Raw genomic sequence first — 122,877 nt, forward strand, 5'->3', positions numbered from 1 at the left:
GACTCCCCTTCATTGGAGGTTTTTAAACAGATGTTAAGTGGCCGTCTGTCGAGTAAGATTCATGGGTTGCAGGGGGTTGGGCTGGATGACCCTCTGGGCCACTTCCAACTCTACAAGTCTCTGCTTCTATAATTCTATGACTTCCCAGACTCACTTGCTTATAAGCAGACATTGGCCATCTGTCGTGGGTGATCTAGTTGAGATTCCGGCATTTCAGTGTGGTCACCTCAATGACCCCTGGGATCCCTTCCAACTCTACAATTCTATCTTCTCTAGAAGTGTCGAACAATGTTTTCATTTGGGCTGGGATTTTAATGCTGGGGGTAGCATGAGTTGGTTTGACTTCAGATACTGTATTATTGGTTTTTAAGAGGCATCTTGTGGTTTGCTTGTTTAATTAAGCCTTTAAAAGTCACCCTCTTGTGATGGGTTAGGTGGTCTATTTCCCCAGTCTCCTGGTGTGGCGAAGGGTCACACTGCGTAAGGAATGCTTCCTCAGACAGAAAACCCCCTTCAACATCCTCACTTTTAATAATCTCTGGAGCATTTATTTGTTTGTTTGTTATGTATTTATTAGTTTTCGAGCTCACTTTCCCTCCAAGGAGCTCAAGGTGGCTGCACACATGGTTTTCCCCCTTCCTATTTTATCCTTACAACAACACTGTGAGGTAGGTTAGGCTAAGGGACAGTGATCAGCCTGAGCTTTGTGACTGAGTGTGGATTTCAACTCTGGTGTCCCAAGCCTCCTAGACCTTCCAATTGTCCCTATTTTCTAGGAACAGTGCCAGATTTGCAGAAACCACCCCAGTTTCTGATTTGATCTTGGAATGTTCCTCTTTTCCTTAGGACATTCTTATTTGCATCGGATAAATGTTGGAGGGTATGGCCTCCTAGTCCTACACTCTAACCCAGGCTTCTTCAACCTCATCCCTCCAGATGTTTTTGGCCTACAACTCCCATGATCCCTAGCTAGCAGGACCAGTGGTCAGGGATGATGGGAATTGTAGTCTCAAAACATCTGGAGCGCCGAGTTTGAGGAAGCCTGCTCTAACCCTTATACCACATGGCACATATTACTGTCAGGCTTTGGCGACTCGGCTCCCCCCTCCCCGACCATAGATAAGCAGGACAAAGCGAAAAGGGTCATTTACTGTTTAAAGAGTCTTTAATGCAAAAGAACAAAGCAGCAAAAGAACAAAAGCAAAAGAACAAAGCAGCCATTCTCGAAATGACGGTGTTCCCAATTAAGGTTTCCACCCACTTCCCCCTAGTCACTTCCGCCTCTTGCAACCTGATCTCACAACCACTGTGCTTTTTGTGTAGCCACCTTATCTGCTCTACGTGACCTTGGACTGTTAGGCTGGACACTTTCTAGCAAGAGAGAGTCTGTTAGCTCTCTCTCTTCCAGTTCTTCTTTACTTTGCTGTTCACCCCTCAGTTCGCCCCAACTTTTGTCTTCATAACTGTGCCCCTCTTTAAACCATTGTTCCAAATCTATACCGCTCAACTACTCCTGGGCAGCTTCAGGATCCTGGTAAGGAGCAGGGGGAGGGGGAGGGGGAGGCACCCACCATTCCTCATCAGAGCAGTACTCCTCAGCCTGGTCTCTGACATCTACGTAGGATGTGCACATAAATTGAAGTCAAAAGAATGGCAATGTTTAGCTTCACTCGTAGGAATCTCTTTGAAAGGAGAAAAGGTGAAGCATAGTTGCTGCCTGAATCAACACCATTGCATCCTTGATGGCTCCCAGACCTGAAACTGCATCATCACAAGGGGGCGGTGGCCTATTGTGAAAAACAGATAGAATTAGAGTGCCAGTTCTGGCTTCCCAGTGCTTTGAGGCCATGTGATGGCACCATATGGCAAGACTGGCATGTTTGATGGTGCCCTGCTGCTTGTCTGCGATGAGCAAAAAACACAAGGAAAACAGGTTTTATCTCGTATGGGCAAAAACGATCCTGTCAAGGCTTTGGCGAAATCTCTGGGCAAAACAGTTCATTTTGACTGGGATCTGTTTAATTCACAAACTGAGCAAAGGGGTGTGGAGTCTAAGGAAAGGATGTGGCGTTTGGGGCTTATAAGTTTTGAGAACAGGTGAATGAGAGAGGAAACGATAGAAGCAGATAAAATGATGCATGGCATGGAGAAAAGGGATCAAGAAATATTTTCTCCATTTCTCCTAAGACTAGATCTTGTGGCCATCCAATGAAGCTGAATGCTGGGAGACAGATAAAAGAAAGTCCTTCACACAGCTCATAGTTAAACTATGGGACTCACTCCCACAGGAGGCAATGACGACCAGTGACTCAGATAGCTTTAAAATAGGTAAAGGTAAAGGGACCCCTGACCATTAGGTCCAGTCATGACTGACTCTGGGGTTGCGGCTCTCATCTCGCTTTATTGGCTGAGGGAGCCGGTGTACAGATTCCAGGTCATGTGGCCAGCATGACTAAGCCGTTTCTGGTGAACCAGAGCAGCGCATGGAAACGCCGTTTATCTTCCCGCCGGAGTGGTACCTATTTATCTACTTGCACTTTGATGTGCTTTTGAACGGCTAGGTTGGCAGGAGCAGGGACCGAGCAACGGGAGCTCACCCCATTGCGGGGATTCAAACCGCCTACCTTCTGATCAGCAAGTCCTAGACTCTGTGGTTTAACCCACAGTGCCACCCGCATCCCAGCTTTAAAATAAAGATAGATAAATTCATAGAGGAGAAGGCTCTCAGTGGATACCAGTCAGGATGGTTATGCTGTGCATCCTTGTTTGGAGACAGGAATGCTTCTGAATGTCCATTGCTGGAAACCACAAGAGAAGAGAGTGTTCTTGTATTTGGGTCCTACTTGAGGGTTTCCCACAGGCATTTGGGTGGCCGCTGGGAGAACAGGATGCTGGACCAGATGGGCCATTGGCCACAGCCACCAGGCTGCTACAGATTGGAGAGACGCATGGAAAGCAGAGAGAGAGAGAGAGAGAGAGTGAGTTTAGCCCTCGTTCCTCACCACATACCACCACCTTGGTCTTACTAGAAAACTCCAGGCTTTATATACCATATTTTTCCGTGTATAAGATGATGCTTTTTGCTAAAAAAAAAGGAAAGACAAAAATTGGGTGTTGTCTTATACACTGATAGTGAATGCAGAGGGGGGACGTGAGATTAATGGCAGCAGCAAGCAGGAGATTGGCAAGCGCGATTGGGCAGGTGATTGGTGGCACTGGCAAGGCCTGTTGGCGATGCTGTTGGCGATTGGCTGTGGCTGTGGCAATTGGGCAGGTGATTGGCAGCTGTAGCGAGGTGAGCAGGTGATTGGAGGCTGCGACAAGTGGGCAGGTGGGCTGCTGGTGGCAGCGAGCGGGCAGACAATTGGTGGCTGCAGTGATGTGTGTGATCGGCAGTGGCTGTGGAAAGCGATCGGCAGCGGCGGGCAGGCAGGTGAGCAATTGGTGGAAGTGACCTCCCCCAACCCTCCCAAAGCTAAACAACTTAATTTCTTAATTTTGGGTTTAAAAAAATAGGGGTCGTCTTATACATGGGGGTGTCTTATACACAGAAAAATACAGTATGTTGGGGAAAACTGGATTGGATCTACTTCCTTTGGGTCTAGTTTTTCCCCTTCAGGCTGTCCACAAGGCAGGCCAATGCGTGCTTTTGTATTAATTGCTTATTGCGCATGAAGGCAAATCTGACAGGGACTCAAGGCAACTTACAGCTATAATTCTATTTCATTCCATTTATCTGTTGAAAGTGTTGTACGCGATCCCTTCCCTTGCACATTTTTTTCTTCACAACAATCCTGTGAGGTAGTTTAGGCTGAGAGGTTGTAATTGGCTCAAGGTCACAAATGTACATCAAATGCGGGAGAAGCTTCCTGTTGTGGAATAAAATGTCCCTATTTTCATCTGAGAAATGTTGGAGGGTATCCAGTCATGGCTTCCCTCAAACAATCCTGGGAGCTATAGTTTGTCAAGGGCGCTGAAAGTTGTTAAATGACACTCCCCTCACAGTGCTACATTTCTAACAATTGTGGGACCCACAGAAATTCAACAGGTACAGCTTCACCCAGCATGAAGGTGCAGCGATAGGGGCTCTTTCACCTATTTAATTGCTGTCTTTCTTACAGCTATTGAAAGTGGCTAATATCCTTTTGCTACTTCATGACAGCATTCATTCCCTCAGGCACACAAACTCACTTGCTGCTTTCATCTGGGGACTACAATTCCCATGATTCTCCTGGGTGGTCACGATCTCCCTTGGGCGTGATTTAAAATAATAATAAATCATAGAGCAAAGTTCCCTTTCCCACTCAATATCTTAAAGATATCAAAATGCCTTTTGGCTTGTTATAGCTTATATAGTGAAGCCGTTTTAAAAATTATTATTATAGACTTATTTATCAATGCATTATGCAGCTTAGTTCATTTTTTAAAGTGTTTTAATGTGAGAAACGATAACCTGGGTGAAGCTTTTAAAAACGATCCTTCTGAAGCAGTTTTGAATTAATTAACATAATTCATGCAAATGTTTTCTATTGCTTTTTGCTTTGCAACTTGCCTCCCCCAATACATAAAACAGGGCCCCCCAAACTCTTCCTTTCTTAAGACGCAGAATAAAAAGTGGCGACACACATCCCAATCCTCTGGCTGTTCACGTAATGTTTATAGAGAAAATAAAAACTGAGGATCCCAAATGTGCTGGCCAGCTTGAACTGTTTCCCTTGTCCCCCACCCCCTAAACACACACACACACACACACACACACACATTGGAAGGCAGATGTACTATTATATCTGAGAGAAACTTTCCTCCAGATATTGTTAGGGAATGGAGTCTTTCCTTGGAGCACAATACACACTAAAATGCTCTCCTGGCAGATGACTGCAAAGCAGAAAGGAAACTTTGCCAAGTGCAGTATGGAAGGGGGAAAGTATATTAAAAAAAAAACACCCGTGTCCTTTTTGACAAACGGACTTGGAAGTTGCAATTTGCATTCCTTGACCCGGGAGTGTGTATGTGTGTGTGTGTGCATGCGGGGGGGGGGGGGCTTGTCTAGCTATTGATGGAGGATTTTTTCTGGACTTTGGTTTCATCTGCATTCCTGGCTTCTGGAGGAGATGTGGAGGTGTAACTTCCCCTAGGAGTAACCACTGGGAAGGAGGCGATGCTCATTAAGTGTGTGATATGCAACCGGTTCAGAACTCTGCCTGTCCACTGAGAGAGCCTTTCACTGCTGCCTGGCAAGCCCGACATTTGAACTCGCTCAGGGGGAAAAAAAGAGAGTGGATTTTACTTTTCAAAGTGGAAAGAATACCTTCGTCGGGGGCAGCTTTCCTTTCCGTAGCATCCAGGAGAAGTTGGGAACTGTACATAGCTAAGACAAAGACAATTTGCTGATTTCTTTTGTGCTGTTCTGATTGAACACAAATGCGTGTCTTTTGGGAGGGAGGGAGAAAAGGAGAAGAGTTTGCTACTGGTGGAATGCATACAATGCAGGTCAGTATTATTAACACCATCGAACCAGGAGCGTTTTGCAAGTTTTTATTTATTGATGTGGAGGACCCAAGGCTTTAACCGCTTCCCTTTCAAACTTGATAAGAGACTAGGAGCAAACTCTTTAGCCATTTGCTGACCTAACCAAAACAGCTGCTTGCTTTTCCAGGTTATAATATTTTAAAGTGAGGGGGGGGGACTTTGGGAAAATGTTTCTTCTACTCTTTTTTTTTTTAATGGCATAAAAAGATTTACTCTGCAAATGAGAGGGATTGCTGAGCTGGAAAAATTTCTTGTGGTTTCCGAGGAGTTTGTAAAGAAGGGTATTTATCTTTTGTGTTTTAAAAAAGAATCTTTTCCCCTTTCTCACAGCGAAGTATTGGGGTCTTCATTGATTGATAAACCCTGGAAAAGTTGCTGAACAAATTTAAATCTACTATAGTTTCTTGATAGGAATGCTGATGTTAGTGGACATTGGGGCTTTTCTGCTGTGCTTTTCATATTGCTTATTGTATTAATGGGAAGAAAGAGATCTCTTTATTCTCCCACCCCACCCACAAGGCTCACTTTAGATGTTATTTTCACTTTGATGTCATCAAAGTGCCTCAACATCCTATGTTCATATTTTAAAGTACATTTTGAAATTGGAAGAAAAGGAGTGTAGAGTTCATGTTGGGGGTGGGGTCAGAGACTTTTCTTCTGAAATGGAGTTGTCCAAAACGAGATTATTTGAGGAGAATTAAAGCCAAGGGGTTTCAGTTTGCAAAGGTCTGTCTAATTGTATTTCATGTCTCCTTTTTAAGAAGGAGAAACTTAAGACAATATACTCCAATGACAAAAGTAGCCCGATTTGCAACCAGATTGTGTCTATAGTTCATGTCAAATACTTGTGATGAGAAACAAATGGATCCTGTGTGTGTGAAAGAGAGAATGTGCATATATCTTCAGTTTTAGATAGTGAAGTCATCTAGAGGAATTCTCTATGTTTTGAAGGCCTTCACTGGATTTTTGTTTTTGTTTGTTTGTTTTTGTTTGCATTTGCTCCCCTGTTTGCGAGTCTCTAGAGTAGGGATGGGGAAGCTGTTATCCTCCAGGTGTGTTTGGACTCAACTCCCAACTTCCCTGACCATTGGCCATATTGGCTGGGGCTGATGAGAGTTGGAGTCCAACAACATCTGGGCATCTCTGGAGCCTAGGGACATCAGGCTGGACACTGAGTGAAATGCTGGTTGAGAGATGGGTTCTTGGGTCCTTTTTACAAGGTGCTTTGTAGAAATCCAACAGGTGCAGCTGTTCTTTGCAGTGTGCAGAGTGATCAGGAGAGGCCAGTTGGTGCCGGGCCCTGCATTCTCTGTTGCAGCACTAGGCCTGGTGTATCTCTAGCATGTGCAATTGATTGTATTCCTTCCATTAAGATGGGTCTTATTCTTTTATGGGACTTGTTTGTCTAGGAGTGCTTTGCTGGCAGTGCTTTTTCCCCCTGGGGGTTCTCAAGGGTACGCAGTACTGGTACCCCCCAATTGTTAAAAGTGTGGCACTTACTGTAACAACTTCATGGTGAATGTCAGAACCCTTTTTTCTAAAACAAAAAAGGACCCCCAAACCCTGGCATGTAAAGTAATCAAAAGATAACACATGAAAGTAGGGATGCCATTCTGACACAAAGGGCATTCGAAAGCAAGCACCTTCTTCTTCTTCTTCTTCTTCTTCTTCTTCTTCTTCTTCTTCTTCTTCTGCCATCACTCGAAGTCAGGTAAGATTGTCTTCCATAAACATGGTTTTAACAGTGAGTCCGTAAGTGACTGTGGAGGCCAATTCTGGATCCACAGGTCCTTCCACAGTGGAGTTTTGGGGCAGGAGTTGATCAGGGTGTGGATTTGCCAAGCGTGCCTTCCTTTTAGCATGTTTCTCCCTTGCGTCCTGAGTTCGAGTGTCTTCAAAGCCCATGACACCTTTGGTAAAGGACCAAGTGGGACCTGCAACAAAACTTTGCAGCACAAAGTGCTGCAAGTGTGCCAGATTTACAAAGGACACACCTCCTCCTCTGCTTGAAAGGCTTGGGCCACTGCTTCCAATGGTGTCTTCTCTCCATTTCCTCCCAAGTAGACACTGGCAGTCCGACTGGTGGCCTTCCACCAGGGCCACTGCTGCCTTCACTCCTGAGGCCCAGGGAGCACAGGTGTGGGTGCGGGAGAATTGGGAGTGCTCAGGATGGGGTTCTTTGGAGGCCCAGAGAAAGCATCCCTGAGATGAGGCCCATCTTCTGGTCGCCCTTGGACATTCTTTCTGGTTGAAGCAGGATTGTCCACAGACTCTCTACAATCTTGGATGGATGTAAGCTTTTGTCCCAAGATGATCCACCTGCAAGGCTGGAGGTATCCACACTCATTGCCTGCATTCTTGGATAGCTTTCCGCCCCCTGGATCCTTGGACTACAAGAGCAGAGGTGATAGTGAACCAGGCAGAAGCCTCAGGGCCACAGATGAAGTGCCTGGCCAGCTACTTGGGAGGAAGTAGAAAACTCACGGAAGCATCAGTGTGACTCAGCAAGGGGTGGAGCCTCCCTATATCATCTCTCTTGCTGACTCACTGTTGAATCAGCAGCTCCCAGCCTTTCTGGAGCTGGGGGAATGGACAGGAACCTACTAGGAGTGTTGGTAAGGTTAACCCCCCCCGGCTCCAATCCAGCCCCCCAAATTTGAAAGAAGGGCAGGCTTTCTCCCTCTTTTGTTCCCAAATCCTCCCTCCAGTTTGGCTGAGAGTTCTCTTTGGATGAGTGTTTTCTCACAGCATTACTTGAAAGCTGCTCGACAATAATAAGGTCTAGAAACTTGGTGGCAGTGGTGATTTTTTTAAAACGAAGGCTGAGATTCTTAGGAAATTGTATTCTGTGCCCAAGTCTGGTGCTGTGCAGAATCAAAGCATGTGCACAGCCTTGAAGAGGGTATGGGATTAAAAGCCATGCGCAGGGTTCAATGCTAGTCCTACTCAGAGTAGACCTTTTGAAGTTAGCTGCTAGTAGAAATTAAACTGAATGCATTTTCATTTGTGACTCATCAGGAAAAGGAGACGAAGGCAAGGAATCTTTACTTTTGTACTGGATTTTTCATAGTACTGTACTGTATTATATAATTTGGAAGATGAATGTACAGTGGTACCTTGGGGTAAGAACTTAATTCGTTCTGGAGGTCTGTTCTTAACCTGAAGCATCACTTTAGCTAATGGGGCCTCCCGCTGCCACTGCGCGATTTCTGTTCTCATCCTGAAGCAAAGTTCTTAACCCGAGGTACTATTTCTGGGTTAGCGGAGTCTGTAACCTGAAGCGTCTGTAACCTGAAGCATCTGTAACCCGAGGTATCACTGTAATGGTCGCTGAGCCTTGTCCACAGCCAGCAGGAAGTTTATCTCTTTTCCCAAACTGATCTTAAACACTCAGGGACATGTGCATGGAAAAGTTACAGAATAGCAAGTTTCAGATCACGAGTCAATATGGCATGGTAGTTCACATGCCAGATAAGAACTGGTGAGACCCATGTTCAAATCTGCACTCACAAAGCTCAGTGGGTATCCCTAGGTCAGTATAGCCTACTTTGCAGGGTTGATAAGGAGACCCTTTGAAAGTATTTGTGCTGAAGGATGGGGTAAGAATTCCTAATACTATACAGCTGAATGTTTCCCAAGGGTCGGCTTCAAACATTCTGGTTTTGTGACCATGGAAATGGTGAGGTTCTGCAAGACTGTTGGCCCTTGTCGACTGATAATAGCTTTGCCAGTGCTACAGTGTGCAAATCTCTTTCTCTTACCATTATTGAGCTATTGCTGTGATGCGCAGAGGTGAGGAAGTTGTGCAAGAAAGAGACACCAACTTGATGAGCACTCCAAAGTTTGTGGCTCTTTCAAGCGGCTCTTCAGTAGGAATGGGGGAGAAATTTGATTCAGTTCCCCTTGAAAGGTGAACCTTCCTGGTTGGCCCCTCTCAAAAAAGTGCACAAACTGAAATGCAGCCATCCTTCAAAATTCACATTCCTCCAAATTTAGGAAGTAAGGTGTACAAAGATGCACATGCTATAATAAATTGTGCATAAAAATTCACGTATTAGTGAAACCAACATACAAAAATGCATTGCAAGAATGTGTATATTAGAGGAGATTGCATACAAGAACACACACATATGGAGAAATTTGCTTTAAAATGCTGGAGATTTTTAAAAGGATGTCAGTCTGTGTCTGGGCTGCACCACAGTAGGAAATCAAATCATTGAATGCTCCCCCATCCCTGTCCCCAGATCTCCCCCATAGAAAACTAGCTTGTCAGGGAGTAAGGTTATCCTTCTTGACTTGCTACTTGTCTAGGTGAAGGATTTTTTAATTTTTAATTTTGTAACGGCATAGAAGAACATGTTTTCATGTGATGTGCGCACAGCCTCCTACAATATGAAGCAGTAAAGTAGTCCTCCAGGAACAATTCTGCCATGCGACAATCATTTTTATCTCTAGAGTCTGTTATATTATGCCAACAATTATTTTGTCTGGGCTTGCGTCAAGTCATCAGGGCAGCCACATTCCTCCTGCTTTCTCCAGGTTTCTGTTTTGACTGTTGGTTCTGCACTGAGAGCTTACTGCCCTCAAAGGTGTGACCTGTAGCTCTGGCTAATTTATTTCTGTCATGGTGGTATGGCTTGCAGCGGATGGTGGCGGTGAAGAAGGGGAGGAGAGGGCAACAAGTTCAAGATGTCGAGAATAATTCTGAGTGCTCAAGTAGAGATGGGGAAGACATTTACTTCAGTTTAAAGCCAAACCTACCCAATTTGCCCTTTTTGAAGCAATAAGCAAACACAGCCATCTTTCAAAATTTGCATTTCTTTGAATTTTGCAATGCAGTCAAGTAATGTGCACGTGGTGGGGTAAAGTGTGCATAGAAATGCATATAATAAGTGGGAAAGTATTTTATTTATTAAAATATTTATATACTGCTATTCATAAAAAATAGCAAAGCGGTTTACAACAATGATTAAAACCGTAATATAAAAAGTTAATATCAGCAAATTGTTATGGAAAGATGTATTCTGAATTGCTTGCATAAACCTGACAGAATAGAAAACATTCCGGCAGGCATTTAAAAGATGAATCAGAACACGCCTGCTGAATTTGTATTGGCAGATACTGGGGTGATGAGGGGTTCAGTTTTTTGTTGTCAAATGAAGCTTGCCAGCTTGGGAAATGACCAATGGCACTTCTGCAGATGAAATCAGTGACGAAGCAGGAATGTGAGGGTACTGTGGACCTAAGTTATTCAGGGCTTTATAATTTAATACAAGGACCCTGAACCTGGCTTGGAAGTAAGCGGGAAGCCAGTGCAGATGTTTTAACGATGGTGTTACATGTTGTCGGCCAAATGCCCCCATGAATAGTCACCGCATTCTGCGTCAGGTGGGCCTTGCGAACCAGACCCAAGGGATGCCCCACACAGAGCACATTTTAGTACAGTGGTACCTCGGGTTACAGACGCTTCAGGTTACATACGCTTCAGGTTACAGACTCCGCTAACCCAGAAATAGTGTTTCAGGTTAAGAACTTTGCTTCAGGATGAGAACAGAAATCGTGCTCTGGCAGTGCAGCAGCAGCAGGAGGCCCCATTAGCTAAAGTGGTGCTTCAGGTTAAGAACAGTTTCAGGTTAAGAACGGACCTCCGGAACGAATTAAGTACTTAACCCGAGGTACCACTGTAATTTAACACCATACCAAAAAGGCATTATATAAAGGAAGACTGGTTTGCAAAAACGTGTGGATTAGGCAAAATTATATACAAAAATGTGCATATTGGGAGAAATCTGCATAGAATGCTGGTGAATTTTCATGAGGATATTAAAAAAAACACCTTGCAAATTTGAAATGCAAAGAACAGACGTTAAGATTGGAATGACCAGGTTTGCCCTCTTTATGTCCAAGTTTTACTAGACTTTTCAAAACATTGGTCTCTTTCTCTTTGGGCAAGCGCATGTAACACTGTTATAAATAATATGCCAATGCAGCTAATTTTGGGGAGCAAATGTTGACTCAAAACGAGTTTGGATTCCAAACACTTAAAAAAAATCCAACCTAATTTGCTGCCTGCGACCAAATGTTTAGTTCTGAACAGCTCAAATTTAACCTCTTATCTAGCAATATTGTCTTGAGTCAGAAGCACAGTAGCCAGAACATAAACCCAGGTAATCTGACATTTTGAAATGATGATGCTTTGGTGGGTGGGCAAGAGGCCCAAATGGGTGGAACAATGGATACAATTCTTACCTTGATCCTGTGGGCCACAGGTCTTCAGCCAGTGGCTTGGGACAAACAGGTGACTGACTGACAAGGCAACACCAGGTGGGTCTCACCAAAGCTGTTGCCACCATGCTGGATTCCAGCTTGGACTGACCCGGCCCAAGGAGCACTACATGCATGTCTGAACTAGGACACGTTTTTTTGATGAACTGCTTGTTTCATCAACTTCCGGGAGTGCTGCAATGTGGCAGGTGAAAAGCACGAGCAATTTAAAAAGCAAAACAACCCAATATGCGTATTTCCAGCTCATCAAATGTTCATGTCTTCCTCCTGCCATGCCGCACAACAAGTTTTCATTTAGTAGCAATGCTGAGCTAACACTATGTGTATTGCTCCATGAAGTGCCACTTTGGGTTTAAATCAAAAGGGAAAGTAGGTCCCATGTTGCATCTTGGGAGTCAGAGTAGTGTGGACCAGGTAAAGGTAAAGGGACCCCTGACCATTAGGTCCAGTCGTGGCCGACTCTGGGGTTGCGGCACTCATCTCGCTTTATTGGCCAGGGGAGCCGGCGTCCAGCTTCCGGGTCATGTGGCCAGCATGACTAAGCCGCTTCTGGCGAACCAGAGCAGCGCACGGAAACTCCGTTGACCTTCCTGCCAGAGTGGTACCTATTTATCTACTTGCACTTTGACTTGCTTTCGAACTGCTAGGTTGGTAGGAGCAGGGACTGAGCAACGGGAGCTCACCCTGTCGCGGGGATTCAAACTGCCGACCTTCTGATCGGCAAGTCCTAGGCTCTGTGGTTTAACCCACAGCGCTACCCACGTCCCTATAGACCAGGTAGTGTAGACAATACTGAGCTAGATGGACCCAATGGTCTGGTTTGGCATAGGGCAGCTTCCTGTGTCCCCCCACCTTCCTTCCAGACAATTAAAGGGCATTATCACAGTCCAAGGTCACATTCCAGCCATTAAAAAGTGTTTGAGGTAGGGATGGGGCAGGACTGTTGAGGGGTGTGGCTTGGAGGGGCATGCATGTAGGGGCTCCAAGGAGTTGGACAGAGATGTTTGGAGGGGCACACTGGGTCCCCAGGCCTGAGATTAATCACTCCTGGCTTATTGCACCATCCAATCCTACACAAGGGGCAGCGGCAATGTAGATGCGATTCTGGGTTCAGCCTCTGGATGGTTTATGAGCTCCACTCTCCAACGTGGCCTTGCTTCCTTTCAAGAGTTCTCTGAGTGGGTATGAATATGCAGTGCCTCCGATCCCGGGAACAATTGCTGCGATAAGTGCTTCGAAGGAGGAAGCCTGGTGATGAAAGGCACTCTTGGAAATGCAAATGCCAATTATTTAATATTTTATAAACCCTGAAATTTTAATTTCAGCAGATTTATTTGTCTAGAGCACTTCGATGGAAGTCTCTCTCTGTGTGTGTCTCTCTCTTGCGCAGTCCTCAGTCTGGGAAATGCTGTGTGACAATATATCTCTTATATGAGAAAATCCTCCTCATATGCTTCACAGATGTATAAATCCCTTATGCCTGTACTGAGAGGTTGTGTAGGGAAAGCATGGATTTACGACTCAGAGCATTGTGATGGTGCCGGGGTGGGGGGTGGGGAATTGCCCCGGCCTCTAAATAGAAAGGGGGAGGAGATCCTTGTGCTTGGTGCACTCTTTCTTTGTCAATGCCATAAAGTTAATAACAATAAAAAATCTGCAGTTGGTACATAGAATTCAAGGCCTCCTTGGTTCCAGCAGCTGTCACCCAATGCCCATTACTCATGATCTTCTCCTTTCCCAAGAGCTGGCAGGAAATTGTCAGCATCTCTCGTTTCCAAAACGTGCTTGGCCAGAATCAGAGAGCCAAAGGTAGGGATGAGATTTGGGGAAGTGACATCTGTTTGGCATTCAGAAAGTACCAGGTTTGATCCCTGATAGCTCCAGAGAGAGCTGAGAAAGACTAGACCCTCTTTTCCAGAGACAGTCCTAGATTTACAGAAGCCATCCCAGTTTCATGAATTGATCCTGGAGTGTCCTGCTTTTAGTTAGGACATCCCTGTTTTCATCGGCAAAATATTGGAGGGCATGGAGTTATGCAACCCTCGAGTCAAGGAGATAAGTAACTGTTCAACCTTTAGAAGACAACTGAGGGCAGCCCTGTATGGGGAAGTTTTTTTTTTAATGTTTAATGTGTCATTATGTTTTTATATCTGTTGGAAGCTGCCCAAAGTGGTTGAGGCAAGCCAGTCAGATGGGCGGAATACAAATAATAAAATTCTTCTTGTTGTTGTTATTGAATGGGATGTCCCTATTTTAATTGTAGAATGGTTGGAGGGTATGAAAGACCATGTCCCTGAAGCCCTGGAGAGCCACTGCCAGTTAGTGTAGACACTATTGAACTAAATGGAGCAACAGTCTGACTCAGTAGAAGGCAGCATGAATAACTTGCCTAGGGTCAAGAAGGCATGATTTACAAGTCTACTCCTGGGAGTCTCCCACCAAATGCATTGCTTTGATGCCAAACATTTCTTCATTTGCCCTCCATATTTCTTTTAGACGCTCAATCAAAGACTACTAATTTTCCTGGCAGGAAAACCCAGAGAAGTGGAATACTTCACTGGTGAATTCAGTCCAAACACTGAGGGTTGCCAATTACATTGATATTTCAAAGCATCCTGTAAAACTTAACTTTGCTCTCATTCAGAGTAAGAGGGAAGCGGGTGCTGAGAAGGAGCTGGCCAGGCCCTTGCCAACTTCATTTCTGATGGCAAAAGAGTTTTATGCAATGGGCTAGTGCAGGGTGTTGGGTAAACTTAAGTTCTTGGGCCAAGCTAGATGATGTTGTTGTTGTTTAGTCATTTAGTCGTGTCCGACTCTTCGTAACCCTATGGACCAGAGGATCTCAGGCACTCCTGTCTTCCACTGCCTCCCGCAGTTTGGTCAAACTCATGTTGGTAGCTTTGAGAACACTATCCAACCATCTCGTCCTCTGTCGTCCCCTTCTACTTGTGCCCACAATCTTTCCCAACATCAGGGTCTTTCCAGGGAGTCTTCTCTTCTCATGAGGTGGCCAAAGTATTGGAGCCTCAGCTTCACAATCTGTCCTTCCAGTGAGCACTCAGGGCTGATTTCCTTCAGAATGAATAGGTTTGATCTTCTTGCAGTCCCTGGGACTCTCAAGAGTCTCCCCCAGCACCATAATTCAAAAGCATCAATTCTTCGGTGATCAGCCTTCTTTATGGTCCAGCTCTCACTTCCATACATCACTACTGGGCAAACCATAGCTTTAACTATACAGACCTTTGTCGGCAAGGTGATGTCTCTGCTTTTTACGATGCTGTCTAGGTTTGTCATTGCTTTTCTCCCAAGAAGCAGGCATCTTTTAATTTCATGACCGCTGTCACTATCTGCAGTGATCATGGAGCCCAAGAAAGTAAAATCTCTCACTGCCTCCATTTCTTCCCCTTCTATTTGCCAGGAGGTGATGGGACCAGTGGCCATGATCTTAGTTTTCTTGATGTTGAGCTTCAGACCATATTTTGCGCTCTCCTCTTTCACCCTCATTAAAAGGTTCTTTAATTCCTCCTCACTTTCTGCCATCAAGGTTGTGTCATCTGCATATCTGAAGTTGTTGATATTTCTTTCAGCAATCTTAATTCCAGCTTGGGATTCATCCAGCCCAGCCTTTCTCATGATGAATTCTGCATATAAGTTAAATAAGCAGGGAGACAATCTACAGCCTTGTCGTACTCCTTTCCCAATTTTGAATGAATCAGTTTATGCAACGGGCTAATGCAGTGTGTTGGGTAAACTTCATCTTTCCCTAGAAAGATGTTAAGCTAAATGTTAAGTGTGTTAATACATCTGATGGTGGCTTTTAAATGATAACTACAGTGGGGCCCCACATAGGACTGGGATTGCAATCACACACACACATTCATATACATAACAATTTGTTGTTTTGTTTTGTCGACTTTCCATCTCATTTTCCATGGTGTTTTGTATTTCTCCCATTTTCTGCAACCTATCTTTTCGCTCTCTCATACCATAACAATAATACAATAACCTCTCATTCCTTCTGCTGCTCGTGGTTCGAATTCTGCTCACAATTTCATCATATTGCAATATTTCTTTAGATAGCCCCCCAAAAGTCTTCCATTCTTCCACAAAACAATCCTCATTAGGTTCTCTTTTTTTAGCTGATAGCTTTGCCAATTCCTCAAAGTCAATCACTTTGCTCACCCATTCTTCATTGGTGGGAACTATTTCTTCCTTTCATTTCTGTGCTTAAAGAATCCTAGCTGCTGTCTTTACACACATAAGTGGGCTATCATTTTTATCAGCAGCATGGGAGAGTGAAGGAATAAATCCCCACCACATAGGTCCTTTTTGCTGCTCCCCCCCAATATGGCTGCTTACATTTTTGAAAAGTGCTCATTAAATCTAATAACACCTTTAACATCCTGTCTGCTTTGACCCTCACTGTTCCATACTGTTGATGATGCTTCAGAGATTCCTACACAGCCTTGGGGAATCCCAGCAAAAACACTTAGTTCCTCCTTGTTCTGACATCTCTACCCATATATGGGCCATGGACCTTTCTGCCCTCCCCCCCATTTTTTTTTTTTTAAGAGTGGGGATAGTCACGTGATACACCTTGGGCACATGCCCTACTGCAGAGCTTCATACGTTTGCTTTTAGGCAGAGATTATGGCTCCTTATAATTGAGTCCATATTTTATTGGAAAAAGAAAATGTGGTCAGTAAGGTTCCCATTAGCTTTAAAGGCATGTTACATGCTGTAGTCGTTACTCCTTTGTTCACTGAATTAACCACACACCATCTGTTTCAGTGGATCAGCCCCATTCTGACTCACACGTGGATTTTGGCTACTTCTTGCATGCTGCAAAAACAGGCTGCTTTGGCACAATCCGGCTGATCACCACTCCCTCCCCAAAAGAACCTTTCTTTTTATTCATTTACTCTGGAGACTTGGCAACAGTGCAGTCGGTAAGGACTCGTGAACATGGGCCTAGGGCCAGCCCAGTTTCATTACCAGCTATCAAAAACTCTTTCGGCTTGCCCTGAAATTTCTCAATATGTTCTGCCCAAGAAGCACTCTCCAGATTTTGTGGTTATTTATTAAATTTATATACCACCCTTTCCCCGAAGATCTTAGGGTGGTTTCTTAGTGTTTTCTTTTTCTTTGTGGGAAATCCGTCATGACATTTAACAGGCCTGAAGTTTGCTGTGAGCATCTCCTATTTATTATTTATCCACCTTACAGGATATTCTGTGACAATGTACCCTTTTGCCCATCCCAGTGACCCTCCGATTTCTGCCTATCCCTTTGCCCAGATGCAGGCAAACCCTGTGGCTGCAAGTGAGTCTGTGAAGTCATAGAATTATAGAAGCATAGACTTGTAAAGTTGGAGGCGTCCCAAAGGGTCATCTAGCCCAAACCCCTGCAATCCAGGAATCTTACATGACAGACGGTCACTTAACATCTGCTTAAAAACCTCCAAGGAAGAACAGTGCACCACCTTTCATGGAAGTCTGTTTCACTGTCAAACAGCTCTTGTTGTCAAGAAGTTCTTCCTGATGTTTAGCCAAAATCTCCTTCCTTGTGACTATCAGCCATTGATTTGGATCCTAGTCTCTGGAGCAGGAGAAAACAAGCCTTCATCTTCCATGTGGCAGCCCTTCAGATGGCTATCATATCTCCTCTCGGTCTCCTCTTTACCAGGCTTGTTATTGTTGTTTAGTTGTTTAGTCGTGCCGGACTCTTCATGACCCCATGGACCAGAGCACGCCAGGCACTCCTGTCTTCCACTGCCTCCCGCAGTTTGGTCAAACTCATGCTGGTAGCTTAGAGAACACTGTCCAACCATCTCGTCCTGTCATTCCCTTCTCCTTGTGCCCTCAATCTTTCCCAACATCAGGGTCTTTTCCAGGGAGTCTTCTCTTCCCATGAGGTGGCCAAAGTATTGGAGCCTCAGCTTCACGATCTCTCCTTCCAGTGAGCACTCAGGGCTGATTTCCTTAAGAATGGATGCGTTTCATCTTCTTGCAGTCCATGGGACTCTCAAGAGTCTCTTCCAGCACCATAATTCAAAAGCATCAATTCTTCAGCAATCAGCCTTCTTTATGGTCCAGCTCTCACTTCCATACATCACTACTGGGAAAACCATAGCTTTAACTATACAGATCTTTGTCGGCAAGGTGATGTCTCTGCTTTTTAAGATGCTGTCTAGGTTTGTCATTGCTATCCTCCCAAGAAGCAGGCGTCTTTTAATTTCGTGACTGCTGTCACCATCTGCAGTGAAACATACCCAATTCCTTCAACTGTTCCTCATAAGGCTTGGTTTCCAGACCTTTGATCATCTTGGTCACCCCACTCTGCACACATTCCAGCTTGTCAATATCCGTCTTAAATTGTGGTGCCCAGAATTGGACACAGTACTCCAGGTGTGGTCTGGCCAAGGCAGAATAGAGTGGGACTATTATTTCCCTTGATCAAGACACTATGCTTCTGTTGATGTAGCCTAGAACAGCAATAGCTTTTTTGCTGCTGCATCACACTGTTGACTCAGGTTAAGCTTGTGATTTACTAAGACCCCTAGGTCCTTTTCACACATATTACTGGCAATCCAAATGTCCCCCATCTTATATTTGTGCAGCTGGTTCTTTCTGCCTAAATGTAGAACCTTACATTTGTTCCTATTGAAATTAATTTTGTTAGCTTTGGCCCGGTTCTCCAATCTGTTAAGGTCACATTGAATTCTGATTTTGTATTTAGCAGCATTGGCTACTCCTCCGAGGTTGGTGTCATCTGCATCCCCTCAGTACCTTCATCCAAATCATTTATAAATATGTTGAACAACAACAGGCCCAGGACAGAACCCTGGGCACCTCACTTGTCACTTTTTTCGGGATGATGAGGAACTGTTAGTGAGCACTCTTTGGGTTCACTCTGTCAACCATCTACAAATCTAGTTAACAGTTATCTTGTCTAGTCCACAATTTCCCAGCTTCTCTGCAAGAAGACCAGGGGGGACTTTGTCAAAAGCCTTAACTGAAACCAAGATACACTACATCCACAGCATTCCCCTTATCTACCAAACTTGTATCTCTATCAGAAAAAAGAAATGAGATTCATCTGGCATTACTTGTTTTTGAGAAACTATTTTCTCATAATGCCATTGTGTTGACATTATGGCCACATTCAAACCATTCATTTAAAGCACTATGGTACCACCTTAAACCGTCATGGTTTCTGCAAAGAATTCTGGGGGCTGTGGATTTGTAAAGGACACTGAGAATAGTTAAGAGGGCTCCATTCCATTCACAGATCTACAGTTCCCAGAACATGCATGGTGTGAATGTTGCCTATATATCTTCCACTCTGTGAAGAATCAAAATTGCCACTTCCCAGCTGTTGCCACCAGACAAGTCTGCAGCTGGGAGCCAGAAAGCCAGATGTGAGGCCTGCCAGGTTTTTTGGACCCTGGCAGCTACATCAGGAGGCACGAACTAGCCATGACGGCTGTGTATCGCCTGCACTGTGGGTGGCAATATTCCTCTGAATATGAATGAGCTGTTGGGAATCACAATTGGGGAGAGTACTGCTCATGACCTTCCCATAGGCATCTGGCTGGTCTCTGAGAACAGGATGACGGACTAGATCAGGCATAGGCAAACTCGGCCCTCCAGATGTTTTGGGACTACAACTCCCATCATCCCTAGCTAACACAACCAGTGGTCAGGGATGATGGGAATTGTAGTCTCAAAACATCTGGAGGGCCGAGTTTGCCTATGCCTGGGCTAGATGGCCACTGGCCTGATCCAGCAGGGCTCTTTTGAAGGTGCTGCTCTCAACTCTTCTCTTTGCATACTGTGCTTTGCTGGTCATATTGATTTGGTAGGACATGAACCTCTCAAGTACCATTTGACCAGATACTATATTGGCACTGGGCACAGCAGGAACATGCATATCATATGGTGTGTGTATCACAGCATCTTTCAGTCTCTGCAAGCGTGCATGGGGTGGGTATTCCTTCTCTCTCTCCTTTTAGCCACTCTTAGTTCTAAACAGGATGCTGAAGAGTAATATCTGGGAAATGCACTGTGATAATTTGAAACCTGATTTGTGTCTTTCAGCTTTTGGAAGCTGAAGTTCACATCTTGAGGGAATTTGTTAAACCATTTGAAGTCTTCCTTATATAATGTGCCCAACAGCAGGAAGACTGTATACATCAAGTAAGCAGTAAGCTCATTTATTCAGCAAAAACGTGTTCAAATTATCCAGATAGATGAGGCATACATATTTAACCCGTGGCCTTGTGTGCTCCTCTAAAATGCTCCTGAGGAAATGAAGGTGTCAAATCTTAAAAAAATGAAGGTTTCTGCTCCCAAATTCTGATTGTTTATTTATTTATTTATTTAGCTGCATATTCTGGAGTGTTTGAGGGAATTCTGCTTTAAAAAGCCACAAAACTATTGTAGGAGGATGGAGGAGCTGAGTGGCACAAAAAGATTAAGAATCCTACAAATCTGGACTTGTTGAAATGACAACTTACTTTAAATCAGTGAAGGGTTTGCCTAAATAGGGAAATTAATGTTTGCACCCAGTCTGTACTCAAAAAGTTCTAAGGAGCTGCTGTTGTAGATCTTCTTATGCTCCAAATATTTATCTGGAGCAATCCTTTTATTCTTTTACATCTGTCCTTGCTAAATTACTGGGCCAATTTAAGCCCTCGTTTTGCATTTTGCGGCTGTCTTGATTAATTCTTTTACTACTAGGACAGTTGTAATTTGTCGGGGTTCAGCTCTTTTCCTGAGGAGTCCAGTACTGAATGGTCTGTGTATGTAGATGTTTCTTGTCTCTTGTCTACACATATGTACATGTGTGTGCATGAATCCCAACAGCACCATCCTATACATGCCCATTTCACAGAAGAAAAGCTGGTGGTGCTGAACTAGGGATATAAGAAGGTGTCGCTTCCTGTTCCGCCCACTATTGAGCACATGCAGTTTCTGTTCTGCCACTAGGGCTGAGTGATGTCTGGTTTTCAACGTTGTGATATATCTCCAGCTAAACATTGTGATATACCAGTGTTTCCCAACCGGGGGCCATACAGAGCTTGGGGGGGCAGGATATTCCAAGGGGGCCACAGGTGAAATTGCATAAATGGGGGGGGGGCACAGTACAAGACTAGGGAGGCACTGAGGGAAGTGAGAAATGAAGGCAAACAACAACAACATTTTTTTAAAAAAAATCTGATTGGCTGGATATCCACTTGCCAAGGTAAGGTGGCAGCCCACAATGGCCTACTGCTCCTTTTTGCCTCCTGGGTTTTCTTGAAGCAGTCTGGGTTCGTTTCTGGTGAGGCTCCTGTTTTGTCCATTAGAGCTCATGATCCAGAACTCCTAGGTCAGGTGAATGCGGTGGTGGGGTGGCAATGGGTAGGGCTGGGCAAGCCGGAGCTGCTTGTTGCTGTTGTCAGTGCTGGGCCAAGTGGCAGCCTGGGTGTTATGTACTGAGTTGAATAGGATCCAAAATGCAGCAGTCTGATTGGTCCTCGAACAATAGGATCCAAAATGCAGCAGTCTGATTGGTTCCAGAACAATAGGATTCAGAATGCAGCAGTCTGATTGGTCCTAGAACAATGCAGCAGTATGATTGGTCTGCAGGAGCCACCCAATCCTGCTCCAGATGGAAGTGAATCCACAACCTGATTGGCCTACAGGAGAATTCCGGAATTAGCCAATCACATGCAGCCCATTGTGTAAATAATGTATATAAAGCAGATACTTTGAGGGGACTTTCATTCCTCCTCACCACTATGAGCTGAATAAAGAGCATGAAATCCACTCTCGACTCTGAGTATATTTCACTGGGCCTGACTCTGCAAGGTGCAGGGTGTAACCCACCCCAGCACCTAGTGGATCAGGGCCTTTGGATGTTGCTGAGGGGTGCAGGGCCCGTTGGCAGTGTCAGCCCAGCTCTGCAAGGCATGGGGTGAAATTGGGGTTGTCTGGTGCTGCTGACTTGCATCTAATAAATGTCTACTCAGAAGAAAACTGCCCTGAGTTCAGTGGGCATTACTTCCAGGTAAGGGTGTGTGGGGCTATAGTGTTTTATCTAGGCAGCCAGGGCTCCTCCGGACGACAAGATCCTTTTGCACCCGGTCAGTGAGGACCACTTGCTTTTAAAAATGCTCCCATATATACAGAACTCCCTGTGCATCTTTTGGACTGTTTTTGTAGCCCCCCCCCCTCTGTGTCAAATAACTGGGGTCAAATAAGTGTTGTTTACTTTTTATAATACCTGGAAGATGGATCTCCCTTGGGAGGTTCTGGACTCTCCTTCCTTGGAGGTTTCTAAGCAGATGATACTTTATCTGACTTCCCTACACTGCAGGGGATTCCACCTCTATGATTCTATGTTTTTCTGCTTCAACAATACTTCATTATGTTCCTATCATTTTTTTTGTAATTGTACAAGTTATAAAAATTGAAAATAAATCATGTTCTATTTCCAAACAAAACATTTAAATAGTTACCTTTCTACTGTTAGGACTGGGGGGGGGCATGGGCATAGCATTCCGTGCAGAACCTCAGATTTGTATTGATTTTTACTTATGGGGGGGGGCAGTTGCTCCTTTGTCTTTTCTTGGCTACACCCATGGGGGCACAGGAAGGAAACAGAAAAAGGTTGGGAAACACTGGTGATAATAATAATAATAATAATAATAATAATAATAATAATAATAATAATTTATTATTTATACCCCGCCCATCTGGCTGAGTTTCCCCAGCCACTCTGGGCGGCTCCCAATCAGTGTTAAAAACAGTACAGTGTTACATATTAAAAACTTCCCTGAACAGGGCTGCCTTAAGATGTCTTCTGAATGTCAGGTAATTATTTATCTCTTTGACATCTGATGGGAGGGCGTTCCACAGGGCGGGCGCCACTACCGAGAAGGCCCTCTGTCTGGTTCCCTGTAGCCTCACTTCTCGCAATGAGGGAACCACCAGAAGGCCCTCGGCGCTGGATCTCAGTGTCCGGGCTGAACAATGGGGGTGGAGACGCTCCTTCAGGTATACAGGACCGAGGCCGTATACCGCTGATATACCGCTATAGCACGATGTCAGAAATGATGGAACTATGTACAGTGGTACCTCAGGTTACAGATGCTTCAGGGTACAGACTCTGCTAACCCAGAAATAGTACTAGTTACAGGTAGGTAGCCGTGTTGGTCTGCCATAGTCAAAACAAAATAAAAAAAATTCTTCTAGTAGCACCTTAGAGACCAACTAAGTTTGTTATTGGTATGAGCTTTTGTGTGCATGCACACTTTTCAGAAATAGTACCTTGGGTTAGGAACTTTGCTTCAGGATGAGAACAGAAATCATGCTCTGGCGGCACGGCGGCAGCAGGAGGTCCCATTAGCTAAAGAACATTAGGTTAAGAACAGTTTCAGGTTAAGAACGGACCTCCAGAACGAATTAAGTTCTTAACCAGAGGTACCACTGTAGAGGCAAGTAGGGTAATGTCCTGGCAACTGCTGCTACTTAGGGGTCTAAAACTGAAACACTTTTACTTACCTGTAACATGTTGTTGCAACTGTTATTTTATAATACAGAGCAACAGGGGTGGCTTGAATCACAAGAGAAGCGATTACATAGCCCACACACATCGTGATTCACGATATACCGCTGTGTTGAATAATACGAAACCGTTACCACAATGTGGGCCTCAAAGCAATTTTGGATGGTGTATCAATACATTGCTCAGCCCGATCCTCCACAGTTTACTTTCTGCCAAAAACCACATTATTCATCTTTCTGCCTGCTGTTGTCAAAATTACATAACTTACACAGCTTACATAATTATTTGTTTAAATTATGTTAGTAATGCAAATTACTATGCAAATGGGGGGCATTATCAATACAGAGCCTAGGACTTGCCGATCAGAAGGTCGGCAGTTCGAATCCCCGCGACAGGGTAAGCTCCTGTTGCTCGGTCCCAGCTCCTGCCCACCTAGCAGTTGAAAGCACATCAAAGTGCAAGTAGATAAATAGGTACCACTCCAGCGGGAAGGTAAACAGCGTTTCCATGCACTGCTCTCGTTTGCCAGAAGCAGCTTAGTCATGCTGGCCACATGACCCGAAAGCTGTACGCTGGCTCCCTCGGCCAATAAAGCGAGAGGAGCGCCGCAACCCCAGAGTTGGCCATGACCGGACCTAATGGTCAGGGGCCCCTTTACCTTTACCTATGTATGTATGTATGTATGTATGTATGTATGTTTGTATGTTACATTTCTATCCCAGCTTTCCTCTGAGGAGCTCAAGGTGGCATAAATACTTCTCCTTCTCCACCTCCTCCTCCCAATTTATCCCTACACCAACCCTGTGAGGAAGATTAGGCTAAGAGTGAGAGTGAAGCCCAAGGTCACCCAGTGAGCTTCATAGCTCAGTGGGGACTTGAACTGTTGTCTCCTGGGACGTCCAGCACTGTAACCGCTGCATCGCACTGACTCTCAAGAAAGATATAACTAGATATTATGTGTTGTTTGTAGACAAAAAGCAACAAAAGCGAATCCTGATCATTTTCACCAGATAGATTTTCATTCTGGACATGGAACAAATAAGTGGAGGCCAGAAATATGTGCTCCTGTTTTCATTTTTGTCAGAATCCTTTGGATGGTTCTAGATTTGAGTCAGTTAATGTATCTGATAAATACTCTTTACTTCAGTTGTCGCTTATCTCAGGAGGTTGGGACCTTGGGACCAAACTGCCCCAGTTCCAGGAACAGACATATGCCTTGAGTCTCCAAACACCGTCAGTCTGACACCTTTCTTTCCCCCTAATTAATGATTATTAATTAAATACGCTGACTCTGAATGTAAAAAGGAAACCTTCCAGAATGCACATGAAGCAAGGTTGTGAGAGCAGGGTGTTTTGTCTACGAATGTGTGTATCATTTGCGAGAAGCAAACGGAGTGTAAGACCGGAATACTGAATGTGTGTTGAGGGTGTCGAGGGAACGGTTTCCATAGGAACAAAAATATGGAGGATTTTGGGCCTCTCCTAAATCAGTTCAAAAAACTCGTATCGTTCTCTGAAATGGCGAATGTGCTGGGTGGGGAGGGAAGGAGAAAGCCAGAGGAGGAAAAGGGGTGAGCAGCTGGCCTAATTTTAGAAGCCTGTCTGCATTTCTTTTTATTGCCTATGTATTTTAGAAATTGTATCCCTGCCTATTCATACCCTCAGTCAATAAAAACAAAAACAAATTTGACACAGCCACACGGCTGAAATGGCAGAGGCAAGGAAAGAGAGCAAGGAAAGAAGATGAGCAACACAAAATTGGAGTAAAGCCGATTTGCCTTGCAAGTGTATTTTGGCCAAACGACGTCCACCTGGCCTACACCAGACCTGATATATGACATTGGGCAGGTGAAGACTCATTTTCAGGAGGTTTTCAGGCACTGCCAACCAGCTGATGGACCACACTTGTGGAGCCCCCATGCATTAGCTGCTCCTGAAGGCTCTCATCACACTGTGCAAAATATGGGTTGCCTGACACCTGCATGCCAACAAGGCTTAATCACATGTGGGGAAGAGGCATTTTGGCCTTACTCTACAGTAAATACATCCCCTTGCGCTTAGTGTTTTGCTGCAGGTCCTGCTTGATTTTACAGGATTTGTTGGGATTACAGGCAATGGATTTAACATAGCAGGGGAAGAAATAAAGTGGTATTAGAGTCTTCTCATATATCATGAGAGTACATACTACATAATCCTTGTGGAAGTAAGTGAGCCAATTAAAGCTTTCTGGCCTAGGCTGAAAACACAGCTTGTTTTGGCATCGCCTGTAGATTGTTTGACCCGAATCCCATTTTGCACACTTCTCAATGCCAAGCATATCCCAAACCATTCCACCCAGTTGAGACCCCTGGCAGAAATGGATGCCCTAGCTGTGCTGCAGAGGACACTTGCTCTTCCAGTGTGGCACCCATTGTTTGTCTCATTGATAGATCCCAGTTCCTTTTGTCTCTTAACCCCATCCCAATGCGTGGGACCAGTTCACTTGCGAGATTGCGCTAGAGTGAGCATGCCCACTCTGCCTCTTCAATCTGCAAAAATGGCATTGTCACAGGTGCCACACAATACTCCTCCTGCATTTGTCAGTAATCAATCTTTCCGTGTGGCAGCACCCACTCTGTGGCACTCCCTGCCTATTGACATCAGGCAGGAGCTTTGGTTGCAATATTTTCAGTGCCTGCTAAATCATTTTTGTTTAGGGAAGCCTATCCAGGTGTATAAAGGGGAGCGGGTGGCACTGTGGGTTAAACCACAGTGCCTAGGACTTGCCAATCAGAAGGTCAGCGGTTCGAATCCCTGCAATGGGATGAGCTCCCATTGCTCAGTCCCTGCTCCTGCCAACCTAGCAGTTCAAAACCACGTCAAAGTGCAAGTAGATAAATAGGTACCGCTCCGGTGGGAAGGTAAATGGCGTTTCCATGCGCTGCTCTGGTTCGCCAGAAGCGGCTTAGTCATGCTGGCCGCATAACCCGGAAGCTGTACACCAGCTCCCTTGGCCAATAAAGTGAGATGAGCGCTGCAACCCCAGAGTCGGCCACGACTGGACTGAATGGTCAGGGGTCCCTTTACCTTTACCTTTATCCACGTGTATGGAACGCAGAAAGGTGTTTCAGTCTGGTTTTTAGCTTATCTTGGATTTTAATTACGTTTGAAGGTTTATAATGTATTTAGAGGGAGGGGTTTAACCGATAACGTCAGTGTTTTATTCTTGTTGTAATGCATTTTGAGGTTTGTTTGAGTTTTTGTTTTGTTTTGTTTTAAAAATGCTTTCAAGCATAATACAGATTTAATATATTAATATTAATAAAAGTGCTACTGGCTCTACTCATCATACTTGGTTTGTTGGAATGAGGTCAGGTCTACACATGGAATGGGGTATGACAGAATTGACTGTACCACTTCAGATTAGGAACCTAGGCAGATGTCTTACACCAGGTTGGACCATTGGTCCACAAAGCTCAATGATGTCTATACAGTACTGTCTATACTGACAGACAGCAGCTCTCCAGGATTTAAGACCGGGGTCTCTCCCAGCCCTACCTGAAGAGACTCCAGGAATTGAATCTGGGTCCTTTTGCAGGCACCATGGTGCTACAGCCCTTTCCTAACAAATAGGAAGATACCACAGAAAGCTCTCCTACAATAGAGAACTATTGTAGTGCTGGCCTTAATGATCTTACAGCCCCTTCCTAGATGGGAAAGCAGAGCTGACTCCAGGTTTTTGTTGACTCTCTTTGGTCTTGCTCCTTCTGCAACCACCCCAACAACAACTTGGCTTTGGTGGCCCTGATTTAGAGGGTCCCAACCAGACACCTGCCTCAAAGTCCTCCCCTGATAGCATCACTGAAGCAGGCTTCTCTTCCAGCCCTTTACACACTGAGGTGGTTTTCTATTTGCAATGTGGCTTTTAACACAGGGGAGCATTCGACAAGGTGGCTGCTCATCTGCAGCTGGAAATGGTGCAGTCCATGTTATCTCCTCATTCTGCGGAATGTTTGTGCCAGGCCTTCACTCCTCTGCTATTCATCTGCAAGATGCAGGGCTACTACCCTTTTGTAAAACTGATCTAGCTTTTAAATTTCATTTTAATGCACTAGATGCTCCACTTTCCTGATAAAAAAATTATAATTAATAATGTTTGCCGTAGAAAAAAAGGATACATTGCATGTTCTTTTGTATTTCGTGAAAATCATATATATATATATATATATATATATATATATATATATATATATATATAATATAATGTTTGCCGTGCTCATCTGTCTCCGTTTAATGCCAGCAATCCTAACTGATCATCCACTCCTACTTTTATGACTAATTTCCCAAACTGTTTCATTTGATTGTGTTGATGTTCTCCCTCTCTCTGTTGTATTAGTTTTAATTATGACTAGACTTCTCTCACTCTCTCAAATCCATCGATAATGGTTTATTTAAACTCTTTCTCTGCTCTCTGATGGTTTTAATTCCAGACAGTACATCTGTGAAATTTTAAAGTGTGCACTAGATGTGACACTGATGGATCAGCCGAGCGAGGAATATCTGACAATTCATGTATTCCTTTGCTTTGACCTGTGATATTTGAAATATAAGCACTCGCAAGACATTTAACAGCCGGTGCATCTATAAACATTTCTCGTCGTGTTTAAATGATGCCTTGGGAAGTGTGTTGGCAAACACACACAGAGACACACACACACACACACACACACACCTCAGTTGGTGACAAATTCATTCTCAGAATTAGCTCTGAGATATTCTGCTTCAGATTACTTTCTCTCTAAACTTGTGCTGAAGCAGTTTATACAGCCTGGGTGGGACAGGGACAACCTGTATATTCAACTCTGCAGCTAAACCCTCTGGAAAAGGATGAGCTGCATTTTGATGTGGTCCTCTTAAAAAAACCAAAATTGGGCCATAACTCAGTGGTAGAGCATCTACTTTGCATGCAGAAGGCCCCAGATTCAATCTCCAGCATCTTTGGAGAGAAACCCTGGAGTGCTGCTGCCAGTCAGTGTAGACACTACTGAGCTAGATGGGCCCAATGGTCTGACTCAGTATATAGCAGCTTATCACAGTCCAAGGCCATATTCCAGCCAAGCAAAATCACTGGAGGTGGGGATGTAGCAGGGCTAGTAAGGGGTGTGGCTTGGAGTCCACATGGGGAGTCCAAGGGGTTGGATAGAGAGGTTTGGAGGGCCACATTGCCATGCCCTTCAACTGCCCATGGAAAACTGGAACATCCTGTTTTGGGTGCTGCATTCTTGCTCCGAAAAGTGCTTTTTTTTCAGGGCCACAATCTTGCACGAGTCATGTGATCAGCCCAGGAGTGCAGCCTGGAAGACGCGCATCCCGGTTTTGGGTCTGAACATGTTGGAGGGTATGCATTTGGGGCCCCAGGCCTGAGATTCACATTCCCAGTCCTCCCTGGAGATGCTGTGGATTGAATCTGGGAGCATTTGTGAACCAAGGGCTCATCCACAACTCCTCTTGCCCCACTGCTTTCCCTTGGAGAATACCGCTCTCTGGCTCTTAATTGGTGCAAATGACAATTTGGTTTCCCTCCAGATTGATGTTTGCTCCGATTTAGCACTGAAGAGCAGGCTTTCCTTGGGAAAGGAGCAGGGCAAGGGGAAAATGACTCAGACCTGTGTTTCTAGATACAGGACAAGTGGGAGTGTCTGATCTGCCCTTAGTGTGGGCTCTGCCATTGAGCTACAACTCTTCCCTTCCACTCTTCACTATCATTTTTAATACTACTACTAAAAAAAATTGTATACTGAGATGATGGCATTCCATAATTTGCTTTCTTATTCACGTGCATTACAAAATCAAGGCACAAAACTACTCCTCTTTTTAGTAACTGTTTCTAACTCAGCGATGGCTAGGCTACCTGGGAGAATACAGTTTTCCTGGTTAGACCAGTAGAACATTGGCTGGTTGACACCTTTATGACGTCAACTTCTGGGTAACTTCTGGGTTTGGTGTGACGTTTGTATATATGGTCACACACATATTGAAGGCACATAAATGGGCGGGGGCTGCCTATATACCTCCTTGAGTTCCTTAGAGGAAATGTGGAAGTATAAATGTAATATAAACTAAATAAATAATAGCCACTGATAGAGATCTCCTCCATAAACCTGCCTAATTCTGCCTTTAACGCTACCTAAACCTGTGTCCATCACCAAATCTGGTGATGAATTCCATACATTAATTACAGAGTTAATTTATGGGCTTGACTCATCAGTTTGTGGGCGTTTCTGTCTTCAAGGTTGTAATGATTCATCACTTTGATTTTGAGTAAGATTTGGCTTATGGGATGGATGGATGGATGGATGGAGTGCATGTGTATGCATTTTCTTCCTAATGTATATCTTTCTTATTCTTAAAGTGCAAGTTCAAATGATGAATAGGGATATCGAGCTAATTCAGCTATGCTGCCACGTCCATTTCAAGAGCTCACATGCCATTTCATGCCTGGCAGTAGGCCTTCATGAGACACCTGATGCTGCGTGATGCCATTTCGTATTTGCAGGAGCAAATCTCTGAAAGCTCCCTCACATTGCACACTTCCTTGATACACATAAAAAAATGCATTCAAAAGGTTTTAGCCCTCCCATGCACTACAATGGAGCCTAGAGATAGGATGAAGCAATGGAATGCTCTTCACATAGTCTTTTAATATTTTAGGTTGTAGCCAACTAAGTTCTCTTCAGAGTAGAGCCATTAAAATGAATAAACCTAAATTAGTTGGGTTCATTGATTTCAGTATGACTACGGCCCAATCTGCAGTATACTTTTAAAGCAGCCTTTCTCAACCTGTGGGTCCCCAGATGTTGTTGAACTACAACTCCCATCACCCCTAGCTAGCAAGGCCAGAGCTCAGGGATGATGGGAATTGTAGTCCAACAACATCTGGGGACCCACAGGTTGAGAACCATTGTTTTAAAGCATCATCATGTCACTTTAAACAGTCATGACTTTCCCTCCAAAGAACCCTGGGAGCTGTAGTTTGTTATGGGCGCTGGGAGCTGCTAGGAGACTCTTATTTCTTCTGCAGAACTACAGTCCCCAGTGTGGATTAACAGTAATCCCCTCTTCCCAGGGGACTCTTTTTAGCGGCATTTGTAGCAGCATCTGTATCACACTACAGTTCCCAGGATTCCAGACCCTCCAAGTGTCCCTATTTTCCAGGGACATCCCTGATTTAGAGAAGCCACCCCAGTTTCTGATTTGATCCCACAATGTCCTGCTTTTCCTTAGGAAAAAAGTTGCATAAATGTTGGAGGGCATGGTAGGATGTCCCTATTTTCCTTGGAAAAATGTTGGAGGGTATGGAGTTATCCAATCCCCAAGCTTTCTGAATGAAATCCTGTATAGCATAGGTTTTTAATTTTTAAAAATGTTGTATTATGTTTTTCTATATGTTGGAAGCTGCCCAGAGTGGCTGGGGCAACCCAGTAAGACGTGTGGGGTGTGAATAGTAAAATTATATTTATGGAATGGGACATCCCTATTTTCATCAGATAAATGTGGGAGGGTGTGGGATTCTTGGGGGGAAGCCATGACTATAAATAAATAATAAATATCGAGGAGGTGGCAGGTATTGTTTTTGTTTGTTATTATGGTACGTATTTTGTGTTTTTATGTTGTAAGCATAAATACATCTTCAGATGAATGGCAGCATAGAAGTGTAACGTGATACTGTTTTTATGTTATAGACCAGATGGTGCCTAACTTAGAATACAACCCTTAATTTTCTTCCAAAGCCTTTTCTTTCTTCTTATTTTTTTTTGGGGGGGGGAGTAGAGTGTTAGAGAAACAAACTCTCAGATTTCCCAATCATTGATGGTGATGTTAAGACAAAGTTTAAGTTATAAAGGGGTGAGTTAACAGGCATTAATTCCTAACTAGGATGCTACATTTGTGAAATATTTATTACACTGCAATATATTGCATGTTTACTCAAAAAGTAAGTTGCAGTGATTTGAGCAGGATTTACTCCCTAGGAAATGTGCACATGTGTATAGCCTTAGCTGTAATCTACAGATTCTAGGAGGTGTCTATAATGGCTTAAAGGAAGGTAATGTTAAGTGCTTAAGCGACAGAACCTTTTGGATTCTCCCTTCAAACTAAAAGCCTGTCCTAAAACACCCTCTCCTTTTTTTGCCTCTATTTTCCCAGAAGATTCTCCTCCTCCTCCTTTTGAGTTCTGAATTTTATCAGCGATTCTTATGCTAACAGGGGTCAGGAGATGAGAAGTTTCTCACGTTACAGATGAAGCTTCTCATGAATAATGGCCCATATCACCTCCATTGTCTGCCCCCAAACATAAGCAGCTAGACATAAGGCCAGAGGAGAATTTTAAAAGCAGTGAATGCACCAGAAAGGTTCGAGCCAAAGCCGAGTGAGTCCGGCAGGGAAACAAATGCAAGGTGGAGCAGATGGTTATTTGGGGAAGAAAAGGGCGATGAGTTGAGCAGATTAAACTGTTGAGCAGCTAGAGAATGAGACACATTCTCAGATTTAAAAGTACCTTGAAGTCTTCAGAACAGGATTAAAATAATTGCAAAGGGAGATCACTGTAGCCAGTATAAACTACAGATAGTTATTCCCCAGTGTTTTGTTTTTTTAATACAAAACCTAATTAAGTAGATAGCATTGGGCTTTTCATAGAAGTTTGATGGGAACAGGTGCCTGCGTGAGATGGACAATGCTTTGTGATGTTAGCTGTCGTGGTACAAACCACTCTGTGTGTTTGGAGCAGGGAAGATTCAAAAGCACTTGCTATTATGGGGGTGCAGTGTTGAAAAATACTCTCCTCTTTAAACAATTTTTGTGGCGATGCATGCCAAAAAAAAAGTCTACCTGTTCTCTTAAATTGCCTTCTATTGTCTCTGAATTTACTTTGGTTGCTTTCGTTGTTATGTAGCCAAATCTGATTGGCTATGCAATGTTATGATCTCATTTTCTTCAGTATGTGATTCCTAGTTGGTTGAGATTGCCCAACCCAGGAGAGAGAAAAGTAGCAGTCTTTCTAATGGCATGAAAGCCACAACCGTGTTGTCAAACAAAATTGAAAGGTGAATCTTCTTATAATCAAAATGTTCCTCGAGAAACATTATTAATTTCTCCCCTGAAATCATTGCTGGTCCAGAAAGGAAAAATATTCCCCAAGGCCTTAATTGTAAAGACCCTCTATTTTATTGCATCATTTCATCACAGCAATTTTATGGATGTCCTTGCAGAAAATTCCACCTTATTCACAGGTGATATAGATATAGGTGGAAGGAGTGATTTTATCGATTTTGCTGGATGGGCAGAGCTATTCAAATGGTTTTGGGTGTGTGTGTGCACATTCCATTGTGGTGGTTCCCCATTTCCATCTATATTCTTTCATGGGAAGAAAATCTAGTTTTCCTATTGTCTGTGGTTGTGGGTCAGCCCTTCTAGAAGTGATCAACTTACTCTTCTTCTGACACCCTTTTTAAGTTAAGACCATCCACATTGTCTGCTTCTGCAGATCTTCAATCTTTGACATTTCTGCTTCTTAATGCAAGGCTAGAGCTGTCAACTGGGGCCATATTCTAGATTCTCAGTGCCATCTGATATTTGACTCTTTGGGGACATGGTGATGCTGCTACCTCCAATTGCATAATAGTGGTACCACTATTTGATCATGTTCTTGCCACTAATGTTCATAGCATATGAACACTTTAGGTTGTGCTAACACTAGTGGTATGCACCAGCCATAGTGGTATGTCAAAGCCCAATTCAGCACTTCAGGGGACTTTAAAAATGACTATATATATATATATATATATATATATATTCCTTTTTAAAGAAGTGGATAAAATTTGCAGACATGGTAACCTCTCTAGTGTGCATGAAACTTGATAAATAAAAACCACACAGATCCCAGGTTTTTGTGCTGGACAACTTTTAAAGTTGATTGATGGAGGAGGGAGACCGTAAAGGGATTCACTTTCCAAATAATACCATTCCCTCTCATTCCAAGCTTGATGTTTTAGTCAAAACAGAGATCTTCCAATCCAGCTTCTGGTTAAACACCTCTGGTGAAGAAGAGCCCACCACCTCCCAAGGCAGTCTGTTATACTAACAAGCAGTTCTTACTTTTAGGACGCTTCCCCAATCCTTTGCTGAAACATGCATCCCTGAAATATCCACCCATTGATTCTCATCCTGCCCTCTGGAGTCTGATTCATCTGGATCTGCAACCCAACAACTATCCACCCCAGGTGTGAAGCTCCTGGCCAAGAAAGGAGTACGTATATTGGGAAACCACTTAGTCTTGCTCTTTATGTCCCTTCGATACTCAGCAGACCTGACCCACTAGTAAAGAACGTGAGTTCTGTCTATTGTTGGGAGCAACCAGCTACTCACCCTAGGAGCTCTCCAAGGTCCTGTAGACCTTAGTCTTGTTATCTGCTTGGGGTCAAATTAGACATGTTGAGCAGTAGCTATCTTTGTTTTGTCATGCATCTGCTCTTTTATGGTGAGTGTGTGTGTGTGTTGGGGGGAGATTTTACTTTTTGCAACTAAAGGAGGACCTGGATCTTCCCCTTCTTTTCTCACTGCACTTTGTAACCTCATACACTTTCCCCTCCAAACTTAGCTCAATCCAGGTACTGGAGCCAGGTTAGGAGAAGAGGTGGCTGGAACAACAATCTTGTGAGCTAAGTGGGTTTTGGAGCAGGAAATATCAGCTCTGCATACCTTTCATTGCAAAATGTAGGCATGACCACATCCATGAATTAAGTTTTGAGGGCCCAGAGATTGCACTCAAATTTTCTAAGGCTCAGGTTCAGATTCTAAAAGATAGAAAAGTCAAGGCAATAGCAGTCTGGGCAGCAACTACTGTAGGTGATAATCTCATATAAACATAGGAAGCTGCCTTATACCCAGTCAGTCCATTGGCCCATTTAGCTCAATATTGTCTACACTGACCTGCAGCAACTCTTCAGGGTTTCAGGCAGGGGACTGTTCCAGGCCTTCCTGGACGTGCCAGGGATTAAACCTGGGACATGCAACATGCAAAGCAGGGTCTCTGTTCACTGAGCTATGGCCCTTCCCTATAGCTCAGACTTTGGAGCCATGCTTGAGACACTAAGGACATTACTCAAGACCCATTCTTCCTTTGCATTAAAAATCCAGTGCTTTCGAATTTTGTGCCTTTTTGTTGTTGTTGCCATGCAGGGTGAAACAAACATATGCTCAGTTGAAAGTGTTCCAACTTTCTCATTCAAAGGAAGACGAGCTTCCAATTTTTCTTCGTTTTAACTGCGGCTCAAAGATGTCCGCTATGGATACCATATATGTTATGATGCCAGACACAGGAAAGGTAGGCGTAGCTCACCCAAAATGGCCCGGTGGGCCAACTTCTAAGGTTCAGCATAAGGCTATCAATGGCTACTAACCCTGATGGCTATATCCTGCCTCCACTGTTGGAGGCAGTAGGCTTCTGAATGCCAGTTGCTGGCAAGCACAAGTAGGAAGAAGGTGGTGTTGCGGCCATGTCCTGCTTGTGGGCTTCCCACAGGCATCTTGTTGACTATGGTGAGATCAGAATGCTGGAGCTGACCTGATCTGAAGGAACCTCTCCACCCCCATCATTCTACCTGGACACTGAGGTCCAGCGCCAAGGGCCTTCTGGCGGTTCCCTCACTGCGAGAAGCCAAGTTACAGGGAACCAGGCAGAGAGCCTTTTTGGTAGTGGCACCCACCCTGTGGAATGCCCTCCAACCAGATGTCAAAGAGAACAACAACTACCAGACTTTTAGAAGACATCTGAAGGCAGCTCGGTTTAGGGAAACTTTTAATGTTTGGTGCATTACTGTATTTTAATATTTTGTTGGAAGCCGCCCAGAGTAGCTGGGGAAGCTACTGGGGAAGTGGCTGGGGTATTATTATTATTATTATTATTATTATTATTATTATTATTATCATTATCCAGCAGGGCTCTTCTTATGTTCTTATGAAATCAGAGATGCAGACTGGGAGTTCCTCACCCCTGCTATAATTCTGTGCCTCTCAGTTCTGATGATGTGAGTGAAACCCATGTTAAAAATTTCCCACAAGTCCTAACACATGATGTCAACCCATTTGGAGGTTGCCTGCACTTCCACCCTGGTGGGTGCCTGCATGAGTAGGTGTCTTCTCACAACATGTCCTCGATGCTACATGGTTTACAATGCCGCTGCATTTTCTGTGATCTAGAAATGCTCAGAGGCCAGTTATGTGCCGTTCCCCCCGCCCCCCGCTGCCAGCCCTGCGCAAACCCTTACACTCCACCAGGTCTAGAGAAAGGGGTTTGGAGAGTCCTGCTTGCTCAGCCACAGTTCAGATGGCAGAATGATTCTGGCTAGCTGTGTAGCTAATGGGGGGTGACTGGTCCAAGTCAGGAAGAAAAATGGATTTGCCTCTGTCAACTTGCATGCACCTTAAACACACATTAAGCACTCCCAAGATAAATAGCTTGCCGTGTGTGTGTGTGTGTGTGTGTGTGTGTGTGTGTGTGTCTAGTCAGGGTTGTGTTCTTCTTCTTCTTCTGTTTTTAACCATTTTTGCCCAGGGAATTTAAATGCTGCACCAAGAAACGCTGCATTCTGCAACCTGTACGCACAATGCACATCAGGCAGATTTCCACAATTTGTTCTGGTTTTGCTAGCCGTTAGGAAGAGGTAAAAGACCCCAGTGGGGTGCTCAAAAAAATTCCTTGCCCCCTAAGCTACTAGGAATCTTATTCAGCATCCCTTTTCTTATGACTTTCAGGTTTTATACTGGTGTTGACCATACAGCTGGAAGCATGCCTCTATGATCATTAGGACTGGAATTTACTTTATTATAATTTTTTTTTTTAAAAAAAAAGCTGTTGTTCTGGCTTTCTCTTGTGCTTCAGCAGAATCCCAGCATATGCAAGGCAGTTGGTAAGACCAACTCCCTCCCAGCCCCTGCAAGCTGAAGATTTGGATAGAGATGAGCTGCGGAGATGGCGGGGGTGTGTGTGTTAGAGGGAGTCATTGAACTACTACTGGACCAAATCTCATGCTCCCCTCTCCCCGATTAAGGGGGTATTTTGTCATTATCCCCCTTTCTGGTCATGTTTTAGCATTGGAGCCACTCAGCAAATTAATAGGTACAGAAATGCAATGCTCTGTTCTTATTACACGCTATCGATCTGATTGCAGTGTCATTAATTGAAAGACTCGGGAAAGGTGATGGATGATGCAGATCTGGATTCCACATTTTCGTCTTGGTGGAGCCCTGCAGGAGACTAGCTGCAAGAAGCTGATTGAAGCCCCCACCCCACCCCCATCTCCCCCACCCCCTTTTTGGGGCTGACATGAATTATTCCTCCATTGTCAGACCTTGTAACTGCATTCAGACATTGGGAGATTTACAATGTGAAATTCTAAATGTCAGTCTGCTTCAAATGTGTGTGTGCTTTTTAAAAAATACAATTTTGAAATGCTGAAGAAAGCTGTTGTAAAAGCATGCACCCTAATCTTATGTACAAATCTATCATCTGTCTGTCTGTCTATCTATCTATCTATCTAATCTCCATGAACTGATCTTTTTCCTCTTACTTGACTCCACATAATTTCAGCAGAGGCCTGACTTGAAAACTGGTTTGCCTAATCAAGGAGCATTTGTTACCGTTTCCCTTACGCCTGAATTGCAGACAGATTTATAAATTGGAAAGAGCTGTGTTCATCATTTTAATCTCCCAGAAATCTTTCGTTGCGCGTGGATATACAGATTTTTGCTGTTGCTGCGTGAACGGGGCAAGATTAAATCAAGTTGGCTGGAAGGCAGATTTTTTCAAAAGCTCCCCCTTTCCCCCAAATGGCTTAATTTTATTGGAATAATACACCCATGCTGCTTTGAGAACACGTCCAAAGGTAAAAAAATAAATTAAAAAATGCAATGCGGTTTATTTTATTTTTAAAACCAAAACTCATCTTGAATAATTGAGACATTAAAGTTGGAACAGAATTTTGTTTCCTGAGTCTGCATAGCATCTCTCCGCGTATGCCCCAAATAAAATATAATTATACAAGATTCTAAGGTCAAGGTTGTCTTGCTTTGCTGAAATTTGGATAGACAGTGAAGTCAGTGCACATTTAGAGCTCGTTTGCTGAATGGAACAATACGCACTGTGAGCCAGGCTTTGGCTTCTGCCTTGCTTCAACTTATCGTTTGTAGTGGCAAGGAGTTCCACTAAAATGTCCAGGCAACGAGTCGCTGTTGAAATGCTTCGAAGCAAAAGTGCTGTGGTGTAAATCATTTGAATAATGCTCCAGATATGCCCAGACAACACGGAATATTGAATTGTGCAAAACTGGCAAAATTAGCAGTGCAATCTTGTGTGTGCGTCCATACCTGGAACTGCCAGGTATGTGTGTACAAGGTTACACCCTTAAGATATTCAGAGGTGAAGTACGTGAGATGGGGCTGCTTCCTTGCCATAGACTATTTCGTCTTCTAAAAATGAAAGGGTCAATTTATATTGCTGTGTTCTGGAAGGAAAATGTTTTAATTATATATATATATATATATATATATATATATATATATATATATATATGAGACAAGCACTCAGGAGAAGGAGAAGAAGCACATACTTATGAACCCACTATGTCCTTGCCTCTCCTGTTCTGGTATCTGCAGCATGCTCATCCCAGGGACTTAGCCCTTGTACAACGATCTCATTCTGTTCCCTCCTCAAATAAGGCACAAAGCGCTGATTCTAAAGCAGGTAATCAAAAAGCATAATTTTGGATCCCATCCAAACTTAATATCTAGCTATCTAGCTATTTGCTGAGAGAATAAAGCCACCTTTTAACACCTTCCTTGCGTGATGTGGGTTTGCAGATGGCTAACTCAGAAAGTGCATGGATTCATTTTTGTAGCAGAGCCCCGCTCACGGTTGGGGGTTTGCAAGTCCCTTCCCCCCTCCCCATTCTGCACACAGTGAGCCCCCCTTCCTCCACGTGCATATATTTTAACATTTCTTTGTTCGGTGGAGAAGCAGACGATTTTGTAGTTCTATGCTTGTCACTGGTCAGAGGTTTTGTGCAAAATAGATCTGAGCAGAGCTAGAGGGTTGCTCTTCCATGAGGTCACAAAGCTCAGAAATCATACAAGGTCTTCCCTTTGCTTCTTAACACGATCCTGTCTTTTTTTGGGGGGGGTGGGGAAGGAAAGAGCCAGATGATGAAAGTTTAAAAATGCAGTGCTTTCCATATTGTCGTGATCGCCAGTGCACATTGCAAGCGCCGGGGCTGTAATCCGAAGCCCTTGCCGAGGGGCGTGCTGGCAATGGCTGAAATAAATAAACAAATAAATGCACAGGGACCGTCTCATTGAGCTCAGTGGGCTCCCTTCTGAACAGACCTGTAGGAGATTGTGCTGCAAGGATCTCAGAGTGGTTTGGATTCTGGCACACCCATTTAATAGCATTGCTAAACAACAGCAGTGCCCTTTCATATACAATGACTGGATGTATTTTTTTTTTTTTTTTGGCATTTTTAAAAGTCTCACATTGCATCTCAGATTAAGCAATTCCCTCATCACACACACACACACACAGTTCCTTTTGGTAGCCCTGGCTTTCCCCTCTATTTCTCAGGATTCCCAGCCCCTCTGAGGATGAGCGAATCTAAGGGGTATCAGGGTTGCTGAGGGTGAGAGTGAAAAAAGCTCCCTTTGGTATCGTTGCTCAGGCTTCCAGCCACTCAGCTGGCCGGCTGCCAGCATGCAACCTTATGCCACCGCAAGGAGCTCTGTCTGCACATTAAATACCTACACAAATGTTGCTGTTTAGCAGAAATGAAATTATTTGCATCCAAGGACCGCAAAGCGCATTGAATGCAGCCAAAATGCTTCGAAGGGTGGGCAAGGATTAGGTGCAAGGCAGAAAAATAACACTCTGTCCTTTTCCGACATTGTTTTCAGTATCTAGATTATGATCTACCCCTCCCCCTGCCTTTAGTTCTTGTTATGGGGTTTTACTGAGCTTAATAATTTGGGAAGGTTGGCTTCCAGCTTGCTTGCACCCTCTGGGAGCTAAATTTACAAGCACATTGCAAAGGAGAGATTTGTATGTGTACGTATATATGTGTGTATATGTATAAATATATTCCTTGTGGTTAAAGCTGATAAGAACATAACAAGCGAAACATAAAACTGACGGTGGTCAGGTTCTTAAAAAAAGAAAAACCTATTTAAAATTATCTTAATGTGAACAATGCCTTTAACAGAAAAGCAAACATGCTCTACATTTTTAAGATTCCCCCGAAAAAGAGAGGTCTGTTGAATAATCCCCACACACTACACCTTCCCATTTTCTTTGTTTTGGATTTTTAAAAAATATTAAATCTCTTCCCACTGCCCCTTTTCCCAACTTCAAACTAGATCTGTGTTGGAAATAGTAAGAAAGTCATATGCATTTCATATCTGTCTTCCACTCTCTGGAAACTGACTGCTCTCAGAAACAGCCATGGATTACCCCTAGAAGCTTTGAAAAGCAATATTTTAATTTCCTCCTAGTTTTAACTGCTAAAAAAAATAAAGCATAACATCCAAGGGGGGGGGGAGGGAATTGCAAAATCGAATACTAATATTATTGTGAATAACCTTATAGTACTGAAAACAGAAAGGGAAGGTCTTTTGTTTTTGTTTTTAAAAAAGGCAGAAAATGAGAAGCATTTATGTTGCAAGCAAAGTTACTGTACGTGACCCAGGTGTTAGAGCTTATTTGCATATTTCCCACCTTTTGTACACCCCGACGCATGGGGATCTCATGCTATTGCTGACTAATTGATAGTTGTAGTAACTGCTATAGGCTACCCTTCACTTAACAAATGCATGCAGATGTGTTATCTCGATTCAAACATTTAAGGAACACACACTCTCACTTACTTACATGGACAGAAAGTCTTCATACTAATAGAGGTGTGTGATGCAGATAGCAGGACATAAAACAGGAGACACACACACACACTCATGCACACACACACACACACACACACACACACACACACACAGATGGCATCCAGTGAATATGCCCCTACAAACAGTTCTAAAATTGCATTTGCAAATGCTGAAGTCTTCAGAACTGCCCAAAGGTTCCGAACATCCTCTTAGGCTCCTCTTGGTGGGACGTCTCCATCCAGAATGTCCGAAAAAAAGTGGAGAAGGTGAGAACTCTGCCATCTTAGCGCTGTATTCATCTGATTTTTCTCTCCCTCTCTCCCTCTCTCTCTTTCCTCCACCCCCACTCCCCCCATATTCCTCATGCCATTGTCCATTCTTATGATGGCAGCCTCTCTTGCTCTTGAATGGAAGTGTCACAGCAGGAGCCCAAAAAGGGGTCCAGGCAGCATTGTCAATGTCACGGTTGCCTATTGTTTCTTCGTCTTTCACTTTGCCGCTTTTCTGAACCTCTTTCTCTGTCTGTGGCCCCTGTCAAGGGGAGGTGGTAGCGAAGGAAGGAGAAGATATCTACCAGAGAGTTATTCATCACATAGCTATCTATCTATAGTGCACCGGGCGTCTGATAAACAGCTCCGCAATGCATCCTGCAAAATTAGGAATTATAACGCCGGTGTAGCAGCCAATTCTTTTGCCTTTCTCATTTTTGTCGCTCGCTGCCCGTATGTCAAATGCCGTGGTATCTTGAGAGACTTTTTTTGTGTTGGTGATTTGGGAGGGGAGGGTATATATGCTTTTTATTTTCCGGCCAGCGGTAAGAAATCAAAGTGAAAACGGTGATCTGTTCTATAGCAGGCTTAAGAAAACTCTACTGTTGCTCTCTGGTCTCAAAGTCTTGGGAAAGGCAAAACGGAAGGCATTTTCTGCCCGTCCTTCTGCTTATCTCTTTTTCAGCAGTGATTTCTGAAAGAGGCCAAAGATAGTTTTTCAACTGACGCTTTGCTCGAACGGGAGCTGCGTGTAAAGATGGGCTTTTGTGTCTCAGAGCATTAGGTTTTGCACCGGCAAGTTCAGGGGAGAAGTCTTTCTTTCTTTCCTCTCACAAGAATCCTGGATGGTTGGGGTCATCTGCAAGTAAAATCCGTCTCATTACGCTTGTTTCTGTTTGCAAAGAATAATGTTAGATCTTCAGTTGTCTTCTTATGCATGAGTCTCAGGCATCTACGTCTCATTTAGAAACAGGCCGATATCCAGAACTTTGCAGGGCTTAAATTCCTGGCCTTAGAACTTTTGTTTTAACAGCACTCAGATATTTTTAATACTGTCTCTAAAATGCAGCTTTCTTAAATGCTTTGAAAATTCCAGAACGTTCTACATTCAGTGCTTCTGATTCTGTTTATTTAAATACAACAACCAGTAAATCTGAAGAATGAAAGCTTGGAGGATTCATCTCTGCACTGCTTTAATTTGGATTGTTAAAAAAAAAAATCAGCATTGTTCCAGCCTCCTCTCACTTAAAAGCATGCGCTTTGGATTAAAAATACACCCTTTGTGGGGTCCTATTTTTAGAAGGATCCCTTCTTACGTTACCATTGACAAAAGTATTTTGAGCTCTGTAATTATCTAGAGAAACATTTAAAACCCGTTGAGTGTTTACGCCTTAAATCTTAAGGGTCTTAGTTGCTCTGACTGAGTGCTTAGCATCGTTTTAAAACATGCCTAATTTTAGTGGCCTAATGCTTTCATTTTAATAAATGTCATTTAATTCTTAGAGAGTTGGCAGGGGGATCTGCCCACCTCAAGAAAAACCTTCATTCCGGAAATGAATAATTATATACCATGTAATTGATGCCCTCCATTTGATTGTCCTAGAAAGGGAGGGGGGGGAAAGATTTTTCAAATAAATGTTTGGGAATTTATGGAGGAAACCTGGTTTGTTCCCATTGCCTTTTTATCACCATTAGTCTGAAAATTGCAAATTTGTCCTTTTGTGCACCGAACAGATTACTTTAAATAATCTGGTAGTTAAATACCTTGTCTTGGTTGCTGTTTGCATATTAAGTCTTTTTAAAAAGTATGCACTGTTTTTCTCCCCTTGCGAATTGTTGGGTGGTTGTTGGATTGTGCTTTAAATGAAATTTTATGAAGCAACCATGAAAGATTCTGGCCTTCTCTCAAAACAAACTGGCTGCAGTCAAAGTCAGTCTGGGATTACAGCGAGCCATTCCTGTTTCACATCTGCTTTATCAGTAGAAGTTGAAATAAGTAAAAGGCAGATATGGACTAGAAAGTGCTAAAGTTTGCTGCTTCTTTGAGGGAAGGGGGGAAAGGGGAGGCATCCCCCCCCAAAAAAAATAATACTAAAAAAATACTTCTGCAGTTGGAATTGGTGAGACAACTCTTGATTCGTGCATCAATCTGGAGATAATATTGCAATGCAGGATTTTCATGTCTGAAAATTTGGCTTTCTCATAGGGATTGGTGATGGTGGAATTCGGTCACTCAGTTTCACACTTCTCAAATTGTTATACGAACCAAAGTACAGCTATACTTCAAATTTCAATGATCTCCAAATTTCTCTATGCATTCCTCTCAGGCATATAATGTGAACAGCATTACATATGCATGGCTTGGGGTGTGGGGAGAGAACGTAAGGGAAAATACATTTATTTCAAAGAGAAATTTGCACAAAAATGTTACGAATTTTCATGCAGTCATAAAATTATCAAACTGATGTGGAATGGAGGCAAACTGAACTGAAGACTGGAGCAATTGGAAATGGTGAGAAACTGAAAATGGACAGATTTGTCCATTCCCCCCGCCCGCTTCCTAGAATTTGGGGGTAAAGTCAGATACCTATGTAAACATTGAAGTTTTGCAGAGGTGAAACAAGAAAGAAATGATGCATCTGAATAAAGTTCTTTTTATTTTTGTTGCTGTTCTTGCCATGAAAGCTATTATGCCAAACATTGCTCTTATTTGTCAAATTTCAGTTTTACATTCATAAAAAGTGATAGTGTGGGGGCTGGTTCAGGCACTCTTATTGACAAGAGTGCAAGGCCACAGTTTTTGTAGAGTTGTTCCACTTGCATAGCTGTTAAAACAGGAAGAGAAAGTCTCCAGCTTCCTGTTTCCATGGATAAGCATTTGAAAGTCTGGGCATGTTTTGTTGAGTCAATTATAGCTAGGGGAAAATATATATATCTTTTTAGACTTGGAAAACAAGGGTGAGGTTTTTACGAGTTCTCACCACTGGCCTGACTTTGCTGTTACTAAGCCCCTTTGGGAATTCTCCCATTGACTTGAAACTTGGCCAATATCAAGACATGTTTGATTTTTGCTCTAGGAGTGTATATACAGGAACGTTGCCAGAATGTTGTCTATGTACTTGGATCCAATGTCTGGCATGTTCTTCGGTAAAGAAAAGTGTATGGGGACCTGATCCAAAGCCAGAGGCGTACTGGCACTGCAGATGGGGCTACTGGCTTAGGTAAAGAGATTTTCCTTATTCAAGTAACTTAAGATTCATTAAAAGCCAGAGCTGGCTCTACCATTAGGCTGGCTGAGACTGTCTACTTTCAGCAGCAAATATTTGTGTACCATTGAAGCAGGGCTGGGAAACCTCAGACCCAGGGGCCACATGCCTTCCTATCTGGCCCTAAGGTCACACCCTCATTGGCCCTGCTTCATACTGTGCTTTTTTGCCTAATGTGAATTAACAACAACAACAACAATAAACAAAGTGTATATCCTGCCCTTCTTTCCAAAGGAGCCCAGAGCAGCAAACAACAAGGGATTAAACAATAAAAAACATCTTAAAAATGATCCAATAAAGATGAAGACTCGGAAAGATCTCAGCTTAAAAGCCTTGCCAAATGTAACCTTCAACTCTGATAATGTCTTGCTTGTCTGGATGAAGGATGGAGAAGGATGTGTCCGAGTGGGTGTAGAAACTAGCCTAATGTACAGAGGTAAAATTTGCATTCTTCGCTCCACCTGCTTTTACCTCTAGCCCAAATAGGGCTGCCGCCTTGGGTCGGAAAAAGTGATGGATAAGTCGGGCAAAATAGCTCAGGTGGGGCATGGGGAGGGGGGCTAAAATTACTTTATCTGGTGCAGTAATGACTTCAAAGCAATCCACTGGATGAACAGACTAGGCCTGTGCAACACCCTTGCTTTCTGACTCTGAAGTCTCAATCTCTGTCTCCAAACCACCCACTTCTGCTTGTCCAAAAAACTCTCCCTGCTCTCTACCAGGGCTGTGCAAACTTCCTCTCTCGTTTTCCGAGTCTGACCCACCTCACTCCCTCTGCCCCCACAAAAACTCTCTTTCCCGCACTGAACCAGCCCCCTGCAAAAACCCCCTCTCTCTCGGACTCCCCCCCCTTGCCACTGTAGCAGGCCCGTGCACTGCAACCCCCCTCCTTTGCTCTCTGTAGTGTAGTGTAGTGGTTAAGAGCAGTGGACTTGTAATCTGGTGAACCAGGTTCGCTTCCCCGCTCCTCCACATGCAGCTACTGGGTGACCTTGGGGTAGTCACACTTCTCTGAAGTCTCTCAACCTCACTCACCTCACAGAGTGTTTGTTGTGGGGAAGGAAGGGAAAGGAGATTGTTAGCCACTTTGAGACTCCTTAAGGGGAGTGAAAGGCGGGATATCAAGTCAAAACCCTTCTTCTACTTCTTCTTGCTCTCTAAAACTCCTGCATATGAACCCACCCTCTTATCTTCATGGACCCACCCTCTGCTTTCAAAAACTCCTGCTCTGGCTCTCACTATCCTACTCCAATAGTTCCATTGCCAATAGTTCTGTGGTATTGCTGTCAATCATGAAAGAGGCCTTTCTCTCCAGTAGCTGTTTGCCTGGCTTCAGAAAGTGAAGATGCCTGGAGGTGAACATCTGAAGAACATTGTAACTGGTGGGTAGATTTATAGAGAGACCATGGCCCTTCTCTTTAGGTGGTCTCTCTTAAAAAAAACCCATTTGGATAAAGGTTTGAAGGAAATGAGGTAGCTCTTTTCAAGAGATTCCAATAACTCAAAGAAAATAGGCAATTCAGCTAAAAGAACTGAATTATCACCACCATCATCAATAACCATATTATCATTAGTAGTAGTAGTAGTAGTAGTAGTAGTAGTAGTATTTACTGCATGGAGCCAATGGCAAATTCTTAAGATTGTAAGCATCTTAAGAAGAACCCTGCTAAATGAGGCTGAAGGCACATCTACTGTAGTTCAGCATCTTATTATTACAGCAGCCTTCCAGATGCCTGTGGGAATCCTGCAAGCAAGACCCAAGCACAAGCGCCCTCTCCCCTCCCCGATTTCTGGCAACTGGTGTTCAGAGACATACAGCCTTTGAGAATGAAAAACACACACACACATCCACCATCTAAGGAGGCAAGTGGCATTATCAGAGTTCAAGAGCTTCTGGGTTTGTACATAAGTGCCACCGGTATTAATGCATTTACTTGTTTAGAAAATTCTCTTCATCATTCTGCGTTGAAAAGTATCCCAAAGCCATGTATGAACGGAAATCAATACAATGTATTGTCAGATTAAAATATACTAAAATACACAGTTCCAAGATCAACAGTGGCACAGCCAGGATTACCTTCCTAAGAAGGCCTGGTGCATGAAAAATGCCATCAACAGATGGCCAAAAAAAAGTCCTCAATAGACTCCAAGCCTTTTAAGCTAGGTCTTTCCCAATCTGCATTTGTATTAGAATTGTTTTTTAAAGGTGCTGTTATTGTTTCATCCTTTGTTGTTGGCCAACCCGGGCTCCTTCAAAAGGAAGGGCGGGATACAATTTTAATAAATATGTAAAATTTAAATAAATTCCCTGAGGGGTTGACTGATGTCTACTGTAAGGGAGTTTTGTAACACTGGGGCAGCTGTACTAAGAGCCCTACTCTGTGTCACCTCCGAGTAGACTACAGGGGCCTCCCTGCACAGGTATATTAAGGAAGGAAACAATGGTCCCAATTTGTTAAGGGATTTGTAGACCAGTACTAAAACCTGGCCTGGTGTTGTATTGGAAGTCAGTGCATAAGCTGGTGCGAGGTTATTCCAGTTTGCAGTCTAGCTGCTGTGTTCTACACCAGCAGCAGTTTGTGGACCAGATCTAAGAGTAGCCCCACGCAGAGCGTGTTACAGCAATTGAGCCTTGAAGAAACATTCCAGCCAGGCATAGACACATGAGAAAGATGTCAAACAAGGTCAGTGAGGGATGTTTCCCAGAGAAAGAGAATGGGGGAAGAGTGTGCAGCCTAGGAAGTGTCCCAAGGGCCAGATGGAGACGTCTAGAGGGCATTCATGTGGATGGCTTTGGACCATGTTTCTAGCCCCATCAGTCTAACCTTGGATGGATGCTAATCTTTGAATGCAGGCAGGACTTTTCGTTCTCTTGGATGGATGAATCCTGGATGGAAAAGATAGAGGCTATAAAGGAAGTATTCTAGCATTCTCCAAGATACAATTCTATAGGACAACAGCATGTTGGCTTGGGGCCAAAAAAACAATCATTGCAGGTAAAGATACCTGTGCAGAAAATTTGGAGTAGATTCTGATGAAGCTTATTTTGTCTTCTCTCCCCAAGAGAACGAAAAGTCCTGCAGCATTCAGAGATTAGCAACTTGATTGTAGCCAGTGTGGTCTTGTGGTAAGAATGTAAGACTAAGACCTGTGAGACATGGGTTTGAATCCCCACTGAAGCTCACTGAGTGTGACCTTGGGCCATCATCACCCTCTGTGGCAGCACATCATATATGAATGATACGTTGTGTGCAGAAGTTCTTCCTAATATCTGGCCCAGGTCTTCTGCTGGTTAGTTTCATTGGATGACCCAGAATTCTGCAGCACCATAAAGGCAGCATTTGTTGGATAAAACTAGGTTCTTTATACCATTCCCAATGCACTCTGCAGCTCATACTTTGGGGGCAGCTTTCCCAAGTATTGCTATTTGTGGGAAGCTCTGGACAAATTGATTCCATTTTATTCCCAATGTATGACAAACTGCAAAGGTTGGTAGTGGGGAAGACCCCTATCTGTCTGAGTTTGCCCTTTGTAACTTGGAAAATGTTATGGGTACTCAACTAGAATTATCTTCTGTAGGTCAGGAGTTGACTGCCTTCAGTCCTGCAGATCTCTCCACCCCTCCTCCAGATCTTGTGGTCAGCAGGAACGCATAGCAGATCTGTCTTAAATTATTCTTTGTTTGTGTTTGCGATTTAAGAACCTTAAAACTACCTTTCTGGATAAAGCCAAGGTCTAGCATTGTTTGCAAAAAATGCCACCTGCCACAGATGCTTTGGTGGTCTACCAGAAACTGACCCAGGTACACCGATGGACTGCAATCTACTTTCTAGCTGCTCTAGATTAATTGCCTAGAGGAACCGTATTGAACTCTCAGGGTTATAGACAAGACAAGACTTTGAGAATATGAGGGTTTGTTTGTTTTTAAGAAAACTGCTCTGAGTAAGTACAATTCATACTGCTGTTTTTCAGATGAATTCCAATTTGTCCTAATGAGGAAATGATAAATGATTCCTATGCAGTTCCTTGTAGTGTATCCTCAGTCAATGTGACATTCAGACAGGTAATGGAGGTGGAATGACAGAGCTCTGTACACTAGTTGGCTTGTATTCCCATTTTTCGCCAAAGCGTGCCTCCGCTTCCAAGGCTAGGCGGGTTGTCAATTGCTCCTCTGGTTGCCTTCCTTTTATAAGAGCCAATTTGAAAACCAAACATTTGCAAAATGGGCCATCTGGTTCTTGCTTGTTTGAAAAACGTCATTGAGCTGAGTGGATCTGCTGAGCCTGCCTGCCACAGGCCCTCCTTGTGCCAATGTTTAGAATAAACCGGTGTGGCTGAGCACCCCCCGCCCCCAGCAGTGTTGGTTTTCCATAATGTTGTTGTCGGCTGAGTGCACTGTACTCCTACAGGCTGTGATTAGCTGTGGCAACAACAGGGCAGTGGTGAGTTTGGATGAGATGAACTGGTAAGGCTTCTGGGCAGCTCCTGGGCATGAAATGCGTAGATGAAATAAGTCTCTACCAGGGCCCAGATTTCTATATTTCCTATCAACCACAGATCTAGCAAAATACATTAACCATGAGAAGTCAAACGAAGTCTCCATAGTTAGTGGCAGCCTCCTGTTGTGGTGTAGAGGGAGGTTCAAATGGCAAGACAAAGTTATTACAACATGCCATGCATGTGAGCTTCTCATGCTGCCTGGCTGGTTATTTTTTCAGAGCAGAGAAATGGACTAGAATCAATGGCTATGTTCTGCCACCGCTGCCAGAGGCAGAAATGTTTCTGAATACCTGGAAACCGCAGGAGAGGAGTGTGCCTGTGGATTTCCTAGAGGTACCAAGTTAGCCATTATGAGAACAGGAAGTTGCACCCATAGATTACATAATGACTTCCTGAATTTACAGTTTGGGTAACAACTGTTTGAAACATGAATTCTTATAATGAAACCTATTTTTGCCCAGAATGCAGGAGTCTGGCTGGCAACAGGTATTTTACCTGTGTGGAACCCATAATGCCAGTTTTACACAAGTGCCGCCAGCTTCCAGTTTGCTTCTAGGAGAAATTCAAGAGAATCATTTTTATCTTGCAAGTCACTGTGCAAAAGGGAAATTCCATTGAAGGAGCATTAAAAGAAAGGAAGTGAAAATAGCACTGCCAATATCATAGCGTTGTTATACAAATTTATGTTGCACGTTTGGAATACTGTGTACAGTTTGGGTTGCCTCACCTCAAAAATGATATTGTAGGGTTGGAAAAGTTTCAGAAAAGGGCCACCAAGATGATCAAGGGGATGAAGTGACTTCCTTCAAAAAAGAAGGTTGCAGCATTTGGGGCATTTTAGTTCAGGGGAGTCCCATGGACTGCAAGAAGATCAAACCTATCCATTCTAAAGGAAATCAGCCCTGAGTGCTCACTGGAAGGACAGATCGTGAAGCTGAGGCTCCAGTACTTTGGCCACCTCATGAGAAGAGAAGACTCCCTGGAAAAGACCCTGATGTTGGGAAAGATTGAGGGGACAGGGAGAAGGGGATGACAGAGGACGAGATGGTTGGACAGTGTTCTCGAAGCTACCAGCATGAGTTTGACCAAACTGCGGGAGGCAGTGGAAGACAGGAGTGCCTGGCTTGCTCTGGTCCATGGGGTCATGAAGAATCGGACATGACTAAACGACTAAACAACAACAACAAGTTCAGGGGAAATGTGAGTAAGAGGTGACATGCTAGAGGTGTAACCAATTATGTGTGGCATGGAAAAAGTGGGTAGAGAAAGTTTATTCTCATTCTCACATAACATTCATGGATGTCCAATTAAGCTGATTAGATTCCAGGCCCAATTCAAAGTGCTGGTTTTGACCTATAAAGCCTTATACGGCTCAGGACTGCAATACCTCAAGGACCGCCTCTTTCCATATGAACCTACCTGGACCCTGAGATCATCTTCTGAGGCCTCCTTCATGTGCCCCCTCCTCGAGAAGTCTGGAGGGTGGCAACATGAGAACAGGCCTTCTCTGCCGTGGCTCCCCATCCGTGGAATGCTCTCCCCAGGGAAGTTCGCCTGGTGCCTTCATTATACACCTTTAGGCACCAGGCAAAAACGTTCCTTTTTAATCAGGCCTTTCGTTGACCTTATCAACATCCAATACCCTTTTAAAATGTGGCTCTTTTGGGGGGGCTGTTACTGGGTTTTTATTTTTATCTTATATATTGTGATCTTTTCTGTGAACCGTCCTGTGACCTCCGGGTATAGGGCGGAATATAAATTCAATAAGTAATAAAATTGGACAAATCAGGACAGATGAAAGAAAGCACTTCTTCGTGCATCGCATAGTTAAACTACGGAACTCAGTGCCACAGGAAACAGTGATGGCCACCAACCTGGATGACTTTAAAAGAGGAGTGGAAATAAAAGACTATCAATGGCTACTAGCCTTGATGGTTTTGTTTGGCCTCCACAGTCGGAGACCGTAATGCTTCTGAATACCAGTAGCTGGAAATCGCAGCAGGGAGGGAGTGGGCTCTTGTGCTCGAATCCTGCATACAGGTTTCCAACAGGCATCTGGGTGGCCACCCTGATAGCACAATGCCAGACCACTGGCCTGATCTAGCAGGCTTTCCCTGTGTTCTTATGTTCCTAACTGCTGCAGCTGGTGCCAGCTGTTGATGTGACTGTGGTATATCCCCTATTAGAAACCCTGACCCTTGTTGGAAGATTGGACCAAGGCAGATGAAAGGGAAAGAGCCATCAATCCATCCATTTTGGTGTCTCTCTCGGATGAGATTATGGTGCATTACGCTGTGTTGGCAAAATGGGACTTCAATATTATGGAATGAAAGTGGTGAAGAGGAGGCGCACCTTACAACAAGTATTATAGTATAATGGGATAAGTGCGTAGGAGCGAGAAAAACAGCTGACTGTAATAGATACTTAGTCTCTCCTCCGCCAATAAATATATAGATGCACGCACATAAACCACTATAGCAGGTGGAGGGAGCCGGAGAACAAGAGCAAAGCAGAGATAATCATAATTTGAGAGCTTGTGAACAAAGATTCAGTTACAGAGGATTTCTCTATATGGTGATAGACAGTAATGGACCTTGGATGTTTGGTGGACTTCAAAGAAGATCTGTGTGCTCCTTGTCCTTTTTCAATTCCAATCCAACTACAGTAGACATTCCAGTCCTATTCTTATCATGGGGTTAAGGAACCTGTGGCCCTGCAGATGTTGTTGGAATCTGACCTTCATCAGCCTCAGGATGTATGGGCAATGCTTAGGGATGATGAGAGATGTTGGCCCATCAGCATCTGGTGGCTGGTCCACATTATCCTCAGTCCTGGCCAGTGTGGTGTAGTGGTTAAGAGCGGTAGTCTTGTAATCTGGGGAACTGGGTTCACGTCTCCGCTCCTCTGCATGCAGCTGCTGGGTGACCTGGGCCAGTCACACTTCTTTGAAGTCTCTCAGCCCCACTCACCTCACAGAGTGTTTGTTGTGGGGGAGGAAGGGAAAGGAGAATGTTAGCCGCTTTGAGACTCCTGAAGGAGAGTGAAAGGTGGGATATCAAATCCAAACTCTTCTTCTTCTTCTGGTGTTGTTTTTAGCCATTTATTAAATTTATACCTCACCCTTCCTCCCAAAGAAGCCCAGGGTGGCAAATGCCCACATGTTAAAAGAATACAATTAAAAATGAAATAAAAACCTATTTAAGGCATGAGGAAAAAATACACAGCTTCACAGCCTATAGTTTCATGCTTGCCAGGAGCAGTATATTTCAGCCATCAAATATCAGAGTGCACAAGAAAATTGAAAGTTCCTTCTGGATGCTAGAGAGATGGATGGACCCCATGAATGAAGGTGGTCCAGAAACAGGGACCATCATCGAAAACTCGCTGACAGTGGTCAGTGCCGACTGGGCAGGGGCCAGTGATGACACCACCAGCATGGTCTCCCCTGACAATTGTAGGAGCTTGAACCATGCACTTTTAAAGCTCTTGCATGTGCTGGATCTGGTCAGGATGTAAAGGTAAAGGGACCCCTGACCATTAGGTCCAGTCGCGGACGACTCTATTGGCTGAGGGAGCCGGCATACAGCTTCCGGGTCATGTGGCCAGCATGACTAAGCCACTTCTGGTGAACCAGAGCAGCGCATGGAAATGCCGTTTACCTTCCCGCTGGAGCGGTACCTATTTATCTTCTTGCATTTTTATGTGCTTTTGAACTGCTAGGTTGGCAGGAGCAGGGTCCGAGCAATGGGAGCTCACCCCGTCACGGGGATTCAAACCGCCGACTTTCTGATTGGCAAGGCCTAGGCTCTGTGGTTTAACTCACAGCGCCACCCGCGTCCTTGTCAGGATGTAGAGGCAGGCAAATTAGACAACTTCCTGGGATGCTGGATTTTAGGTACCACTGTCTACAGGGGTACCTGTAACATATGATGTTAATCATGTCTTTTGGCCTGGTGTGTATGCTTTTTCTTGCAAAAACGGCCAGTGAAAGGACTGGATTGGGATCCCTGTAGTGGGGGGAATACTTCATCACCCTCTGCTGCATCCCAGACCAGAATGGGCCACCCACAACTGCAATTTGGATGAGGAAAGAAGACCCCATTCTTTCTATTTATCTTTCCTATGGTGACCTATCTAAACTAGAAATGGAGTTAAGTTTGTCGCTACTCACAAGTCCATTGATTTCACTGGGTCTGCTCTGGCTGTGACTCTGTACATTTAAAGCAGTATCATGCCACTTACAACTGTCCAACTGAAAGCCCTTGACTAACAAATAAAGACTTCCCTGACAGAATCCTGGGAACTATAATTTGCCAAGGGTGCTCAGAGTTGTTAGGAGACCCCTATTCCCTTCAGAGAGCTACAATTCCCAGAGTGGCACGGCAATCATTCCATCTTCCCAGGGAGCTCTGGGAATTGTAGCTTTGTGCACCAAGAAAGGACTGCACCCAAGCTGGGGAGGGGGTTGTTTCCAGGCATATTAAGCACTACAATTTCTGCCTCTTGGTTGCTACTCATGCAAATAGGTTTGAGGTGAGAGTAGGGACTGGTGGAATGGTTGCTGATGATCTATAAATCCCCAAGGGAAAGAACTCAGTTGGGGAATTTTCTCTTTCAAGGACTGAAGTTCCACAAACATAATTTCAGTGCCCCCTTCCTCTGAGCTTTCCAAAAGTCCCTTCCTTACTGCCTACACAAAGAAACTGGTCAAGGAGGTGAAGGCAGATGGACAGAGAAACTTGCAGACATGTTGGAGAATATTGCAAAATATCACTGTGTTGGCGTGGGGAATTGATCACTAGTTCATTGTTGGAAATGCTCTGACCATTATCCCTGGCAGAGAAAATTTAGTTCTCTTTTTACTGGTCAACCTGTGTTTTTAAAGGGGATTGAGTTTTGTCCCCTGTGCTGACTTTGATCAAGAAAGTAACGGTTCATCCAATTTTCCTGAAGTTGATGAGTCATGCATTCCTCTGTCCCCATACAATGACTCACTTATCCTTCTCTTCAGGGGTACTTTGGGAAAAGACTGAGTGAAACAACTCAAGTGAGTCAGCTGGGCAGGGCGGACAGTTTCAATGGCGATATCTAATAAGCTGCTTCCTCATTTTTCAAAGTGGCGTCAGGATGCTTGTCTATGTCCAGCCCGTAGATGTTTGGCCTGCCTGGTTGGCAACTAGCGGCAGGCAGATTGGTCCATTTTGGTTTTGCTCAGTTTCTCATTTTCCAATCTTCAGTTCAGTTCTCCACATCTCTACATCAGTTTGTGTGTGTGTGTGTGTGAGAGAGAGAGAGATAGTCCTCAGGAAAATTTATCAGGACTTTAGTGTGAATTTCTTCAAACATAGAAATTTTTGTATGCAATTTCCCTAACTATATTGATTTTTGTATGTTATTTTTCACTAATAAACTAAGTTCTGCACACACTTCACCACATTATACAACTTGGCTAAAGAACTGCATTGCAAACTTCAGGGGGGGGGGGAATTCTGAGAAGGGTGAATTTTGCAGGACTATTGTGTTTTGGTTCGCATCTTGTTCCAGAAAGTGCAGATTAGGTAGGTTTGCCTTTAAATGCAAACTGAATTGAATTCCTCCCCCATTCCTAGGACTGAGAAAGACCCTCTGTCTGAAACCCCAGAGAACCACTGCTACTCATTCTTGACAATACTGTGATATATGGAGAAATAACCTGACGATACAAGGTCTTATATTCAGCCAGCAGTGAAGTCTTATGTATGCTTACTAAGAAGTCCCATGGTGTTCAGTGGGGCTTACTCACCAGAAAGTGACCTTAGGCTTGCAGCCTGAAAGGATTTTGTTGGGTTGGAGAGATCTACTGAAGAACCCCTTCATGTCAAAATGTGGGGAAGCAGGTTCTTCTCACCCACCCACCTTAAAAAATGAGTGACTGTCTTTTTTCATTTTGAAGCCTGCTATGCTGACTCATAGCAAAGATAAAGAAAAAGCCCTCCAGCAGCCTGTTGGAAGTAGAAGAGAAATTTTAGGCAGCCCGACTGTAATTCTATTCAGCCAGGAAATCTGGCTTATGATAAACCTCAATTTGCATGGGGGAAGGAAAAACGGAGCATACTCTTTATAACCATTGTTGGTCCAGATTTTATACCCGCATGTTTTGCACATGAACACACAAGCAGAGTGGAAAAAACACAGAGCTTGGGGAAATGTACAGGGGGACCTGCGTTTGTCAAAGTCAGTGCATCACCTGCCAGACTTCAATAAGGATTTATAGCCGCAGAGCATCCAGAAGGTTTTTAACTGCATTTGAACTGATTTGCTTCCCAGAGACGTGGGCTGTTTTGCATTATCGATTCCTCTTGACTTATCCACTCCAGTCGGTGCTGTTGACCCTGGGCGTGCTGTTGGAGCAGCCGGGTTCTCCCCCAATGTCCTTGTGTTCGGTCGATTCTCATTTGTTTCCCCCCTTCCTCCATAGACGCCTTTTGTTCTGCCTGGCGATTGCTCTTCCAGTGCCTGGGAGAATTGACCGGGTGTGTCCCAGTCTGGCTTGTCTTCCAGGGTCCTATGGTCTTCATTAAGGGCAGATGATTTCCTGCTCCCCACCCAAGCCTAAAACCAGACAGATGCAGACCTTTGCCCCCTCTTCCTCATTTTTTTTGACACCCCCCCCCCAGGGTTTGCCCTAAGTGTTTCTGTAACAGACATAGCACTGGTCGGAAACTGAAGCTGGAAAATAGCAGGATTGTGTGTGGGGTGGGGTTCCCTTAAGTGGAGTAGAAAGATGCATTTTTCTAATGGTGCAAGAGATTTGGTGCTGTTTGTAGACCGCAGTGCACTACTATAAATGGTTGTGGCTAAAATGGTCAGGTAGGCAGTAGTCAGTTTTTTGGGAACAGGAAAAAAATGTTTGTTTGTTTTTCCTTTGCAGAAAATATGGGAAATTGTGTGCCCTTCACATGGGGATTTACAAGAAAAGCCCATTTGCCACCTAACTCTGAACAGGAAGATATGCCTCGTGGCTTGTGTAGCTTTGAATTTAGCACATAGGAGGTGTCCTGCTGGATGAAGGTGGTGGCTCATTCAGTACAGCAGTCTGTCCTCACAGAGACCAACTTGATGCCTGTGAGGAGCCTGCAAGTAGCACCTGGGTGCAACAGCACTGTGCCCACTTGCAATTCCCACTAACTGGTACTCGCAGGGAGTAGGACAGTTTCCCACTTTTGCGGTTTTGGCAAGGGGAAAGGACACTTGTGAATGGTCCAAAGTGTGACAACATAGCAACTTGCCTTGCCCTGGGTGAAAACAGCTGAAAGTTTGCAGAACTCTTCTTTCTGAGTGAATCAAGCAATTGCAAGAACTATGCAAGGGAGAGTTGGAAGGGAGCAGAGATGATGCTTCTCTAGCAGCCAGCCTGTTAGGGTTTCCAGGTCTCAGACTTTGTCCTTGAGAATCAGGTTTTCATTTCCCATTATTTTTCTTCCGGTGGCTCCCTGTGTCCACTTCCCTACAAGTATGCATGGGCGAATCCACCATCTATTTATTTTTGCATTAACAGTTTCTCATTTTTATAATTTAAGTTAAATTCTCCATATTTCCACATTAGTTTGCATTTTATTTTTTATTTTTTTAAAAGGCGTCATGGAAATTCAACAGCATTTTAGTGATAATTTCTCCTAATGGACACATGTTTGTATGCAGTTGTGCATAGTTTTGCGGAGCAATTCCCCCAAATATAATGCATTTCTGTTTGTTAGTTTCATGCATGCGCACATTTTTATGCACACTTTAACCTTGTACGTGCTTTTTGGTGCACATTATTCACCTAAAGTACTGCTTTGCAAAATTCAGAGAAGTGTGAATTTTGAGCGATGGCCACTGCACTTCCGCCACTTGGAATTTCCAGCAATGGCAAATGTCCCATTGATTTATTTTCTGCTATCCCCTATGGGTTAAAGACTTAACGATAATTTAAATGGATTAGGGTCCCAACCAAAGTTTATGGAGTTTTTGAAACTCATAGTCACAAGAATCCATGAAACCTACACTGGGGAAAATGCCTTTAACCCACCTTGAACTGTGCACTGCAAAATTCAGAGAAGCATGAATTTTGGAGGGTAGCTGTGTTCCAGGTCACATATTGGTTAAAAAGTTTGAATTAGTTTGATCTGCCTTTAAAGGCAAACTGAACTGAATTTCTCCTACCCCCTACTTGGAAATAAACCCTACTGAATTAAGTGGAACTTCCTTCTGGGAGTTGGGAGTGAAAGGGGAGTGGTGAGCTTGGCACAGGCACAGCAATAGGACTGTTGAATTGGTTCTGCTGCTGAGGTTGCACCGCACTGGGCTTCTCCCTCTTCTTGATAACTGGCAGTGATGTGCAGAATTGAGAATCCGTATCAGCACCGCAGCAGCGCACTGCCAACTGCTGCCGTTCATGTACCAAGAGTCAAGGTTCTTCTTCCGGTAATGGAGTCGAGAAATCCGAATAAGAGATTGAAGCCCACCCAGGGCATGCTCCAGCAGTCTTGCTCCCCAATACACCTTGGGGAAGGGGGCAGTGTCTATCTGGCCAGAGGAGGTGGCACTGATGTCCTCAGCCCCAACAGAAACAATGCTTATGCATAGAGAACAAAGGAAATTGCCCGACCTTCATCTCCATCAGAGGTTACCAACAGGGAGCCCAAGGGCACACATAAACCCACAGGACTGTCCCTGTTCCCCCCTGAAATTTGGCTTGAAAGAAGCATTCTCTTGTAGCCAATAGGATAGGTTATGGTGTGTTCTTGGCTGTGTGTGTGTGTGTGTGTGTGTGTGTGTGGTGCCCATGACAGCCTCTCTGGTTTGCAGAAGTACTCACAGGCCTCCAAAGACTGTCAAACTTGGGTTCACATGGGGGTAGAGATGCAATAAATAAGAAAAGTGTTGTATGTAACAATGTGTGCACCTTTCAGGGCAATTACATTTGCAATAAATAGGGTGGTGGTGGTGGTGGTGATTTTCCTCAGTTTGCATTTTAACATGAAACCACCCATTTTGGTCCAACCCTGATGATAGCACAAAATCCTTCACTGCACCTATTGAAGGCTAGCTTGCTTAACAGGTTCAGCACAGGCCCTATGGTTTGTACACACATCCAACTCCGTCCTCTGATGCCTCACCATCACTCCTGCCCTGCAGCATCTGCTGCCTGAGGCACCCATCTCATTTTCCCTAACGGTAGGGCCGGCTCCGATTAATTGTGTATGTGTGTATGCCGCTTAATTGTAATAAAACTGCAAAGCGGTTTGTAGAAAGAAGAAAATAATAACATTACCAAGTATTTAATAAAGTCACAAATAATTCAATCCAACCACAAGCTAAAACCAAATCAATGCACATGTCAACGTTCTACATACCAGGATAGGCTTGCCTCAGCCAAAAATGTTTTAAGCAGGTGCCAACAAGAGTATAGCGAAGGCACCTGCACAATGTCAATAGGCAGGGAGTTCCAAAGTGTGGGTGCTCCTGCATGAATAGATTGATTTCTTGCAAATGCATAACATGCATTAAAAGCTCAAGAGGCCCTGAATTCCTGTTCCATTACTTTTAACCTCTCATTTCACATTGTCTGCATTTTTAAATAATTGGGAGGGAAAGCAGGGAGTAGGAGGCAATAGTCTAACACCAAAAACACCAGGGTCATTTTCAGCTTTCCTCTTTTTCCTGCCCTATCATTGCTTTTATCCAGTAACATAGTTTCCTTTAATCTCATTTAAGCCAATAACTATGAATCTATCCTATGAAATGGGAAATGCTGGCAAGAGTTTGTTATTTCAAGTGGGGGTTAGCGGGAGATAAAATTGATGGGAGAGAGAGAGAGAGAGAGAGAGAGAGAGAGAGAGAGAGAGAGAGCTGTAGAGGGGACATACTTGTCACAAATATATGCATGCTCCCCCTGCTGGTGTCATATGGAAACAATTGCAATTAGAAATCTTTTATTTTGGTGCTGCTATGAGCTGAGCGATGCAGCCGGAACACCTGGCCTGTTTGTAAGTATATTGAAATGATTACAATTGGAATATCTTCATTGGTACTACTATGAGACAACAATGGCTTGTCAGGTGCAGCATTAGGTGAACTTTCCCTCTCTGGACTGTAAGGTGGTAACAGCGAGTGATGAAAGGCACACCACCCCATAAAAAAAGCAAATGAGATCAGGGATGGGGAGCCTGTGCACACCCAGATGTTGCCGAACTACAACTCCCATCATCCCCAGCTTTCAGTCATGCTGGCTGACTGGGGCTGATGGGAGTTGGAGCCCGCAACATCTGGAGGGCCAGAGGTTACACATCCCTACCTTCGATGAAAAGAGGAGGGCAGGAGACTAAAAAGAGACATGAGAAGGGTTTACAGAATTATTCATGGTCTCGAGAAAGTGGATACAGAGAGCTTCTCTCTTCTTCACTCTCCCTCTCCATCATTCATAACCCAAGAACTTGGGCTCATCCAAGTTTCTTCCACTTGAGGAAAGTGGAGAGGGAATACCTCCTCACAAGCTTTGCAGCGGATCTGTGGAACTCAGGGCCACAAGATGTGAGCTCAAGTGGCCTTGAAAGGGGATTAAGCAAATGAACGGAGGGTCCATTTGTACATTCTGACTTCTCTCAAGCACATACTCCTGGCTTTTCTTTTAATAAGAAAGAAATGCAAAAGGTAGGTTGCTCAGACCGCTTCCTAAATTTGTAAATTGCGCAGGGGTGGTGGTGGTGGAATTGGGAGGTATTCACTGAATTTTTTAAAATCCTGACAGCTGAGAAGCTGCTGCTTGCTGAGAGGAGGAGGAGAAGCAAGGTGGCAGGGAAGCCGGTGTGGTTCAAATGCTCTGGTTGAGCCAATGTGGTACTGCAGTGAGTGTGTTCACACTGTGCAGGCCTCTTTGCCACCTCCCCTTCCTGGAAGGGAGCAGTGAGTCAACTGTCTGGAGGTCAGGTGAGCCCCAGCCTGCTGTGTGCAACTCATAATATTATTGTTGTTGTTTTGCTGTTGTTGTTTTAAAAAAACTCCACCAAACATCTAATTCATTGCACTCCCTCTCCCCACATGGCTATTAACAATGAGTGCCAAGCATCAATATGCAGAGGTTTTGTTTTCTGTAAAAAACAGGGTGCTTTTCCACTGCATTTAGTGACTGTTTTATCTAAGGCGAGGATCAGAAAAGCTGCAGGGTTCTTGGGTGGGCAGGATTCCTTGAAAGGCAGAGGAGTGGCGGGGCAGCATCTCTCCCTATTGTTATGTCCCATCGAAAGGATTCTGTCTGAGCTCCTAGTCAAGGATTTCAAAGGCCCGGAACCGGCTCGGGTCCCTGAAGGATCAATCGACCTAAACACATCCTTTTTAATGCCCGCCTCTTCTCCCAAGGAGAGACAATCCTGGCCTCTTGCGTAATGCAAGGGAGAATAAAGCCTTCCGTCAGGAGAAATTGAGGAGGACCATGCCTGGTCACTGAAAGGAAAAGACCACCGTCTGGTACCATGGCAATGGAGCAGGGATTACATTGCGACAGAAAATAGGTTCCTTTTGATTATTATTCCAGTGCGTCCTTCTCAAGCAGCAGCTAAGCGATGTTGTCACTGAGCCTGATGAGAGGCCCGTTGTAAGGGGGGAAAGGAGGCTCTGAGAGGAGCAGACTGCGTTGCAGTGGAAAAAGAAAATGTTTGGGAGGAGGAGGAGGAGGAGGAGGAGGAGGAGGAGGCTGTTCTGTTTCTGATAGATACTGATGTGTAAGGGTAAAAGACACAACAGCAGATGCCTTTGGGGAAATTGGGAGCAGGGGTTTATCCTGTAGGGAGCTCAGATTCCACAATGAAAGGCACAAATGAGTTTGCCTGCAGGAGAAAGCCTTGCAGTTGCTGGGTGGTGTTGGAAAGGTTCTCTGTGCATGCTCGGACGAACTCTTTATTTTAACAGTGCAATGGTAAGTCACTTTTGATGGGCTGCATAGATTTGACTGTCGAAGGCAGGCGCTCTCCCTGCCTTTGTCCCCTTCCAGCCCTTTCCTTCTGCCTCGCTCATCTTCACACCGATTTCTCTCATCCTACCCCATTTTTTACCCCGATTAGAAGCCCTTAGGGTGCCTGAGTATTCATCCGTTGTCTTACAAATGGGCAGGGTTGAATGGACGTTAAGGAGAAAGACTGCATCGTTTGGGACGTTTTTGTTCAGTGAAAAGACAACTCAGAGGTGGCATGATGGAGGCTTATAAAAATTAGGCATGGCATGGAGAAAGTGGATAGAGGAAAGTTTCTCTCCCACTCTCATGGCACAAGAACTCTCGTGGACATCCGATTAAGATGAATGTTGGAATACATTCATGGCAGATAAAAGGAAGTATTTCTTCACACAATGCATAGTTAAACTGTGAAGCTCACTCCCACAGGAGGCAGTGATGGCCAGTGACATGGGTGGCTTTAACAGATTGGACAAATTCATGAAAGGGAGGGCAATTAATGGCTACAAGGCATTGTGGCTTCTGAAGACCAGTTGCTGGAAACCACAGAAGGGGAAAGTGCTCTCGTGCTCATGTCCTGCTTACTGGTTTCCCCACAGGCATTGGGTTGGTGATTGTGAGGGCAGGATGCTATCCTCATGCACACCCCATAGATTCAGACAACGCTCATTTTAGACTCTTGAAAGAGCCCAAAGTGCCCTTTGTTGAACCAGTGGGCCACAGCAACAGCTATGGGGAGATAAACTTTGCACAGCATTCCTGCGTACCTTGAGACAAATTCTGTATGCATGCAAAACTATCAACATTTTCAATGAAGTTATTGAGAACTAGGCCAGGCAGGCAATTGATCTTGCCACTGAAGAATTCTTCCTGTTTTCATAGGAATGGTGACAGCATTGTTTCGGGTCAGGGATGCACAACTTTGTGTTAGCAAGCAGTCTAGATTCTTGAATTTCAACTACTCCGTCAGCTTCTGATGAGTGATGTCAGTGAACTGGTTTAATCTTCTTAACCCCTGTCTTTGAGGCAGGGGAAACTGTTCCACATAATCTGTCATACTTTTGGAGTGCTGTTGGCTGATCCTGGCAAAATCTAAGTAACCCTATGATGGGTCACAAAGCAATGAAGACAACCAGGGTTTTAGAGGATGAAGCAGCTGCACAGGCTACTGGTGTCCCAACCCCATCCCCCCCATCCCCAATTTTTGGGATATGACATGGGTTCCAGCAATTTGGAATTAGAATGCTGGATTAAATGGAGGGTCTGGATTAATGATGCAGTTCTCCAGATGGTGTTGGTCTACAACTCCCATCCTCCCTGACCATTCGAAGTTGAAGTCCAACTCTGAAGGGTCATAACTTGCTAGATGGGCCTTTTGCTCTGCTCCAGTAAGACAATCCATACATTCTCATGGGTTGTGCCTTTGCCTTTCTCTATAGCAGGGGTGCGGAAACTCAGACTCGGCCCACACCCCTCACTGGGTTGTGTTTCACACCCGTGCTTTTGCCTTACTGAAATGTATGCTTCAGCTTTGATCATGCCTCTTCCTTGTCTGGCTAGAGCAGGGCTTTCCAAACTTGGGTCTCTGGCTGTTTGGGGACTACAACTCCCATCATCCCTAGCTAGCAGGACCAGTGGTCAGGGATGGTGGGAACTGTAGTCTGAGAACAGCTGGAGGCCCAAATTTAGGAAACACTGGACTCGAGGATAGAGAGGGATGAGTGAGTGTGTACAGAAACTAGCCTCTGGTACCAAGGTCAAATATAATGGGCTTTTCTTTGTTGTTTTGACCAATATATACATTTTATGTACACTTTGTCTTAGTAAACACTGCTTTTCATTAGAAAAGTGCATTGAAAAAAGTTCAGTGAAGTTTGAAGAATGTGTGTTTGTGGGTTTCCCAAAGGCATCTGGATGCTGTCATTGATTCAGCAAGCTCTTCTTAAGTTATTATGTTCATTTGGGCTTGTGTCTTGCTTCTGGAAGTGCAGATGTTGTTGGTTTGTGCTGAAGTGTGAACGGTGTCAAATTTCTCCTTCATCCCTACCTGCTAATGGGCTTCTCACAGGTATTCATTTGGCCACAACAGGACACAGATGCTGCCATAGATAGCTTGTCTCATCCAACAGTGTTCCTCTTATGTTCTTAACAAATCCATCCCTAAAAGAGAGGGACTAGATTTTCAGGGGATTTGTGTCGCTTGTTTTATAACCCAAAAGGTGCTGCTTCAGGAATGGTGATGGTTGAAAGTTCCAGCCCCCTTCTCCAGAAGCCACACTCTTTTAAGGGAAAGGATATATTTCACTTCCTATTCACAGTCCAACCCTTCCCCATGGCAGAACATGTGCCAAGAGGGGGATGATGCATGCTGGACATTGCCTTATAGATGGCCTCCTTAAAAGTTAACACCTTGCAGCTATGAGTTCCATAGATTAATTGCACAATGCGCAAAGAAGTATTCCAGTGTGGTGTAGTGGTTAAGAGCGGTAGACTTGTAATCTGGTGAACCGGGTTCGCGTCTCCGCTCCTCCACATGCAGCTGCTGGGTGACCTTGGGCTAGTCACACTTCTCTGAAGCCACTAAGCCCCACTCACCTCGCAGAGTGTTTGTTGTGGGGGAGGAAGGGAAAGGAGAATGTTAGCCGCTTTGAGACTCCTTCGGGTAGTGATAAAGCGGGATATCAAATCCAAACTCCTCCTCTTCCTCTTCTTCTTCTTCTTCTTCTTCTTCTTCTTCTTCCCTTTTGCACTCTGCAAAATCTGTAGGCATGTCAGAGAATTCCAACAGAAATGGGAACAGGAGCAGAAATCACCAGTCTTCGTTCCACTGAATCCTACCGGTATTTACTCTTGTTGTTTTATTTCATCTCCAAAATAATATGTAATTGACCACATTCCCCACCCCCATTTGCACAGTGTTTCCTTTGCATTGAAATCAACGGGGTGGGATGGTGTAACAACAGTTTATGTAATTTACTTAATTAATTACGTAAGTTATGTATGTTAAGTAGTTTTGCCTGAGCAAATGGTGAGATGAGCAACAAAGTTTTTGGTGCAAGATGAGGTGCAGTGGAAGGGAAGCGGTGCTGCTTGTGATGAATATGGGGCTGAATAGAACAAAGATCCCAACAAATCATGGCTGGCCTTTCCATTAGGCCAAATGTGGCAGTCGCCTAATATGGCAGGTGCTGAGGGGCAGGGAATTGTGGTGAGATGTTGGGAGGACAGATCTGTGTGGTGGAGGGCTCTGAAACATTGAAGATCTTCAAGTAAGTTTTGGCTGCCATTTCAGTATGCTTCTATGTGGGATATTAAGGAGGGCAGGAGCTTGTTCTTCACCTCAGGCAACAACATGCCTTAGGCTTGACCTGCCCTGAACTATCACCATGAGAGGTAGGGGCATTCCCAGCAATGTGTATGTGTGATGCAAATGCCCCAAATAAATAAATACAGGGTTGGTTTTTTGTTTGGTTTTTTTAAAGAAATGAGAATTGTGGTTGCACATATTGTCTCATATTTCATGTTCTCAAATGGTACAAACACACTCCTTTAAAAGAAAAGAAAGAAAACTGAGAATCAGGGTATCTTGGCTTATCTGGGGAAGGGACACCTGCCCCTTTACACATACACACACACACACACACACACACACACACACACACTTCATCTAGAGGAACATCCTTTGTTGCCATAGCAACCGTAAGGAGGCCACGTAATTTTGGATTTCCATTTTGACTGACTTTTAACACGTTTTTATGATCAATTTGCAGAAGGCAGAAAGTCAATGAATTCCGATTAGGGCAACAAATCAGTGCTGAATTCATTTGAAGTCACAGGCGAAAAAGAAGAGCAGTATGGCAGCTTTGCCACCCAACACTGTCCTGCAAATATAGAATTTGACAGGAAAGGAGCTGGGTTTAAGCCCAGGGCATAGAACCCATCTTCCAGCACAGAGGTGAAGATTAACTGGCAGAGGTTTTGATGAGGAGTAGCTTGGAGGAGGTTTTTTGGGGGGGGCATGTGTGCTGTGGTTGGGTCCCCCCATTGCGATTGACTCAATAGACTTTTTTTTTAAGCTGCACAATATTATTATTTTTTAAAAAGATCCTCACAGTGAAGCATGTTCCACAATGACATCCATAAATGAAATCATGTGATGCACACATACCTTATGTGTGGCATATGATGGGGTTGTATGTGGAATTGTTCTGTGCATCTCTGTACTTGAGATTTAATATCTGCATATTTCAATTTACTGATAAATAGTTTGCATTTTAAAAAATCCTACTGTTCCTTCAAGGAGCTCAGGATGGTGTACTGTACACCAAGGATAACCAGCATGGTCCACTCCAGATATTGTCAGACAACAGCTCCCATAGGACCCAGAATGGTCGGGGTGGTGATGGGAGTGGTAGCCCAGCATAATCTGACAGTCTTCCCACCTGCTGCAGTAAGATTGCTTTCAGGCAAGTGCTATCGGAACTGCTGCCTCTCAGCCTAACCTGCCTCACAGGATTGTGGTGGTGTTGGGGAAAATGCATGTATGGCACCTGATGGTTCTTGAAGAAAAAGGTGGGCTACAAATGCATCCATCCAACCAACCAACCAACCAACCAACCAACCCTTCAGTTGGAAGGGAAGACAAGGATCATCTAGTCCCAACCCCCTGCAATGCAGGAACTTGTAGCCTGACGTGGGGCTCAAACCCACAACCCTGAGATTAAGAGTCTCATTCTCTACCAACTGTGCTATCCCTCAGGGCAAGAAAACTATATAGCTTCAGCATGCTTCAGAGGCCATCTCAAGGCCAACCAGGCCAGTCTTGCTTTTGGAGGAGCTGCTCTGTGCCCTTGAAGGACTGCTGCCTTGTTCTGCAGTCATTGGCTCCTAGCATGGTGGCAGTTCAGTCTTCTGAATCCAGATAGTCTTCTAAGATAGTAAGGTGGAAATGGAGATTCCTCATCCAGTTCATCACCTGAGCTTGAGGGAAGGCCAGACATATAACAGGGTGTCCCAAAGCTGTCTTGGTTTGTGCTTGTTTATTTGTTGTTAAGCCATACACTTTTCTGTCACTGGGAACACGGTGGTGCTGTGGTCTAAACCACTGAGCCTCTTGGGCTTGCCGATCAGAAGGTCGGCAATTCGAATCCCCGCAACGGAGTGAGCTCCTGTTGCTCAGTCCCAGCTACTGCCAACCTAGCAGTTCAAAAGCATGCCAACAAGTGCTAGTAGATAAATAGGTACCACTCCGGCGGGATGGTAAATGGTGTTTCTGTGCGCTGCTCTGGTTCTCCAGAAGCAGCTTAGTCATGTTGGCCACATGACCCAGAAAAACTATCTGAGGACAAACGCTGGCTCCCTCAACCTGTAAAGCGAGATGAGCTCCACAACCCCAGAGTCGTCTGCAACTGGACTTAACTTTCAGGGGTCGTTTACCTTTTTTAAAAACAACAACAACCACACACCTTTCTATCACTGGGAAGAAGGGATTGTATCTTTAAGGCCAACCACTAGGGAAGAAGAAATCCACGCACACAACCAGTTCTGGCTGAATTTTACTCCTAATCATCATCATCCAAAGGAGAAGACAAAAAGGGAGAACCAGCCTCAAGATGCAAACATGGGGACCCTCTGGCTCATAGGCCCTAAGTTGACCCCTCCAAGCCCATTTCTCCCTAAACAAACCCACCTGCCCACACACCTATTGTCATATGTGACATCGGCTGCTGGGCAGATAAGGACCCTTTAGGAACCTAAAGGGAGCTCCCAAATGCTCCTTTGCGAGCAGAGCGTGCTGCCAGTGCGGATCAGCTCATTGGCACCGACAGAGAGCCTGTTGCGATCAGCTGTACTCAGGAGTTTCCCTGTTGAGAACTCCCTTGTGCAGCCCTGAGAGTTTGTTATCTGTATCACCTGATTGGCACCGAAGGTGAGCCCTTTGAAGGCACACTTTCAATGCCAATCAGCCATGAGTCCCACTTTCTCCATTTGCAGACACAGTTTGTATCCAAACTGCCCATGCAAATAGCCATTCCCCCCACCCCCTGCAATAGGCTAGTTTGTATAGGACCAGAATAAAAATGTCCATTTGCAAGCACAGTTTGAATTCAAACTACATCTGCAAACAGACAAATTGGGGCACGCTGTCAGTGACAATCAGCTGACACAGTACTAGCAGCGACACTCCTTGTAGCTGCTGCTGGACAGCATGATGGCAATAGATGATTGACAGGTGATTGGCCCTCCCAACTTTCACAACGGCCTGCAGGGAGGGGGAAAGGCCAGGTCTGGCCCACAGGCCAGCAAAGCCCCTGGAAATGCCACTCCTTCTATTGGTTATCATCATTGTTGGCATAATGGCAGGCAACCAAATGGTGGTGAGGAAGAGAAGAAGGAACAGAAAGATCAAGAGAGTGGTAATGTTAAAGAGAGTTAAAGACTGCTTGGAAACTTCAAGCAATTGTGGCCACGCAGTTCCTGACTGAAATCGGGCGAGTGGAGCATATTGTACCCATTGCCCTGATTGCCAGTGTTTCCAGCCCAATTTAAAGTGCCGGTGACATAGCCATGTCCGGGCTGGTTGTGTATGTGAGATTGTTCTGCAGCTATTTCCATTTAGGGGGGCCCATGTCTTACTAGAAGTCAGCCTACTGGGCTAAGCAACATTTGAATTTACTTCTAGGTGGTACCGTTGGAAATATCAGCTTAAAATCAACCAAGGAGCTTTTTAATGATGGATACCACAACTCTTCTAACCTTCAGCAGCTGTAGAATTCCAGTTTTAATCGTGGAAAAGAAAGCTCTTTTAGCCCGGAAAGGGGTCCTTCCTTATCGGCATTTTGTAGACACGTCACTTCAGCCACAGTTTGCATTCAAAAGGGTGAACAGGAGGAACAAAGCCACCTCATCTAATACAGTGGTACCTCGGGTTACAGACACTTCAGGTTACAGACTCCACTAACCCAGAAATAGTACCTTGGGTTAAGAACTTTGCTTCAGGATGAGAACAGAAATCGTGCTCCGGCGGCACAGCAGCAGCAGGAGGCCCCATTAGCTAAAGTGGTATCTCAGGTTAAGAACAGTTTCAGGTTAAGAACTGACTCCCAGAACGAATTAAGTTCTTAACCCGAGGTACCACTGTACTGACATTTGCCTTATAGCTGAAGAAGAACCCTGTCAGTGGTGTTCTCCAGCTGGAAAAAAGCCCTGCTGGCTGGGATGGGTCCTTGAACTCTGAACATGCCTCTTGTTTGCCTGAATGGAGAATAGATAGGGGTGCGGGAGAGTGTGTCTAGGAACAGGCCTACTGTACAAAGGTAAAATTGACATCCATTCCTCCGCCCACTTTTGCCTCTGGCCCCACCCACCACATGCATGCGGCCCTTGGAAGGTTGCTCGGAAGGGAATGTGGTCCTCAAGCTGAAGAAGGCCCTCCCCTCTATATTTCTTCTGGTGCCTGATAGCTGCCTGAGAAATTCTCGGCTCCTCAGTCGGTTACAGTGATGGGAGCATCTTACCAGCCTGCAAATGAAGTTTTAGGTGCTTGCTCCGCATCTAGAGCCACAGCCACAACCTGGTTGTGGTTGTGTGAACAAAGTCGCACCTAGTTGGTGGAGGTACAGGCTTCGGCTGCCAGTGTGTACCCATCGCAAACGTGCACTAACAAAACGAAAGGATGCCGACACGCATCAGTAGAGAGTGTCATGGAGGAGCAGGTGACAGATTAGTGGCAGGTGTGCTACTGCCCTCTGCTGGACACAAGTGATGTTGCTGTGGAATTAAATGCAAAGCTCGCTTTTTCATTGATGAATGAGCAGTCGCTATTAGACCGCGATAGCTCACTCAGTAGAGCATGAGACTCTTAATCTCAGGGGCGTGGGTTTGAGCCCCACATTGGGCAAAGCATTTCTGCATTGCAGGGGGTTGGACTAGATGACTCTCGGGGTCCCTTCCAACTCTCAAGTTAGAAGAGAGGAGATTCTGACTAAACATTAGGAAGAAGTTTCTGACAGTAAAAGCTGTCCGACAGTAGAACCATCTCAGGAAGTTGTGGGCTCTCCTTCCTTGGAGGTTGTTAGTCAGAGGTGGCATGGCCACCTGTCATGGTTGTTTTAGCTGAGATTCCTGCATTGCAGGAGGTTGATATAGATGAACCTTGGGGTTCCTTCCATCTCTACAATTCGACAATTCTATGATTCTAAGTTGCTCCTGGGACCAAAACTGACGAGATGATTCAATTTCAATTGCATATACAATGGACGCTCGGGTTGCGAACGTGATCTGTGCGGGATGCATGTTCACAACCCACAGCGTCCTCAACCCGCAGTGGCGCATCTGCACGTGCACGGGTTGTGATTCAGCGCGTCTGCACGTGCACGGGTTGTGATTCAGCACGTCTGCACATGCGCAAAGCATGATTTAGCGCTTCTGCGCATGCGTGACCGCTGTTCCAGTACTTCTGGGTTTCTGCGGTCCGCAACCCGAAAAAAACGCAACCTGAATTGTCTGTAACCCGAGGTATGACTGTGTGTGTGTGTGTGTGTGTGTGTGTGTGTACACACACATATACACATTATATATATATATATATAACTGAAAATGTAACTCGCCTTTTTTATTTCAGTGCAGAGGTTAAAAACAAAGGAATGTGTCCCTCATGGGGAACCAGGGCTCACCAGTACTTTTGCCAGCGACCTTGCCCTTTAAGTAGGGAAGCTTTGAAGCAACAGACCTGAAACAAAGTGATCCTTGCCACAGAGCAAGCAGGAGTCAGTGCTTCCTTTGACCCCTTAGTCTGGCAGGCGACTATGGAAGATACACAACACCCTTCTTTTGATGTGCCCCTTCCCTCAGGGTACAGCACAACATCGTGCTAAAATAACTTCGGCTGCAATCCTAAACTCACAGACTGGGAGCTGAGTTCAGCAACAACTGCAGGGCCACAGAGTCCCCATCCCTGCTCCTGAGAATCATAGTTTGGTGAAGTGTACAATCTAACTTGATGCCCTCTGTAAGTTGCGTGGCTGCAGGTCCTATGAGCTCTAGCCAACATGTCCAATGCTATGGGAAATGGGAAGTGTATTCCGGCAGCTAATTCATCTGCCAACTTGGGTGTCCCAGTCTAGAGCCTTTCTTTCCAAGTGGAGGGGAATTTTCCTAGAGGAGTCATACAGTGGTGCATTCTGTAGTTCATTGGGAACTGGGTCTGAGTTGTGAGCCTTTCTCCAAACAATTCTGGCCATATTCCAAGCTCCCCCCACCGCAAGCATCTGGCCCCTACAAGGTTGCCCCAAAGGAAGCCAGTCCTTACATTGAAAAAAGGTCTGGCATGCTGTAAAGTGCTTTTAAACACATGCACACGCAAAAGAAGAAAAACTGCAGGAGCCACACACTCTAATAGATAATTACACTTTGTGGTTGTGATGTTGCCTCAACAGCTTGCATTGTAGTGATGGGGGTGGAGGAGGGTGGAATCAATTGGCTTAATTTTAAGACTGCACTCCTTAATCTTTTAATTGTATAATCTTTATCCTGCAGTCTGTAATATGCACAGTGTACACCCCAAGACTGAAAGCCTGATCTTAGAAACCTAGGCCCTGGCGCACACCAGTGACATCACTGCTGTGTGCCAGGGAGTGTTTGCAGCAATGCTGAATATTAAAATGGTGCCTGATTTAAATGGAATCTGGAACAAATTAAAGGCAAACTAAATATAGTTTTCTTCAAGGAGACTTTGTCACTTGTAGAGTTTTGCATTATCAACAGGATTGCCAACCAATTCTGTTAATCGCAGAATTTGGCTCAAAATGTATAGTTCAATTAAAATTGAATAGTGTTTCAGAACAAGGGCAACCTTATCCAAATCCACTTTTCGATAAAGCAGTGAGCATTGCACTATTGTCCTGATACTTTGAACCTTTTTGCCCAGGTCCTAATATTAGGCAGCTTGCAGCATGCCCTTAAGACTACAAAAACTCATAATGCAGTGCAACTGTTATTGAAACATACATATAATTTGAAGAGAGATTATATCATTTGCAAATGGAACCACAGAATGTGACTGTGCAGACATATTTTTCTATAGATATTTACAGCCCAGGGGCAAAAAACCAGAAAATAATAGCACATACATTGTCTCCTTGGCTTCTACCTCTATGGGGTTTTTTTAAGTCAAATAGCACTTGACCACCTAGGGTTACTGTCTTTTGGATGTCCGCCATCTTTCTTTCTGAGCGACTGAGCAACCAATGTCATCCTTTACAGTTCATTAAATTCCATGAGGCTGGCCAGATGAGAAGTCTACGTATTTGCAAGTAATATCCATATTTCCTATCATTAATGCTCTTTGGGGATTGACAAGAGGCCCACTGCCATACTATAACATTCTGGCAGCCTCGAGGACTGGCAAGTCCCAATCACACACCCTTTGATTTGGAGACTTTCCTCTTCCCCTTTTGGCACACTCGCCGGTGTCACCAAGAGCGGAAGCAAGAGGCTGTGCCAAGGTTTTGTGCAGAGCGGTGGATAACATTACTGTTCGTTACCCACTTTATCCTGACATGGCATTAGCATGCCCCTGGGCAAGCCGGTTCAGGCATGGTGCCATCTGAAGGGCTGAGCATATTCAAGGCACAGTATGTGTGTTGGGAACATGAGTGTTGAAGTAGCAAGGCCTCTCAGATCCAAATGGAATTGTTTCCAGCATTTAAGTGCTAAGTCGGAGGCCGACACTATACAGCAGGGTTGCGTTTCATCTTGGACTGATGTCTCAGGCCCTACATGAGAGTAATCGGGAACAAATGTCATCATACGTGCCAAATCAGCCATTGTAGTGGGCAACAGTGGTCTCTGCATGCAGGCACACAGACATTTAATGTATCCTGCTGTATGGGATGGAAAATGAGCCATTTTAGATGTTTGTTTGTTTGTTATTTGTTTATTAAATTTGCATACCGCCTAATACCCACAGGTCTCAGGGCAGTTACGACATAAAAATTGCAATATAAAAACACAAAATGCATAATAAAAGCAAAAACAAAACAACCCAATAACCCTAACACATTTTAAAAGGTTCAGGTAGGTAGCCGTGCTGGTCTGACTGAGTTGAAATATATAAAATATATATAAAAAATAAAAAAGTAGCACCTTAGAGACACACTTCTTCAGATACACTGAAACAGAAGTCACCAGACCCTTATATATAGTGGGAGGGTGGGGTGGGGTTTTTCTCAGGAGGGTAGTAGGAGGTCTCTAAAGTGCTACTGGACAATTTTTTTATTTTTTTATATATTTCGACAGTTTAAAAGGGCATTGGATGTTGGCCTTCCATATGCAGAGACTGGCCGAACATGTTGCATGCCAGAAATGAGTCAGGAGATCCACCGTGCCCATGCACACATAAGATAAGATAAAACTTTATTTGCATTAGCCAATGGCAACAGTAAAACATTACAGAAAAGGAAATTTGATATAAGAGCACAATTTAAAGTCCTGAATCAGCAGTCAGTTAGTGGCCCTTATTCAGATTGCCCCTGCTATGAACCTAGCAACCTTTGCTGTTATCTGCTCATTTTGATCTGATAGAAGAAAGGACATTGTGGCAGCGGTTGAGCGTCCTGGGATGGTTAGTACGAGTGGGGTGATGATCTCGTTCCTCAGGTCTTTGTAGGGAGTACAGGACAGGAGGACGTGTGCCGCTGTTTCGATGCTACCATCTCCACAGGGGCAAAGATGTTTCTCAGGTGGGATCTTTTGGAATCGACCCTCTATTATACTTAGTATATGTGGGGTTTTGTGTCAGCGTCGCTTGTGCAGGTTCACCGCAGCCAGTCGCAAACAAACAACCACACCCTAGGCCAACCCCAACCTCTCCCAACACCAAAGGAACACAAGTGAATAACACAGAACCTCACATAATCCTTTTCCTTCTCTCTCTCTCTCTCTCTCTCTCTCTCTCTCTCTCTCTCTCTCTCACACACACACACACACACACACACACACACAGCATCCTGCCCTCCCCTTTCTCCTTCTTATCCTCCTTCTCCAGAGCCAGTGTGGTGTAGTGGTTAAGAGCAATAGACTCGTAATCTGGGGAACCGGATTCGCGTCTCCACTCCTCCACATGCAGCTGCTGGGTGACCTTGGGCTAGTCACCCTTCTCTGAAGTCTCTCAGCCCCACTCCCTCACAGAGTGTTTGTTGTGGGCGAGGAAGGGAAAGGAGAATGTTAGCCGCTTTGAGACTCCTTTGGGTAGTGATAAAGCGGGATATCAAATCTAAACTTCTTCTTCTTCTTCTTCTTCTTCTTCTTCTTCTTCTTCTTCTTCTTCCTCCTCCTCCTCCTCCTCCTCCTCCCCCCTTCCTCTCCTCCTAGTAACCAGCTGGACCATCTCCGCTTGCCTCTATGGCTTGCCCCAGCAACAGAATGGAGGATAGTGATGCCAGCAGCAGCAGAGGTTGCTTTCTCCTCCCATTTCTCTCTCTCTCCCTCCTCCCCTCATCTTCCCCCTTCCCCTCCCCGCAGGCATGGAAAGAGCAAGTAGAGGTGAAGGAGAAGCAGCACTCACTCACACCTGGCCACTCGTGGAGTAGTGAGGCAGCGGCACGGCAGCGCACCCAAGGGGGGAGAGCGCACATTGCGGGGCAGCTGAGGGGGAACAGCGCAGCCTGTTGACCGAGTGCAGCAACTACAGCCCGGAACAAGGCCCTCCTTTCCCTCACTGCCACCACCTCAGCTCTTTGCAACCCTCCTTTCCGCCATGGTTGCTTCCTTGCACTCCCCACCCTCTACTGTATTTCCCTTACTGCAAGATTGGGAAGAGGGGGGGAAAGTGCTGGTACTGTGTACTGTTGAGTACTGCCAGGAAAAAAAGCACCATTGAATTAATTTCCTTTTTTTAAAAAAATCAACCCAAATAATGACTGCTTCAGGGACGGAGGTGGTGCTGTGGGTTAAACCACAGAGCCTAGGACTTGCCGATCAGAAGGTTGGCGGTTCGAATCCCCGTGACGGGGTGAGCTCCCGTTGCCCGGTCCCTGCTCCTGCCAACCTAGCAGTTTGAAAGCACGTCAAAGTGCAAGTAGATAAATAGGTACCGCTCCAGCAGGAAGGTAAACGGCGTTTCCGTGCACTGCTCTGGTTTGCCAGAAGCAGCTTAGTCATGCTGGTCACATGAATTGGAAGCTGTACGCCGGCTCCCTCGGCCAATAAAGCGAGATGAGCGCTGCAACCCCAGAGTCGGTCACGACTGGACCTAATGGTCAGGGGTCCCTTTACCCTTTACCTTTAATGACTGCTTCTTGTTTTCTAAGTGCACTGTGGACCCTATAGCCAGTGCATAGTTAAACTATGGAACTCACCACCACAGTAGGCATTGAGGGCCACTAACTTGAATGGCTTTAAAAGAGGATTATACAAATTCATGGAGGAAGAGAGGGCTTTTGGTGGCTAATAGCCACTGTGGCTATGCTCTGCCTCTGGAGTTGATGGAAACAATGCTCCTGGAAACCATGGGAGGGAAGAGAGCTCTGGTCCTGCTTTCTGGCTTCCCACAGGCCACTGTCTGGCTACTGTGAGAACAGAATGCTGGACTAGTTGGGCCATTGGCCTAATCCAGCAGGCTCTTCTTATGCTTTTATGTCCAGTTTCTCCCCACCCAGAGAATGTCTGTGGAAAGGCCTGAAACGATCCCATCCAGCGCTCCCACAAAACGCCTTGGTGAGGCCTATATAGAGCCGCGATTGTTTAGCATGGCACTGCAGCTGGGTCAATGGCTTATTTTGGTTTGAGAGTTATAAAAAGCCTATGTTTTGTCAATCTGTCATCCCGAAGGAACAAGCCTAGAGACTTGTTAGCCAGGCTTATTTTTGTTTGGTTTCGTTTAAGAGCCCACATTCATCAGGGGGCCTGGCATCGCTGCCTTAGTCATAAAGTCATTGTGCCCCAGTTTATTTAGACATGTCTGGCCTGTTAATTGCAAAAGGGAAGGGTGGGGGGGAGCCTTCAGGATTGTGGAAGAGACATCAATCAGTGTCTATGAGAGATTCTCTCTCTTTTTTTAAAAAAAAAGTAAGGCTAAACTTCAGGGAAAGAAACAGGCTGCAGGAGGAAAACATGTAGCGTTATGAGCAGGTACATGGCCTGCTATGGCATGGGGCTGTTTGGATGAAGGATGTGAGGAAAAGGTGGACATTTGTAGCCTAATAGTCCTTAATACCAGGGGTGTACTAAGTGCTTTTACTTTATTTTTATTTTTTTTTTAAGAAACAAAAGTGCTGGTACTCACCATGAAGTTGTTATAGTAAGTGCCACCCTTCTAACATTTGGGGGTAAAAAGTGCCGTTACTACATACCTTTGAGTACCCCATAAAAAAAGAACTGGGTGTACTATCAGTTGACTAATCTGATCCTTCTTCACTTCAAAAGTAGCACATTCCATGCACCTGCAAAATTGACTAAATATATTGTGGCTTGCACCACAATATCTGAGGGGTGAGAGACTCCAGGTGTTCCTGGGCTTATTCAGGATTCTGTTTTCTTTCTTCTTTTTTTTAAAAAATAATATTTATTAAATTTTCCATTTTAACAATCCAATAAAAACCACATTAAAACATTCCAAAGTATAATACAATCAAAAAAGCCAAATAATCATACCAAATTATATATCTTTGGGTGACTTCCCATGCTCTGAAGTTCGGGGATTAATGATCTAATATTGTACTACATTCCTTAATTAGTCCAAATAGTCCCAATAAAACATTTCCAGTGTTGTTCCTTCCTTTATTTTTAACAGCCTCTGAATTCGTTTAGCAAGCTGGCTAGTCCTTTGTAGCTCTGTGCGAAATATTTTAATTTTCGTCTTCTTTATTTTCCTGTTGTAATCCAAAGTTCTTATCGATGCCACTTTCACTTTCTGTGAAAGTGTTCTGCTTTCTTGGAATGATAGTGAATGGAGATTGCAGTGTGTTTAGGATGTATGGTTTTATTGACTCAAATATCCAACCTGAGCACAGGATGGAGGGCCTCACAGCATCAACACTCCAAGAGAACTTGCGTCCCCATGGACTCCTACTGAGATCCCCAAACCATAGCTCTTTGCTCCAGCACACAGGCCTCTGTGTCTCCTGCTTCTAGAATCAGCCCCAAACTCACCCACAAACAAAAAATCCTTGGCCTGTTGTTCCCCATCTTCAAGTGATGTGGCATCCAGCTAACTGATGAGGCATCCAGAAAAGGCCCGCCCATTTGTCCTTATAGCAATCTGTTAGGACATGTAAAGGACAGTACTTAACTGGCCAGCCAAAGGAACTGGTTTGACTGGTTTCCTCTTACATCAGAGATACAGGATTGCAGGTTCAAAAGGCACCATTCAGACTGACCCCTCCAACCTATAACAATATATACTCTGATCTCACCAAGTGTTTGCATTGCTTCAATACTGTTCAGTGCCTGTTTTTATTTTATTAGATCCTTCCCTGCTTCCCCCTTCCTTATGAAGCTGCCTTATCCCAAGCCAGAGCATTGCTCCATGCAGCTCAGTATTGTTTGCACTGATTGGCAGCAGCTCTGTAGGATTTCACAATGGGAGCTGGAGATGCCAGAGGTTGAACCTGGTACTTACTGTGTGTAAAGCATTTATTCAGGAGCTGCTCAAGGTATCTGATAAGACCCAACATTCTTTAATCCCACTTTCCCCCTCTATTTGGACTGTTCAAAATGACTGGCTGTCTCACCACTAACATGATTCAGCAGGTACAGAATGAAAAAAAAAATCTACCTTATTAAAATAGAATAAAAACTGCAACTTATCATATACCTACAAACAACTTGTGGATTTCTCCCAGGCATCTGGCTGGTCACTGTGAGAAGCAGATACAGGCATTAGATGACCCAGCAATCTATTTTTATTTTCTCGTATTTTGGAGTATTATAGCTTTACTTAGTGCTGCTGTGAAAAATCCCTTTTAGTACTTTGTTAGAAGGGACCCCGGTCCTCTCTCCTAGTGTCGTGCGATGAAGTGTATGGTGACATCTACTGGCTGGATAAATATACTGCATGGAGCCTGTAGCACTGCAGGTACCAGGCTAGTAGGAACCGGAGGAAGTAACCTGTGACTCTCGTTTCCTCTTAACATTTCCTTGGATCGGGCGGGGGGAGAGAAAATCCGCTCAGTCTTCTTTGCTTTGTCTGCTGAAACCCATGTTTTTGGAGTAAGTGATTCAAGCGTTGTTTCCTTTTGGGAACTGGTGCAGTCCTCTGCTGCATGTCCAAAGGTGGGGTCAAAATGCTGATATTTGATTCTGTTCTTATCCACACAGGAAGAAGTGTGTTCACACAACTAGGAGGAAGCATGAACTGTTGAATGCATCTGGAGCATGGCTGCCATGTGCTTCTCTTGGACGCCAGCGGCTACAGGTATGAAATACCCCCCCCACACACACACACACTGCAGTTTCAGCAGTAACAGTGCTTGAATGATGTATGGCATGAAGAAAGTGGAGACAAGAAGTGTTCCTCCCTCTTTTTAGGACACCAGAACTCATGGACATTCGATGAAAATCAAGATTAAGGGCTGGCAAAAGGAAAGTACAGTGGTACCTCGGGTTACAGACGCTTCAGGTTACAGACTCTGCTAACCCAGAAATAGTACCTTGGGTTAAGAACTTTGCTTCAGGATGAGAACAGAAATCGAGCGGTGGTGGCAGCAGCGGGAGGCCCCATTAGCTAAAGTGGTGCTTCAGGTTAAGAACACTTTCAGGTTAAGAACGGACCTCCAGAACGAATTAAGTTCTTAACCCAAGGTACCACTGTACTTTATGCAGCGCACAGTTAAAAGTGTGGAGTTCCCTCCCTGAAGATGCAGTGTGAACCACCAATTTGAGTGGCTTCTAAAAGGGTTAGACGACATCATGGAGGATAAGGCTATAAATGACTACCAACTCTGATGGCTATACTGTGCCTTTGCAGTTGGAGGCAGTGATGCTTCTGAATACCAGTTGCTGGAAACCACAAGAGGGGAGAGGGCTCTTGTGTTCAAATCCTGCTTCCAGGTTTCTCACAGTCCTCCAGTTGTCCACTGTGAGAACAGGATGCTGGACTAGATGGGCCCCTGGCCTGATTCAGCTTCTTACGTTCTTATAAGGGAAATCTGCAAGCGCTCTAGTTGCAGCCAAATCACGTCCTGTGTCCCCTCCTGAAACAGTAGCTGTTCCCTCTTTAATCTAAGCACCAGGCAGTAGGAAAACATTCCTCATAAGATTGCAGATTTTAAAAGTCTGAGACCAGGACCTCTATATAATAACAACAAAAATAATTTATTATTTATACCCTGCCCATCTGGCTGGGTTTCCCCAGCTACTCAGGGAGGCTCCCAACAGAATGTTAAAAACACAGTAAAACATCAAACAATAAAAACTTCCCTAAACAGGGCTGCCTTCAGATGTCTTCTAAAAGTCAGATTGTTGTTTGTTTCCTTGACATCTGATGGGAGGGCATTCCACAGGGTGGGCGCCACTACCAAGAAGGCCCTGTGCCTGGTTCCCTGTAACCTCATTTCTAGCAGTGAGGGAACCGCCAGAAGGTCCTCGGTGCTGGACCTCAGGGTCCGGATTGAATGATGGGAGTGGAGAAGCTCCTTCGGGAATACTGGGCCGAGGCTGTTTAGTGCTTTAAAGGTCAGCACCAACACTTTTAATTGTGAATTCCTCTAAAGGACCCTCTTTCCCCACATTGATTTTTCAGCCTGTTCATTTAAAATTGTTTAGATCCTGCTTGGCCAATCGCTCAAAGCTGTTAACCTCAAGTAGGGATGGGGGAGAAATTCATGTCAGTTCATGCCATCCTTTAAAAGTTGTCCTTTTCTGAATTTTGCAATGTAGTCATGGAATCAAGCAGTGTGTGCAAAATGCATGTACTTGGCAAAGTGTGCATGAGAAAAATGCACATAGTAGTGAAAATAACATACAAAATACATTATAGGATGGGGAAATGCTTTGCAAGAATGTGCATTGTGGGCAAAATTTAATGCAAGCATGAAAGTTGGGAGAAAGTCGCATTCAATGACATTTTATATTTTTAAAAAATGAAAACTGATGTGGAAATATGGAGAACTGAACTTCAGATCAGAAAAATGAGGAACCGAGAAACCAAAATTGACACCCATCCACGCCTAACTTCAAATAAAGTATTAAAAGATGATGATGATGTTGTTGTTGATGATGAAAGATTGCGTTTGATGGTGGCTTTTTGCTTGCAGAAACAGCCTATTCTCACATGAGTTAAGACATCCAGCTTTTACCAATCTCTCCTGCTTATTGCAGCCTCCTGGAAGCTTCAATGGGTGGTGATGGAGACTGCTGAAGACTGAATGCTTTGCCTTGCACCAGTGTATCACCCAATAGTGCAAAGCCCCCAATGGATGCAGCAGATTGGAGAGCCTGCGACCCTCCATGTTTCATTGGACTTCAGCTCTCCATCTGTCATGGCTGCTTTTGTTGAGATCCCTGCATTGCAGGGGGTTGGGATAGTGGAAAGCAGTGTTAGCACGAGGTTTTTGAAGGCCCTTGAGCAAGTCACCCTCTATAGCAGTGTTTCTGAAACTTGGGTCTCCAGCTGTTTTTGGACTACAACTCCCATCATCCCAAGGTAGCAAGACCAGTGGTCAGGGATGATGGGAGTTGTAGTCCAAAAACAATTAGATACCCAAGTTTGGGAAACACTGCTCTCCAAAAAACCAATGTCATCAGCTCCTCCTCTATGTGAGAGGATTCAGTGTGGCCCTTTTGAATGCTCCTTTGTTCCCCATTGGATGGCCCTGCCATTAGGCAGAGTGAGGTGGCTGCTTCTGACAGCAAATTGTGCATCGTTAAATATAGTGTTGATATATTTCAATTACAGGCAGGAGGGGAGAAAGTGCTTCTGATGCCAAAATATTGGCCTTGGGTATTTATGCACCTCAACTTAAGGGAGGGGGTGTCATTTGCTGCTCTGCCCCAGAAATCAAAATGTCTTGGGCCTGTAATGGCATCACCAGAGTTTGCAATTGCTTCTTTCCCTCTGCGACCGAACAGCGTTATAGGATGGTGGCGCTCCATCTTGTCGTAGGCTAAGGCGACGCTTATCTTGAGTGCAGAAGCCCAGACAGCGAGAGTGTTGATGCAAATGGCTAGCCTCTCGCAGCCTTTGCCAACTATTGATTAGGTATCTGATTTGCTTCCCCTTGACAATAGGCCACAAGACTAAGCCAATAAAGTGAGGGGAATGAAAACCTGTCACGATCATTCGATGCAACCGGGAGGCCAATGGGAAGGAGGAACTGACGGTTGGATGAGGGGAAGGTGGGAGGGAGGCAGAAATCTGTCTTAGCAACAGAAGAAAACAACCTTCTCTCCTCCCTGCCCTCGTCACCTCCCAGTGTCCCAGCTCAGTACATGAGGAAGATTCCTGCTTATGTTTCTTAATAATATTTTGAACTGGCCTGCTTCTCAGATGGAATGTGGCTTAAAATAAATGAGGACTAGCTTACCTGGGCAACTCCCCATTAGCTTTATAAAGGTTATGTGTGTGAGAGATAATTTTCCCTCCTTCTCCAGTCATCTGATCTTCGGGCAGAAATAGATGGCTATTGTCTCGTTTGGTTCTTAATCTCTCCCTGTAGGTAACCCTGACTGCAAATTAAGATCAGCTTCATTTATTTCTGCCTTTAATAAGTTCCCAGTACAGATGAAAGCATCATTTGAAACCCACTCTAGTTTTATCGGACAGGATGGTATTTATTTACCACTAGGACGATGCTCATGAAAGGGTAGGAGTGTGTATGGCAATGTGGTCCCTGGCAGACACATTCTTTCCCAGAAGGCCTTGGGCACATGCCCCTCTGTCTTCTGACTTATTGCAGAAACTGGGGCCTTTGGCCTTCCAGGTGTTTCTGAACAATGACTCCCGTCTGCTTACTGACAACCTTGCCAAACCCACTTCAATGGCTACTAGCCATGATAGCTGTATTCTACCTCCACCATCAGAGTCAATAGTCCTCTGAGTACTAGGTACTCAGGGAATTATAAGTGGTTTAACAGTCAATCCCTCCCTGCAGTGAACTCTTAAAGTGGTATGATGGCACTTTAAATGTATGGTGCAGATGGGGCCCTAATGTGATATTTCCCTCCTCTGAAAGAAAGACGTAGAACTGAACGTAAGCCAGTTGCTTTCAGTATGTTTTAACGCATGGAAGTGGTTAGACACATGCTGCAAGAGACTGAAATATGCTACTTCTCGGTTCAGTCTAACTTTCAAAGCCCAAGCTGGAGCCTTTGTAAGATCAATTAACAGTGTTGAGATCTACTGGATATAGCCAATCTGTGTCCAACTTTAGCCCATAAAAATGATTTGGGAATTTGGTGCTAAGGGAATTGATGATGGAGTGTGTGTGTGTGTGTGTGTGTGTGTGTGTGTGTGTGTGTGTAAAAGCTATATAAAGCCACCTGTTTGTTTCCAAATGATTTGTATCATTTTTTCTGGGAAAGACCTTGGGTCTGGTCTTTGACCATAATAAATTATCTATCTATCTAAGACCTTGGGCCCCCATCAAAGTTCAAGTCACTCTCAGCTAGCCATGGGCCAGAAATAGGTGCCTTGAAGGGACTGCCCTTCTCCACCTTCACCTAAAGACTCATCCAGCAAACTCAGCAGAGCCTGTGCTCTGAGCTCTGCAATCTGGATGAGTTTTCAACCTTCTTACCACAACACTACACCCAGGGGAGCCAGCATGGCATTCTCCAAGCAATGTTGTGCTGCAGCACTCACCATTCTTGACCTTTGTGCATGCTGGTTGGAGATACACTTTTGTATCCCACTTTTCCTCCGAAGGAGCTTAGGGTGACAGGCAACAAAACAGCCAAAGAGTACATTAAAACAGTTCAAAAACATCTGAAAACATTCAAGTCCTTGCTTTTTCTCTTTCAATGGAGATTTGTTCTGCCTGTGCTCCAAGACAGTGAAGTTTGTGTCTACGGGAAGCAAAAGACTCGTGTTGAAATCCACTCTCGGAAGCTATTAGCATGTTGTCAAGAGCCATAGTCCTTGTTGACATCCACACTCTTAAGGAATCTCCATGCAATTTTCAATCCTTTCCTGGGCTGAGCGGGAGACAACTTGCTCAGGACTTGCAAAGACCAACAACGTTGAGAGGGGCACCATGTTAGCTAGAGCTTTTGTGCTGGCAGCTGGTGACATGGTGGGCTGTGTTGCTCACCTGACTTCCATCCAGCTGAGCCACAAAGCAGGATGGAGAGAGAAAGGAGGTGTCGACAGGGTGGACAGGGTGGGGAATGTGTTTTAAATGTCTGATGTGTACACAACCCCACTGTGTATCAAATCACAGCTTTCTGTGTGATGCAGACACACCTTTTAGGATTTTCTTTGTTTACTATTCCAAAGGAAAGATGTTTTCTAGTTTGCATTTTCAGGGGTTTCTCATAAACAACGAAGCCTTGGGATATGTAAAGGCTCAGTTTTTTAGTTAGTGTGGGTGTACATGTTGCTAACCCTGTGTGTCAATCAGTCAGTGACTCCCAAGCGTTCTTACGTATACCTGCTTTCCTTTACCACCCCCACTTTCTTCCTTCCTCCCCAGGGGTGATTGGGGTTGTTTATTGGTGAAGAGAGGACAGATGACAAATAGGCTTAGCCACAGCAATGGAATGCAAGTGAGTCCCCGCTATTTTTAATTAAGAAGTGATGACAGCTGACTTAATTCCCTGAGTCTGCATTTAAGAGTTTCCTGACCTAGACATTATTGGACATGGTCCTCAGACTGATATATATTGTTCCCAGTGGTCCTGCTGTTGTGCCCTTTGTCTAGACGCATGCAGGGTGGACAAAATCTATGCTTCTTATCAGCATACACATAATGAGGCAGGGAAAGAGAATGCTTATGAGTTTGGGACAAAGCAGCAGGTGAGATGGAATTTCCAGGGGAAAACCATAATGCCAACATTTCCTACCCTTTTGCAGTATTGATCTGGCTTTTGTAGTTACTTGGATTTATTGCCTACATATTTTTAAATGTATAGTATATCCTGCCTTAGTATCTCAGATCAGGGAAGATTAGACCTCCAAATAATAACCATCAACGTCAGTGAAAAATCAGCACACATGACTAATTATTTTTCATCGTGGTAGGATTTTGATCGGTGTTCAAACGTTATGAGAATGTGATGCATGACTATCCTCAAAAGGGGTGTGGTTGTCTGGAACACTGAACAGAAACAATTCACGCTGCAACATTTTATTGCAGGTCTCACTTGTACATAATACTCACCTAAGAAGGGATCATTATTCTTGGTATAGGACCCAACTCCTAGGAGCCAGAGTCTCTTCAGCCCCCCATAAAATATTCAAGGGGCCCAGGTACCCACCCACCCCCTTTAATGGGCGTTGCCATTCAAATGGTGTGCGTGTGCCGTGTCGTGTAATCAGTTATGTGGGGGCAGGGCTTACCTGCCCTCCAATATTTTTTTCAAGTTAGCACCCCTGATTCTTGGTAGTGACCTAGCCGCTCCCAATCTTAGTTGAGTCCAAGTCTGGATTTGCAAGTACTGCTACTTTCACAAACTATATATATATATTGTGCATGCCTCACAATTGAGAAAACTGTACCGCAACATCCAGAGAAGTGCCAGTTTCGAAGGATAGCTCTGCTTCATTTCACTTGGGAACTACGAATCAGGTAAAGGTAAAGGGACCCCTGACCATTAGGTCCAGTCGTGACCGACTCTGGGGCTGCGGCTCTCATCTTGCTTTATTGGCCGAGGGAGCCAGCATACAGCTTCCAGGTCATGTGGCCAGCATGACTAAGCCGCTTCTGGTGAACCAGAGCAGCACATGGAAACGCCGTTTACCTTCCCACCGGAGCGGTACCTATTTACCTACTTGCACTTTGACATGCTTTCAAACTGTAAGGTTGGCAGGAGCAGGGACTAAGCAATGGGAGCTCACCCTGTCGCGGGGATTTGAACCACCGACTTTCTGATCGGCAGGTCCTAGGCTCTGTGGTTTAACCCACAGAGCCACCCCTGAGCACGAATCAGGTAGGCCTACATTAAAATGAAAACTGAACAAGTTTCTCTCCCTTGTCCTTGCTTGTGTCCCCTGCGAAGTTGGCCACATGGTAAGGAGTAATGGCTGTATCCAGCATTCTCCTTTCGCTAGTGCCATGGCTCTTGAGCTGCCAGATAGGCCAGTTTTAATGTTGTTCAGCTGGGGAATCAAGTGCAACTGTTGCAGTGGGGGGAGACGCTGTACAACAAATTGCACCCTCCGTTGTGCAACAAAGTTACTAGCAACCTGCTTGTGCATTCTCTTGTGCAACAATATTCCACTGCACCAAAACATTTCTCCAGCAAAGCAACGGTATTGCTACATGGTTTTAACTTGGTGATACATTGCATACAACCCTAAGAACAAAAGAAAAGCCTGCTGGATCAGGCCAATGGCCCATCTAGTCAAGCATCCTGTTCTCACAGTGACCACCTAGATACCACGACTGGAAGCCCTTAAAAGGACCCGAGCACAAGAGCCCTCTCCCCTCCTATGGTTTTGAGCAACTGGTATTCAGAAGCAGTACAATGGTACCTTGGGTTAAGAACTTAATTCGTTCCAGAGATCCGTTCTTAACCTGAAGCACCACTTTAGCTAATGGGGCCTCCAGCTGCCGCTGCGCTGCCGCCACGCGATTTCTGTTCTCATCCTGAAGCAAAGTTCTTAACCCGAGGTACTATTTCTGGGTTAGCGGAGTCTGTAACCTGAAGTGTCTGTAACCTGAAGCATCTGTAACCTGAAGTGTCTGTAACCCAAGGTACCACTGTACTGCTTTTGACCATGTAGGCAGAGCATAGCTACCATGCGTGGTATCAATTGATGGCCTTCTCCTCCGTGAATTTGTCTAACCCTCTTTCAAAGTCATCCAAGCTGGCGACCATCACTGGCTCCTGTGGGAGCGAGTTCCATAGTTTAACTATGTACTGCATGAAGAACAGCTTTCTTTTATCTGTCATGAGTCTTCTTCCATTGTTCAGCCTCGTCGCATGGCCACGAGTTTTCGTATATGTTGGTTTCTCCTGGCAGTAAATGCTTCCGTGTGAGACTATGTTTCTGGTTGGGCAGCACTGAAGCCCTCCTTGTAATGTGTTCCATAGCTTAGTGATGTGCTATGGGAAGAGTAGGTGCACAGGAACAAAGAAAGAGACTCCGCAAGGCGCTTCGTATGCAAAGTGAGCAGTCATGCACTCTGCTTGGAGCAGGGAGGGGGCTTCTAAACCAACTGCAGCTGCTCTCCCATCCCAAAGTGGCATTAAAACCCACCTTTGAAATGAAAGGAAGCCGGAGAGAGGAGGGAGGTGATGATGGGTTCTTTCCCCCTTCGGCCACGCACAACCAGTTATCTTTATTTTTATTCTTTTAAAAAAGCATCTCCTCTTTCCCCTGCTTTGAATATTTTGCCACCACTCCTGAGTCAAAACAGGCTGCAGGCTCCTCACCTCGCTGTCATTGGAGAGCCTTCCAGATTGGAGGAAACTTTGTTTTCCAGCCTAATTAAGCTCTGATGACTTCAGCTATCTTTCCCACCCCTGATTAAGGCCACAATACTAATTAAACTCTTGGATAATTAAAAATGCAAATTGTCAGGATCCACAGCAAGCCTCTGTTTTCATGCTTCGGGACAAGAGAGGGAAAAGTTGGTAGACCTGCAAGTGGGGCGTAGCAGTAAATTGTGCTCAGTCCCTCTCTGATGTGTATCAGGGACACTGGCTGCTGGGAGTAGGTTTTTTCTCATACCCTGCAGTTAGAACATTACATTTGATTAAACCAAGTATGTGCGTAGGTATGTTCAGTTGGGTGTGAGCTGTATTGCTTCAGGAATCAACATGAACATCCGTCTAGACAGGACTACAAATCACATATGTTGCATAAGGGGGGGAGTTTTAAAGGGAAATATGTAGAGTGCAGCTGAGAGGTAGAACACATGCTTTGCATGAAGAATGTCCCAAGTTCAGTCTCTGGCATCTCCCCAAGCAATGGGGAAGACTCTGGTTCCAAATTCTTAGAGGGTTTACTAAATCTGCTCTGTCCCATTAACAATTCTTAGGCTCCACCAGAGAAAGGGGACAATGGCTTCTGCCCATTCCGCACAAACACACAGGGGACAGAGAGAGAGATTTGGTTCAGATTTTAATGTGGTGCTGTCTGATTCACACTTTCTGTAGCACACTGTGAGCTGAAACACAGCCATCTTTCAAAACTGGCACTTCTCTGGATGTTGTAATGCAATTCTTCAACCCTATTCTCAGACTCCATTCACCAATTGCTCTGCTGCACACCTGCAGTCCTGCTCATTATGGCATCTTGAGGGATGTGTGGATGGCAGGACCAGGGGAGGGTCCAGTACATTGGAAGAGTGTGTGTTTTGTAAGCAGAAAGCTGCAAGTTTGTTCCCTGGAGTCTCCTGGTAGGAAGATGAGGTACAAGGCTTGCCAGGTGGGGCAGAGTGGTTGTACTAGCTCCCCAGAAGGGGGGTTACCAGGAGGGTGAGACGATGGGGAGGTCAGCATGGTACAAAAGCACCAGCAGGCACGTCAGATGGTCTCTACTGGTGCTGGCCTCCCCACTGCCTCTTCCCTCTCCCTCCTGGTAAGCAACAGTGACCCACTTTCCAGAAAGTTGGGTAGCAGCTTCACCCCAACTGGTGAACCACTCCTGAGTGAATCCCCCCACCATTGTTAATAGTTCCTCTTCCTCCCCTCTACCACCACCAAGAACCAATGAGGAAGCAGGCAGTGATCCCTGCTGCTCCGCCTTCTCACACCATTGGCTGGGCCAGATCAAGAGGCAAATGTACAAGTAGGTTACTGTAATGAAGAGCAGGAGCAGGTCCACAGAGAGAGGCGTTCGCAACCCACAGCACCATGTCTGTGCATGCACAAAGCACAATTTAGCTAAACTAGACCTCTAGTCCAGGATTGCCCACTCTGACTGGTAGCAGCTCTGCAGGACCACAGGCAGAGGGTCGTACCCATCACCTGCTACCTGATGGTTTTAATTGAAGATCCCATGGATTGAACCTGGGACCTTCTGCATAAAGTGCATGCACACTGACACTGATCTTTTACTAAAGCTTGCTTCGATTCCATGCCATAAGGTTCCACAGAAATTCACCACAATTAACTTACTAACTTCCTAACTCCTGACTTTCACTTGGGTCTCCACTCTCAATCATCTCCCCATCAGTCACCTGGGGAAGTAAAGATTGCCAGTCCTTCTTCAAGCTCCAGGTACCCTCACAGTTCAACAACCACAAGTGAACTGTGTAGAGTCGGTATCTTTCTTATACAGTGGATGCTCAAGTGTGGGCCCCTGGCAAATGCCCAGCCTTACCAATCCTTGGTGCCACCCATCTTTCTGGTAGGCTATCCAGTAACTCCATTGGATGAAAAAGCTGTAAAAATTAAAAGGATTTAAAAGAAACTGCACAAATAATAGGGTTGTTTTAGCACTTTCCCAGTTGGGACCAGCTACTTGGAAACAGCCATATAATCATGGCAGCTCATCGTGGAGTTTTGCCAGATTTGACTCACTGTGTGTCTCTTGTCTGATAGCCCGGATTGGCCGACAGTTATGGCAAACTGTGCTCCATTGTCCTGTCTATGTGTTTAAAATGTAACAAAAGAATAAACAGGGAGTCATTGTCTCAACCCGTGGTGGATTTCCCCTCCCCTCCCCTCTCTTTCTCCTTCTTGCACACAAAGAGCTGCAGGTGTTTTCCTGGAGACACAAAAGTTAACAAGGATAGAGGTGTTGGCCAACAGCCAGAAGGATAAAATTGCCCAGAAGAGAAAGATGAGGAACTACAAGAGTCGTCCCATGCTGAGTTTTTGTACCTTTGTGGCTCTCGAAGCAAACACATAGGTCAGTAATCAAAGGTTTAGAAAGTCATTTGGCTCCTGTGGCTTGGCCTCCGAATCAGAATGCAGAGACCATCTGCTGGGCTGAAGTTTGTCTTTTGAGGGCTATCGACCATGTCCCAATCTCAGTTACGCCACTGTAAGCCCAAAACTCTGCCCTGGAGAAAGTCAAAACGAGTCACTTTTGGCGATACATCAATGCAATTGACGATAATCTGATTCCCCTCCCAGCCCTCCCCACCCTTAGTAATTCTCTCTCTCTCTCTCTCTCTCTCTCTCTCTCTCTCTCTCTCTCTCTCTCTCTCTGCCAGGGTAATATTTGTGCCCTGGCCCCCTTTTTAACTGTGTTGTCATGGCGATGGGCTTCTCTTCTCTGGAAAGGGTGAGGAATCTCTGAATTATTGTCCCCAAACGTTTATCTACCCACCTCAATCAAAGTATGAGTTCAATGAAAGTGCAAAACACAAAGGAATAGCAGCCTTGGCTGTTGTTCCGACGTCTCCTGGTCTCCCCTCTTTCGGAGGCCAAAGGCTTCACTGCCAAGCTCATCCCCAGATGCCCCAATAAAGCCCATGCTTTGTCTAATGGTGGCAATGTTGATGGCAATCGGTGGGAAGAAGGGATTGCCAAGTGGGCACTGGAATGGTGTGCCTATCTTTTAGTGCTTTGCAAATGGGGCCTTTTGTGGGGGGCAGTCTGTGTCGTTGAACAATAAATGGAGTGTATGCACATAAGGGAAGTTTTAGGGGGTTTTTTGATGGGGGGAGGGAGGAATTCTGGCTACAGAGACATCAGTAGTGCAGCAGCAAAGTCAGAAGTTCAGGCTGTCTTCATGCTCACAGACCTGGCACCTCACAGTCATGCCCCTTCTAGGTTTATGCAGCCTTCTAAGATTATACAATTTATAATCATCCAATTTCTGAATGCTAGCCTACTCTGCACAATACCCTTTTTGAGATGCGGCTGCAACACTGGTTGGGAATAAATCAGAGTAGGCAAAATATTCAGGACTGGGAATGCCTTGGAGTTAGAAATAGCTTGTTCCAGCACTGCTTTGCAAATGCCTCTATGATAGAGCATGAATCAGGTCTTTTAGATCAGGGATGGGAAACTAGTGTCCTGGAAGCCAGATGTGGCCCCCCAGACCTCTCTATCTGGCCATCATGGCTCTTCCCAGGCCACGCCCCAGGTCACACACCCTCTGTCCAAGATGCACCCCTCATTTGCCCTGCTCTGCACCTTTCCCCCAAGTGCTATTGCCTGGCTGGGGTGAGTTCTGGAACCAAGATGATGCTCTCGATCCTAGATGTCTGCAAAACCTTTTGCATTTTGGTGACTGTAGAAAAGAATCACTTCCGTGGCTCCAGCCACTTTTTGCCTCTGGTACTTTCTCTTCCTTGCCTCTCACCAAACCCAGTTTCTCATGTGGCCCCTACTGCCACTCTCATGTGCCCCCAGAAGTGACAGAAAACAAAGCCTTGATAGGAAAAGAAACTCCCGCTGTCTTAGTGCCAAAGGTGTCCATTGGATTTTTCACTCCTCTGAACATTGCAAGACAGCAGTTTAAATGTATCAAACTGCACATTTAAATGAGTACTTTGAAGAAGATAAAATATACACACATATTTTGAGAGAGAGAAAGCATATATTTAAATACAGTGGTACCTCGCAAGACGAATGCCTCGGAAGACGAAAAACTCGCAAGACGAAAGAGTTTTTCGTTTTTTGAGTTGCTTCGCAAGACGATTTTCCCTATGGGCTTGCTTGGCAAGACGAAAACGTCTTGCGAGTTTGTTTCCTTTTTTCTTAAAGCCACTTGAAGAGGTGCAGTTGCGACGAACCATGCTTCGCAAGACGAAAAACCGCGCAAGACGAAAAGACTCGCGGAACGAATTAATTTCGTCTTGCGAGGCACCACTGTACTTATTTGGGAATGATTGTTCTTTTTAAAAAATAAATAAATCACAGAATAATGTGGGCAGAATTATGGGTAAAAACATGGAGACGTGACACAGTCCCTCAAGAGTCAGATCCGCTACTTACTAGCTTGTATTCTTATTGAGGTGCTGCTATTGTCAAAGTCCTCCTGTAGATGCAAAGAGAAGAGAACCTATCAATAATGACTGATGATTTCTGATTACATTTCTTTACCGCAGATCTCCCCTTGGCAGATGGACTGGTCCCATTTCTACCCTTTCACATCCAGGTACTGGGTTTGGGGCGGGGTAGTTTGAAGCATTTATAACACTAGTACTTTGACATTGGATTTGTAGAGTAGCTTCACATTCCATTTCCCTTCACAAGGAATTCTGTGGATTGCAGTTCTGGGAGGGGAATATGTGCTCATAACAATTCTCAGAACCCTTAACAAACTCCAGCTCCCAGAATTCTTTGGGAAAATCCATGACTGTTGAAAGTGATGTCATAGAGGGGCCTCAGTATAAGGAACACGCAAGACTGCTTATGAAAATGCACATAGATTTCTCACAGAAATAATGCCGGCATGAACAACCAAAGTTACATATAATTCCTTATGTTAACAATACTCCAGTGTTCATTTTTATAAGCTGCTGGATATTGGCATTGCTTGTATCACTTTTCAAGAACCCTCACCATGTTCTGCATTGTATCAGTATGAGTAAGCCAAAATAAATAAAGAATGTGGCACTGAGAAACATATGTATAACGTTAACGAAATGGCAATATGCTCAGTGTGTTTTAATGGAAGCCTTCCTCAGGAGCACATTAATTTAGTTTACTGATATTTCCAGTAAGGCTACACCACCAGGAGTGGTGAAGAGTGCAGTTCATCACAGGACACTCCATGGCTGAAATGGGATTTGAACTCAGGTCTGTCAGGACTGTCTGAAACGCCTCCTCTCACCCCCAGTCCCCCAGCCCCATAGAGGGTGTACATGGATTTTCAGGTGCGCCTCCTGGTGAAAACCATCATTTCCTCAACACTGAGACCACATGATGAGATATAAGCATCGTTTGAAACTTGAGTATCTGGTCATTTTATCATGCAATTTGTCAACTCAGCTTTTGGAAGAAGGGCTCTTGGGACGGATAAATCTGCCAATTTCAGTTCCTTTCATTGTCTCATTTTTCCAACCTTAGATTCAATTTTCCACATTTCCACATGTGAGTTTTTCCTTTTTAAGTCCTCATAAAAATTCACCAGCTTTTTAGTGTGAATTTATCCCAATATACACATTTTGGCAAAGCTATTATGAAACTTTGGTATGCTTCAATCAATAATATATGCATTTTTATGCACACTTTTCCCTAGTATATGCCTTTGTGCGTGCCACACTGGGCTTAGAGAACAGCATTGCAAAATCTGGAGAAAGGTGAATGTCAAAAGATGGTCATGTTTCAGTTCACATATTGTTCTGGAAAATACAGATTCTCTGAGTTCACCTTTGAGTGTGAACTGAATTGAGTTTCTTCTCCATCTGTACGAGGGGCGTTGGCCAATCCACAAGATGTATTCCTCCTTAGAAACAAGAAAAGTCCTCTCTCTGTTCTATGTCTGTATGTGTGTGAGAGAGGCCTCCCACTTCTTTCCAGCAAGAGAATGTAAGCAGATCTTGGCCCAAAAGCACTTTGCTCAGCAGTTTTTAGCTTGTTTTAATTGGCCAGCCCTGCAAGCATTCTGGACACTGTACCTGTGCCAACAAAAATTCTCCACTCAGCAAGTCCTGATTCTGAGAACAGAAGAGGGACATGGACTTAAAATAAAGAATGAGAAAAGCCAGGCTCATGTGTTGTTAAAACAATTCCTTGGAAAGGTGGTGGTGTGAGGAAAACATATATAGCGTATGGAAAATATCAGCCACACCCATTTGCTGATTGTCCTCAGGAGCCTATTTGACTTTTCCTGGCGTAAAAATTACTGTGGCTGTTCTTGAGCTACCTTTATTTGGGGGGGGGGTGAGCGTGTAAGATGCATGTTTCATATCAAAACAGTAGCAGGTTGATTCCTCTGAGAAAAGCCAAAGGAAGCCAACTGACCATGCATTGTGGTTTGCCAAAGGTTTGACCATCTGAGTCTCCTGAGGGTCTGGGGAACCCAAGAAGGCTTATTTAGCTCCCAGTGGGAAGCCAAACAGGTCACGCTGGTGAGATGTATTTGGCTTCCTAGGTCCCAAGTTGGACAGAACTGCAATTCAGATTGTCGGACTCATTTACTTGAGATCTGTCTGATGGCAAGGGGCCCGTCTTCCCACCCCAGCCAGAAATGCTATCTGGTGTTCTCAGTTCACAACCCTGAAATCCATGCTCTATCTTCTAAAAATCCCCCAGATGCCTCAGCAGCAGAGATGTGTAAATCTGTCAGTTTCTCTCCGTTTTTTATTTTTCCAATCATAAATTTGGTTCTCCGCATTTGTTTGATTTTTTTAAAAAAGTATTTTTTGCATTTATATCCCGCCCTTTTCTCCAAGGAGATCAAAGTGGCATATGCGGCTTTCACCCTCTTCATCTAATCCCCACAACAATCTTGTGGTGTAAATTAGGCTAAGTGGCAGTGACTGGCCCAAAGGTGACCCAGTTTGCTTCATGGCTGAGTAGAGATTTGAACCCTGGTCTCCCAGGTCCTGGTTTGGAATCCAACCACTGAAAATTTACCAGCATTTTGGTGCAAATATTCCCCCAATAAAGCCCTATTTCTGTGCAATTTTGCCTAACACATACACTTTTGCAAAGCAAAAAGTTTGTACACTTGTTTTGCCAACCCTCAGTGGCTGAGCCACCTCCTTTGTCAAAACCAAGGTTTAGAAGGCTTTGCAGTGGCAAAAAACTCTCCTTTGGTGTTGATTGCATGGCTCTAGGATGCTGGAGATAGGGAACCCACTGGGACTCTGCTGCAGAAATTGCAACGGGTCTTCAGCCCCGCTGCAACCCCCGAACCATTGCTTCTCTTGCCTTTGCTGAAGAGATGCTGCCAGGAGGGAGAGCACTGGGAAAGCTGGTCATACAAGTTAGCCATCTAAAGAAGCCTGGGGACTGTAGGTTATCCCTAACAAAGCAACAATTCCCAGCACCCTTAATAAACTACAGCTCCTGGGATCCTTTGAGGGAAGCCATGCTCCTTAAAGGTATGGTAGAAGTGTGAAGGGACGTGGGTGGCACTGTGGGTTAAATCACTGAGCCTAGGACTTGCCGATCAGAAGGTCGGCGGTTTGAATCCTCATGATGGGGTGAGCTCCCATTGCTCGGTCCCTGCTCCTGCCAACCTAGCAGTTCGAAAGCATGTCAAAGTGCAAGTAGATAAATAGGTACCAGTTCAGTGGGAAAGTAAACGGCGTTTCCGTGTGCTGCTCTGGTTCGCCAGCAGCAGTTTAGTCATGGGGCCACATGTACGCTGTACGCTGGCTCTCTCGGCCAATAAAGCGAGATGAGCGCCGCAACCCCAGAGTCGGTCACGACTGGACCTAATGGTCAGGGGTCCCTTTACCTTTTATAGCAGTGTGACTATAGTCTGCCCTGGAATAAGGCAGTTTCCTGTGTTACTAGTTACTGATCGGATAACGCTGCAGTCAACTTCTCTTCCACTACGTTGGGCAACTTTCGGTTCGTTTTTTAAACATGCGGCATCTGTTCAGAGGTTCTCCTAATCCTGTGGTTTTCCCACCAGCCTGAAGATCAGCATCATTCCTATTTTCTAGTTGGAGATGGAACCAAGGTGGAGATTGCAGTTTACCAAAGGCTATTGTATGACTGAGCAAAAATGTGGATGCAGGAATCACAGCTCCGAACAAGTACCATGCCCACTGGTGAGAAATGATGGATGTGTTCAAAGCATTCTGTTGAGTTCATGTGTGGTGGACCTGCGCGCTCTCTCTCTCTTACATTCTATACATTTTCCTTGGACCTACATGCATTGCCATAATTATACTCATATATTTAGAACGTTGATGCAAGTTTTAATCTGTTTTTAGTTTATTTGTTATTTTAACTTTTTGAAAGTTTAAAGTTATTGTTGTTAATTCTGCTTATTGATAATTTTATTGTTTTATCTTTTTTGCAAACTCTTTGGTATTATTATTATTATTATTAATCAAAATTCAAAAGAGTTTTAAACAACTTACAATTGCAGAAATAAGGTGGATTATAAAAATATACACCTTAAGTCTCAAAAGCTGCAGGCAAGAGATGCACCTTCAGGATTCTTCAGAATCAGTGGTACTTCGGGTTAAGGACTTAATTCTTTCCGGATGTCCGTTCTTAACCTGAAACTGTTCTTAACCTGAAGCATCACTTTAGCTAATGGGGCCTCCTGCTGCCGCCGCGCAATTTCTGTTCTTATCCTGAAGCAAAGTTCTTAACCCTAGGTACTATTTCTGGGTTTGTGGAGTCTGTAACCTGAAGCAGCTGTAACCCGAGGTACCACTGTACAATGAAGGTTCCAGATACAACTTTGTAAGGAGTTCCCCAGTTTAGGAGCCACCACAAATCCTCCTCCTGGGCCACCACCCTGAGCTTCTGAGGGTGGTGGAATGACTGAGAGGGCCTCCTCTGCCAATCTTAGCACCCAAGAGGGTCTGTAGGGGATGAGAAGAAATTTCAGGTATTTGGGGCCTGAGTCATTTAGCACGTTAAACACTAATATGACCCCATTGAATTGAGCCAGAAATGAACTGGCAACCAGTGCAACTATTTAAAAAGGGGATTATATGAGATCTAGATGGAACCTCAGCCAGTAATCTGGCTGCTGCATTTTGGACCAATTGAGTCATCTTCAAAGGCAGCCCCATGTTTGCATGTGCGTATATATTTGTACCTTGCATTTTAGCCAACAAGGCTCCCAAAGTTGCCTATATAAATCAGAAAACATGACCAACAAAAATTAAAAACACTATGCCAAAACACATAGCCTTGCAATAGTGCAAGACAAAATACTCCCTTTCATGCTCGCTCTACTTTTGCCTTGCTTTAACCCCTATGGCCCTTTATTGTTAATGTATCCTATTACTGAAGTAAATCTCAGTAATGACTTTGGTAAAGAAAACAATAATAAAAAGTGCATTTATAATACATTCCTGATAAGCTTTTCTGTCTTTTGAACCATCCACACAGTAATGAACATAAATGCTGTGCATTTTCTAAATATATCTTCAGGATTTCCCAGGGCATTTAAAATTAGATTTGAGTACGATCTTTTGGAGAAACATAATGATTCCTGAGCCTCATCTGAGGCAATTAAAAGAGGAACTTTGACATTTAAGATATCATTCTCCCCCTTCATTAAACAATTATAAATAATAGCAATAATTAACAAATTTGCGCCATTCATTATCTGCCTAAGTAAACCTTTCAGGTTAATAATTGGAGCCGTTAACTCTCACCTTTTAATCAAAGGATCGCCTGCTTGAAAGAAAATGAAAGAAACATTTTTGTCTAAGGATGGTTGATAATTGCTAAAGTCTGGTCCGACCCAAAGACAAATGGACAGTCAAGAGGACTCAGGGGTTAGGCTGAATGGGCATTTTCCCATAGCCTGGTGTGTTAGTCTTCTGACAGCCTATCCAGATGCACAGATTCCACATGGAATTTGATTTGTGGCGCAAAATGAATTTTCAAGCTCTAGACTCTGACTCCTATCCATAGAAAGTTCATAGAAATATAGAATTGTAGAGTTGGACGGGACCACAAGGTTCATCTAGTTGGTCTGCAATGCAGAAATCTTTTGCCCAACGTGGGACTCAAACCTGCAACCTTGACATTAAGAGCCTCATGCATCTGAGCTGTTTAAATCAATCAGAAGTAAGCAAACTGTGATCAACTTGCCCTGCTTACCTCTTCCTCAGCTTTTTTCTAAGCTAACAAGTTCCAAATGCTGCAACCGTTTCTCAAGGGGAGTTTCTCTGTCTCCTTTAAGTTGCCCTTTTCTGAATCTTTTCTGTCGAAATTGCGCCACTTTGAGATTTGCAAAAGTGACCCCACTATTTGGGGGGCATGTGGAGACGGGAATTGGATCACCTGCCTCCCTCCACTTCCCCTCCTTTCCTTCTCTTTTTACTCCAGCTTTGTTTGCCTGCTGCTGCGAGACATGAAATTGTGCAACATTTTGCACTGAGCATAAAAGTTCTCAAGGTCAAACAGTCCAGGCTGCTTTCCGATGGCAGCACTACTGTGTTTCAGACCAACCTGGGATTCCCTTGGGAACAAATTTTCTCAGGAAATGTTGCTATTTCCGGCCTCGGTTGAAAGTCAGGAAAGGAGGGGGGCATTAGCAAAAATGTAAGAGCTCACCAGATCATTCTTTTTTTCTTTTTCTCCCCGCACTGCTTCCTTGTGACATTCACAGCCATTTGTTGCTTCCCCCAGAGCAGCTTTCTGAAGCCTATGACCTTTGGCCCAATGGTTGGGTGGGAATAAGTTTTACATTTAGGATTTCCCCACCCCTGGCTAGACGGCAAGTGTGTGTTTTGTCAGGTCGGAAGGAATCTATCTGGGTGAGGTTAGGGCTACCTGCCCTTCTGGCTGACCTTATGGGGGCCATGTGCTTCTGCTGGCAAAAGTGGGCAGTGAAACAAATGCGAATTTTACCTTTGTACAGGAGGTTAGTTTCTGCAAACACTCGCTTGCCCCTCTTTATTGTCCAGCCAGACAATTCACAGAGTGGTTTAACAATCAATCCCTCTTTGCAGGGAACTCTGGGAAAGGGAGTTCTGTGAGGGGACTAGGCAACTCTCAGCACCCTTAAAAGACTACCGCTCCCAGAATCCCCTAAAGAAGAACTGGAAATGCTCTGGATACTTTCTGAACTGGATATTTCATACAAAGACTACATTTCTGGCGCCTTTTGAGAAACCGCTCTCTTTTCTTCAGACGCTCTGGATTCTGAGGCCAAGGGCAAACCTGGTGAAATATCAATACAGCTATAATAAAGCTAAGTTTTGTGTAGCTGTAGTTCTGGAGCAGAGGATATTCTTTGCATACAGAAGGTCCCTGGCATCTGAGAATGTCCCCTGCCTGAAACCTTCGAGAACTACATCGCAAAGACAGAGGTGATGAAGGAAAAGCCTTGCTGGTAGGCTGCTAACAGTTAACCAAGGCCACATTGCCATAATACACGTAAAGCATTATGATGCCACTTTTTTAAAAAAAGTTATTTGCTTCCCCAAATAATTTTGGGAGTTGTAGTTTGTTAAGGGCACTGGGAGTTGTTAGTAGACTCCTATTCCTCTCACAGAGCTACAATTCTCAGAGTCGCCTGTAGAGAGCAATTGACTGTAAAACCACCCTGAGAATTGTAGCTCTGTGAGGAGAATAAGGGTCTCCTAGGAGCTCTCAGCCCCCTTAAGCTACAGCTCCCAAAATTCATTGAGGAAAGTCATTACTGTTTATAGCAGCATGACACTGCTTTAAATATAAGGTGTTGCCTAAGGCTGCCACTGACACCAAGATATCCAGCATGTTAAGAGCAAAGAAGAAATGGTGTCTTGCTCTTGTGCTTTTAACTGCAGCCTGTGGCAAAATCAGCAAGTGAAGCTTCCTCCAGTAAGGACATCGACCTCACCACTGTGGTGCAGTGCTTAGATGGTTGGGCTAGGACCTGGGAAACCAGGATTCAAATCCCCACTGGGCCATGAAACTCACTGGGTGCGACCCGTGAGGTAGGCCTAACCTACCTCACAGGATTGTTGTGGGGATTAAATGAGGAGGTTGAAAACCATGTTTGCCACCTTGAGCTCTTTGGAGAAAAAGGTGTGCTATAAATGCAATATATAATACTAATAATGTCTGGAGGTCAAGGCACTGGTATTGTCACAGAGGCTAGTTGTGTCAACCCTATCCTTGTTCAGTATTCTTATGCCATTACTTCTAGCCAGCTATATTTTTAAAGGATGTTATTGACAACAAATGCTCCTTTTTTCTGACATGTTATTTTCTCCCAGTCTTAATGCTGAAGGCAATTCTAGCTAGTCATCCATCTTCATTTAGATACTTCCCCTCCCTTTTCTCACTCTCACCACTAGGTGGCAGTGTAATGGCACTGACTCACACCTACTGTGGCGATGGAAGGATACACAACCACACCTTTGTGTAGAAACTTGGGATATAAAATGTTAGCCATTTTGGATTCAATTGACTTTCTCTGTTTTCACCCATTCTACCCCCTCCATCTAAAATGTCTCATTTGGTCACATGACATGTTATCACCATGACTGTTTCAAATGATAAGCCAAAGATAAATTTATGGAGCAGAAATTTTCAAAGTTCCAGATTTTGGATACTCAAGATATGGACAATGCTTCGAAATGCTATACGCAAAAAAATTGCTTTAGCATCACAAGTGCAAGTTCTGAATCCAGAAAATATGACAGGGGATGTCCGGCTTTAGAACAAAAAAGGGAAAGGGCCTCTATAAAGATTTTTATTTAATGTGAGGTATTAGGCCAAAATCCAGAAGCATCCAGCCATTTAAGTACAGATTTCAGAAGGTTGGCAGGGTAAAGTTGTTGTTTTTACTTCCTATCAGTTTTTTAATTCTCAAGGAAGAACTGAAAATGCTCTGGATACTTTTTGAACTGGATATTTCATATTAGGCCAACTTTTCTAGCATATTTTGACAAGGGCCTCTCTCTTTTTCTCTTCAGATGCTCTGGATTTTGAGCCCCAGTGCAAATATCAAAACAGCTGCAGTAAAGATAAGTTTTGTGTATTCATAGCTCAGGAGTAGAGGAACTGATTTGCATGCACAAGGTCCAAGGGTCAATCCAGGTACAGCTGGGAATGTCCGTTGCCTGAGACCTTGGAGAGCTGCATAGCAAAGATGACAAAGGAAAAGTCTCCTTGGTAGCCTGCTAACAGTTGACCAAGGTCACATTCACTCAATACATTTAAAGCGTCATGGTACCACTTTAAACAATCATGGCTTCCCTAAATAATTTTGGGAGCTGTAGTTTCCTAAGGGTGCTGACAGTTGTTAGGAGACCCTCACAGAGCTACAGTGCCTAGGCTGTTTTAACAATTAATCCCTCTTCACCGGGAACTCTAGGAATTGTAGCTTTGTGAGGGAAATAAGGGAGGCCTATACTCTGGTGAGGGACGCGGGTAGCACTGTGGGTTAAACCATAGCGCCTAGGACTTGCCGATCAGAAGGTCGGCAGTTCGAATCCCTGTGACAGAGTGAGCTCCTGTTGCTCGGTCCCTGCTCCTGCCAACCTAGCAGTTCGAAAGCACATCAAAGTGCAAGTAGATAAATAGGTACTGCTCTGGTGGGAAAGTAAACAGCATTTCCATGCACTGCTCTGGTTCGCCAGAAGTGCCTTAGTCATGCTGGCCACATGACCCAGAAGCTGTATGCCGGCTCCCTCGGCCAATAAAGCAAGATGAGCGCCGTAACCCCAGAGTCGACTGGACCTAATGGTCAGGGGTCCCTTTACTATTACTATACTCTGGTGAACCCACACAATTTCAGTGGTCTCCCATAATGCAAAAGCGGGCTGTGGTTAGCCAAGAACTATAGACTACTGCTAGTAAATATAGGCATATATGCTTCGTGGCTGAAAAGGCACTTGAATATGAGACCACATACTCACCTTACACTCACAGCATCAGTCAAATACATATGAGTAGGAGGCTCAATAGCCTAAGAAATTTTATGCACATTCTGCTTTATTTATTTGGTAATTTATTTCTTCTTCTTCTTCTTCTTCTTCTTCTTCTTCTTCTTCTTCTTCTTCTTCCTCTTCCTCTTCCTCTTCCTCTTCCTCTTCTTCTTCTCTCAGAGCTGTTTCTTTGTAGCTCCCAAATACCCCAATCACCCAGACATTGTCCAGACTGAGACCTCCTTCGCTTGAAGAGTGAAGTGCATCATGGACCCTCAAGATTATTCCCGGGCCTCACGAGTTTCTAAATTGCATCTTAGGAAGTCCTTTATTCAGGGTGAGATTCGGGGTCTGTGTCAAGGGGCTGTGGTGGTGGCCTATGGAACACTTGAGTGGTAGTATTTTGCAATGTGAAGTGGGGGATTTAGGTTGTGCCAAGAGACCTTCCGCTGACCCCCTCTATAGGGCAAGGAATTACCAGAAATGCATGGAAATACATGTCTGGCCATGTGTGTATACGGTGGATTAGCCGCCATTATTTGCAAAGAAGATTATAATGAGGAGAGGAAATGTCACAATGCAAATGAATGGACGTGTCAATATTTGGTGGAAAGAATGGAAAGAGTAGAAAAGCCAGTCCCCATGTCCTCAGATAAAACAGAGCCCCCAATGCAGCTGCTGGCAGACAGAGATCTGAGGAGAGAATGTGGTTACTAAGACATCCTCTGGTAGGGGGATTTTGCCTTTCATTTTTAAACCAATAAGGATATCCCCACTTATGGTCCCCTTTAAGCTCTCATAAGCAAAAGAAGGTCAGTCTGAGCGACGTGGCTTCAGCTGAAGACCCTCAAGAAACACTTAAGATGCATATAGCAAATGCCATTGGGTCAATGGTAGTAGTGTTCTTCCATCTGAATCGGCTAGTGGTGTTCCATTCAGTCAACCTGATCCTAATTTAGCGCTGGCTTTTAGATAGGTTATTAAAGTTTCACTCATTTCCGTTTATTTAAAATGACTCAGAACCGTTTTGTGTGTCTCTACGGTGGGGAATGTTAAGCCACTTGATTCAACGTTAGGTTTGCAGCTTTGCACCACGAGTAAAGCAATGTCAGCTTGATCCCTCTGGGTTAGATCCTGAGATCCGTCAAAGTTTTTTTGTGTCAGCAAGTTCTTGGCTTGGTCAACTGTTTAAAATATGTTTTTTTCTTATTGTATTTGTTTTCATAGCGCATTTTTGTATACACGTATAGTCTCATTTCTCTTCGTAACAACTCTGCGAAGGAAGCTGTGCCAAAAACAGTGCTTGCTCGTTGGCTAACCAGAAAGCTGAGCCAGAATTTGAATCTGAGTTTTCCACAGATTCATACCTCCTCTGGTCTTGTGGTTTTTCAATAGGACACCACACTTGCCTTCCTGCTGAATGTCCATAGCAAGCAGGGGAGAACTGAATTTTCATGGGCAAACATTTTCACTATAAAAGAGGGAGTTTTAGCTCCCTAAATGTCCTTATCAAAAATAAGTTTTCTGCCATGCCTGTTTGGCACCATTTTGCTCCTGTTTGCTGCTCATTTCAGCAGCTGCTTTGGCAATAATACATAAACAAATAGGGGGGGGGGATCCTTCTTGGCTATGTTATTCAGCCAGTCAGGGATCCTGTAACTAGTGTGATGATGTCACTACACTATATAGCCTATTGGATTTGGCGATGCAATAATGACATAACCAAGCTAAATTAGAATTTATCCACACTTAGCTTTCCTCTGCACTTTCCAGACATAGTCCACACTTTAAAGCTTCATCTCTGAGTGCTCTTTGTGGTGGGTTTTTTTGCCCCAGAGCTTTCCCAATGAAAACCCACTCTTTACCACCGAATTGGAGAAAATTGTAATCTATGGAAAACCAGAATTGCCATTGAGTCTTATAGAGTGGCTTTTCGCGTGGAAAACTCTGGGGCGCTTGGACACAGAGCTTTAAAGTGCAGACCTGTGTCTGGAAAGCACAAGGCAAAAGGTAAGTGTGGATAGGCCCTTAGAATGAGAATGATACTTCCTGCTCTCTTTATGAATGAGACAATAATTTTACTCTGTTTCACCCATGTGATTTAAAAAAAAATATTATTACTTTTCCAATATTTACCCAATATTACCACAGTTTTGCCAATTATACAGATTTAATTGGAAATATCAGAATAATTCCAATTATTTCCAAATTTATACAGTTTAATCAAAGCGTTTCACCCATGTGAATTGTTCCTGAAGTTTCTTCTCCAATAACGTTGCTTGCAGCAGAGCATTTTCTTCAGGAGTTGCCAGGCTTCACGTAAGCTTCACGTTCTGATTCTACTGAAGTCTGCCGTAAATCTAGCACAGGCTCGGGATTTCTTTGCACCTCATTGTTTCAGCAGAGCAAGCAGGAGAGAAGAGAGAGACATGGGCAAGAAGTTCTCCAGAAAGAAAACCACCCCTGCTTCTTACCTGGGCTGTCAGGAGAATCCCAGCTGACTTCTCTAACTTCCTGTCCTGCAAGTTTCTGCTGGGTTAGAGGAACACAGAAAGAAAGGTACATGCCTAGGCCAGCCAATGGGCTACACAACCAATGCATAAAATCCTCATTGCATGCCATGCACTAGGTGCAGGGGCCAAATGTGTCTTCCATACATCTCTTTCTGGCCCTTGGGAATCTCCTCAGGCCACATATCTCCCTCAGACATGCTACTTCCTTGGCCACACTCTCTCTCCCCAGCCCTACTTCATCCTTTCCTTGAATCTTTTTTTTCCCCTGGTAGGAATGTGTCTTTGAACTCTGATATTATTTATTTATAGAAGTATTTCTGTACTGCCATATGGCAAGCTGTCGAGGCAGTGTACACCGCTAAAAAACAACAACATCATTTTTATATGGTACAGTATATTTTATATTGTAATTTTATCCCATAAACTGCCCCGAGATCTGTGGGTATAGGGCGGTATATAAATTTAATAAGTAAATAATAATAATAATCCTTATTAGATAAATAAATACATAAATTGAATGTGAAAGTAATCATGAAGTCAACTGACTGCAAAGAAGAGTTTGGATTTGATATCCTGCTTTATCACTACCCAAAGGAGTCTCAAAGCGGCTAACATTCTCCTTTCCCTTCCTCCCCCACAACAAACACTCTCTGAGGTGAGTGGGGCCGAGAGACTTCAGAAAGTGTGACTAGCCCAAGGTCACCCAGCAGCTGCATGTGGAGGAGTAGAGATGCGAACCTGGTTCACCAGATTATGAGTCTACTGCTCTTAACCACTACACCACACTGAAAAGGTCTGTTGGCACAAAGAAGCCTTCAAGAGACTCCTGCAAGTCAAAAGTGAGGGTGCCTCCAGAGTCTCTGTAGGAAGAGTGCAACATTTAACTCCTAATGTCTAGCTGAGTCCAGACAGGCCTCTGGAAGACAGGGGACAATGAAGAGCCCTCCTCCAGGTGACTGAGGGTGCAGTCCTCTAGACACTTACACAAAGATAACTCCCACTGAAATCAGGAGCTGATTTCTGAGTAAACCTGTTCGGTATCCCAATGTGAATGTATTTCCATAGCAAAACATTCCATGCAGAAAGCTTGATAAGGGCTACACAGGAAGCCCATTTTGGATGATCTAGCTCGCCACTCCCTACATTGGCTGGTGGTGACTGTCCATGGTTTTCAAATAGTGATCTTCCCTAGCTCTTTCTCTGGAGACACTGGGGATTGAACTTGGGACATTCTGCACTCAAAGCCACATGTTGTACCACTGAGCTACACCCCTTCCCAAATTTAGAGCATCAAACCACATGATTCATCTAGCCCAGTGTTTCCCAAACCTGGGTCTCCAGCTGTTTTTGGACTGCAATTTCCATCATCCCTGACCACTGGTCCTGCTAGCTAGGGATAATGGGAGTTGTAGTCCAACAGCTGGTGACCCAAGTTTGGGAAACACTGCTCTAGGTCATTCTTATATGCACTGACTGGCAGTGACTGTCCACAGTTTTAGGCAATCATCTTTCCCAGAAACTCTTGGAGATCCCAAGGATCTCCTCCATCCAAAGCAGGTATTCTACCGTGGAGATAATGGTCCTTCTCCTGTGGTCCTTCTGGACCACTTTTCTCCATGCCATGCATGGGGATTGCTGTTACAGTGGTACCTCGCAAGACGAAATTAATTCGTTCCCCGAGTTTTTTCTTCTTGCGAGTTATTTGTCTTGCGAAGCACGGTTTCCCATAGGAATGCATTGAAAATCAATTAATGCGTTCCTATGGAAACCGCTTGCCGGGCTGGCGGTGCGGAGAAGGGCTTTTCTCCCCACCGCAAGCCTTCAGAACAGGTCCGGGAACAGAGGAGAAGGCGCGCAGCGCTTCTCCTCTGTCCCCGGACCTGTTCTGAAGGCTGGCGGTCCACCGCCAGCCTTCAGAACAGCCTTCCGAAGGCTGGCGCAGGGAGGAGGTCTCTCCGCCCCACCGCCAGCCTTCAGAGGACCCTTCCGAAGGCTGGCGGGGGGAGGAGGTCTCTCCGCCCCACCGCCAGCCTTCGGAGGAGCCTTCCGAAGGCTGGCGGGGGGAGGAGGTCTCTCCGCCCCACCGCCAGCCTTCGGAGCAGCCTTCCGAAGGCCGGCGGGGGGAGGAGGTCTCTCCGCCCCACTGCCAGCCTTCGGAAGAGGTCCGGGGACAGTGGGGAAGACGCGCTGCGCTTCCCCGCTGTCCCCAGAGATTTCCCTATGGGCTTTCATCTTGCGAAGCAATCCCATAGGGAAATTCGTCTGGCGAAGCACCTCAAAAAACGGAAAACTCTTTCTTCTTGCGAGTTTTCCGTCTTGCGAGGCATTCGTCTTGCGAGGTACCACTGTATTACTTTTGAATGGAGCAGCTTTCATTCACAGTGGTACCCCCCCAGACACAAGTCTGTCTCCTCAGTGAGATGTTGGCTACTGTGAAAGGAAGCCAACCAAAAGCCCTGCCACGAGACCCACTTTTGCCTTAATACTACCGTAAGAACTGATACAGCCCTCTGGATATCTTTTCCCCCAAGGAGTTATCTCAAAGCCAGGCATTCTCTCAAAGTCATTGAGCTGGCAAACTAAACAGAGGTCATTTTACCTGGGCTAAACAATAGCGTTGCTGTCATCCATGCCAGAGATGGAGCAGTTAGAAAATGCACTTGAAAGCTGGCTTTGAGACTGGTTGCTAGGCTGAGACAGACCAGGTGCCCTGTCTCAGTTTGGGGGCAGACAGTGGAATGAGGCACATCAGCGGTCTGGCTGGATCAACCTTCCTGGGCAAATTCCAGTTCTACCGAGTAAGCAAAGAGACAGGGAGATGGAGACCAACTTTTGCATAATGCTGAAGCGCGACTGACTTCAGCACGGCACTTTCGGTAATTTCTAATGCAGGTCTTTGGTTTTGCACTCCTTCTGAATGCTGTTGCACACAGAGGAGAAATTCCATTCCATTCACACTGAAAGACAAATTACCTAAGTCACACTTTTCAAAGTGAAGCCAAACGTAGCTATCCATTGAAATCCACACCTCTCTGAATTCTGCAATGTGGTTCTCCAGTCAAGGACTGTGTGCAAAAATGAACAGGCACAAAATGTGCATTAAAATGCATAGATCAGTGAAAATGACACACAAAAATGCACTATATATTTGGGGAAATTGCTTTGCAAATATGTGCATATTAGGCAAAATTACATAAAACATGTGTATATTCGGATAAATTCACACTGAAATGCTCAGAAGGACTTTCCGTTTGAAAAAAATAAAAATCTTGAACTGATGTGGAAATGTGGAGAACTGAATTTAAAATTTAATCCTTTATAGATTTTGTTGAAATTGATCAGTGTTATATTACTGCAAAATTAATAAAATATTCTAAGAACATTAAAACAAGAGAAACTGAAAAAGACTGAAATGCATAGATTTGTGCATCCTTGCTTTTGCACTATCAGATCAACTCTCACTCTTGAGAGCTCTCTTTCAGTCCTGGAGCCAAATCAAAACCACTTGGGCCATTTTGTGAAAGTTTTGTGCCATGCTAGAAAATTCATTCTCCCTGCCCCATGATTATTGGAGTGTTCCTTGTATACTCTACCACCCCAACACTACTTGACACAATACCATTCTTCCATTCCACCCCATTCCCTTCCTTCCTGTTCATTTCCCCTTCATTTTTCATTGCTTTTAAAACCATTTCCCCCTCTTCCTATGTTGTTTCATAAAAATTTGAAGGGACTATGTGTGCCACACTGAAGTCAGAAAGAAATTACTTTCACTTGCTTTCCTAAACAGTAGCTGCATTGGTCTGTTGCACTTTAATGTAAAGGGTCATTTCATGATTGCCACACAGCCATTCTCCCTCACAGCTACGCACTTCAAGATTATGCAATAATCTTATAATTATATGATTATACTCTAATAATAATAATTAAGAGTGTATTGCAACAATGAATGCAGATCTCCACGTGCTGCCTTTCAGCTAGATCTGCTATTTTCCATGGGCAAAGGATATGGAACGCTCCAATATCTTCTTTTGGAATGACTTTTGTTTTTGTTTAAGTTCTATTGCACATAACAGAACGTGCACATCATTCTCTTTCTTAACTTCTTAACTTTATTCATCATTTTCTCAAAATGCATAAACAATCCCTATATACCCTCATCCCCAATAAACTCTCCACTTTCTTGAACCTGAAGCACCTTGTGTTCTCTGTTGTTCCCAAAAGCTTAGCTTTGGAGCATACACAACAACTCCTCATCAGTGTTCTTCCCGCACGCGTTCTCCAGAGTGACCCTAGGAGCCAATCCTCTGTAGCTGACTCACCTCCGTTCACTCTGATTGACTTCAACCAGAACAAAGGGTGAGGACTTCTCAGTGGCCCAAAAGCTCTCCTCTCCTGCAGATTGGATGGCCTTAGGGACAGGGACTCTACAACGACTCTGCTGCAGAAATAGTACTAGTTCCTTGATCCTCCATGACCCTAGATTACACTCTGTGTCAATTCCTAGAGAGATTTCTTTCCCGGCTCTACTCTGTGAGATCCCTTTTTACTGGAGATGCCAGGTATTGAGTCTGGAACTGTATGCAGGTGTGCTGAAAGGGAGCTTTTGCTCTTATCTCCCAGAAAGCTACTGGACTTAATACTTTCCCTCCAACTTGCTTTTTGCTAGATTTTTATCTCTATCCAGGGGGAATTAGAGACCCCAAAATGCCCTGGGTTTCACAGAGTTCATTCTCTGTGCCAGCCTATACCATCCAAACACTTTGAAAACAGAATTTAAGAATATATGTTGCGTTCCTGATGCATTCCAGTGAATCCAAGGGGAGATTTATTTTCTCTCCTTCAGCAGTTGCTGGCTCAGGACCTTTTTAATAATTATCTTTGATTTGCTTCTTAATCTACTGCTGTCTTTAATCCTCCCTCCAGCTCATAAAGAGAGAGGGGGGGAGGGAGGGAAGGAGGGAGGGAGGGAGGGAGAAACTCTATTGGCTTCAAAAATAACCTCCACCTTTTTTGGCAACAGGTTATTTTTCTAAGTGGCTAATTGCGTGCCAGCTTTCACTCACATCGTTCTTCCAGTATGTGTCAGGCATAGATTCGGCATTAATCACTCGTTTGCTCTGTATGGCATTTATTTCTTCAGGAAATGAATCAGACAAGAGGGACCTGCGCCTCCTCACCCTCCTGTCACTCTGCCCATTTTGCCAGGGAAGAAGGCAAGGGTTTTTTTGTGTGTGTGTGTCTTTCTCTCTCCCCTCCCTCCCCCCCCATATAACACACCCCCTTGCCTGTCTCTCCACCAATGAGTTTGGCTTTGCAAATGCGTCTTCTGTGCCTTGAGTCATCGGCCACGATCACTTCACAGCAATGAAACCGCAGAATCCCCTTCCAAAAGCGAGCGGTGAGTGCCAGCCAGAAGCAAATAGAGAAATGAATGTTCATGCCCGTCAGGGTAACGAGAATGGAAACAGTGTGTATCACTTCTTAGTCTCAGCTCTGCCTGCCAACGCCTGAATTCCTGCAGTTAAAAAGGGGGAACTGAAGTGAGGAGTTCATTGCCTCCTCTCCTCTCCTAGCCAGAGTTCCTACTGGAACTCATCCTTACTGTACTACTGGCTGTGTTGCATGTGGTGGACTGTGATTAGGAGAGCCCTGGGATGTCTGCGGATGCAGAAGACTGTGTGTCTGTGTGTGCATTCAGAGCCTAACTCATAAAAATAAAGGTGCTCAGAATTAAGACAGCAGGAACCATGTTTTGGGACCAGGGATGGGGGAGAAATTTGATTCAGTTCACATTTAAAGCTTTGGAAAGAATAAGCAATCTGAAACACAGCCATTGTTTAAAACTTTGCACTCCTCTGAATTTTGCAACACAGTTCTCCAGTCATGAAATGTGTACAAAAATGCACAATAATGGGTCAACAATGCATATAAATGTATAGATCAGTGAAAAGAACATATGAAACTGTATTAAATTAGGGAAATTGCTTTGCAGATATGTCTATGATGCAAGACCACAATTTCTTTTGTTGTCTGTTGGGCAAAATTACATGCAAACATGTATATGAGACCTTAAGATGAGGGCTAGGCAATAAGACCCCCTACTCCTCTCCCAGAGCTAAAATTCCCAAAATGGTTTAACAATCAAAGCCTCTTTACAGAGAATTTAGGGAACTGGGAGGGGGATGTGGTGTGTGGGTGTCTCCAAACAAGTCTCAGCATCCTTAACAAACTGCAGCTCCCATAATTCTTTTGGGGAAGCCATGACTGTTTAAAGTGGTTTCATTGTGCTTTAAATGTATGGTGTGAATATGGTCTTAGTCATGATAACCAGGACTTTTTCTTTTTCTTTTTCCAGCTGGAACTCAACAAAACTCAGTTCTGGCACGTCTCATGTGGGTGCTATTGGCATTCTAAGAAAATGAGGGAAGTGTTTTCATGGTGAGTTCTGGCACCTCTTTTTCTGGAAAAATAGCACCGATAATAACTAAAAATGCAGGAAAATTGATGTCCAGGGATGGCGGGAGGTTTTTTTTTTTGGGGGGGATAGCAAGATCAGGTGTTGATGTCCAAAGATGGTGGGAGGTTTTGGGGGACAGCAAGATCTGCAGGGCTATGCCTGCCTAAATGGGACCTTCTTGTTCAAAGCCAATGTAGTCCTGGATACCATTTTCAATAGGGGAGAGCTATTGCCTCCAAATCCGGCTTTTTGGCATTCCTGGGGGCATCGGGTTGGTCCCTGTGGGAATTAGGATGTTGGACTCAATGATGGGACTCCTGGACCAATCCCACAAATCTCTCCTTACAGTCTTACAGCTAGGGAAGGAGTGTGTTGTCATGCCAAGGTTGACGTATGAGCCAGGGCTCAGCCCCTAAACTGTTATTTATTTTTATTTAATGTATGTACCAGCCTTCCATCAAGGATTCTAGGGAGGTTTACAGCAAAGCTATAACAAATGAAACATCAAAAGATGAAAGCAACCAAAAACGAGACCGAAAAAGTGCTAAAACAGCAGCAGGCAAATCCACAAAAACTCTATAAACAACCAATTAAAAAACTTGGAGAGATACTTAAGGATGCCATAAAAACCAACTGAAAGGTTTTCTCTTGGCACCTAAAGAAAAATGGAGGTGCCAAGCAAGCTCACCTAGGGAGGATGTTGAACACTGGCAGAAGGAGGGGGCAAAAACACTTTTCTTTGATGGCCACCCACCTCTGCAATGACAACTGGGGTGCCCTGAAAAGGGCACTGGCAGATGACTGCTGGAGTTGGGCAGATCACTGTGGCATCCCATTGCCTGAATGCCAAGGCCCATAAAACAAAATGAGACAGGCTTGGAACTGGTTTTAAGTCAAGTTGGCTCCAGGCAGTCTGTGACCAATCCAGTTTGCTGCGCAGAATGGCCAATTGCTTAGTCTGTGCAATCAGGAACAAACAAACAAGCAACAAACAAAACAACCAAGAAAGTCAGTAGCTGTCAAAAGGGTAGATGGATCCCTATTGGCTGCTCAGGTCAGCTAGTCCCTGCCAGGCTGCAAGTTGCACTACCACCACTGGACTGCTGCAGCGGAGGCGCTATAGTCCTGCAGAGTTGTGGCCCATGGTTCCCAAAGCTTCTAAGTTGCTCTAGTGGAATGGGGAGTAGGGCAAGCCAGTTTTGCTGGCAGAGTCTCCTGGTTGACCCCCACCATTAGCTGTGCCAGCCTTTTTAAAAATCTCTAAAATCAATATTGTTTTGATCCATTGTCGTGGGCCCCCTAAAAGGCATGGGGCCCATAGGCTGGAGCCTACTCTGCGTATTTGGTAATCTGGCACTGACCATTAGCTGCTGGAAGGCCTACGTAGCCAGTTCATATGGGCCACAAAGGGATGAGGAAGCCCTTTGTGTATGAAATGTTGTGTATTCCTCAGTGCACCCCTCTGTATAAAGGATATCCTGGATAAGAGCTGCTGATAGAGAATGCAGTTCTGATTCCTTGGTAGAACAGTCTCTTCCTTATTAAGGCCGAAGGCAGGGAATCAAATCAAGGTAACATGAGAGTCAGTCCACAGAGTTAACTTGCATCACTAGTAGCCAAAACTGAACAGACCCCAGGGATTTTCCAGGTAATTCAGAACCACACCGTTTTTGCAATCCATTGGTAGTTTTCTCTTCCATGTATTTGTCCAATTCTCTTTCAAGTCCTTCCTGCAGGAGTGAGTTCCATAGTTTATCTATGCACTGTCCAAAGTTGCACTTTCATTTGTTTGTCCTGAATCTTTCCACGTTCGGCTTCGTTGGGTGAAACGGCTCCATGGCCACTTCTTAAACCTCGTCAGCCCTTTCCTAACAAACCTTCTGGGCAGATTCCACCCCTGTCTTTCCGCAGAGCAACGCTTTTCAGCTACACCTCTGATCTCCGTGCTTCACGGCGAGTGCTGCGCTGCGGTAGCTTTGCTTTGACAGGTCTCTGGAGGATTTCAAGGAAGTTACACACCCACTTCATTCACGCTAATCGGCTGTTTAACGCAGGAGAGTTCAGTGTTATGAATGAACGCGAGCGTGTTTTGGCTTGCCGATCAGCTTGCAAATATAATGCTCGCTTGTCAAATGAGCAGAGATTCAAAAAGAAAAAAGAAAGAAAGAAAAGGGGGAGGGGGAGAATCCCAGCAACCTTTATGGAAATGGAAATTGATTGAAACCATATTCTCTGAAAGTAAAAGTTCTTTGGGGTAGGGGGTAGGGGTGGGGGACTGCATCCACTCTTCCTTTTAAGTCCCAGCAAAAGTTGCTCCCTGCCCTTGCTGTGGATCTCTGAGTCACCACTCTTGGTGAATGTGGGAGGAAGTGAAACCACAGCCTGTTCTGGAACAAATTTCATGCAGCTGAAGTGAGGTCTTGCTGGGTTTTCAGCATGCTGAACGCTTGGATTTCATTCATATCTTTGGGAAAAGGTTATGATGCCTTATGTTGAGACAGGACAGGAGTTAGTGAGATGTACAGCGCACTGATCGTGCGCTGCCCTGAGTTTGTATTAGAGCTCATCTTTAAAAACCCTGAAGATAGATTTCATTTCACTTTTGAATTGCATACCACCTTTCTACATTACTGTACTCAAGGTGTTTTACAACTCAAATAAACCACCGAAGTTGCACTGCCACCCTTTAACAATTCAATAATTCTTCATTCAGTCTGACCCCCAACTCCCAAATCATTGTTTAGCTGTGCTTTTGAAAGGTCTTAAAGTTCCTAGCCCTCATGATGGTCAAGTTGCATGCATGCATAGGAAGTTTCCTTACAACAAATCAAAGCATTGGTCTATTGAGCTCAGTGTTGTCTGATTGGCAGTGACTCTCCTGGGTTTCAAACAGGGATTTTGCCAATCCCTACCTGGAGGGACGTGGGTGGCGCTGTGGGTAAAAGCCTCAGCGCCTAGGGCTTGCCGATCGAAAGGTCGGCGGTTCGAATCCCCGCGGCGGGGTGCGCTCCCGCTGCTCGGTCCCAGCGCCTGCCAACCTAGCAGTTCGAAAGCACCCCCAGGTGCAAGTAGATAAATAGGGACCGCTTACTGGCGGGAAGGTAAATGGCGTTTCCGTGTGCTGCGCTGGCTCGCCAGATGCAGCTTTGTCACGCTTGCCACGTGACCCGGAAGTGTCTCCGGACAGCGCTGGCCCCTGGCCTCTTAAGTGAGATGGGCGCACAACCCCAGAGTCTGTCAAGACTGGCCCGTACGGGCAGGGGTACCTTTACCTTTACCTTTACCTGGAGATGATGGGATTCCACCTGGGACCTTTGGCATGTGCAGTCAGTCACAGAGCCACAGCAGCTTCAACATGTGGAAAATAAATATTAATTTACATTTCAGCAAAGGCAACAGTTAGCAAGATCCTGGGGAAAATTATGCCCACAACATCTACATCTCCCATCAGCCCTAGCCAGGCATGATGGGAGTTGTAGTTCAGAAACATCAGGAGGGCTAGATGGTCTAGTGCTATGAAGATGGTCTGGCTTGACCATCATAAACGAGAGTCACCAAAATCAAAAAGGAAAGGCACATCCCTATACGACTCACAATACCCTATGAGTGAGCAAAAGGACATTCTCTCTACAGAAGAAAACGCTCTAATAAGCCAGTTTTGGTCATTGCTGCCCCCAGCCCAAGCTGAAATTTTGGAAAGACTAGAAACATTAAGAAACAGATTGGCTTAGAAGGATGCTCACAATGAGGAGGGCTAGATGCTTTCCATTCCTTGTGCAGAAAGTTTATGATGAATCAGTAAGCTATATCCTGACATAAGTCTATCACTCAATTAAACTGCAGTTCCTTCATCATACAGGTTTTGATGAATTCTACACAAGTGTGCAGTGAATATGAAATAAGAACATATGACAAGCCTGCTGGATCAGGCCAATGGCCCAATGAGTCCAGCATCTTGTTGTTACAGGAGCCAACCAGATGCCTGTGGGAAACTCACAAGCAGGACCTGAGCACAATAGTCCTCTCCCTCCTGTAGTTTGCAGCAGCTTGTATTTAGGATCATCACTGCGTCCAATGGTAGATGCAGAGCACAGCCACCATGGCTAGCGCTGCAGTCACTGGTAGCTTTCTCCTCCAAGAATTCAGCTAATCCTCCTTTACTTCTGTAGAAGAACTGCGATTTGTTCTTAGATGCAAATGTGTCTTGCCACCAGCATCGTTTTAGGAAAAGCATTCTATCCTGTATTTGAGAAAAGTAGGGGAGCTTGTTCAAAGATGCTTGTGGTTTTTTTAATATTTTTCTAACCATTGTCTAATTCATCGGGGGTGACATTCTAAATCATTCATTAAAAAGAAAATCCAAGAGGCTGTGAATCAAATGTTGTTGGACAGCAACTCCCATTGTATGACCTTGGGCCATGCTGGCTGGGAATGTCGGAAGTTGTTGTCCAACAAGGAGAGTGTCTCACACTGATAGCGTGTTTTCTCAAAAAAGTGAGTCAAATAACTGGACGTTGGTCTTAGTCACCAAACTATCCAAGATGTGGGAACAATCTTCCATATCTCATCTCGTCGGGCCCTTATCCAAGTCCATGGAAATCTGTGTTTCTGACGCAGAGTACTGTAGATTCCGGCGTATAAGACGACTTTTTAACCCCAGAAAAGAGGTTAAAAAGTGGGGGGTCGTCTTATGCGCTGGGTATTTGCCCCCCACTGCTGCTGCGGTGGCTCCGAAGCAGCAGTAGCAGCAGGGGGTCCGCTCTGCACTGGGAGAGAGCCGCCCAGTGCGGAGCCTGCCCACTGCTGCTTTCTGTGGCTTTCTCCCGGCGTGGGGCTGTCCAGCGTATTAGGTGACTGGACTTATAAGACGAACCCCCAAATTGCAGCTGCCAATTTTGGGGGTCGCCTAATACGCCCAGTCGCCTAATACGCCAGAATCTATGGTATATCATCAATGCAAAGAAAGACCTCAATCAATTCAACTAAATGCTACTCAAAGTAGACACATTGAAACTAATGAACATGATCCGGACTATACATTTAAAGCTGTATCATAGCACAGCCAGGACTGCTCCCAAAGAATCTTGGGAAGTGTCATTTGTTCAGGGTGCTGAGAGTTGCTCAGAGGCTCCCATTCTTCTTACAGAACTACAGTTCCCAGAGTTCCCTGGAAAGAGGGATTGATTGTGAAATCATGCTGGGAACTGTAGCTCTGGAAAGTGAATGGGGGGGGGTCTCCCAGCCATAGGAGCCAACTCCTAGGGGTTGTGGGGAATTCAGCCCCCGCAATAAAATATTTGAGGGAGATGGGCCCCCACAAAATTGGTGGGCATTGCCATTCAAATGGTGTGTGTGCACTGTGTCATGTGCTTGGTTGTGTGGAGTGGGGCTTACCTGGGCCCCCAAAATATTTTGTTCAAGTTGGCACCCCTGCTCCCTACAACTCTCAGCACCCATAACAAACTGCATTTCTAGATCACTGAGTATGTAGTCATAAGGGCTAGATGCGTGTGTGTGTGTGTGTGTGTGTGTTTTTTAAAGTAAGAAATTTCTTACTAATTTCTTCAGATTTACTGCTCTTAGGTGGAATCAGAGAATGCACACAGAGCGCTGATTAAGCCCCGCCGCCCATTGGCCTTTTCTTCTGGCAACCAACAAAGAAATCAATACCCCTTCCTTCTGATTGCAAACTCAAAGTCTATTCTCCATGGAGCAATTCCCTGATTGCCAATAATGGATGATCTGCTCCTTTCTTCCTGCTCCATCTGCAGGGAGAAGCATGAGCTACCTTGCCAAAAGCGCACAGCCACCTCCCTCCCCACACCAGACACACACACACACACACACTTGGGCAGACTGTGTCAGCCCAGCCCCAGACTATGCTCTTGATCAAGGCTATTTCTGAGTCATTCCCCAACTCAGCGCTGGTGCATGAGACGCCGACGGGAGGTATCATTTAAGAAATGCAGGCAGGCAAACATTCAGGTGACCTAGATTTTGCAAGCTGAGCCGAGGCTCTGTCTGCTGCAGAGAGACATGAAGCCAAAAGCTACACTGCGGTGGGGCTGTCGCTGTCTCTCTCGAGCAGCGGCTGAAAGGAGGGGAGAGCTAGATGAGCCTTGTCTTGTGCCGGCTTCTTAACTTGATTTTTGCTGTCCCTGCTGGACTCACTGACGTTGCTCTTTCGTCTGGGGAAGGGAAGGGGGAGAGTCGCCCGTATTGCCCATCTGCATATTCTAAATCCCTTTAAAATATGTGCACCTCTAGGCTGCTCCCAATTAACACAAGCCAAACAGCCAAACAGTCTCCAGCTGAACTTGTCCTTACAGCTTCTCGATTATGTCCCAGATCTAAATACATTTGCTTGGAAGTGAGATTGATTTGTTTTGATGGCAAGTGTGCTTTGGATAGCAGCAGCAGAATAATGTCAGGACAACGGGTGGGATACAGAGCTCTGTAAGTAGAGCCCCATGCATGCAATGGGGTGCTCTTGGACCCAACATTTCTCTTCTGGCTGCAGCCCTTGGGGTTGCAAGAGGAATGGGGAACCTGTCTGAAATTGCCTTATCCCCACCACACCCCGCTTCCATTTAGGGCCGGGATAGCACAGTTAGTTTAAATGTGGTGCTAATAATGCCATGGTTGCAGGTTCGATTCCCGTATGGGAGAGCTGCATATTCCTGCATTGCAGGAGGATGGACTAGGTGGTACTCATGGTCTCTTCCAAATCTATGTTTCTATGGCTCTCCTTGGGACCCACACTGAAAGGCATTCATGCAAGGACACCTTTGTGCACCTTGTGACCTTCCAAGTCAAATATAACCCAATAGCCATGCATGGTTGCCCAGTAGGGGATCAATGAGTCTCCTGCTCCTGACCCTGGAAGTACAGAATGGGAGGGATCTTTTCCCCCCAAGAGCCCCATAACCGCATATAGAGTGATGGATTATGGCTCTGCATTCTCATGATTTCCTGCCTCGTGATCTGCCTCAAACTTGTATGTTGCCATTTTCCAGCCACTGTGGAGGTAAGACCCTTTATAAGATAAGTTGTGCTGCATCAGGCCAAATATCCCCCCAGTGCAACAGTGCAATATCTGGCCATTTCCTACAGTGACCAGCCAGGTGCCCTTATGAAGCTCATAGGCAGGGCATCAGAGCAAAGTCAGTAGCCCTTCAATAAAATTCACCATGATTGCTATGCTAAAGCTAGTTGTACAGGACAATCTACGCCAAAGTCCACCGTTCAGAATTGTATTTCCTTCTGTCATGTTTTTTTTTGGGGGGGGTGGAAGATGGTGCATTTTGAATGGGCTCTTTTCTTGCCTAAAATCCTATTGAAGACTAGCTGTTTCTCATGAATTCATGGTTGCTGTTTTAAATTCCCAGGTGCATGGATTCATAAACCAGATGTTGCCAGAATGGGTAAGTCAAACACCTTTTGATATCTGGTAAATCTACCTTAGGAGCAGGAACACCTCTGGGTCTTGAAATCTGGGTACTGGGTACTGAACATGCCTGATCTTAAACCTGGGTCAAGTGTTCTGCATGCTACCTCCATGATAAAGAAAGCAGTGTAAGGTGAACTGAGAACTCAGATTTGAGTTGCAGGAACCTTGCTGAAGCTCAGGATGTCTGGGCCTGGGTGATGAAAAGCAGGATATTCAAATGATGATGAATAACAACAACACTAAATAATGATTTCCATAAGGTCCTACTGAAATTGCACCTGAAATTATGGGAACTCCCTGCTCCCAAGAGATCAAGTTAGCTTTCTCTATCTTTGTGTTCTGATGGCAATTGAAAAGTTTCACCAGAAGACAGGAAAGAAGTCTTATACTGGGTCAGACCAATGGTCAATCTAGCTCTGCACTGACTGGCAGCAGCCATCCAGCGTTTCAGGTGGAGGATGTTCACAGTCCTACCTGAAGATGCCATTGGAGGTTGAACCTTTCTGCATGCAGAGCAGATGCTTAGACACTCAGCTTTCTTAAACAAGCTTAAACTTCTGCTACTGATGACTGTTAGTGTTACCCTTGATGCTTTTGCACTTTTTTAAAAAAATAGTTGCACTATTTTGTGTGTTGGTGATTGAATTATTGGTGATTTTATGTTTGCTTTTTGTTCTCAAGCTGCTCTGAGCAAGTCTTTTCGCAGGGGGAGAAGGGGAGGATGTACATTTTTGAATAAATAAATTGAAATGCAAATCCAGAGATTCCTCCTTTGGTGATGTGTATTAAGGAGAGCTGACAGGGCTGGCCTAATATGCATTTCTGCCTGAGGTGGAGCAGGAAATGATTCCTTCTTCCCACACCAAGTCAAGGTGCAGAATGCCCAAGGCCAGCCCAAGCTAAGTTGGCACCTAAGGAGGACAATCCCACAAGCACATCACTCCTTCCCTGAGGCAAATGCCTCACCCTGCCTAATGGCAGAGCTGGCCCTGGGACCCAGATGAGTTCTGGAAGACTAATTGCATTTCTAAAGAAGTGTGTGTGCCTTTCCCCCACACATGCCTTAACTATTATCAGGTTTTGCCTAACATGGAAGTTTGAAGTGAATTCAAGGAAAATCAGGGAAAACATCAACGAAATTTCAGAGAGGAAATAAGGCAGCCAGCGAAATTTCTTCTCACACCCTCTAACTGCAGGTCAGGCACATCAATATCTGCATTTTGCCTCTCCTCCTATCCTTAGAAGCTGCAAGACTGTCCATCCAAGTTGCAGATACAGAAAGATCCCCAAACAGACAATCTTGTAGACTTCAGAGCAGCTTCAATGTTGCCCTTTTCAATATTGTTTGTGGAATGGACAGCACAAGTCTGTGGTGTGTGTGTGTTTTAACAGACAGAAGTCAGTTTTTGATCTTCATTACATGTGGACAATCTTCGTGTGTGGACCAAAACAGTCACTCCAATTCACCATCCTACTTGCAGGAGATGAAATGGGACAGCCATCTGGCATTGGGGGGGGGCGAATTCAAACCCACAACCCGCTTTTGGAGGGGAGGGAGCTTAGCATGTAAGAAAATCCCTGCTGGATCTGACCAAAGACCTCCTAGCATCCTATTCTCCTAGCGTCTAACCAGATGTCTATGGAAAGCCCAAAACCAGGACCTGGGTGCAACAGCACTCTCCCTGCTTGTGATCCCCAGCGACCTAATATAGGGAACAAAGTATAGTTATTCTTTAGATTTCTGAGTTCTCCAAATTGGTAATACAAGTCCTCAGCTTATGGAACATACCATAGTGCATAAAATAAGTCTAAACCTTGGCATAAAATACATTCAGAAGTGCCTATATTTAGATAAAATATTATGTGATAAAATGCATTTTAAGCAGTATTTAGATATTAATTTTAGGATGGATTTTTTAAAAACAACAACAACACAGAGACAAATGTGAAAATGCATGTGAAATTAACACAGTCTCAAAATAGACTCATTATCCCTTTCCTAATTATAATCCTACCCCCATAAATCTGTTCTGATAGAGTAGATTTGGGGAGGGCACAAGGTGTGTCTGGGTTGTTGTGCGAGTGGAAATCCTTGTGCTGATGTGTTAGTTGGTGTTAGTTAGTTAGCCCATGATGAATAAATATTTCCTTGGTGGTCTGGCAGTCAGAATTGCACCTGCAACATGATTTGCTGCTTGAAGGGGGCCCACTAGGATATTCACTGGTGGTAGGAATATATTGGCTTACGCTTCCTCCAAAGTGCTCAGAGCGGCTTGCATCTGGTTCCCAGGTGGTCCCCCAGCCAAGCAGGTTACATGGCCAGGCTTGCTTAGCTTCAACAATAGAACTATTTCATGAGCCTTTAGACTATCATCTGGTCATATCCTACATCTCACATTCAAACTTTATGAGCTCATATGTGTAGGTGCTTTGGATGATGTATCAGACATCTTTTGGACCACTTCCTGATCCTGTTAGCACATGTGGTGTTAGAAGTAGGAGGAGCTCAATTGCAATTCTGAAACTCCAGGAGGTTCAATAGGGTGAAGGTTGCAGCTGTTTCCCTTCCACGTGCTGCTTCCAGCTAGCTTTCCTTCTCCCACCTGGACAGGGATGTCCTCTGCTTGGTAGAGAAGGTAGTCTTACCTGTGGTGCTTCATTGACTCCTGTTCAACGCTCAGAATTGTGTGGGGCTGCCATTCAGTGGAAAGACTGGGCAGGGCTCATCTTGCAGTTGGGCACCACTGCATCCAATAAAGATGCAGTGGAATTTTCCGTACTTAGAGACGATCTGGCAAACGCAAGGTCATCAGGACAGGTAGATAAGGCAGCGGGATGAAGGACAGATCACAAGGCTTCTGGGCTCCAAGTGAAGGCAACTCTGAATGTTGCTCCAAGGTCAATCAGTAGAATATGGAGGACGGAGACACTGTGGGAGAGAGGTGGGTGAACTTGACTTCAGATCCTTGGAGAAGTCAGCCCACACTTAAGGAGCAGGCCTGGTTCAGGATCCAGCGGATGCAGGACTAATTCAGCCCCCTGCCGCCCCCTCCCTGCCCAATGCCGTGGCTTTCTGTGGACCACCATTACAGCATTTCCACCTGCTTATTCAGTGGGTGGAATGAGGGATGCCTCTGCCCTCCAGCCCAGCGCAAAGAGGAGCTGGATTGAAGCCTGGGTTGGATTCTTCAACTGTGTCTCTTCCATGGCAGTGAAGCTGGGATGTTAGGAGCTGAGGGATCCTCTGGACACTGGAAGAGAGACATTCTCAGGGGCCAGTGAAAAAGGTCTCATGGCCCCAGGAGATGCTTCTTAGTGATCTGTGGGGATCTTACAGGAGAGCTCACTCCTGGGGCAGAGGATTGCCACAACTCTTGGGGCCATCTTGAGATGAAGAGATATTTGACTCTAGATCCTGGGCCATTTGTCACATTCCACTTCCCCCTGTGCTGAGAATATTTCTATCAAGGGAAATTGCAGCATATTGTGTAGCCTTTGGCTATAGCTGTTAGTGGAAGCCCACCATAGCAGAGCACTTTTTTTTTTTTTTTTGCATGCAGAAGGCTCCTTTCATTCTTCCACTAAAAAGCATTTCTGGTAGAAAGGGTGATACCCACTTTAGGAAGATCTGGCTCAGTATAAAGCATCTTCAGAGATTCAGGAAGCCACTTGATGCCTATTCAATTCCAGCTGGGAGAGGATTGGAGACTATCTACCTGGAGCACAGTGCTTTGGTGAGAGGAGGGCAGAATTCTGTGCCCCTCCTTCTCTTCAAGGAGATTTTCAAATGCTACACAATTCCTACCTGGGAAAGTCTCTCCATGAACAAATAGACAGGCAACTAACACCCTTGTATAGACCATCTTGTGCAGGCACGTTGTGTGCTGCAAGGTCATGCACCAAGAACCTTCCATTAAGTGTTCTGCTTTAGGGTTATTCTTGTTGAACCTCGTTTATCTTAGAGTATTATGGATGCAGCTGGGTGAAAGTTTAGCAATGATAATAAAGAAAAGACTGCAATGGTGGTAGCAGGAAGATGCATGTATGGCAGGGGTGAGGAGCTGCTGGACCTCTCTCTCTCTCTCTCTCTCTCTCATTCTTGGAACTGTTCCCAGGCCACCAAAACTTTCCCCAGCCCCACCCCCCCAAGCAACATTGCTTCACACCCTTCTTGAGTGTTTTTGCTTGGCTAGAAATGTGTCCTTGAACTCTGATAATGGCTCTCTCTCGCCTGGATGAAGGACACAGAGGAGGATGTGTAGAAACCAGCCTACTGCTCAGGGGTAAAATTTACATTTGTTGCTCAGCCCACTTTCACTTCTGCTCCTCCCACCACTGTCATGTGGTCCACAGAAGCCTCTCAGAAGCGAACGTGTCTCACGGGCATAAAAATGATTCCCACCCCTAATATATGGCCATTAGCCATGAACAACTGAGGAACAAACCCTGAAATGACACAAAATATGAAGAGCGATGTTCTGTCCTGTATACACCTGAATACTCCTTTAATCTCCACCCCCCCAAAAAAATCCTTCAATTATAATCAGGGTTCTGTTTTTTTTTGTTTTTGTTTTTGCCTTGGGGCAATCTGGGGAGTTCCACTAAACTAAACATAACACAATTATGCTTGAAAGAGGCTATGGTGGAGTGAGCTGGAAGCCCTAATATTTTTGGAAAGAAAGCAGAATGGCCAGAGAGATGATGATGACGAGGGGCGAACAGGGTGTGCTTTCTTAAGAAAGCAAAACCTTAGTGATGTAGTTCCCCCAGGAGCATGTACAGTGCCATTCCTCAACTCGGCCACCACTGAAAAGGGGAAATTAAGAATTCCTGACACACAACGTGGTTAAGAAAAAAGGGAGGGGGGGGGAGAGAGAAAAGCTGAAAGAAAGAAAAGAGAAGCTGGCTGTGACTGTGTATTGAAAGAAAATGTTAATTTCAGCCCTGGACATACGTATTTAAAAAAAGGAAAGAAAGAAATCCAACTGTTCATCCTTTTCCTGGCATTGATATTCCTGTTTGCTGGAGGTGTTTGACATGGGAAGGAATGGTTTGTTGGACAAGGCATTCAACGCCCTCCCTCCAGACGCGTCCCTAGTTAGGGGTGGTGGTGGTGGGCTTGTTAGATACTTTGATTTTTTTTTACAGTTAATGTTCCCCCTCCCCTGTCTCCAAGGGCCAAAGTATGACGATATATATATATATATATATATATACTCACAACATACACATCCAGCTTCACTATGCCGAGAGAAGGAGTTTCATTTTGCGACCGAGAAAATGCTAGCAGTATAGGCTGAGTTCTACATTGTTAGATTTGGCAGTGATTCAGCTGCTTTCAACATCTGCCAGGGAATGTGGGATCTTGTTATAAGCAGAGAGAGAGAGAGAGAATGAGAATTAGGGATGCATTCAGCATATGCCTGAGCACCACTTCCTCTTTATTCCCTTATTTTGCTCGGCTCCTTATTTCTTTTTCACTCGTACCTCTATATATTCAAAACTGAGGGATTCTCCTCCACCCTTTTCCCACCTCCTTTACCTCCTCCTCCTGTCTCTGCTTCTTCCTTTTTCTGTACATCTCTCTCTCTCTCTCTCTCTCTCTCTCTCTCTCTCTCCCTTAACTTGTTAAGTTTGAAAGATGATATATACACACAGTTTGCGATGCCAGTCAGCACCGTTAAAGGCCAAGATTAATGCAATGGATTGGTGCGGCTGTGTCGCAGTGGAGCGTGATCAGAATACGAGATGGAAGATAGGGGGAAAGGGCAAGAAAGTGCTGGTGCTTAGAGTTTGTACAAGTCTCCTTAGCAACTTGTCTGACATCTTTTTTTTTTACAAAAAAAAATGTTGGTGGGGAGGTGTGCAGAGGCTCGTGTATGTACACGGATCTCCCCCAAACCACCCGTTTAATAAAACATTCCTTTCATTTTGAAGCAGTGCTGTTTTCCAGCTACTCTCATGTTCTTTGGTTCAATTACTGGATTAAATTAGTTGTCTGAGAGACGGTTATTGGGGGGGGGGGAACGTGCTGTGCGCGCAGGGAAATGGGAGGGGGCGCTCAGTACTTTTTCATTCAAAGAAACCGCTACAGAGTTGGATTCTTCCCAGTTATTCCAATTTGGAACAGTGATTCCTTGCCTTCCCACCCCCTCCGGCCCCCTGGCCTATTCAACAAGCTACAGAATCATCAGCACCCTGCCATTTGTTAAGTAATTTGGGACACATTTGAATTATTATTTTTAGAACCGAACTTGTAAAACAAAAGATAATATTTTGGGGCAAGATTTCTCTCTCTCTTTCTCTCTCTCTCTCTCTCTTCCTCCCAAACCCCTCCCATTTCTCCCCCTCCCACTTTTTTTTCCTTCCCTAAACTTGACAGCTGAAGAATAAACCCCTATAGGAGGGAGTGGCTTGATAGTGATGAAGGTATGTGACTCCTTTTTTTTTTTTTGGAAAAAAAAGTTGCGTATTACTATGTTAATACTGTGGGGGCTAAATTTGAATTTGGTGTAAGAAAGCAGTCTTCTAGAGATATGCTATATCTCGGAATTGACACTTGGGAAACAGCGACTGCTTCACTGGAGAGGTTTTCCAAACTTGCATTGCATTGTCTTTTTTAAAAAGGGGGGGGGGATAAAAGGAAAAGCGAGAGAGAGAGAGAGAGAGAGAGAGAGAGAGAGAGAGAGAGCACGAGGTTGGAAAATATAAAGAAACCAAGCCTCTTTCCCCCCTCTTTTTTTTTTTTTTTTTTTTTTGGACGACTCGATGTTGGCTTCCATACAAACAGATGTTACTTGTCATTCTGTAGTTAAGCAGGGGCTCCACATTGGAACAAGGAGCAGTTTAAAGAGAACTGCATCGGAGTTTAGAAAGGTGGGTGAGGAAGGCAATAGGCAGAAAGATCCATATATATATATATATATATATATATATATATATATATATATATAGTGTGTGTTACATACATAGAGATTCTTAAGCTGGAGGAATCCATCTTCTGTGAAAAGCGTGCCTTATTCTTATATTACCTTTTAAAAATGATAATTATAACGGGGAAAATGTCTACTATGCCGCTGTTTTTAATTTGTTTCGTTTTGTTTGTGCTTCCTTTGTTCAAGAAAGAAAGAAAGTTGGTGAAAATATTTAGCTAAAAAGAACAAGAAAGGGGGGAGAAGGGTGCTCTGTTTGCCGCAAGACATTTTCTTGGTAAGTGGAGGTTTTGCAATGAACTAGATGAGGGAGATATGTCACCTTATTTCTTTCCTTCTTCTTTTTCTTTTTCTTCTTCTTCTTCTGTTGCTATTTCATTTTCTGCGGAAAATCTGTTTTTGATGGTTTTGCCAGAGAGCTCCCTTTCTTGTGGGCAGGATTTGCGGAGGCTGAAGGCCCTTTGGCCGCCCTTCCCGGTTCTTTGCGGCATTGTAAGAGAGAGAATCGTGTTCTTTTATACAGTAGAAGTTGAAATGAAAAGTGGACAGTCCCTATTTCCTTGCTCTTTTGTCTATCGCATGTGTTCGCTGGATTAATCCTCTCCATCCCTCCCAGGCTTTGTAAATTTTATTTTAAATCCTCTATAAAAAAAACCCCAAAAAACATATCAATATAG

General features: G+C 44.6%; 1 long non-coding RNA gene across 3 annotated transcripts; it reads left to right on the top strand.

The window, feature by feature from the left end:
- Nucleotides 1–5,112: 5,112 nt before the first annotated feature.
- LOC128402522 (uncharacterized) lies at nt 5,113–121,102 on the top strand. Of its 3 annotated transcripts, XR_008327729.1 has the most exons (11): nt 5,113–5,490; nt 76,644–76,740; nt 87,126–87,285; nt 89,438–89,487; nt 92,923–93,061; nt 99,026–99,182; nt 101,250–101,404; nt 106,502–106,759; nt 107,717–107,799; nt 115,207–115,242; nt 120,902–121,102. It is a non-coding gene; the product is annotated as an uncharacterized LOC128402522 (long non-coding RNA). The 3 variants fall into 3 exon arrangements; XR_008327730.1 differs by lacking the exon at nt 99,026–99,182 and having other exon boundaries at nt 101,247–101,404; XR_008327731.1 differs by lacking the exon at nt 99,026–99,182.
- The last annotated feature ends 1,775 nt before the right edge of the window (nt 121,103–122,877 follow it).

The sequence above is a fragment of the Podarcis raffonei genome, chromosome 15, assembly GCF_027172205.1.
Source record: "Podarcis raffonei isolate rPodRaf1 chromosome 15, rPodRaf1.pri, whole genome shotgun sequence".
Taxonomy (NCBI): Eukaryota; Metazoa; Chordata; class Lepidosauria; order Squamata; family Lacertidae; genus Podarcis; species Podarcis raffonei.